Source organism: Diorhabda sublineata, chromosome 8, assembly GCF_026230105.1.
Source record: "Diorhabda sublineata isolate icDioSubl1.1 chromosome 8, icDioSubl1.1, whole genome shotgun sequence".
Taxonomy (NCBI): domain Eukaryota; kingdom Metazoa; phylum Arthropoda; class Insecta; order Coleoptera; family Chrysomelidae; genus Diorhabda; species Diorhabda sublineata.
In genome coordinates, this window is record NC_079481.1 from 25,022,195 (window position 1) to 25,166,373 (window position 144,179).

Here is a 144,179-nt window from a genome sequence, read left to right on the forward strand (position 1 = left end):
CTCGCTCTATTAATTTAAGGTGCAATTAACAAAAGAACAATTAGAAAAATTAATTGAAGATTCAGACGTGTTAGTTTGTATAACTAATGAAAATGTATTTCCAATACGCATGCTGTTAATAGTTTGATTAAGATGTTCTTCGTCAATAATCAAGTAGGGTTTTATTGAGTTTGTATTGATACGACCCGATCTTGCTTTTGTACACCACTTTTGGCCAATCGAATAGCCACGGTCGATCTTTTGGAGTGATTTTTTTTCTTGGTATTCAAGCCAATCACTTACCTTGAAAGTGACCTTGAAGAATTCAAGCCAAGATGCCTAATTAGCTTTTGGTCATTGGCCAGAGGACATTGACCTTTGATAATTTCAAATAGGACACGACACGCCCATTAAAGTTATGTTCCCAAAGGTTTTGATCGTCTTAACTGTCGGGGGTTCGTTATAGCTTTCCAACAAGTTGTACGCCGAGTTTCTAATTTTAAATGTTGTATTGACCTGTATTGACCATAGGATGACTTATTTAGTCAGAAGAGCACCACCTTCCTGCACAATGGCAACAACTAATCAGTTATTACATTATTGAATAGAAGAAAAAAGTTTCCGACCCGTAAATTTAGTAAAAATATCACAGTTTCCTGTTGTTCGCTAAGTTTTAAGTTTAAATGATAATTCACAATTGATTATATACTAAAAACAATAATGGCAAACTCTCACGCTTCTTTATACATTGTTCATTCATTTAATTCCATTAAATTATTTCACGTTGCCATATAATTTTCAGGTGACCTTTTAAAATTGGAATTTTGGTTAATGTTTCATGAAATCCGTATTAAGACCTTTGTCACGTCTCATTCAGACACATTTCGTCGGCTTTAAAATAAAGCAACAATTTCGTGAATTAAATTTATACATTTTCTGGAATAAAGAGAAATTATACAATCCTCGCTTATGAGTATTTTCTTTTTGTTCTATCTAAAGCATACAGTGTGAGTGTAGTATCAAAATTTCTACAGTAGTGGTAGTATTTCTGTATTTTTTAAAATTTTAATACCGGGTGTTTCAAACAATAGCTTTTGAATTCAATTTTATAAATGTTATTGAGAATTAAAAGAATGCTACTGAGTAAGTAACCTTATCGGGATATATATTTGTTAACTATTGAATAAGAAAAACGATTCATAAAATATTATTTGTTATCTTAGACTATCGAAGATAAAACAAAATACGTTTGTACGTACCACAACGCATCTTCTTGGTATGTTTTCAAGTAAACTAAAAATTTTGTGCGATTTCCGCCCTAAATTATGGAAGATTTCTAAACTTTTGTATGGCTTTGGTCATGAATTGCGGTGATCAATGGCTTTTTGTAACTTATTCTAAGTATGAAATTCAGATCAAGTGACTTGGGTGGAAGCGATAGATGAAGAAAACATTTCTTTCCATTTCTTCTACAACCTCTGTATCATTATTGACATCATTATCATCAATAAAAATAAAATTGGAGATTATAGTGAGACAAATTCCTACTCGAACTATAATTGGGTCAATTCCTTTAACCGTTGTCTTAAACTAATCCATAACAATCTGTGAAGATCACCTTTCTGCAATACTTATATCAATGTTGGTGTTCCAATAACCAAGCTACTCTTTGTTGTCAACGGTGCTCTTCTCTTACAGAACGATTTAGAAATACCCTCTACTTTTAAATAAGTGTTTCAAAAAAGCTGATTCCATCTCTAGGATAGATAGAGAACTCAAAAATATTGGGGTTTGTGCCTTAAAAAATTTTTGTACATACACATTTTTTATGATTTTGTCGCAACTACTGGCAACATTGTATTAAAAGTTTATACGAATATGTTTTGGAAGCTGATACATCCAATGAATTTGTTTTTATGTCTGACTCTCATAGAGTGGGCTAGTTACACGGTTCGTACCAAGTAGTATTGAACATATCCTTTTAAATATTAGATTTATTATCAAAATTTCAAATGAACATCATTCAATTTTACACCAAAAAGGTACTATTGATAAAACTCGATACTAAGTACCGTTTTCGAAATATTTTAATTTGAAAATTATGAAGTAATAATAGATGCCGGTATGAAGTGATGATAAATTCATTAATTAAACAAAAAATCACGAGATGAAAATTCCTAAATAGGCTAATATCATCAAATACAATTAAATTCAAAAGAGTAGATGTTCAAAATATCCTCCGTTTTTACGAGGACATGCTTTTTTTAATTAATCTTCTAAATGGTTGGGAGTCATCTATGAGGTTATTAAAGTGACGTTGAATTTTGTCTTTCAATTCTTGAGGTGAATTTACCTCTATAGCTTAAACTTTTTTTAAAAAAACTGTGTAATCTAAGGGATTAAAATCACATGACCGAGGAAAAATTTTTCATATCGCAAACCACAAATATTTTTCAGTATTCTATTTTCCCTAGAGAGAGGATCCCTTTTTTTTGAAACACCCCGTATTATCAAGAGTTACGTTATTAGATCTTCAAAAAACAATAAGAGCTGTAATTATCGCGGTTTCATTTTACATCAAGTTTACAAAGATTCTCGTGAATAGTTATTTCAACTTTCATAAAACAGAAAAAACTGATTGGAATATAGTCTCAAGTCAACCTATGCTTTTCGGTAATTGCCTTCTCGATTTTATCAAAACATAAATAGATTAGACATTTAATTGATCTTCATGTGGGTGTTGCTTATTTATCGATTTCGTCATAAGCAAAAAATAAATTTTATATCGAAGGGTCAAATATTAACAAAGAAAATTCAATTATTATAAGATGTGAATAAAAGGCAAAAAATACCTGTTCTTAGAGGGATTCCTTCTCAATTTCTCCGTTTTTTATTTGACGTTTGAGGATTTTTCAGTTAAATTATTTGAAATATTTGATGAAATAATGAGTATTTATAAATTGGATACCATTATTGAGCTTTAATATGAAAACTCCCAGCGACAAAAAGGAACATAAACTAATGGGAATTCAGCACTAAAATTATACATTCATAGGCTTCAGTGTACAAATGAGGTTATTACCAACGAAACAGAAACAATAGAAATAAGTAATTGTTATGGGATGATCTATCAGATCAAATATTTATCAATTATTACAAATGGCTATGAAAATGCGGTCGTATTTAATTTCATTATGAATGTGATTCATAATAACTATTTGAAAAAAATAGTATTTATAAAAATATCCTGGTTAACAAACTCCAAAGTGCAATTGATGTCTGAATATGGAATAAAAAGGCCTTAATTTGAATATTTAACCTAACAAAAGCTCATTTAACAATCCTCATCATAATCTCTCAAAGATTCTTAGCCCCGTCATCCTTCAAGTACCTATTTAATAGCTTTTGTATAATATCTTCGTGTTCCCTATGATGTAAATCAAAATGATGTATTGAAGTTTCATATTCTTTCGAGAACAAAGACCAGATTTGATAAAAAAACTCTTTGTTGGAACGTTTTCTTTGAGAAAACAATCTTTAACGTTAAAAAGCTTATAAGTAGTAACTTGAAGAAGTACTTAATGTGAATTATAATTCAAAATCAGATTGAATAGATAGTTAAGATAAATACACTTTGTAAAATGAATTATGAAAAAATATGAAATCACACTTTGCTTCATTATTTTATTTCTTACAAGCTATATATTTCCTAGTCGATTCTAAAAGCATAATACAGACTTTATTCAAGAACGGTGGCTTGAAACGATGGAAAATCTGAGCTGTACTTCTGGAAAATTGTTGTTAAGATAAGGAACGTGGAAGATATTTCTAGACATTATCAGGCATGGTCTCCAAAAGGCCACGATCGCAGCTTAAGATTGTCAACTTTAATTAGAGCAAATCGTTCCTCATGGACAAGGACAATAACACTAGATCATAACAAGATTCTTGTCTCGCGAATTTTTATGTACGGATAAACAGACACGGATTCAGGAAATTGAGGAAAATCCATGAAAATTCGATAATCTAAAAAATTATACATTTGGTATACAGACTCACATGATATTTGGATTTCTTTAAAAGATCTAAAATTCTAGCTATCCTTCCTTACTTATTCATCTTTCAATCTGCTTGCTTAATTCGTAAGCACGCTTCTCCAATTTCTCCACCTTTACCTACCCACTCCACGTTCAGAATTAGTTAAGGGCTCAATATTTTACAATTCAAAAAATGCACAATCACTTGCCAATTGAAATCAAATCATCTTTTGCTACATTTCGTAATAATTTGAGGGCATATTTACTTGAAAGTGCCTCCTACTCTGTAAACGAATTCTATTCTAATAATAATATTTATTTTCGGGCATACTCCATACTGGTGTAATGATGCTATGGACTCATATACTAATTATTACCTATTACTATTACCTAAAATTTTGTTACTTATTGTGGTTTTCTTCTGTATATTGATTTTTTGTTTATTTGTATCCTTATTTAGTTATTTTTATGTTTGTTTTTTAGTTTTTACAAACTTTTGTCAACAAATTGTAACAATAAAGCATTTATCTCTCTCTCTCCCACTATCTCTATACATAATATCAAATAATTTTTCACATAATTTCACTATAAATGTGTATAACTATTATGTCAAAAAATCCAGAAATTTTTTGAAAACTTTATAAGTCTATATTTCCGAAGATTCTTAAGATATTGATTTCTTGAATCAATTGAGAGAACGTTTGTCTAAGTGACTGCTTAAAATTGGATTTCTTCAGTTCCATATTTGTAAGAAATATACAGGGTGAAATTTGGAAGAATTTGTTTTCGAAAAATAGCACTATATCAATTTATCATAAACTACACACATATGAAGTAGATTTATTACAACTAAGTAGATTTAGATTTTACTCTATTTCCCCAGCACTTAGATAAGAAATCTCTTATTTGCTGGTCCAGGTGCGATGTCATAAATTGCCTTCTCTCAAATTTGTGATTGTTTTTGCCACTGCGAATAAGAAGACTTGGACTTTTTCATATCGACTCTGGACTTCAGTAGTGCCAAAAACGTCTAGCATGGAATTAGAAATGAAACACTATTATCCTCACTAATGACCATCTCCAGTGAAGAATCCCAGATCTATCTAGATATACGTAACCTATGATGAAAAGGAGAAGAATGAACGTCTTATGTTATTGCTTACGGCTCAGTTTCACTGTTACTCTTGCTCATCGATACATTCAATTCATCTATTTACACCCCACAGTACACTACAAAATTCAACTTAGTAAAATATCGTTAAAAAAAATCATGTATAATTTTATCTGTCCATGACTAGTTTTGACTTTGTAACTGAAAACTCACCTTCCTTTCTCCTTTTGAGAACAATTTCGTTTTAGTTATATAAAACGCAGAAATAAAGATCTGCGTTGCATGCAAAATGTACAATCTATTATGAGGACATCCTCACATCTTCCAAATTTTATGACATATTTCTTGAACTAAGAGATTTGAAACCCTTTGGATATAAGATAAAGTTGAATCACGAAATTAAGTAACATTTTAGTTAGAAATGTTCAATTTATAATATTTTATGACCTTAAACATATTTGCGCATCTTTAACTAACATTAACATCCGTAATTAATTATTGGAATGGAAACTGAAAACATTGGCACAATTAGTGAAACTGTACGTAGTAGTCCAGTTAAATTCGTACTCGTCAGATTCAAAATTTCTATAGTATTTAGTATTTTTAGATAAATACGAGGGACGCTTTTTTTCAACCTCCGAGCGCTCGGTGTAGACCCTACACGGGCAGAAGAAATCGGATATGCGCTGTAGACGACTGCAAAGCTCTCGAACTACACACTCCGCTATTGTTTACATACAGGCGTCAGTCGGCGTTTTGCTACAGCCAGGTAAACATGTCTGCCATTATTAATGCTCCCGCCAAGTCTGAATTGCGAAGTGTGATTCGTTTTCTACAGGCTGAAGCCCATAGTGTTGCAGAAATCCATCGGATAATGAGTCGTGTGTATGGGGAAAACTTCATGGGTGATGGTGTTGTGCGTGAATGGTGTCGAAAGATTGAAGATGGCCGCAATCTGTCGTTTCAGATGGTCTGGTTTAACGACCTGACAGAATGGTTTAAGATAACTACAGATTCAGAAGTTTCAAGGTCTGTTATGTACTCTACTTGAATTCATTGGCGGCAACTTTCTTTGAAGAGGGTATTGAAAAGCTATGTCACACAAACGACAAATGTCTCAATCTCTTCGGTGATTATGTCGAAAAGTAACCGAAAGGTGAGGTAATAAAATTATTTTTTTATACGAACTTGTCTTTTATTTATAGCCCTCGTATATATATCAAATAGGTAAAATAAGAAGTCCTCACAACTTTGTTATACGGCCATTCGTACAACTTTTTTTCACTACTTGGCAACCCGTGGTATTTGATTTCATTTGCAAAACACTCTACATGGTTTGTTGTCCAACATTAAACAACAATTCTCGCTCGATTATCATATTGGGGGTATGACTATTCTTTTCTACTTCCTTGGTTTAAAATATATCCAGGCTTCACTTATTCTATTAGCTTTTGTAAATAGTTGCTTTCAGAGAGGTGTGAGAAAAATGAGACTAACACGTCAAGACAAAATTTTTATTATTATTGCTAATAAACAAACAGTAAATTTTATAAGGTAATCGAGTATTAAATGGCTTTTCAAGAATAACAATCGATTGATTCATGTACCAATTCAAATCAAATCTGGAACTATTAGAAAGAAATGAGCAATACACGACCATTATTAGCATTATTCCATTAGTAAACGACAGAAGAATAATTTAGAAGCTTGAATAACTTCGTAAACTAACCAAATTGAAAATCAACCTAAATTTTATCTAATTAGATCGAACTCATTTCTTCAAAAAGTCACGTTGAGTTTACATAATTCATTTAAAAAATGTATGTTTTTATAAATATTGTTTCTTCTTGAAAGTAACAAAGCTAATGTTGAGCAATACAAAATTCGGTGGATTATTCTAACCTCTTGAACAAAACCGATTTTCCGGAAAACTCTTTGTCCTCAATTAAAATATGGCAAATTTCAAAATGAAACATACTTCCTAATATGGCTTGCATTCAGATTTAGCATCATATCGACTTAACAAATTCATGAGAATTTTTGCATATTCGTTAGAATTTTGTTTTTTGAAGGGTTCTCTCCATTGTTCTTCATTTTGTTGATTCTGTTTCTTTTTGATGCCGGGCCAATGAACTAAAAACGCTCCATCTAGTATAACAAATTTGTATTCCATAAGGCACATTTCTAACATCTGCAAAATTGAAGAAAAAACTAAGTTTTAAAGTAGTTGGTGTACATGTGGTTAATATCCATTGAACTATTGAGTCGAAAATATTCGAGAGGACAGTACATCAGGTCTTTAAGTTCGTATTTAATATATTTCATCCTAGTTTGACGCGGTGGATATACATTAACCAGAAAGATATATCAATATCAATAAAAATATTCAACGTATTTAATAAAATAATTTGTTCATTATTTGACTATTAAAAACCGGAGGGGCTTCAAAAACTGCCAAATAGCAATTGTATCACCAATGCTTACTAAGTAAAGTAGCGAGAATATTAACCTGAATTATAGAAAAGAGATTAAAGGAAAAACTAAAAACAAGGAGAAACTCAGTTTGGACAAACATAGAAGAAATCAGTACGAAAAAGATATTTGAAACAAACAATGGAGTGAGATTAGGTTGCATATTAATTTCACCGCTAAAAATAATAATAGTTATAAAATCCGGTTTCAAATGGTATAAAATAGGGTACTGACAGATGGACAAAGTTAGACTAATGGAATTATGCTATGCTGATGGCATGATTATATTTGCACTAAACTAAACTTTCGAATTGGACAACCAAGCAATAAAAAAATACAGTATGAATAGATAAAACAATGATAATAAGCACAAAAACACACATCAAAATAGAAAATAGACAAATAGGAAGAATAGAACACTTCAAAATACCTCATCTCAATGATAGTATTAAGAGAAAAAAATTAGAGAAGAAAATAACAGAATAAATAAAAATCGCAAAAGAACACGACAAGAACCAATTTTTTAAGGAGCAAGTAGAGTAGAAATTAACAAAAAAGTATTTATAATTATACTAACGTCAACTAAAATGATTCGAACATGTGAGAAAGATGAATGATGAAAGGAATACAAGAAGAATACTAGAAACCAGGAGAGTGAGAGCGGGAAACAGAGGAAGACCTAGATGAACGAAAGAAACAAAGTAAATGAAAATGAAGGGAAGGAATTATATGAGGTACTACCACACACAAAAGAACGAAAGAAACGGAAAGAAGAATTTTGGAAAAGAAACTCGATGAAAAAATTAACTCAACCCCACGTCTTATACCCGTCAGGATAGGTAGACATTAAAATTAAGTAAGTAGAATATAATTAGTAATCTTAATATTACCAAATAATCCTATCAGGTGCATTCATATTTTCGAGGAGATAGAATTCTTCAAAATAATTTTAGTGAATTCTTTCCAGCATAAGTATGATTTTCAATATACACGATAATTCAAAATGCTGTTTCTTAATTGGTCCCTGTCATAACATATTTTTTGTAGTTTTGACACTAAAAAACGAAGCTGTACTATATTCTATGTTGCCTGCACGTTTCATATGAAGTATCGAATCTTTCAGTATATTTACTGTTTTTAATTTGGAATTTGGTATTTACAAAAATGAGTAAGTAAACGGCTCTCGAAGTCACAAAGATAGTCCCAGAACTACCTGGCCTGACCTAGAGATGGGAATAGTAACTTGAATTATCCCACTGTATTAGAAAGTACACATTCTATGCAGCATATGTTTCAAGTTTGAAGACGCCACGTTGTTTAACGTTGGGTAACAAAGTTTAAACGAGCCCGTACAACCTGCGAAGACCATCATCGTGACGACTCCAGAAATGTTGACGAAAATCCATAAAATGGTACTGGATTACCATCGACTGAAAGTGCGTGAGCTAGCAGATATAGTAGGCATTTCAAAAAGTGCGATACATGGCATAGTAACTGAAATTAGCACATGAATAACTGTGCGCAACATGGGTGCCACGTTTGCTCACAATGGAACAAAAATAACGTCGAATTGTCCAGCTCAAAAGAGGCAAGAAACGTTTCATCCGCGTGGAAGATCATGGCGTCGGTTTTTTGCGATACGCGCGAGATAATTTTCACTGACTATCAAGAAAAAAGAAAAACTATCAACGGCGAGTATTATGCGAACTCATTGTAACGTTTGAGCCAAGAAATCAAGCAAAAACGGCGGCAGTTGGCTAACAAGAAAGTGTTATTTTATGAATAAAATACACCAGCTCACACATATGTTATTGCAATGGCCAAAATTAATGAATCAATATTTAAATTGGTTCCTTATGCACCCTATTCCCTATTCCATATTTTCCAACAATGAAGAGGTGATATTGGCAGTTAATGAAAATAAAATTTTAAGAAGCTTGACGATTATTATAATAAAAGGGTATCGAACTTAATGTACATCTCTGGGAAAAGTGTATGGATCAAAAAGGAGATCACGTTGAAAAATAAATATATTCTTTTTTCAAAATTTTTGCGTTTGCTTTGTTGTGCCAGGTACTTTTGCAGCAATCCTCGTATTTATGTATTTTCGTATAAGTTCTGTATAAAACGTCCAATTTCTGTAAGAAATTTCACCTCTTAAACTATAACCAAAGGGCTGTATAATGAAAAATTTAACAAAACCTCACTAAACTTATATATTATTTTTCTGACGAACTTCAAAAATAAAACAATGAAACGTCACTTTAAATATCCACTTTTTGAGAGGAAACGATTATGAAACATCGACAAGAATATATTTCCTTATCAATACGCGAAGGATACATTGTAGATTTAGCATGTACTTGATATGGAACCATTTTTGTTCTATAGATTTTATTTAACATTTTTTCCAACCCCCAATCAATCAATCAAAATTTAGTGAAATAATCACTGACTTTGAAACACTTATTAGGAATTTCATTTGTATAACTATTCACCTGCAACATTTTATCCTGCAAGCCTTCCCATGATAACATTTCATTATAAAAGGGTTCAGCTTTAGTTCCAATATATATAGGCTCCCACCTGTGATAAGGCACTTCTCTACGAGCTGATACCAGAGGCTAAAAAATCATATCTACAATTAGTAATTTAGTTTATCAACAATTCATTAGTTCATTGGAACTACAAACACTATCTTTTAACTGTTTTTTAAACCTTGCTGAAATTTTTAAGATAACTTTATTTGAAATAATGGGATCATTGGCATCAGTGTATGATGAAATTACTAGCTTTCGATAATGTAACTTCAGAAATAGTTACAATATTTACATTTTAATTAGAAATATCTTCACAAAGAGGATTTTTAATTGAATGCTCCTATGAGAATTAAAAAAGAAAAAGAGAATAGAGAAGTCTTTAGAAATTCTAAATTAAAAATTTTAGCTGCGTGACGCTCACACACAGCTTTACGTCGTCGTGAAAATGCTGTGATGCTTTTCATTCTTTAAAACAAGTGAAAATTAATAGGTGCAACATCAACACTACACTAGGGATGAAGTGTGAGATCCCGATATTGTCATACAAAAACATAGTTTTCAACATAAAGTTTCATCGGCTCTTATTTTGAACTACTTTCTTGAAGTTAAATAGAGTTTGATAGTACTACACAAAGTTTATTCCGTGACAACGTTTGATGAAAGCACACACTGTTTCTCTCAAATTACACTCACCATAATTTTCCTCGATCACAAGTTTTCTTGTTTTCTGGATGTACTTGTAATCCATTATGATTGACTGATGCCGACTAAGGTGAAGCGCATGCACATACCAAAATGTAAGCGATCTCGTTTTTAGCGGAAACGTAAACGTTTGGAAACTTATAATCCAATCAAACGCAGTAGTGTATAAGTCAAAATGACTTTTTTTAAAAACTGCTGAGATATTGAAGTTTATTATTCGTGCTTCTATGATTGCATGCCATAATACACAAGACAAAATAGATTTTCGAGTATGGAGAAAATAGGTTCGTATTACTTTAATTTCATGAACTTTAGGGTAGTATCAGTTATTTATGAGCAATTAACGCACCATTATTATTTTTTAGTGATGATTTAACTTACTTCTACGATATCGCTGGGTGTGGTTCTCAACCAAGTTTCGATTCCAGGAAATTTTTGACAATGGGTACATATTAATTTATGGAAGTAAACAGCTTTATTTTCTCTTAGCAATTCTACTAATTGAGATTTCCTCCTCGGAATTTCTTCATTTGCTTCAACTTCAAATATCGGAAGAACATAGACGTTTCTAGAACAGTCATATAGTTTGTACTGATCTATCATATCCAAAAATTTTCGCGCTAAACCTATAAATATATGCAATATGTATTATTCTAAACTGTTTGATAAAACGAACAGATATTTCATTATTTACCTTCACTAGGCATTAGTTGAATATCAGACACCATTACATTCTCTGTTAACGAAGCTGTTCTAGCTGCATTTCTACAGACGTTTATTGGGTAAATCACTGAGTCATTTGTATGTCTAGAAACAAAAAATATTTGGATTGAATATATATAATATAATTTTACAGAAACAATCATATCTCGACAACAGATAATGTTAAAATTAACGTTCTTATTTGTAAGTGAAAAAGTTTACGAAAGGAGTCAAACGAGTCGAGAAATTTTACTAAAAAACTCAAATTTACTTTTAATACAAATATCAAACTTAGTTTTCTATATAATTGCCTATTTTATATTTGAGTAGATTATGATATAATACAAATTATAATAATTTTTGCACTAAATTTAGGAGTTTAAAAATAGATTGTAATAATACAAACAAAAAAATATTATTTAGACAATGCCTTTGAAGTTAGAAATAAGAAAAAGCATCTATAATTTGGATCAACGAATCCATATGCCAGATATAGTTCATATTTTTCAAAAACAAAATATATCACGCAAATTATCTCACCACTCTTGATGGGAACCATAAGGATTTGTTAACAATATATTAAGTTATACAATGTGTCAATTTTTTTAATTTATCATCTCTCATCAGCTAATTTTTGTCTTATATTATTGTGACTGAAGAATCGTTAAGATTTATTGTAAACTGACGGTCCCCTGCCGGAAACCAACGTCGTAGTTAAGCGATTCCATATATCTTTTAGACACTTGAAGTCCCATTAACTTATCAAATTAGTTACCCTCATTTTTGTATTGATGTGGCTTTCACGGCCATAAGTATAATCAATATAATAATTATAGGTTTTATATACAATAGGACTAGTATTTAAGAGAACATATACACGCATAGTGTGCTCTTAATAGTCTTAACTTCCAATGAGTATAGTAGTCAGATTATTGAAGCCACTTTGTTTATTACTTTATTACACTATGTTAATAAATAGTAAATAGTTGTGAAGTGAGTTATTTACCTCGTAGAAGTATTTAGCATGCTATAGCCGACTATGAAGGAAAAATATCATATCTTAAAGCCCCAAGAAGTGTAAACCAAGAAGTTTTACCCGAGAAAGAGAGACTACAAAGAGGAGCAAAATACAGAGTCGGGGCATGCGTAAGAAAATTAGCGCATGAATATCATACTTTAAAAATCGCGGGAATTAGCAAGAAATGGTCAAAAATTGAAAACCATTTAGTACGAATACAAAGATGCTATCGTCAACTAAGGCAGATAAATCTTGTCTATGACAGAATTATTGTTTTAAAAGATGAAAAATACTTCATTCTGTCCTTTTCTGAGGCTTTTGTTACCTGGTTTTGTAACAGTTGGCCTTTTACGCGATGAGATCCTTAGCCCAGGGCCCAACCTCAAGCCCGACCAGAGGAATATTGTCTTTCTGGTATCAGAGATTAAGAGTACGAGACTAAGATTGCTTGGTCACGTCGAACGAATGTCGAAATGTCGAGGAGACAAACTTGTATACCAGCAAAAGCCGGAAGGCCGTGGACTACCACAACGACTACTCATAAGATGGCAGGATGACGTAGAACAGGACCTAAAAGAACTAGACGTCTGAAACTGACAGAGAAAAGTACAACTGCTTGGAAGGACAAGGTACTTCAATGACCGTAGCGCCAATTGATCAGTAACAATGTAAAATATAAAGAAAAAGTCAACTTTAGTCGATTAGAGGGATATCCAGAGCTTGTGATAGTTGGTAGGGGTAGGGGAGAAACTGTAGATTCTGAACGGTATATTAACATTATTAACTACTAGCAGCCTGTGTCAAAAGTGTGTGATGGATCGTGACAAGCCAAAAATAGGGCCTCTTAATTTAGTTTAAGTTACTAAGCCGTTAATTATGGTGAATAAGAAAAGTTTCATTAAAGATACTTATTATAAAAATATATGTTCAAATATTTTGGGCCAAAACTATTGGGACGTACGTTATCAATGAAATTGCAAATTTTTTGAAATTCCTACGACATTTGCTCTTAACAGATCACGCTAATCACCTTAGCTACTCACACACAATACTGTTTATAGTTCGCGCTTTTTATCAAGAATTCTTGATGGTGTTTCATACCTAAATCATATAATAACAAATAATTATGATCCATATTGTAATTATTCCAATGTAGAATGATGTAAAATGGAAACGTGAAAGGAAACTTCAGTGAACGCGTCTTTTGGCACATCCAAAAGAGAAATTGAAAGTATGGAACTCCTTAACTTTGTGACATTGTCCAATGTATGCTCTTTGATTCGAAAAGGTACAATCTTGGAAACAAAACTTAAGAAATCTGAGCTTCGATTATCAAAAATAGTTAAAAATAGTCATCCGAAGGCATTATTTTGAAGAGATAGGAAAGAAAAGTTATTATAATGCCAGATTGGTAACTGCCAAACTGTATGAAAATAGTTTGTCTTGATAATATAACTAGTTCTTTTTGTAAATCTGATAAAATTGTTATTTTAGGAATTCTCATTTTTTAATTTGATTCCTTTTTCATCAGAATTGACAACTATAGGTATAATATCACAGTAAATAGTATATTAGTACCTGTATGTTTCTATCTTTGAAGAATCAGCTACTTCACAGGTAACTGGTTTATTAAAATAGATATTTCTCAGCAAAGGTACTGTGGTTACACTATATGCAAAATGTAATGATACTCTAGACATTCCTGGAAGACAATGACAATATTGGTTAATTTGTTTTAATACTAAAGCCACATCTGTATCTGGTACAAATGCTGTAACGCTAATAAAACCATCCCAGTATCTGAAACAAAAAAAATTCTCTTATAGTTCATGAAATGTAATATAAATTAATTTTGATCACGAAGATGTCTGAACACAAATTTCCTAGATAGCTGTTTGCCCATTTGAATTTAGAGCAAAAACGCTGACCGAATTATTGAGAGAAATAGCCTTCTTACAATTCACCTACTTTCAAATTCTATCAGTGAAACATTTGACAGAAATACATAAGGTTGATCATATCAAATTCTGAACAAAGATTTGGGTACGAAGAACAATATATATTCAATGAGAAATATAAATAATCAATTACTAACAGAGAAGATATATATAATGGAAACGTGTACTAGAGCAAGCAAGAACAGCACGGAATAAGCAGAGAGGAAGTAGAAGAAGTTGCACATGAAATAAAGGAAGAAAGGAAAGGAATAGATAAAAGAGATTTAGCATCAGAAATGATGACATTCTGGGACCGAATAGGCAACAATAGCTTTTTGAAATATTCAGGGAGAAATAAAAAGAAGAAAGTATACCGAAAAGCTGGGAAAACTACGTTAAATACCAATATATGATGAAAAGTACCTGGCATAGTTTGATCATTATAGAATATTATAGAATATTAAAAATGACGATGTCTACTCTAAGGCCACAATATTGACAGAGAACGGGCTAACAATGTCGATTAAAATATAAAGAGTTGATAGGCAGGGGAATTCTCTCTCAAAGACTCCGTTGAACTTCTTCCTCTTAAAACATGTGCGAAGATAGTAGGATATACTGATGGCACTTCTGGCAAGAGAAAAGCATAGGAAAAGTTATAGCAGAAAAGGAAGGTGAAACAGGATTTGAAGTGAATGTTGGAAAACAAAGAACATGTTGGTTGCCAGAAGAAGGACAAATAAACAGTTCCAAAGACTGAAGTGGCGGAGAGAATCAGAGCGGTAAATAGAGTGTAGTGGAGGGGTGTGAAGTCTCTGATAAGTAAACAGCTAAGCACGAACACAACGTTGAATATGTACAGAATAGGAATTAAACTAGTCTTTACATAAGTAGCCAAAACCATATGCCTGTCGGGTAAAGATTAAAAGGATCTTCGAATATTAGTGAGAAAGATTTTAAGAAAGTTACTGGGACCTTTAAAGAATAGAGAAAAAAGATATCTAAGAAGATTAATGAATCGAGAGATCAAGAAAGAAGTGATATGCTGACAGGGATAAAGAGATACAAAAACCTCGATAGGAAAGGTAACAGAAAGTCATCCATAGAACGGCCAAGAGGTCGACCTAAGGCACGCTGGAAACACCACAGGATATTGCAGCGGAGGGGGTGAGAAGCTAGAGAGAGGGAGTGTAGGATAGAAATGAATGTTGTGGTTTTCATGTAGAATACGAAGAATAGATATAGGCTAGGGAATATTTACAATATATAGAAGAAACATGAAAATGGAGCTGAATATTAGTAAACTTATCTTGAAGTTTAAATATCTGTATGAAAAAACACGGGGAGCTAGACGTATAGGCAAAAAAGATAATAAGACATTAAATCAAAATTGGGGATAAATAAAGAAGGATTAAGCTAATATAGGAACAATAAAAAAGATTCAATAGGAAAAATGGAGGGTCTACAAGGTAGGACAAACGTAGAATTGAAAATATTACAGAACACAACAAGAAAATAAGAAGAAAAGAATTAAATTGATAGAGTTACATTTACAGAATGGAAACAGACTTATAAGAAAAGTCATGAAGTGGTATCAAAACAAGAAAAGGGCCTCATTTGCCCAGAAGGATGTGTTTATAGAATTCGTTGAGTTTCTAGATCTACAACTTGGGTATACTGTCAATAGGGTTATTACAAAAGTTTCTCGCTAGAATGAATTTTCAATATAATGTTTGAAATAATCCCCGTCATTTTTCTAACTGAATCAATATAATACTGCATCATTTCTTACCTAACAAGCTCTGGTAAATAATACATAAAATCTGCCGATACGTGTGTAGCGTATGTTACTTTTGGTATATCTGTTGTCGCTTTCGCCGAAATAACATTATAAATAACTCTATAAGGACTATTTTTTCCAAGTTCCGGACCATAATCTATGTATTCTCCGTCAAAAGTGAAATCATTGAGGAGTTTATAATTGAAATTACAGTAGCTTTCATTTGCAGGTTCTAGATACATATACTTAACGAAATCTCCTGAAAAAACATTAGAATAAACAGCCACAACCACACTTAGGCCACCTTTACAATAAATATATTATTCAGGAATCGAGATTTAACTCAGAATATTTTAACCAATCATTAATGAAATCAACCAAAGTTGGAAGTTGTGTAATTTGATTTGTAACCTTATAGATTTTGAGCAGCTCAGAAGCTTTCTATTTGTTTTCCAAAGAAAAATTCTTCTTTATATATTCATCATGAACTGAAAATAACCATATAAAGATCAGTTTGCGAGTAAGAAGTGTGACCTTATATAGCTCTAAACGCCACTAACGTTACTAAGAAGTTTGGGTAGACACTGTATTCATATTCTCAAATTTTTTAACCTTCCCAGCTATCATGAATAACTTTTAGGATTAGAAATAGGTTTAAAAAATAAATATAGAGGATGTTATGATGAGAAGTAGTGTTGAAATCGTTCTAAATTTAATTTACAGAGATACTTTGATGAGGGAGCGATATCCTCTGAAAAAAAACTAAAAAATCAATAGAGGACAAACAAAACGATAATGTAACGTCTAACTTGAGCTACACGTTCATAATGTTAATAAAAAAAATTACCTGGAGTATAATTAACTCTTATTTCTGGGTTGAAAATTCTCGAAACTATCAGGAGACTAGGAGAGAGCTCATTTGATGATAGAATAAAAACAGCAAGTGTGAGACTTGTTAAAATAACTGTGAGTAAACATTTCATAGGAGTCACCTTTGGGTAAATCATAATATTTCATTACGTCATTTGCTCTTTCGAATGAATAGTCGTAGGTAAATAAGAGTCAACCTGAAAGAAAAATAAAAAAGATAAAAATAATATTATGAATATATACAAGGTGTTTCTAATTTCGTGCTACAAAATATGGGAGGTAATTGCTTGTATGAAATTGAGATGGCTCTTTCCTAAAACAAAATTTCCTCAACCCACCCCTTTCCAAGATATCACTCTTAAAAGGTGGTGATTAACGAACCTAATTTTTTGTTAATCTTAGTAACGCCAGAAATTCTGTGATTTTCGTGAACTTGTGGAAGGAGTAATCCCGCGGTATCTCGTATTACATTTTATATTTTCAGTGTTTTCTACTCAATTAAAAAAAATTAGAAATCATGTTTTTATTTTTTTTTTCTCTGAAGGTATTGGTTTTGGGGAAAAAATTAATATCACAAAATATTTTCAAAAGTGGAATTTGAGTTATAGTATATTTTATAAAACTTTATCTTGAAAATAAGTTTTGATAAGAAATAAAGTGAATATTGAAAAAATACCCATAGTTAGTCCTTTGCATGTTTCATAAAAAAAAATAAAAAATCAAGTTTAGTCACCACCTTCCAAGGATGATATCTCGAAAAGGAGTGGACTGAGGAAATTTTGTCATAGGCTAGACCCATCTTAATTTTATAGGAGCAACCCCCTCTCAAATTTATTTTTGTTATCGCATGAATATAGAAACTAACCTGTATATACAACTGTATAATTGTCTCAAAATTACAATTTATTGGATATGATTTTGCTGAATTTGTTATTTGAAAAGATAGTAATTTTCACTTTTATTTATATTGAACCTCTCGGTATTCCGGGAGTTCCCGCATGCGTAGCAGACATATAATTTTTCTTAGGCTGCATTTAAGTATATTGTAAACATTTAAAGAAAATTGTCCAACCGAACCGAATGAAGTTCTACTCGTCATACCTCGAAAGATGTTAAAAATTTAAAATGATGGCAAATTATGGATGTAAGTCACAAATAAGAAGAACAAATTTTAAGCTGAAATCAATATATAATGAGCCTAATATCACACAAGTTGTCAGAGCCCAAAGAGTCAGGTGATTGGGACATGTGTATAGAATAAATTCAAACATGATTCCCAAGCGAGGAAGGAGACAGAATTAGAACAAGGAGAAGCAGGTCGACAAATAAATGAATAGAAAAGGTAACATCGGATTTGAGAAAAGTGGGAATAACTGAGCGGAGAGAAAAACCGGAAGCGGATAAAGAATTATAGTAAAAAGATTAGAGGGGGAATAATAAATAAACAAAGCTTAAAAATTTTGAAATATATATTTTTTAATCGTTTGAAAAAAACTAGGACCTTCAAGGCCTGAAGTGCTGAAATATTTACGTCGAAGTAGGTGTGGTTATAATAACAGAAATATTAATAGTTAATGAATGTAGGCGTGAAAAAAAATAAATTTAAAACAGTTTAAAAGACAGCTGTTCATTATCGTTAACTGAAGTAAAAAAATGAGGCCCAGAGGCAATGAATCCCAAAACTCAGAACAATATTTTCAGCAATTTCAATTGGATTTTATGAATGTTGAAGCTATCAAGTAACATATAAATACGAGAATATATGTGTGTCATGAGGGACATAAGAACCACTTCGACCGTTGCAATGGAAGTTTGCCAAATCTACCACCTTTACAGATATCCGTACAAAGTGAGGATAAATATGTGAGGGATAGATTAGCACATAATCAACATTATACGTAATGATACAACAGTCATAGAGTCAAAGAGAGAACTGGAAGAGGGGTGCTCCTATAGAGGCGCAAACAATCAGGTATATGGACGATTCTAAAAAAGCTTAACTATCTTTCAAGCGAAAATGACCAAAATCTGCCCTTATGTGAAAGAAAATCGAAAGGCAGAAACTAAAATATCGTTCAAATGCTATAACCGCAGCCATGCCGTTTGGTTAGGCCTTAGTCCAGTAACTGTAGTTAGGTACCGGGGAAAGAGAAACATTAAAATTAGAAGAAATGGTGAAACAAGCTGCGTCATTGCTAATTGTTCGTCCAGGAGTGCTCTCTAGATTATGATCAAGGAATACAGCTGGACAAAGACAAGCAAAATGATTAATTTAGAACAATATAAAATTTTCACTGCCAACCGGATAAATACAGATACGAAATAAGTGAAAAGTATTCTGAGTCAGTTAACGAGGCATATAATAGGAATCTACAATTTATGGAGCTCTTGAATCCATCATAAGAAGGAACTGTAAAGCATATACTATGATCACAAGCGTGCAGAAAGCCTTGGTAAGCTGAAAAATATAATTTAGAGCTACAATAGATAATATAGGCCAAAATCCTTCTCAGGAAAATCTATCCATTTGTCGTTATATATAAAATATAGTCAAAGACACGAGATCCAATCCTACAAATTTATGAGCATTAATATATCCAAAATCAATTTAATATTAAGAGCAACAAAACTAGTTCTGGCCAGTGTTATTTATCGCCAACAGTAAAGAATAAATAGTGAAACTAACGATATTAAAAATGAAAAAATGAATGAAAACATTCTTCTTCGCAGATTAAATTAGATACGCCGTTATTTATCAATTCCCAGACTTTTTCCACTTCTTGTGTAGCCCTCATATATAACATAGAACAGTTGGCAACCCTAGCTAACTCATAACTCCAGATAATAAAATTTTAATGTTTTCATATCGTGTAATTAATATTTCTAAACCTTTATTTGATTTAAATTTTCACTTTCGGCAATTCACATTGCGATGTTATCTCAAAAATTGTGATAACATTGTTCATATTTCTGTTTGAATATTGTAACATGATCCAATCATCCTGTTAAAATTAAAATATAATAAAAGAAAACTTTCCCCTGTTTGACTTTTCCGGTTTATTTATTTTGCTCATGCTCGTTAATTGATAGAAAAAAATTACACAGTGAATCGATATAATTTAACAAGTATATTAAACAATATTGAGTTGTATCAAAAGATTTCGCATCAGAAACAATTTTCTGATTCAATAAAATGTTTAAGCCTACCTGGAATTGCTATTTTCGATTATACGTTAAAGTCTTCATAGTATTAAATTTCATATTAAAATGTTAAGAGCTACTTACTCGTTTATCTGCAGTAAACAGCATGATATAACCCACGTTACAATTAATATGTTCGTATTCAATTACATTTTCATGCGCTATTCAAAAATTTATTTGTCAGCTGATATGTTTTACTTTTCTTTGAACTAACACGTAGCGCGAACTAGTGGTTGAAAATTGAAAGTATTTCTACGGCATGCGGGAAAATCTGAGACAGAAAATCAATAGCGCACTGTTATACATACAGGTACCGAAGGAAAACTTTGCAAAACTAAATTACGGGAATATTTGATAAATAGAAAAGGATTTTATGAAACAAAATAATCAATTCTTCTTGATAGACTAGGATCAATGATTAAAATGATAGTACAGTTTCAGAATATCACAAACTTTTGATTTGGAAGAGTATTAAATCACTTCAATATAAAATCTTGATAAACTGAAGATCATTTTAGAAGGATCAGTTCATTTCTATTATCATGACAATATTCCAAGTGAAAGGCGGTAATATTGATCTCTCCTTCCCATCATGACAAAAAATAGGATGCAGGTTCTGGAAAAATCGCAATAATCATTTTCACAACAGTGCCAACAATTTTCGTTATTATCATGTAATCGGAGAATAAGATTCTGAACAATAGCACTCTTTTATGCAATAATGAATATATCATTAGTTGATAGCTAGATCATCATTGTGGTATAAATGTACCAAAGAAGTCAACAAATGTCAATAAATCAGTTGAATTTATCAAGGGATTAAATATAATAACAATAACAATATGCAAAAAATATATAATTAACACCAAAAAGTAAAATCTAAAATTACAATAATCCCAGCTGTTTAGTAAATTATCACCAAATGATCAAATCTTAGCCAGCCAATTAATGCGGTATTTCCGCCTAGATAAACCTCTATGGTTGCCATAAAATGTTGGCATCTTACCAAAGAAAGAATAGTGATGCCATATTGAGCTACTTCTCCTGCGGCATCTATCTTTGAAATAAAGTGACTCTTAGTGCTGAAATTCAGTGTTCTAAGAGACCTTTGACATAAAAAAGCAACATTTTGGCGAGTGGGAAGTAGTAATGCCCCGAGACAAAGCATATTGGCATTTGATTAGCATATGCAATCGCCCAAAGATTGCAAGATACTCGTTGGGTTGGCAGTTCGACTGTCCAACTACCTTCTAAGTCAAGAGCTATTCCCATTGGCATGAAATGTAAAAGAGGACGACCAGCTAAAGCTAAGAAAGCATTAATTGCGCAGTAAATAATTAAATGCTCTGAAGATTTTCAAAATGTTCATTATTAGTTTGAAAAGGACTGACTTTTACGTTTGTTTTTGATAAAGGATTATTGAAATTGTAAGAGTTTTATTTTTTAACCTTTAAACCCTAAAGCTCGGACCTCGGAAAAAATCTTATAATAATATAGGGTGAAACTTTGTTTACTATGTTTAGGTAATTAATTATTAACCCATAGTAATTTACTTGTGGAGTCATTTGGTTTAATAGGATATTAATGTGTAAAAACTTTGGTTATAATTTCACACAAATCACAAATGCAGTTTTAATTTTTATGATCATTTACTATTTTTGGCAGTTACATTTTACTATCTGGTGGTAAGTTAGACATAAGCCATTGATTAACATATTTAACTGTTTCAGAAGCATCGATCCCAGATTCCAAAAATCAGATTGCACACTCAGGGAGACTCATTGGTACTGGTTACACAGTTTAGTACAACCCCTATACCAACACTCACAATTATATTGTCTGATGCGCGAAAGTAACCAACTTTCGGTCTCTGAAGATGATAACTTGGTTATCGAAACCCGTGTGAGATAAAGTAGTTGTAGTTGTTAAAGTTCAATTTACTAGCAAGATGTTCCATGACATAGTCAAGGTTAATAATACAGATTTCCAAACCAATTTTGGTTAATTTTTATCACGACTTCAAAAACGTTCCCATCTCTTTTTGTTTATTTTCTTTCATGTCAACAAGACAAACTGGAATCTAATATATATTTAAAAAATAGGCGGTTGAAAGACAGAAACAAAAAATTGATGTGATATGAATATTGTTTTGATTTCTTTCTGAAGAAAATGAATTTTATTGAGAATATAATCATAGAGATAACTGTGAATTAGTCATTAGTGCACATTCAACCTTTCCTATGTGTAACTAAATCAAATCCAATGCATTTGTTGGAGTAGTTGGATCTAGTTTCCTTTTTTCTTCGGGATAGGCTGCCAACCTGGCCTCTCAAGCCTCTTTTCCCGAGCATGTCACCCACAACAATGCCACTAGTCTACTTAGTCCATCCATAGATCGGAATCCTATGCTATGTAGATGAAGCCATGATAATGAAGATTATCTTCAAAGATTATAAAATATCTTTAACGTCACTGAAACCTAACCAGTAATAGAGACATAGAAACTAGAGCAAATAAGGCGCGGGATGTCTTCTGAACGTATGGTGGAACAAACTTCTAAGACAAGAAAACAAGGCACGAATTCACAAAGCGACAATATGACCTATAATGATCTATACATCAGAAATAAGATCAGAAACATCAAAAACGAAACAACACTTGGAGATCACAGAAATGAAAATTCTCAGGTGGATCTCGGGACTCGGAGTAGAAGTCGACCACGAAAAATGTGGAGTAAAAATCTAGAGCCAGGATGGAGAAAGAACAGGCATTAGATCTATTATGGAAGAAAGAAGAAGTAGCATTCAGTATCCTCACCACGAAAAAAATTGGATATCGCGCTGTTTCTTAAAATTTTCGATAGCTTGATTTTCGCCTACTGCAATCAACATTTCCTACATAGAAGAACGTTTCTATTATTTTTGTTAATAAGTTTATCTTCTTCTAAATATCGACATATCTTAGGAAGACAAGCAGTAGTATCCTCTATTGTCTATGGAGTCTATGGAGAAATGTACATATCCAAACTCTTTCCACTGCTCTTAAAAATGTATTTGAAAAATAAATTTTCATTAATCTATTTGCTTCAATTTCACCAACAAACTATTGAATATGAATTAAGCATTACCATGTCTAGGAATAATCTTATTCCTCGGGCTCTCACATCAGCTCCTGAAGGATTTCGTTACATATATGTATTCTATCAAATCATTGCAATATATATATATATATATATATATATATTGAAAGCTAAACGGTGAGTTTTGGCGCAGCGGTTAAGTTCAAAACAGTTCAAGGTACTATGGTTTATTACCTTGAACTGTGGTTGACCGTGTTACACGCATGAACCGCAGCGCTACCTCTGTAACAAGCCAATGTCAAAAAATAGCAGCAATAATAGTGAAATCACGCGATGGTAATTAGTATATCTATTAATATTTCATGTTGACATGTGATTTAGAGAATTAAACCTCCTTTTAGTAGGATTATAATCAAATAACACCATGATTAGAAGTTGTTTTCATTATTTAGAATTGTGTATTGTCAATTACAATAGGAAAAACTTATTCCCGAATTATATAAACTGAAATTTTCAGATTTTACTTTTGCAGATATTGTATCTTCGTGCTCGTTATTATTCGTTCCAGGTACAATGTAAGAAAATTAGAGGTATTTTTCAAACAATTTCATTTTAATTTAATGAAATTCATAAACGTTAAAATATTGAATTCGCTAGCTTTATCTTATTCAATTGATTTGGATCCAATGGATTATTACAATAAATATAATGCACAAATTGTAAACAACCGGCATCGGCACAGAAAATTTGGGACCATTAGAAGCAAGATTTGTTTGTTTTGATCAGAGCTAAAATAGCAGTGTCTATTGTGGCTTGATGCAAACAGGCATATGAATAAATAATTGAAGGACTCACAGAAATAGTTTGGAGTTAGATTGAGTTCCATATTTCAAACTATATTCTTTTAAATGCATGCATTTTGTTGATTAATTAGGATGTTCTCTACTAGATTGTTGTCGTAACCGAAATTCCTCGAGTATTGTGAGTTGATGAGGATGTGATTTATGTACTTAAAGTATTTATGTTACTGGTAATTGATAGATATACTCGAAATTTCTTGTAAGGTGTAACATTCCCGTTCTTCTTAAATTGTATTTCTATTTCACTTACTGAACTAAATATAGTGAATTTTTAGATTAAAATAAAGCTTTTCTGTCACTGCTGACTAATAGTTTCATATATTGCTGATATTACGAAACAAGTGAACCTGTTTTGTTCTGTGCGACCTCACATCAAAAAATATTCATATCCTTTCGAAACTATGGCTGATATACGTTTTTTGAACCTTGCTCTAAACTTTTATTCGACCAGAGGAAGATGGTTTGGTATCATAGCTTTTCGGTAAAGTCTAATGATAATAAAATAAGCAAAGAACTATTACTTTCCTCAGCAATGCTGTTCCAAGTTCCAAATTATTTTGTAAAGTCACAGAACCGCCTTGTAACTGCGCATTGCATATTTGGTTACCGTACAAAGGTAGAAACGCTTTTTGTTTTATTGATATGAATTATGATCTTAAAATTCATTAATCGAAACTAACCAACACAAATAATAGTGTATTATACTACTACGGCAAAAAGTTTGAGAATTCTACGCTGCGCGCACTCGGTGCAAAATTCGCAGTTCTCATTTGCAGCTGTAACAATCTAAAAAGTTTAGCTTTCTGCCTCAAAATAGGTGCAAAAGGTGCAAAATATTACGTGACAGAAAATGAACTAAAACTCGTAAGACAACAACAAACGATCTAATGTGCAAACTGTACATGCCTTCTACCAAATACAGGATTGTTCAGGAATCCATTCTTGAACGATCCTTATTAAGTTGGGTTTCCAGCATGTGATAAACCGTCACCCTATTGCGTGGAACGCGTGTTCTGTGTGCACACGGACCACAAGCAGGTTAGAAAGAACCTAACATTGATTGTTTAGGAACCGGATGCAACAGCTAACGATGAAATTGACGTCTGAAGTTCACTCCATATTTTGTTTAGTTCAAGTGATAAAACTGCAGTAAAAGTTTTATGTCTTCGTAAATAAACTTGTTTTGTCAAAAAATTAGAGCAAAATATTTATTCACTGTATATTATTCAACACATTAATAACGTGCTTGATAATTGAAAATATGTCGACAGAGGATTATAAGATTAGTTCTAAATACCATCTTATCACGTCATTATTTCCATGATAACATTTTTTTCGTAATCTTATTAAATTCTGTTGTTCTATTTCAATAAATCATCATTGATATCCATAATAATCTTATTTTTGAATTTTTTGTAAGCATAAAGTGAAACAATCACAGATCAACATAAATATTACACGGATCAACAGTGATTGTGAAAGTGGAAAATGAATTAAAAGTACACACTTTTATTTGTTCTTTTATATTCCTTCATGTTTTCATAGTATCGACCTTGACAAAACGGTTCGAAGCTCATAATGTCCCGATGTAACTGTTCTTAATGTTTTGGATATGCTACCAAGTTCTCTTTAAATTTATCTAAATGAATATGCAGCATATGTACTATTAAAGAGATCCAGCAGCCCTTGAAATTTTTGAATATATCCTCAACAAATCTTTAGTAGTTTTGAGCTGTGTTAATACCTGAAAATTCACATACTACTGCTCTAAAACTGCTTCAATTCGCTTTTTGAGCACTATACAGCAGCGTTGGAAATTTTTCCACCATCTTGAGAGATAGAGAGGAAGAGAAATGCTTTAATGTCAAAAAATTATTACAATTTGAAGAAAAAATGTAAAAACTAAATAAAAATATAGGTATAAATAAATATGGAAATAAAATACAATTTTAATATACAGAGGAAAACCACAATGAGTAACAAAATTATAGGTAATAGAAATATGTAATAATTGGTATATGAGTCCATAGCAAAAATTAAACCAGTATGCAGCACTTTCCAGTAAATATGCCCTCAAATTGTTGCGGGAAAAGATGATATCGATTTGATTTCAATTGGCAAGTGATTGTGCATTTTTTTGCATTGTAAAATATCGAGCCCTTAACTAATTCTGAACGTGGAGTGAGTTGGTGAAGGTTGTGCTCCGCATTCCTAAGCGGACTTAAGAATTAGGCATACTGATTCAAAGATGAATAAGGAGGGAAGAGTCAGAATTTTGAATCTTTTAAAGAAGTCCCGATAGTGAGCTCTGGTGTTTAGTCCGAGTAAATATCTAACAGCTCTCTTTTGTAGTTTGAAGATTCGCTCAAATCGAGTCGCATCACACGTACCCCAGAAGGGGTACGTTTGATGCAACTCAATAAGGGAATAATCAACTTTTAAGGATGTGGATAAGTTCGGTTCTCTGGAAACTAATAGCAGCGCAAAACAGGAGGAACTTTTTAGATAAGGCGGCAATATGTAACTCCCATTTCAAGGAATTGTCCATGACAAGCTCTAAAAATTTTACAGATTTACAGGTCACTAGATATGGTCCTATGAAGTGCCGTGAAATCAGGGATGCTCCAAGAGAAACTAGTGTCGTCTGCAAATAAACATATTTCACCACTGATGTCTAGATAGTAGGTGTTGTTTATAAACAGAAGAAACAAAATAGGACCTGATACTGAGCCTTGGGGCACTCCACATTCTATTGGCTTACAAGATTACATCGTTGTACCAACCCCTACAAGCGTCCGATAACCTTACAAAAAATTTACAAATAACGTAGAGCTTCTAAAGTTACATCCAGCTTTTAATTTACATATTTGCTTTAAAGTCTCAATAAAAACCCCGCCATTTCAAAATCTGAAAGTAGCTGTCGATTATACTCGCGATAATTTAGAAATTCAAGATGCAGAACTGTTATAATTTTCTTTAATATGTATAGAGTGAATAATCGGAAGAAATTTAGTTCACTGCCTTAAGGGAGAGCCTGAAAGTTCTGCTTTATTTTTCGGCAAATTGTCATATATTATCAAACAGTAAAAATTTTCTGTAGTTATAAGATGGTGTTTTGGTTGTTATAGTGTTAGTAAAAGCTCTTTATTATAAATACTTTGATTAGAGCTAAGAGATGAGCTATTTTTCTGTGATAATTTTTTCACTGTCTCATGTAAGGTCGTGTGCGAGCAGAAGAAGACTCAAGATTAGGATGTTCAATAGGTTTTGCATTTTTACTTCAAAGAATAGAAAATAAAGAACATGTAAAAAATTCATGGCATTTTCGGCGCGGAAGACTAGAGCTCATTTTTTACAGTTAAAAATCAGTAAATACCAGCAAAAATCTTAATTTATAAAACGAAGTTTCCATTGAAGATAAAACAAGAAATCTAATAATTTTGTCCTCTTTATTTCTTGACATTTCTCAAAATAATTGGTTTACGAAACGAAAAATGACCTCTATTGACGTGAATTCACGTTCATTGAAGCCAATTGACGTCTATTTGATGTTGACCAATGTCTTATGATGTCTAGTGACTTAGATTGATGTCGATTGGTGTTTGGTGTTATGTAAAAAACTCAAGCCTGCTACATGCTGCTTGAGAGGAGATATCGCTACTACAGACAGACAGACAAACAAAAACAAAAATGTGTTGAAAGAAGTGAATAGAATTGTTTTAAGAAGTCTTTTTTTGCTACCAATTCAAGTTAAAAATGGGAAAGAACGACTACTATGCTACTAGACTTATATACTCTTATCATTTAAATGCCTAATTCTAGCAACCATTTGAAATCAATATTAGTTTCAGTTGAAATATAAAAAATCTTGATATCAGTTTAAGCTTTTTCCTCTGGAAAATTCAAAACAACTTTGATTCTCCAAATATTGCATTCTCTTATATTTTCAAATACACATGCCATTGTTTTATGTCCATTTTGCATGATAAATCATATAAAAAATTAAAAGCATGTTCTCAATTTCTCAATATTAAATATTTACCTTCTATGAAAATCACAATGAAATATTTCTTGAAATCACACAAAAACGAACACTATAAAAGATCAACATACGGGTGCTATTTTTGCACGGGCTTTTGTTCGGTTTTCATTTCATTTTTTCATATTGATGAGAGGGTGTAACCAGCCGTCCTTAGAAAAATATGCCACACCTTCTCATTGTTACACATGAATTAAATAAATGAGTAGTTTTCAACTTTGATTAAACCTTCCTGGGTTTCCAGCAAAACATGATATAATGATGGCTTTTAGAAATAGAACAAACAATGGAAAATAATTCTTTGATCGATTAACAAATTCCCAATTACACCCACAAGAAACTTGGATGAAAGATAATCAAATTACTATAATAAGCAATTAACTATTTTACTAAATATATACGAATGAAAAATTTGAGCTCCCAAATATTTCGAAAAATTTGGTATGATACCAATAACTGTATTCCCAAGACAAATCGATGGAATAGTAATCAGTTAATTGGAAACAACTCGTCACTCGTCACATATATTTTGAATAATAAAATTCCATTTGTATCTTAGATAATCGTCTTCTATCCACGAATTTTTTGTATATATAATCGTGGACTCCAGTGTATCCTTTGTGGGTGTCGGATGTGTGTGGTTTTTTATTAATGTATAAATTTATGCCACTATTTTCTATTTCTAGCGTTTTTTGTAGCCTCCATCCATGATATTTTTTTTTTCTCTCGATAATTGGAAATTGTGTTTTCACATGATTTCCTTGGACGTCATCTTTTTCTCTTTTCCATTTCTCTAGCTTGTAAAATCCTTTTTGCTGGTCTATTGTTCTCCATTGGACAAATGTGTCCTAACCATCTAAGCTGTTGTTTAATCACTGGTATTATCGTTTTCTATTCGATCTTTTGTAGTGACACATTTAGACAGTGAAAGTGACACCTTTTTATTCGTGCACGAAATTCCGTTACACTTTTTTCAAAGCTTTTGTCCATGTTAGTTTTGTTTCTCTAAAAATTTTGGCAATTGTATTTTCACAAAACTGCTTTGGGTGTCGTCGTTTCCTCTCTTCATAACATTTCATTTCTCATTCCATCCTTTTTGGTGACTCTGCTGAATTTTGCTTTTGACAAATCGGAATATTGATTTATACACGTTCATTTTGGTGTTTTTAGTTATCTATTCTCTTCCAGAAGATTTCTGTTCAACTCATAATAAAGTTGATTGCCGCGTTGGTTTTTCATTCACCTCTGCTTCTTAATTTCCATCGCTCCGTATGTCCACACTTAAATATTTGAAACTCTTCACTTGTTCTAATTGTAATCCATCTATTTCAATTTTGAGGTCGTCTTCTTGTTTCTATACTACTATTATTGTTGTCTTCTCTATGTTGCTAATCATGTTTCTTATTGTTAGTTATTGTTTTCATGATAATAAATTATAAATTCTTCCCCACTTTTAGCAAAAAATAGTTAATCTTCGGCAAAAACACATTCAGAAAATCTAAGTATTTCCATGTTTCTGTATCAAACTAGGATCTGATTCACTTTTGTTTTCAGTTCTTTTAATACATTACCTATTATCATTATGAATAACGCTGGACTCAGTAAAACCCCTATCTTAATCCTTCTTTAGTCGGAAAATTCTCGGATGGGTGATTATTTTTCCTCACCTGGTTCCTTGTTGTTCCATATATACTTTTGATATTGTTTCTCAATTTGAGTCCAATTTCTCTTTGCTGCACACTTTTCCATACTTGGTTTCTTCAAATCCAATCAAATGCTTTTTTGGATGTTTATAAAACGGAAGTATACTTTTTAATTCGTTTTCAGTTTTTTTTCTAATAATCGTATTTGTCTCAATGTGAATACATGATCTTATGTACTTCTTCTTTTACTAAAGCCGCTTTGCGATTCTTCTAATTGGTAGTCTATGAGTTTCCTTAGTCTGTTCTCTAAGATACTTTCGTGAACTTTCAGTACCACACTTAACAATGTTATGTCCATTATTGTAGTCTGTTTTATCACGATTTACGAACACTAGCCATGGACAAAGCTTTTGAATTTCACTGGGATGAGCAAGTGGTTTTATACTGGATACGTCAACAAAAAAATAAGCATAACCAAACAGATATTTAGTGGGATATTTCTGCTATATCCTTCTGGAATAAGCTAAATCAGCAAGTACCTCGTTACAGACACCATTTTATCGAAAATATCAAAAGACAAGGGTACACGGATTCCTTTTTCTTCAATATTTTATGTTAATTCCAAATGAGTATAGTTGCCTTCTTATCAAATAGAGCTCAATTTGATTATTGATATTGTTTCAACAACTTCGGTATAGACTTTGTTATACATTTGCTACCACATGTTTTATAGTAATGTTAATAATAAATCATAATTTTTTGAAGCAATTAGTGGTGCAACTTTAGTTTTATCTTATTTCAACGGTTTACACTATGTGAAGTCATGCCGATGGACAATTAAACAATAAAAGCAAATAATACTGATGCAAAAATCACTACTTATATAGTAACAGAAGTGAACATTGGTATATCACAAAATGGTGATCAGTTTAAGCAATTAAATTTAATATTTACCTTAATATTTATATCGGGAATTCAGTTCACATACACAGTTATCTAGCAGACAATTCACGTTCATGTTTAAATAATACAAAATACTAAAAGATAATAAGGTACCATCCACTCTTTATCTTATCTGGAAATACTATTAATCTATTGTTAACATAAATTTTATCTATAAAGATGATTTCATATTCCCATATAATTCTCATTCTCATTAGATACAACAAATGTGGATGTTAATATAAAAATAATATTGTAGGAAGCAGAATAATTATTAAGATAAGTAGACATCAGTGCTGAATCTGACATTATTGAAGAGATGAAGAATGTTTTGCTGAGAAGCAAAATGCACCATCCTAATCTCTCTACAAAGTTATCGATAAAAGCTCTAATACCAGAAAAAATCCACCAGATGCAAGCATCGAACGTCCGTTGGTGTGACAGGCTCTGTAGAATTAGATCAGAATTAAATTCAATGCATTGGTAGAATTGGCTCGAAAGACGCCAATTCAAGCATGCCAACGATTAATACAATTTTCATATACTTGTTGTAAGCATCGGCTGGGAGGACGTTCAGAATCTTATGTGAATTACTTTTTATCGCTTCAATGGACTCATAACGCGTTTGTCAAAGCGGGTTTTTGAGTTTTGAAAGAAGAAAAACTTCACATGTAACTGAGCAAAAACTCTAGTTTCGTATTTGACCAAAAATTTATGACAATAAAGTTGTAAAGTGGCGGGGAAATATCGTGGTAAAAAATCCGCTGCTCACAAATCCGGTCGGTTACTTAGACTCTTCAAAACAATCAAATACTGCTCCTCGTTGATCGTTTGATCTAATGGAAAAAGTTTATGGTGAACCACACCACGTTAATAAATTGATTGATGGTTTGTGCGGATGCAGCTCATTTTTCGAACATTATTTGCTATATTGTTATATGGCGTTATATCTATAAATCCAAGTCTTGTTACCAATAATAATGAATCTCTAAATTACCTATCAATAAATGAATGAGAATATTTAAATCAATCCATCTTTATTTGCTCTGGGATTTGTACTATTCATCTTACTACAAGTGAAAAATAGGGTGGTCCCCAGAATAAATGAGTTTTGACAATTTGAATGGTAATTAAAAAGTTTTAATAAGCAAAAACGAAAACAAAAACCGATTTGATTTAGTCTGAAAGTCATTACCTCATAACTCATTATCCACTTACTTTTTTCAAAATGAGGAAATGACGGTGAGGGAATGACAAATCAAATCATAACCAAAAAAATCTCGTAACATAACCTTTCATTACCAGCTGGTTTTTCGCTACGCTTTCTACCTCTAAAAACACTCTTAAGTATGCCAGCAAAATTGAAATATTGTAATTACCCATTTTATTCTTCACTGGGATGAAATGGTTGATTTAAATGTAATTCTTTAAAAAATTACAATGAAATCTTCCAGCAATTACTATAACAAAAAGTCTACCAACTATCAACAACTAATGCGAGTATTACCAAAGTCCTCAAAAATATACCTACTTATCGAATGTTGGTAATGCTGTGAGGGAATGGAACAAATATTGAGATAATATTAGACATGTATTTAATGACTTATGACACTAAATTCAAAGAAATTCTGAAAGTTTGTTATATTTACAATAGACAAGCCCTAGTTCCAAACAGATTTTTTTAAAACTTCTTAATAAAAACTTTAGACAAGATTCTAATATAAAAATTGGGTCTTAGTTAGAAAATGATTATCAAAGTACTATGTATTTTTTATTCCCAACATTTTCAGCCTTGATGATCTTCTTTAGAAAAAAAGCATCCTTCGTCTGTTAGGTTCATTCTAAAAACTGTTAGGGCAGGACTTTCAATATTTCATAAGAATTACCTATGTCTTTATTGATGTTTTTGCAAGAGATTAAGGTCGATACGAGCATATCATTGATACGATTCGTTCCCAAAACCTTTATGAAGTCTATCCATGAGAGATGTTTAGAGTCTCTGATACAAGACTTCAATGACTTCACGACCTTTACCGAATGCTGTATGTCCCTTAAATTCTTGCGTTCCCATTGAAGTAGACTACTTAAAACACGATTCAATTTCAAGCTAACTTGTTACACCTTTTTTTATACTCAATAACGCTAGACAAACTTCACACAATCAAACAAAGAATCATTTTTTATCAGTCTAGTTCTGATTAGGACTCCGTCTACTTGAATATGTTTTGTCTATTAAGTCACGTTGATATCATTCAGATAAACTGTAAGTATAATGAACAGTTTTGTACACGTTTTTTATAACGATCGCTTCAACAATTAATACAACCATTGAAGCGCTATTGATACATTTTTGTTGATTATTCCAAATAGGAAGGCTCTTTTCAAGACTCAATTTATTATTTCACATACATCAAACATACTTGTCCTTTACTTCTAGTATCTTCAGTATTGCTAAATAAATGTTATTATCTTCAACTAACTGATTCGCATGTATTAGAAAGACTATCAATGATAATGATTTATTATCATTCTCGCCTCAATACACATTAATTTAACACAATTAGATAACAAATATAGGTTATCTTATCAGTAGAAATTAAATCAATCCATTCGATATAAATCCGTCGCGGCTTCGCCTGTGGTTTATTGAACCTCGCGTAATATAGGGATAATTCAATGAGAATTGACTTATGTATTCTATGCATTAATTCAATTTGTTATAAAGAAAAGATCAAATCGATTCCTGCCGTAGGGTAGTCTGAAGGTATAAGGATTATGCGTGGTATAAAGACTGATTGAACATTATCGGTGTTCCAACCTTTAGAATAAGTCTATGTGCCGGGAAATCTGAAGGATTGAGAGTGTTTAGGAACTCTGATAGGTTTTGCACAGCATTATCAACTTGTAACACAGAATCCATAGATCAAAACTCCATGCAGTCTTCATCAAATGGATGTAACCCTTTTTAAATAAATCGAAAAGAAATTTTCAAAAACGGAGAAATTAGATTTTAGATATTCACACAGGGCCTATTTCTAAAAAAGAATCGCTTTGATATCTCATTTTGTCATGAAGAATTGCTAAATTTTTGTTCAACTCTTTGAACTCTTTCCAAGTCGAATTTTGAAAATCACAGAAATTAGTTTTTAGGTGTTTGTACAGAGAATGTTTCAATGCAAAAACGAAGTCGATATCTCAATTAGTGGCCGAGAAAAACGAAAAAATCGAATTTGCAAACATACCCCGTTTTACCGCTTTAAAATCGAGATTTCGCAAAATCCTTTCTTAGCGTATATATCAATACGAGAAAAAAAATAAATTTGAATTAACGAACCATGATATATCAAAAAAACATAGATTCAAGAATTATCAGTTCAATTGAGAATTGGAAAAACTAATAGATTTGAAATATACGGAATGATCCGAAACGCCTATTTGTAAATATTTTAACTTCCTTGAAAGAATCGTAATGTATATTATGAAGTTATTCGACTCCAACCGCTATGTATTTGTAAAATCTTCTTGTAACTAAATCAAACTGTTCCTTATCAATCCACGCTTTAGAGCTTTCTAGAAGTTACAATTGTCCAGTTGGAACACGTAATCTCTATTGCGCAGAATCGTAACAGTGCAAAGGACGTTTTTCGAAAGGTTGGAACGAACCTATAGATGTTATAGGAACATCTAACTTCACATGTCACACGTCAATGTGTCACATTAAAAATATGACTGTCAAAGGCGAAATAGATTATTTCAATGGAGAAATCCCTCAATTTAATTTGAAAAGTGATATTCACAATCATCAAATGCAAGCTACAACAATTTGTAACCTATTTTACTTAAAGTTTGCAGTTGCGTGTTGGTCCAGTTTTCAAAGAATCGTCTGTTTTGAAATTTCCATAGAAAATGTTTCTCACTTAATCTAACAATCCAGCATTATGATTTTTTCATTGATTATGATACTATTAATATTGATTGAAAAATTTGAATTTCGGTTATTTGAGTCAGCCGAAAAGCTGTTCAAATGGATGCAATTCACCAAGGTTGCACGGTCATTAATAAAAGATCTAATGATGAAGACTTTTTTCTTCACATACCAGCTATCGATTTTAAAGGCTTATTGTCATTTTATTGCCGAATTTTAGATTATTTTAGATTACAAACTGATAATATCATCACATCGCGTCTTTTTTGAGAAATTATCACTTTACAATCTCATTTTTATCAATTCGATAGATAGAAACTTCAATAAAAAATAATTTGATCAAACTTGAAGAAATAAAAGTGTATTAATCTAGATTACTCTATTAAAGTGTTTTGTTCAAAATTTTTTGACTTTCCGATTCATACACCACTGAAAAGGAACATTAAGTCGATGTTTATACAGAAAGAACAATATGGCTGTCAGGATTCTTATAGGAAAGGAGTTGTTCAATAGAACAAGCGAAGTCGCCAGACCACACATAAGATGACTCCTCAAAAATTATTGGTTGAGAAGTTCCAATACACCTACCTATCCTCACGTATGTATCAAAAACGAAAGTGAAACTTCAACAACAACAAAATAATGAGGATGACTGAAATGAAAACGGTATGTATAATTAAGACAGTGAACCTTGGAGATAAAATGAGAAGTCAGGATATTAGAGAAAAGCTAGAAATTCAGTGGTGAGGTTAACGTAAACGAAATTGAAGAGATCATGTGGAAGGAATTTTAGAGTACGTATGAGTGAAATAGGTGAAGAACCAGAAACCAAAAACATACAGACTACCACCAAAAAGATGGTATGAAAGCAGGACGCTTCATATTGGGAGTTAAATAGGACTATTTTTGTCAGTGAAAGAGGTATTGGAAAAAACTTCTGCAAATTTCTTGGAAATCCCTTCAATTTTTACTACATTTTCACACATTCATCTAATATCTGTTATTCCTTTGACTTGAACACTCATCATTCCATAAAAATCTTTCCTACTCAACATGCATCCTATTTTTATATTCTTCAGCCCACTGCAAACTCTATTCTTCTACTTCTATTTTGACGTCTCAAAAGAAGTTTCTCTCAATGTCCATTTTACTGTGGAGGTACACAAAGGAAGATCCCTAGATTCAGTGATCTGAGCTGCTAACTACGGGCACGTGAAGGTTCGATGACATTTATTGATCAATACATGGGGTGGGCAAAAACTTGAGGGGTAGTGGATATGATGCTTTTTTGCTACAGTTGTTTATGTCGAGGGAGCTGTAACTCATCTCATCTAATAGTAAACTTGGGGAAAATTAGTTGTAAAAAACTTGCCTCACTGCAGCAGACCTCGTTTTCAAACGTTGGCAAAGTGACACAAAGGACTGAAGAGAACGGATAGATAACCCGTAAGGTGAAAGTGTTTGTATTGTGGAAAACGATTAATTACTATATTGTAAAAAATGCAAATTCAAAAGAAACTTTTAGATCTGATCCATAGAATCTGTGACAACGCTAGGCTACACATGTCTGTGATTACTTTTAAATAATTGACGAATATTACATCATCAAACTATTATCACTTGGATATAATTCAAGGACAGAGAAGACGTCGAAAAACATGTCGCCAAGTTTTTTGCCACTGAGCAACAAAGTTCAATACTGATGAAATTATAAAACTACCATAAAAATTACATCGTTTTTTAATAAAGAAATTCTTTATAATACTAATTAACAATCAGAAAACAGTTTACAGGATTAATTATATTGTTTTTATCCTGCTTGGACATAATTCGTTTGAGAACGTATGATTAACAAAATTCTATAACTAATTTATTTATTTATCCAAAACCGATTTCTTCGAAATAACTACTATTTATATAAATTTGAAAAAAACAAAAACAAAACCTTCGGCCACCTCTATTATGCGGGGCACTCCCCCATTGTCCTACTTGAAATAGCGCCAGTTTCTCTAAAAACGTCGCGACGTTACGTCTGCTACATCAGACGGCGATGCCGCAGTCCGTTCACTCCAACGCGTACCTGGCAGCAATAGGGAAATTTACTTTTAAAATTTCTTTCGAATACTAATGTTTCAAACTAGCTTATTTTCAAGGTAAAATTTTTTTCAATTATTTGTATTTATGCCTGGTAGTTCATTTCATACTTTTTTGTGAAAAAATCACATGATTCATACATCATATTATTGGTAAAAGTTCGTCATTATTTTTGAATTGTCACTTGTATACTAAATATAGAATCAACATTAAGAGTGGAAATAACATATTAAGAAATGTAACTGCTTGTTTGAAACTTTTCATATTCTTATTCAAAAGAAAAAACTTTCTAATCAGATAATGTGTAACATATTCTAATAGATAATACATTTTTACTTATTCATTTAGTAATGTATGAACTATTAAACTAAATTAATGAATTCGTGGATTGTAAGAAGTTGTTTGGAAACATTTTTTTATCAAATGTGTTTTTTGAGATATGTCTGCATCTGACAAACTAATATGCGTAGTAAATTCTCGTTATTTTTTATGTTTTTGAAATAATGAACAAAACTGCACGCTATCCCAAACAAACAGTCGATATTACCATCCCAGTCGATAAAACGCTCACCAACTGTTGAAAGTTATTGCTTTCACTGAACTTTCTACTCATAGATGTGGATAATCTTATTTGATTCCGCTCAAACTGTTACGCTGAGGAAATGTTTATTCGAATTATTAATCTTTTGTCCTTAGATATACCCTTCGATATATCCATATCCTTTTTTGCCGAGGCACCGGAGATACTCGATACCAGTGTAGTACTCTGGAGTTCCGTAGTCTCTTACACTTCGAGAGAATGTGGATATAGATACAGAATTTGCTTGCTAAACTCAACGTTTTGAGGTATCGATTGATTCATCAGGGTTTTTTGGCTTTTACTGGTTATCTTGTTTGTACCAGAGAAGTTTACTATCCAGGGGAACTACCAGACATTTCTCCTCCGTTTTCTACCCAATGGTATAATTATCCCATATCCACTCCTACCGCTTTAACTTGAATTTTAAAGTTACTTTGTACATGAAGTTACTAATTGAAATAATGCGTTGTTCATTTGAATTCCGTTGGATTTCGGAAAAATGTTCATCAAGAAAACATAAAATCACTTTTGGTGTGAACAATACCTTCAAGCAAGGTATAATTAGTACAATACAATTAACAGTTGTGCGTGTCATCGTTGTATAGTTACCTAATAAAACATAATTCCATCTATTTACCGGCCCAAATTTAGAAATTAATCACAAAATGTTCGTTAATAGTCACTAAGTTTCATAGGTTATCATCTAGAATGGCCCCGAAAATCAATCATGAAGAGCTAAATTAAAATACATTAAATTGGTCACAAAACGGATAATATTATGGTTCAGGGGTTAATACAAGATACCTCAATAAGTTATTGATAATCCTCAAAGCTATTTGATATTGGTAAGAGGTAAAATTTAGTTGTTAACATTGAAAAAGTTTGAACATCCAAAAATAGTTATTTAGATTAAATGTTGATTCGATAAGTCATAGATGGCTCAATATGTTCCAGCAATTGGTCAGCTGTTGAACAAAATCAATTTTCTGCAAGCTTTATATTTATTTATAAAATACAGCATGAAATGAGCAGTTCCAGACATATTGACTGAATTTTTCCTTCATTTTTCGCCATTCCATTTCAAAGGGTTATTTATTCTCATATAAGTTGAATCTAAACTAACGACATTTTCCACTACTTTCTCTCATTCTAGCGGTTTCTTTATATTTCATAAATTCCTTTGATTATCCTGGGCCAATGTCCGACTAATGTTTATCAAGCTAAGCCTTGCTTAAATAGTATTTTTTGCCCAAAAGCAATGGGTCTAAAAACATCGCTTTTGAATAATTGGGTACGCTCTGACACTAGCGCTGATTTAAATTTATGCTACACCTTTATTTTTTCTTGTAACGCGTCAATTGCTTGTTTACGTCACCAGCGCCGATCGAGTTTCGCCCGTCAAGCTCCAGCAGCATGCACATCACGTATTAAGAACTTCTAACCGATTCTCTTATTGTTCTTATGTTCCAGAATCATTGTGTCGTTCAGAAAATTTGTCGTTGATGACTTTATTTAATATATAAGTCTTGTAATAATGAATTATTATTGAACCATACTGACCAATGCTCACCATTTCGTGAGTAATTAAATTTATTCCAATTACAATAAACTATTTGCTAGAAGACCTTGAGATTGTTAGTTTTCAATACAATCATATTAATGTCCTATGATTTGAAGTGAGTAACCATTTTTAATTACAAATTAAATTACAAAATTCTTAATTTGGGTTTTTTATGAATGTAGCTAAAAATGTACTAGTCACAAATCTGAATTTAAGTACTTCTGGATGAGACAAAAACTGTTGATTTGAAATTTTGAGTTGAGCTTAGTTTTCATAGAACCATAATTCAATATCTATTCCTTAGCTTCTCGTTTATCATCTTAGTGGAATCCGATTTTTTTGAATCATGAAGAAATAAAAAAATATATACTTACAAGAGACATATTTGAAGCAATTTACTATAGAAGTAGATATCTCAAATTAAACTTGACTTTATTTAATGATACTTATATTTGGTAGATATCAACTACCTGGTTCAATTCTATTTTCAAAAATCCCATACTATGATCAAAGACAGGTGTTGAGGAACCACAAATTCATTAACCATCAAACGAGGTAAACTGTGAAGTATATTCAACAAAGTTCGCATTAGTAGAAGCTTTGTATGTTAACACCTACTCACATAATTAATTCAAAAATAAACAATATTTAAATTTAGTTTTACATTTTCAAACTAATAAAGGCAGTTACATGATTACATTTTGTATATATATATCAGAAGTTAAGCTTCCGTGTTATTATCCTAATATAAATTTTCCAGATAAAACATCCTAGAAACCAAAATAGAATGGATTTATTTGAATTTATCGAAGCCGCGTCTGGATTAGACTTTAAATTCTAACGATGTTTGATAATGAAACAATTTTCCTCGGTGTCTGATCCTGCTTTGTCTTTGAATAACAATTTAGAAATCAATGATATCGTCTCAAGCAGATTCAATCCTTCAGGTAAATATGAATATTTGATTTATAAACAGTTCATACAATATAGATATTGATGCATGTCATAAAACAGTATACAACGTTGCCAGAATTATAAAATAGGAGAAGATTAACAAAATATAAAACAAGGTTAGGTTGATCATCTAATCATTATCATCATCATCTAAAAATTTTTCGTCCCCGGTATCACTAGCCTGCAAAAAATTTTTTTCTTCTTTTTTTTCATGCATCATAGCTTGTTCTTTAAACTGACTATTACGGTCTAAGTTTTACAATGAAAAAACCTAAATTATAGTCTCAAAATGAATAAATATCGGTATCTATTATATGGTAAGAGAATTCAAGTTATTTGGTGGTTTTTTCCTTTTCATCGTTTCAAGCATTGCTGTTAACCATTTCTCATTGTAGCGTTTATTATTATATCCTCATGAAACCTTTCTCCATGTGCATCTGATACGGCTCCAATATTTTAAGGAAAGAAATCTAAATGGGATTCAAAAAAATTAATCTTGAGTGACATATGCATCCTAAATGTATATGAGCAGAAAGAAACTCCCAAATGATTTGTCGGTAGTTTTCAGCTTTTGTATTCCCAAGAAAATCATCACGAACCTCCACCAAAGACCCCAAGTTCTTTCCTACTTTGCTCACGTATCTGCGGACCTTCCTTCCTTCAATTTTGCATCCCTGATTCGAGGAAATTTTGTTTTTAGATATTGAGAACCTGCACCATCTTCATTCATAGCTTTCACAAAGTTTTGCATTAGTCCCAACTTTATGTGGTAGCAGAAAAATTTTCTCACTTGGCACCAAGGATTTCTGAGATACTTTTTTAAACCCAGGAGTTAAACTTTTTCTTAGAATCCAATTTTTTATTTTCTAATTTTTTTTGCGCGACTGTCACACTCACAAAGAAAACTGTAAAACTTTGTGTATCCTCTGTTTAAACCAGTAAATAGTAATAGTAATACCTTTAGATTTGCAAAATTTTCCTCCATGTTTGTAGCATGTGCAACGGGCAGAAATGAGTAATTATTGCCATTATGGAGTAGAACGGCCTTGAAGCTTATAAAAAGTGTCCATTCACTAAAATTTTCTGAAAAACCCAGAAGACCTGCAGCATCATTACAATGTAGCAAATCATCTTCTTTGGAAAAGTGACTCGTAATAACTTCTCGCCCCGTACGAAAATATGAAACTCTAGTACTTTATCCAATAGATTCCAACTCTTTTAAACTTGATCTAACTAATTGCGCTTCAGATTTTGAAAGTCCCAAGTCTCTAACAAGATAATTTAAGTCATCTTGTTTGAGTAAATGAGGATCTTTAGATGAACTGGAACATCCAGGCAAAGTGTATGAAGATGAAGATGTACCGGCGAAGAGAAAACTCGATTGAGATGGTAGACCAGAGATATTTTTATTTTCCACCTTCCCATTAACTGGAAGAACTGGAGGTGAAGTGCCTTCACCACGTGGAAATGTGTCTTTTTGCAGATGGGACGTTCGGGTATACAATCTTATTTTTATTTTGAGGATCCTCGTATTGATGTCATACAGAAATAACAATCATTGGCATTGTGAACGGCACGGATTTGTGCCTTCCTTCAAGCCAAACAAAGTTCTCGAGCATCTGTTGCAACATACTTTTTGCAACCAACTCTAAGAGAACATGAAACTTTCTGCAAAACTTATCAAAATATGTGATATAAAATGTGAACAATTACAAGACAAGCTGTCACTCAACCACTCAATCGGCCAACGGGAATAGATTCAGAACATTTGAATCGTCATATTTATTAAAAAAAATTTTAATGGAGGACCAGTGTTGATACAAAAAATGAGAAGTGATGAAACTCGTGACACTGCAAATGCTCTGGAAATGTTAATACATTATTTTTAACAGTATCATCAGTGGAATTGTGTATTTATTAATTGTTTTGAAAATGGAACTAGGAAATTTATGTAATCAAGTTTTGTGTTATATGAGACCATTGAAAATCTGAGATAGTCAAAATTTCTCAAAAAATCACAAGTTTTGTGATGTCGCACATCATTTTTGGAATACCTTCAGCTTCGAAAACGTTCATAATGTGAGAGCTGTAGACTTGATTGATTTGTGTGTGCGTCTTCAGTCTTATGTCAGAATAATGCCGACAAACATTGTGACTGAAATCGAAAAAATGTGTGCGCTGATTTTCAATGACTAAAAATCCTGATTTTATTATATCTGCCGAAATTAAAAAAGGCCTTAGAAGGTCGTAATAACAAAGCTAGAAACATTGAAAAGACTGAACAATTAGTTACAGGCTGCTAAAATCCAAACTCATTTGGGATTGCCTAAAAAAATTAAACAAGGAGGGCAAGAAAAATAAAATTACTCTACAATGGATTCTGGATACACACCGAAGCGAAAGGAAATAAAATAGCTGATAAGCTAAAGCGGGGACAGACAAGACCTTCATGGGATCTGAACCCTTCTGTGGTATCAACTACAGAGCAATGGAAAAGGAGGTAGATAGTAGCAAAGCCAATTATTGGGACAACCTATAAGGGCTGGGACAGGCAAAGACTCTGGACCTAGCGGCATGCAGGTTTTGTTGCACAAGGACGAAACCTGAAGATGAAGATCTCTGGCAATTAAAGCCATCCCACATTCGAGAGTTTTTAAAAGGAGTGGGATTAATAGATCAACTCTAAACACATGTATAGCGGCAAGAAAGTGGAACACAATAGATCCTTTGGGTGGCAGTATATACGAGATCCCAAATCCATACATACAGCTGACTTACTTATCTGTCCTTTAACCGAGCAGGTGCCATTTTCAGAGTCGGCTCTCGGACTAATTCGAGATGATACTCAATTGGTTACCTAAAAATATTTGTTATAATTCATTTCAATCATGATTACCCACGACAAGCAAACTTATTTAAATCTTAATTCATTTTAGGTTCTACGTCTTACGAAAAACAAGATTTCAATGGAAATCATAGACATTTTCATAAGCTAATCATTTCACCTGACGTGAAATTTGATTTTCATAGTGAATTGAAGGTTTGTATAAATATATATGATGTAGTCAAATTGATTCGAGATTTAAACAAAATTTTTGACGTTTGCATTTCGCAGCGCTGTTATGCCTTGTCAACACAACACAAAGCGTCATACGTTGACACCAAATAAATTGAAGTTTTCAAATATGCTAAAATAAAGGTAAAGAAATGGAATAAAATGATAAATAATACAAGTAGATCTTGTACTAATTGATTTGAGAATATTTTGAGATGCATATATTCATAAGAGCATATTAATAGTCATAGTATTCTCGGGAATTATTTAAAAATTCTAACTCAGGTGTCCTTACTGCCATAAGTTACTGTTGAAGAATGATTCGTAAGTTGGATATAAGTTATTGAGTAATAATTAAGTACAAACGATACGAAAATCATTAGATTTTTATTTAGAAAATACAAAAATACAATTTCATTGTCATCGAAATCATGATTTCGTTAATTTTCATTAACTAGACAGAAGTCACGACTGAAGAACTTGTAGATATGACTATCAAAATTGATAACTGATTGAATTACAGAAGTAATTACTAAAAATTTTTTCCACAGAAGTTGTTATCAATTGCATTTCAATTAATTGAAGAGAAACGCAAGCGTGTAAAACGGAATGAAAAATGTTTGTTAAAAACTTTGAAACTTTTTACTCCTATAAGTGCGCTTTCGTGTTGAAATTCGATAAAAATTGTGTGATTTCAGGTTATTAGGTCAACTATGTACGAGCCCGTTCTCGATCGATGTGTCACTACTACAATTATCAAACCGAAAAGACATTCAATCGATGATGTTTGTATTTATGACAGCACCAACAAAATCTCTCAGGACTCACCGCCTGAAAAACCTTCTAGGCGACAAAATAAATTTTCAAAACATATCTACTCACAGAAGGAAAATGAAAGTGAGTGTTTTTCATCCTATTATAACATATATAAAATAATTTTACATCGATTATATAATTATTATACAGAGTAAGTTTTATGTATGGAACGCATCAATTATCTCGGGAACGGCTTGTATTATTTTTATAAATTTTTGTGAACAAGGGTCTTGTGATATGGAACGTATTATGGTGGCATCTACCTTGTTATCAGATATTTCCTTTTACTGGAAAAATGATGAGATTTGTTATTTCAAATGGATCACCCTAAATATTTCATGTTTTTATAAATTCTTAGGAAAAACTGATTATTTTTTATTGAATATTCTCTATACCTGGACGCCATAATATCGGAGTTATATCAACAGTTATAATACATTTAGGTGGCTATGACTGCTACAATAACAAATTTGATGTTTCAATAAATTATTATTGTATTGAAAGTTTATTGAAAGTCACAATTGATCGTTTATCTATACGTTTTCTATACTTTCTAACCTGCAAAAATTGTGTATCGGCCCAATGGCCGACGAGAAAAAATTATGAGCTCGTGGTTATATGCAACTCATCAACTAATTGTTCCAAAATGACGGCTAGACCCAGAACAAAAATGAGCTATTCTCACTCAAAGAACAAAACTGTACTTGCAAAACCGCATTCACGCTCTAGAGAACCCGACTCAAGACTCTAAACAAATTCTACATTAAAATTACGTAACTAAAAATAAGAAAATTTCGTAGTAGTAATTCTAGTCTTTCTTCAGCTCCAAGGTCCAACGTGGATTCTTGAGATATAAGATTGCTTTAAAATCATTTTTTCTACCGTTTTCAATAAATCTAGCCTCTATAGTCCCTATCAGGGATTGATTTTGTTACAAATCAGTGTAGCTTACTAGAATCCAAATTGTATGCGAATTTTTTGAAATTCAAAATGTTTCCTGTTGTTTTACAAGATTATGAATAAGATATGTAAGAATCTCCATCAGAAACTAGTGTAACTCAACTTGATGCGCCTCTTAATAAATGACATGTGATATTCTATCACAAGAAAGTCTCGGAAGAGTTTACAGAGCCCAAATTAATTCCAAAAAGATAATTAAGGCACATTGGCTTCTGAAGGAACTACATGGAAAGTGATTTCTCATGCTGCAAATGTTTAACATGTTTCACCTTTTGTTTAAGCAGAACATTATCAACGAATTTTGACTAATGAATTTATTTCCAAGTCTATGATACAATTATTTACAAAAATTAGGATAACTGACTCAAATTTGGACAATAAATAATGGAAAGCTACTTATCTTTGCACGATGTTTTTAGAAACGTATAACATAGTTGTTCGTCTGTTTGTAGCCTACAAAATTTTGTAATTAAAATGAATTTTAGAGGATTTTTGTATCATCTATCACCAGACTATCGAAGTTGTCGTATATACGAAATTATAATTGTGATACTGTTTACATAGGACAAACAACAGTGTATTTGGTAAATAGATTCACGAGTTTACATTTTGATGAAAAATTGAAACAGCACCAGTAAATTATGAAATAACAAAAAAAAACATTGATTTAATTATAAACTTTTGAAACAGTATCGAACACAGTGGAAAGAAAATTCTTAGATATATTTTAAATAAATACCAGAAATTGGGAAATTTCGAGCCTTGGTAAGAATAAGGAGAATAGTATTTTGAGTCTTGTGATATATCCATATATAAGTTTATAGTGTGAAAAATAGATTCAATCAAAACTTTCAAAAATATTTCTAGGAAATCACTTGATTTGAAAAAAAAATATAAAAATGCATTCAACGATAGATCAAACAATAGATGATGAACAATTGCACCTTTTTTCAGTATTTTATAATATTTATTGTGATATAATTGTGATACTGTTTACATAGGACAAACAACAGTGTATTTGGTAAATAGATTCACGAGTTTACATTTTGATGAAAAATTGAAACAGCACCAGTAAATTATGAAATAACAAAAAAAAACATTGATTTAATTATAAACTTTTGAAACAGTATCGAACACAATATAAAGAAAATTCTTAGATATATTTTAAATAAATACTAGAAATTGGGAAATTTCGAGCCTTGGTAAGAATAAGGAGAATAGTATTTTGTGTCTTGTGATATATCCATATATAAGTTTATAGTGTGAAAAATAGATTCAATCAAAACTTTCTAAAATATTTCTAGGAAATCACTTGATTTGAAAAAAAAATATAAAAATGTATTCAACGATAGATCAAACAATAGATGATGAACAATTGCACCTTTTTTTAGTATTTTATAATATTTATTTAACTTGAAGTTTTGATTGATATATTAAACAGTTTGGTTTGTTGGCACAAGTAAGCATGTGTTCGAAACATTTCCGCTGTCATCAGTTAAAAAGCGTTAGCAGTAAAGATGACGACTAGAGAAAGAAGAACTTCCAGTGTGTTACAATTTGCAAAGAGGAAATTTTCCTTTAAGTAATAACACTCGTTAGATGTTATCATCAGTTTGAAAATATCGCTCTCCTTTATAAAAAAAAGAGTGCGTTATGACCACAAGTTTATAAGAAAACATTGAGCGAATGCTAGTGCCCTTCACGTCTAATCCAAAGGTAAAAAAGCAACGATACGGAAAGTCTTTAATTAAAGGAAGCAATTGTAGAATAATTTATATCTTGATACTCTACTAATACGGCTCCGTCGATTTTTCTTTCATTCACGATGACAAATGTCACTGACATAAAAAGTTCGGCTAAACCTTACTGTATCCTACCGCTATGAGTTGTTAAAAGATCATATCTAGATAGGTTCTTCTGATACTAGATGATTTTTCCGAATTTAGGAATAGGATTGAAGTAGCTGCTGCAACAATTCCTCGAGAGACACTATTTATCATCTTAATATGTGCAGTGTAATGAAACATGCTCACATTGGACGCTTGTAGGCTTTTATGTTGCTTTTTCATATCATTCATAACTGTATGTTCAATATAATTAATATGTACTATTATTAATTTTGAAACACCCGGTAGTTTAGGATCCAAATCAAATGACTTGAAAATTGGGAGATTTATTAAAAAAGTTTGCATTATTATTTATCATGTGCTAAGTGAGAGATAACTAACAAATTGTCTGGGTAAAATATGAAGAGTAAACATTTATTATAGTTTATCCAAATATATAGGTGTTTCAAAAGTCTAATATAAGATTTACAGCATCGCAAAATATCATACGACACTTTAAATATCTTGTGAAGATTACTATAGTTTTACTGTGGAAGTTTACCATGACTAAAAAAGATTACTGCACTATAGAGATTTGATCACTCTCTATATCTAACTTCATAGATACTTTAAAGGAGAATATTAGCTTTTTTCATTAATGGGATTCTCTACAACTTGGTTTAAAACTTGTTTTCAGATTCATTACAAAAAAACGTTAAGAATATGCATTACATTAGAAACCTACTGACCATTTCTCAATAATATGGAAAAAAAACAAAAAAATAATTGATATCAATGTAGTAGTCGTTGAATATTGAATATTCTCGCTGCGAACCCCTTGGCATCGTTAATATCTCAGGCATGACTAATCTAATTGCAAGCGTGATTTTTCTTTTTAATTTATCTAAATTGATAATACTTTTGACATAATCCCACAATAAGAAGTCTGATCAAGAGATTGTGCTAGCCATTCTATCGATCCGCGCTATTCTATCTATTAATTTGGAAAAATTTAAGTAAGATACTACCGGGCATTGATTTGGTAATGGAGCAATACTCCATCTTGCTGAAACCATATTATATTCGCAGGATCCACAAGGTTTGCTGGATCAGGATATTAGTTTGTGAAAATTGGCGCCATATTAATTTTGAGCAGTTCTAAATCTTAATCCACATTCAAGTTGCCATCAATTAAAAAGGGATATACGGATTTTAATGATATTGCGTATATTATTTTTTTCTACGACCGTGCGTTTTAACCCACTTTCCCGCACGCATTTTAGTTTTGAAAGTGTCACTTTCCCGCACTAGTGCAAATTTTGACCTTATTAGATAGCTTTTTACTTCGGAGGTTATAACTATTGTTACTACAGGTAAATAAATATTTACGAAATAGTCCATAAAATAAAATTTAAACGTTTTCTAGCTTTCTGTAGCATCTTTAATTTTTTGAAAATATAAAATAATAAAGATATTTTCTATATAACCTTGTACATTCTTCCAAGGAGTGTCACAAATCAACTATCAAACCACCCGGGTTTGATATCAGTTGCTATGACAACCCAGGCGTGTAATTGTATAAAACGTAAAAGTTGTTCAAAACGTCTTGGAAGTGACCGAATAAGTACAATCTTCTTCCAAATTAAACCACATTAAACCAAATAACTCCACTGGACCGGCAATTCTTACTAGTCTACAGAATGCAACAAATTGTGTTTTCAATATTAATATTTATAATACTTAGTAGTTTTCAATTAAAGTTTTGTATATTATTATGTTTGTTGGAATAAAATAATTTTTTAAAAATGGGTCCTTGTATATACGGCCGTAGAAAAAATAATGTTCCTAACTAATGCGTAAAGTGTCATTCCCGCACTTGACCGCTTGCCCGAACTCCGCTCCGCGTCGTTCGGGACAACTGCAGTCGCGTGCGGGAAAGTATCACTTTCCGCACTTGTTAGGAAAATAACTATTTCATCAATTGAAGATTTTCATTAGAGCAATAGTGCCAATTTTGACGATTAACATGACCGTGAAGTGTGAATGTACTCTCATCAGAAAACAACACAACTTCTAAATGGATCAAATTTTTATCTAGAATTGCGTTCATTTTTCATAAAAATACGTTCTTCTAACAAAATCATCTTCTACGATCTCCTGATAATGAGTTGGTATCATTTTATAGGAATGCATTTTATTTTCATTCAATATTCGAAAAATTGATGTCTTCCTAACATTAAAAATTGTTAACATTGAATATGAATGTGAGTTATATTGAAACTCAAGCGTAATATTCTATTTCGTATCATCACTTTATTGGCAGCTACTTTTTCATGTCTTACTCACGAAACTGCTTTTCCATTTTGCCAATTGTTCCTTGGGTTGGAATAAGCGAAAAACTTCCATTTGTATGCTAGTGTTATCTTCATCATCAAAAATTTGTAGAGTGGTTTCTGATATTATACCCTACAGTTAACAAAATTCCAATGACAATGATCACTTCAACGTCTCTAGACCTTTAAAAAAAATGTTTTTCTCCAACCATCAAAAAATGTTGACATTTTTGTACTATTTTCTAGTGCAAAAGCCAACAATTCCCTTACCGTACACAAATTTCCTCATTACTTAGCAACACTTTTAATCCTAGGATTTAAAACGCTACTTTTAATCCTAGGACTAAAAGTACTACTAAACTACTACAAAAATTATATGATTAGTACGTCTACTGACGTCTAATTGACAATCGATATTTACCAACAATACCAGATATCCATGACTACCGACTTGTTATCGCTGTTATAATTAATAGGTGCTCAAATTTATTACCAAATTGTTAACGATTTTTGAGTAAAGCTAACTTTATTTTAATTTTGACATGGTTGGAGAAAAAATAGTATATATTATACGGACTAAAAGTGCCTATTTATATGCACTTTTAATCCTTATAATATAATATAGGTACTATTCTTTTTCTCCAGACCTCCACAGCTTTTATTACCTCCTCGTTGGAAGAAAATTTACGACCTTTTATCTTAATTTTATTTTAATCTGGTGAATAAGGGGGTGTTCTAGTAATTCAAATCCTAAATCACGAATTTTTTGCATGGCAACTTAAGATTTGTGTGCAGAGACGTTGTTCTGCAAAAAACAAAACACCTTTGGATAGCTTTCCGCGTCTTTTCTCTTTAATTTTTTTTTTAATTTTCTTATCCAATAAATGAATCATGATTACTCCATGGCAATTCCAAAAAACTGAAGCAAGAACTTTTCCAGCAGATTTTTGGACACGAAAATTCTTAGATCTTGGGGAACCACAGTGTCGCCATTCCATCGATTGATTCTTTGTTTCTGGATAGTAGAAATGTACCCAAGTCTAATCCAATTGGGATTAAGAAGTCTACATCGTTTTCAAATCGAGCACAGATCGAACGCGATGCTTCTACACTTGCACGCTTTTGGTCAACATTCAAACATTTGGGGATCGATTTTGCAGCAATTTTTTTCATGTCCAAATTGACTTGAACTATATGATGAACTCGTTCGTATGAAATATTCAGTGCTTCAGATATCCGTTTTAGCCCAATTCGACGGTCTGATAAAATCATGTCATGAACTGCATCGATATTTTCGGGGGCTGGCACAGAAACTGGCCTTCCTGATCTGTCATTATCTTCAATGGAAAATTTACCTATTTTGAAGCTTGCAGTCCAATTTTTCAGGGTCGCATACGAAAGACATTGATCACCAAAGGTATTATCATATTTTCGTAAATATGCTTACCAATTAACCCTTTTAAATACAGTTGATGATGGTGATGATGATGATGGCTCGATAATCCAATTTTTCGATTTTCACAATTTCGGTGGACATCTTTTTTCTTTTAATTTCTTGCTTATCTCTGGTTTACTTTTTTGACGCTTCTAATAAGTTATTGTTCGTTGCTATGGTAACACAATATTTGGTTTATGCACGGAACTGGTCTAGGCTAACTAGATATCAATACATCATCGTAATTATAGGGGACCTATTGGCTGGTTTAGATATTTTGGCACGCTTGAGAAGTACATTAGAGAGGGGTAATTGATTTGTGGAGATCGGCAGGTAGGTAAAGGTCGTGTTCCGCATTCCTAAGTGGATAGCCGTGCAACGATTTTTCTGAAATAGGAGAAGCGTGCTTACGAATTAGGCAAACGGATCCAAAGAGGAATAAGGAAGAAAGAGTTGGAATTTCTAATCTTTTAAAGAAGTCCCTGCTGTTTAGTCCGAGCAAATATCTAACATCTCTCTTTTGTAGATTGAAGATTCGTTCAAATTGCGTCCCCAGAAGGGAAGGGCATATCGAATATTCGACTTAATAAGGGTATAATAAACTGTTAAGGGGGTGGATGAGTTCGATTCTTTGGAAACTTATATCAGCGCAAAACAGGAGGAACTTCATTTTTTAGATAAGACCGCAATATTTAACTCCCATTTCAAGCCTTAAAATTTTACAGATTCAACGACGTCAATAGTACTTTTATTTAATAAAAAAGGCTGCAGTGTATTTCTATATGATAAAACTTTAGTTTTAGAAACGTTGAGACACGCATTATGATTTAAGGGTGATTAGTTCACTAGACATAGTTCTATGAAGTTCCGTGAATCAGGGTTGCTCCAAGAGAAAATAATATCATCTGCAAATAGACATATTTTACCACTGATATCTAGATAGGCGGTGTCGTTTATATACAGAATAGGGCCTAGTACGGAGCCTTGGGGCACTCCACATCCTATTGACTTGCAAGAAGACATCGTTGTATCAACCTTTACAAACTGACTTCTGTTGGTAAGGTATGACTTAAACCATGCGAAACTGTAGTACGGCAATTTGTTAATTAAAATATTATGATTAACACAAGTAACTTTACTTTATGAACAAACTGTATAAATAAATTAATTATAAAGAACAGCTGATTACAAAGGTTCTTAAACTGAAAACTAGGATAAATTAACATGCTCCACTCTCACCTAACACTCCGGATATGATAGTTTAGTACACCATAATAATTATAAGAATATAAAGCACCAGTAACAGTTTTCGTCGTGGACGGTGAATCACAATGAGATTGCGATTACTAGATCATCAAATTCCGTTGCAGAACCCCATTCGATTACAAAATCCAACAGTATTCGATAGTCGGATAATTTCAATGATATTGCCCAGAAGCTGATAGTTTAACACCTAGCCAAAGTTAATAGTGTAACTATCAGATGATTTGTGATAGTGTAACAATGTGTTCGAAGAAAAAATTTGTTTTCATTAGTTTTTTTGTGTTATGTAATTTATTTGTGTGATGTATTGACTAGTGAACTCAAGGTAATATGAATAAAAAGGTAAATTAGTATTATCGTGTATATTTAAAAAAAACAGATACTTCACTATGTATTTTCTTAAATATATAATGTGTTTAATATATGACGCAAACCTTTCGGGAATTGTTAAATTTTTACTTGTAATAAATAAATGTTATATAGATTATGAGATTTTTGAAGCTCTGTTCATTTTTTTAAATGCAGCGAGTCAAATATTATTCGAAATCACACTTTTTCATGATTTTAGTATGTAATATGTCCTTAAATATAATTGTCATTCATTAGTACAGTACAGTATTACAAAATTGAATTGAAATTACCTAAACAAAAATAATAGCTTTATAATTTAAAATATACCAAAAAATCTCTAAAATGTGGGCTCTTTGAGCCCACGTAATACACAACCAAATATATAGTTAGTTTTGGAAATAACAGTACAGTAAAATAAAGCGTATAATGTCCCACATCTCTCAGTGAATGTATGTTATCGATAGTACTGAAGCTATTTCTGAAGCTAGCTGGTTCTCGTCCTAGTGCAGCATCCAGTGTACTTAGTATACTGTTATTTGGAATTTTTGTGAATATTTGATTGGTAGCAAACTTATTTGTCGATAGATCTTAATGTCTTCTTTGATGTCTTTTATGTATATTATGTTGGAACAAATACAATCTTTTAGTATTCATTTAGATCGTAAGCAACTAGTAGATGTTATTGCTACGACTTTCCATATTTGAAAAGATCGACTATTATTCCGTCGTTACTAGCCGCCTTTCCATTAGTCATTTCTTTCAATGTTTTTTCTATTTTTCTATTACAAATAATTCAAAATTACAATGTGGTGTCTAGGAAACACAGGCGGAAACTTAACCTGCCATGGTATAAAGAAAATAGCAACATTTGGGCCGTCTCAAATGACGGACAAATACATAATTATATAAAGGAGACATCTACATGGAAAATCGTCTGAATATGATGTTGATGATATGTAAGTTTGAAGTGCTACAAACTATCTGAATCTGACATACTTGGTGCAAGCAAACTGCAGTGAGACCTTTCTCAAAAAATTCTTTTTCACTCACAGTATCCATCAACGCCCCAAACATCTCTAGAAATAAAAAGATATTCTCTTTATTCAACTATTAAATAATTTGATTGTTGGCATGCCATGAAGGTTTACAAAACTAAAAATTAACAATAAATTGAGTGTAAATATTTTTTGACAAATTCTTATGAAGAGAAGAATAAACGTTAGACCGCGAATTGGTAATTCAATATCGATTGCAATAAATATGGTTAGCTTATTTATGAAGTATCTGTCAGTGTAACCCTTGTTGGGTTGTTTGATTTTTTACCAACGGCATGTATCAGTTTTATGGAAAGGGATAGAATTACAAGAAAAAAATTACAATTATTTTTTCACGTCAATGAGAAGTTTTTGTTATCTAGAATCAACAAACCTCTCTAAATATTCCATAATATATAATTTTGCGAATCTAATAATTAGTAGCTACATTTCATTTTTTTTCTTATCGTATCATCTCGAAGAGGAAAATATTCAAAAGCTCAGCAAGACACAACAAAAACTGGATTAATACCATGTACTATGTGATCAAATTTGACCAAGACTGATAAAAAACGTTTTTGCAATTATTTTGATACTAAACTATTATCGCCTTCTAAATAAGGTTATTGTTGAATAGGCTGGGATGGTCTTCAATAACTTATGCGAATTATTTTTATGGCTTAAATGAACTCATGGCGTCTTCCCCGAAATAGATATCTGAGTGTCTAAAAGAAGAAAAGTCACAAGGAGCCATAATTGATGCTTTTGATCACGTACCATATTGAGCATATCTTTTGCGATCTTGTTTTTGCAAAAGATTCAGGTCTTTTGGTACAAGCCTAACATTGACATACTTCGTCTCCAAAAAATTAATAAAAATATGCCGATCCATAAGAAATGATAAGAGCCACTGCTATCTCTCGCAAGCCGACACGATGATATTTGAGCAGCATTTTTCCAACTTTTAGCGGTTAGCGCCGATGGTAGATGAACGAGTTTTTTACTTCACAACTTTCAAAAAACTTTGTGTGTCACTCAAATATTTGGATTCGAAATAAAGTAGACTCCCCCAAAACACTTTTGCAATGATATCCTAGCCATAATTCCATTGCAAACAAAAAAATTCAAGCAAACTCAGAAAATTTTCCAATATACTCTATTTTTGGTTTATTTGGAGTCTGGTTCATAACACTTTTTTTGGCCGAAAGATATCGTCCAATTAGCCATTAGCTGCAGAGTTAAAGGTATCACCTGTTGTCACTAACGCATTGGATAGATTAATGCTATATGTTTGACACCCAGGGGTCGTTCAAGGTCAAAATATGCCCTCAAATTATTACGGAATACGGGAAAAGAGGATATCGATTTGATTCCAATTGGCGATAATTCGATGCTTGATTTTTATCTTATCTTAAATGCAGAGGTATAATTATTATTGCCGTCTTAAGGCAATTGGGAAAAGTGCCATTTTGAAATGAAACTTTAATCAAGTGGTAAGGTGATTTAATATGCAATCGGGCAATCGAAAACATTTTTAATGTAAGTCCATCAGTTCCAAACGAGTATTTGTTTTTAATGTTATTAATTGTGCAGCGAAGCTCTGCTAAAACTACAAACATAAATAAGAAACTGTTTAAGTTAGCATTAGCATCAGGAAGATATGAAAGCGAATCATGAGAAGAATTTGATAAATTTTTGGCTACATTCACTATGTAATTATTAAGGATATCAGGTGAAGTAGAGGTTATGCTCGATGCCTCATTTCTTAGATCATTCACAATGGACCATGTTTCTGTGGAAACATTACGAGAATTGGCTAGTTTCCTATTATTATAAATATCTTTGGTAGCATTTATTGTCTCATAGATAAGATATTGTCTTATAGATAGATAAGATGCCAGTACATTTATACTGACTATTATAGTATGTAGTTTGGAATTTCAACATGTACGGTTTTTAGTGCTATGAAAAAATCACAAACTCTATGATATGTCTTTGTAATATTTAAATTCTCCCATAAATTGTAATTTTCCCTAAATGAGAGGCATATAATGGGCGATGGTTTTTGGGCCCAATATTTGTCATACGTATTTAATTTCGAAATGTTTCTAATTATTGTTGATTTTCTGTAGTAGGAGTAGGAATAGAATATAGAATATTGTTACTACGAGTATATTGTTTTATTCTATCATTGAAGCTCGTTTAGGAAAAAATACGTTCACTTATACCTTATCAATATGGATTCAGAAACTTTGTTAATTAATATTTTTATATTGCAATCATAGCGATAAACGCTTAGTCATACTCTTCCGCTCGAACACTAGTAATTAATATACTTTTGAATAGTTATTTTTGAAAAAAATACATTTTCACAATAATATAGTGCTGGGATTGTTATTTTCGAATATCTCATATTCAATTGCTTTTTATTTAATAAATAAATGGATTGCTTTATATCCAATTTCAAAACGATTATTATTTTCAAATATTGTTTCAACACATCACAAGGAAATCCCAAACCAGGTTCAAATAAGAAATATCACAAAATCAGCTACTACCAACAATTATTTATAATTAGGTATGTACATTACCAATATTTGATTGCTTACTAAGGTTTTATTTTCTGGTATCACTATAGACAGAGTAAAAATAATTTCATTTATACAGTAGGTGGGTTAGAATTTAAAAATCTATTATTTAAATTCACCCAAACTGATATATTCCTCTTATAAAAGTGTGTAATCATTAAAGGATGACTCTATAATTATAATTTACGAAGTGCTATGTTCAAAACAAATCGGTGATTAAGGTAAACTGCTGAATAAATATTTCAAACATGATAATTCAATTTAGAACTTATAAGATGTCAGATGTTGAGAAATTGTTTACATATATTGGTTGTAATATTTAAATTAAAATAGAATTGAAGTAAACGTAAGGTAGCTGCGATTTCATAAAATGATTGGTACTATACAGAAAATACATTTCAATATTGAATTTTTTATATGCAATATAGATAGATATAAAATAAATTCAATAATCCCAACAATATTTAGCTATTCCCAAAGTAATTGGGTTAAAAGAAAGTAAATGTAGGAAAAACAAATATGGAAGAAAAAACAAATATTGATTGATAAACTGGTATCAAAATTAATACATTGCGTACTCCTACCATTACCCCAACAATCACAATTAAACTGTCTGACTCACGTTTCGATAACCAAAGGCCAGAGGTAAGTCCTCCTTTAGTTTCTGAAGACGATGCGTGTGAGACAGAGTAATTGTGTTGGTTTTTTATGTAGTAGTGAATCAGTGTTCAGTACAAATATCACGAACGGTTCCGGAAATCTCAAATTGGTTCCAACATTTTGTAAGACTTAGATGGTGCATTTTTGGCTAGATAGATAGGTTGAAGAGGACCTATGCCAACAGAGATCCTCAAATGTGTGATTTTTCTCTAATGTTGTACCAATTGATGAAACTATCGATGGAACACTCTATATACATTATTATTGTCCATAAAAAATCACGATCAGAACAGAAATAGCTGAAAATTGATGCACATATCGGAAAAGATTTGATTAAAACAATTACTCTTAACAAGAGCAGATTTTGGTGATTGTTAAATCAAAAACCGGCAAAAAACGACTAGGCAGTTGCATAAGATGCAATAGTTTAATGAAATTATAGAATATATCCATCTTTTGGCTATTGGAAAAATAAAAAAAAAATTAATGCAGAAGGGACTGAAAAACTTTTCATACTTTTTTTTTCTACCTTACGTCTCGTATTCTTTTCTGTCTCCTGTTAAACTTTTCATTCCAATTACGTCTTTTTCTAGTTTTTTTCTAATTCATCACTACTGTTTCTATTTTCTTTGGTACTTAGATTTTCTGCATTTTCGTCATTATTTGCTTTCTTCCAACATATATCAACACTTATATCACATCTATTCCTTCCTGTCTTCTGCTCAACTTCTTATTCCAATTAGGATTTTTCTTTCTTATCCCCTATCTCCGCTATTTAGTCTATCCCCCTTTTTGTTTTTCTTCTTTATAAAATTTCACTATTTCACTGTTTGCTTTGTTATTTTTCCATGCTTCATTACTATTGTTTTGTGCTCAGATCTTTTCCTTTGATCAATGCTTACATTACTTCTATTCCTTTATATCCTATTTAATCTTTTGAGTTTAATTCTTTTGTTTCCACTATAGCCATTTCTACTATTTCCCATATCTAGTATTATTCTGTTTCTAAATATTTTTGTTTTACTTACTCCAGTGGATTCTAGTAGATTTTTATTTGCTTCTTTGATTCTTGTATTTTTGTTTGTTATTTTTTCTATTTTATTATTCAATTTATAATATTCGTTTGCATTTTCCTCTTATATTATCTCTCCATAATTTTTGCAATATTGACTCCTAGATTTTTATTTTTGGTAGGGGCAATTGATTACAAACAGTGAAAGTTAACTTGCGAAATGTGACTATACTTACATAAAATTGCAGAGAGCCGATATTGAATTATATTTTAAAATTTAAAACATCTACATTGGTTGTGCTGGGAAGAAATATCCAAAAGAGTAGAAACGAACTGCAAAAAAGCAAAAGGCGATAAAATAATTAATAAAAACAAGTTATATCAACGGTATAACTCCATAATAGTCCAGTGCAGTTGACGAAATCGCAGAACGTAGCTTACGTATGTTACAAAGCGAATCATGTGAACCTTTTGAGTGGGTGCTGAAAGTCTTCAACTGAGTTAAATCTTATACATTTAATGTAGATTTCACTCTAAGAACCGGCGGATAAGAAGAATGGACCAACAGTGAGATTCTGAACTTAACTAGACACCTCTTAACAATGTAAAAGGGACCCTAATTTGACACTTTTCTTTCATCATTCTTCATTATCTTCATTAATGGTTATAGTTTCAACTGTCGTACGAGTACTATTTTCATTTCTGAGGTGGAAGGGTGACACGGACAGGAATTATGATCATGTTCTCGTAAAACTTGCTCAAAGCACTCAAAATATATTCCACGTCATAAATATTTAGTGCTATACACTTATCTATCTCGTGTATTATAATATAGTAGTTTTAATATCCATTTATAACAACTTTATTATAATTTATCAATGATTGATCTACTGAAGCATCAAATTTTCAACAAATATAGATATCGATTACTTAGAAAAGGTTTAATCCCATTTTTGATATAGGTATTTGAATAATAAGTTATTTTTACAATTATTCATGATCTTAAACGCCTCTTTGATTTCATAAAGGTCCCAAAAGTTTCGTAATAGCCAAGTAAAACATGACTGTTTGACATAATAGCCTTAGTTGTAGATTTAAGATTTTAACACGTGAGGTCGTTAAAATGAGTGATACATTGTATCTCTCGTATGATGTACTCGCTTATATTGCTGACATAAAAAAACTACCTATACATTTACCTTATTACTTTGTTGATCATTAAACGCTTAATCGATGCTTAACAACAAAAAGTTCTCATAGTAGGTAATCCCAACGGATCTATACTGTATAAAAAATATGAAAATTTTTCTTGGCTCAAATGTTGAATAGATAGAATTTGAATAACTAAACTATAAATATTCGTTATTGATTTGTTTTTCACCGTACAAAAATTAAACCAAATTACAAATCGATAGTGAATGAATATTCAGTATCATTCTTACAAAAAGTCGTTCACCTCTCGGATTTACCATAACCTGGTTATTAATTTATGGGATTGCTAATGGCTTCAATTTGGAATTAACTGAACAACATATCAAAAATAATATCGATTAAATTTCATACGAACCAATAGATTTAGATCTATATAATACAAAAATTGTTTCTACCTTTGTCTGTTAAACATTGAAAGTATGTACTCAAAATAAGTTTTATCTGAAAGGCAATAATCAAGGATTGTTCAAAACAATTCATTCGTGGAGTCGATTTTCAACTTGTCCGTCAAACATTCTTCAAAAACATTGATTGAAAAAAATTTTTTGAAAGTAAATTGATTATAGTGGTTGGAGCTCTAGCTTTCTGAAAAAGGGGTCTCTTGCCGAAATAATTTGGGAACCCTGGTGTATATTTATATGCATTTAGATCTGGTCAATTCATGTCAATATAAATGATAAATAGGTTTTATATAAATGATCATTTGAAAATTCTGTTTTAGTGTCATCTTCTGCTAAAATGCTAACTGCAAATGGTGATAAAACAACCATCGATATAGAGCAGAGAAATTTAGATAATACTAAAAACAAAAAAAATGATGCTTCCGTCCAAACCTTACATCTTGTACCTTACCGACTGCGATTTGTACCAGGAACAGAATGTGATGTAAAACTGAGTCCTTCCGAAACAAATTGTGCTCTTAAATTGACATGCTGTTGTCGAATGTTCAGTCAATGGATTTTATCTCAAGTGGGATTAAGTATAATTGTTTTTACGTGGGCTTTACTTGGAGCTTATGCGTTTTATAAAACAGAAGGTATGTATGTAAATGTATGAATAGCATATTTTATAAATAGCAAATATTGGACAGTATTTGATACTCTCTTTGAAAATCATATAACATTTTGTTTCATATTGTACCACACTGCTTCGTTACTTTGTCAATTTCACTCTGGGAAATAATACATTACATATAAAGGCCTAGGGCGACATAATTTGAGAGGTGGCAAAATTTTTGGGATGCCACAATTTTGGAAAAGAAAGAAGGAAAGACATGGCCTACCATTTCGAAGAAATTCAAATGGAAGATCCTCATAATGAATATTTTTATAGATTTGATCCATTTTTTTTCTTCTTCTTCTTCTCCTGCCGTCTTCACATTGAAGATAAGCGACCAGTGTTTTTAAATGCGTTTCTGCCCCTCGCAACATTAAACAATTCTCCAACGCTGATATTTATCCATTCGCCAAGATTTCTTCTTCCTGCCGATGCCTTTCTTTCCCTATACTCTGCCCTGCATTATGTTCTGTAGCAGTAGTTATTTATCTTTGTGTAAGATGTGTCCTATGTAAGATTTTTTTTTATCTTAGTTTTATCTGAACATATTAAATTGTATGCGCATCCTGAGGGTGGAAATATAAAGTATTTTGGTATAATTGTAGATTATATGCCTGATATAGCACATGTCAGCTTACTATGATTATAGGATATGTACGTGAAAACGGTGGAATTGAAAGGTTTCTAGATTTTCTACCAAATATCGGCTATAATCCTAAAAATATTGAGGCTTCTTTGTTAAAATCTGTAGAAAATAAGCGCATGATAGGGCGAGAAATATATCAGGTATATATTCAGGTACTGGTAGGATTATGTGCAGGTGAATCGGTAACAGAAGCAGTCAACTTCTTTTCTACTTTACAAAAACTATACAAATTCTTTATTATATCTACACATTGTTGAGAGATTTCGGTGCAACGTACAAATTTGAGAGTTAAAAGTATTCCTCGACATAATGCATTAGAAAACGAGTAGTCTGCTATAATTGATGCACTGGAATTCAATGACGAAAGCAGAAATGGGAAACCGACCACGCGATCTGAAGCTAATGAATTGCAGCGAAAACACAACATTTAGAAACAGAAATCATAGTTGTTGTTTGGAATATAACTTTAGATCGTTTTTATGATGTTAGTAAGAAGCTTCAGGAATCTCAAGCTGATTTATCAACCGTTGTACAAATCTCTGGCTTAATTTCTTCAAGACATGAGAGACAGACAATTTTCTGAATATGAAGAAAAAGCCAAGGCACTATTTGGACCGAAAAATTTATCCAGATGACTCACGAGTAAATGAAAATACATCTTTTTCTACAACTGCTGTGAAAAGTGACGTATTTCTCACAGCTAACTCAATTCCAAATCACATATTGCTTACACTATGAGAAATATTATTTCTCATGGCACTTTGCCTACATCACATATATTTATATGGACAATCAACAAAAATCGGCGAAAACTTAGTTGACTATTGTCAACTTTAAATATACATCTACACACAGGTCACTGCTTCAGACGTTCTTCGGCAAAAACACAACAAGAAGGGGACATATTAACCTTGAAGCGCCACGGAGAATGGTAATCCACGCCCGTGGAAAAAGTTGAACTTTTCCCAGTTTTTGTGCTATAGAGTGTAAAATTCGCCGGGGGTGAAAGTGCATATGAAAAACCTCACGAAAATTTTTCTTAATGATTTATCTGAAATAGATACAAACCAGTTCTAACGATTTGGAAGAGACGTTAGGCAATGAATGTATCTATTCATTTCCATCATCAACTCAGGCATTCCCTAGCAAAAACGGAAAATGTACGCTATCAAAAAGGGTGTTGAGTTGCACGGGGCCTAGGGCGGCAGCAAGCCAATAATGCTGGAATATCATTAAGTTACTCGTCCAAAAAGTCTCTAGATTCGAAGTTCAGTAGACCATCATCTGACCTTGTGTCATGAATTACTATTTTATTACATTAAAGTTTATTTTTTCTGACGAGTTTTTGGAATATAAAATCTCAGTGTTTGCTTCCTACCACTATACCTTTAGTTACATTCTTGGAAATCTTGAACTAGTTCTTTTCTTTCTCTTGAAGCGCATTTACACACAAACAAAAGGTTTGCTTATAAAAGATATTTTGTCAATGAAGGAGCGGTTGAATAGCAAAGCAGAATGATACATTAAAGTTATATTGTGTGTTTTGTTTTGTTTCTGCTGAATTATTAGGCAATAACCTACATAAATTATAAGTTTGTCGAAAAAGCTTACTAGATTGTTTTGAGTCGGTCTTTTCAGCGTCCCTTTTGTCATAATTTCCATTATTAAGTTGAACCACTTCAATGTAAGAAAGAACATAGACATTTTCCGATTCCAGTACCTAATTTTTCGCTCTTTTTCTGCTTGTCCAGTTCTAGGATGTAGGTACTTCCAAGAGATTTTATTTTTGCTTTGACTTCAACAATGTCAAAATAGACTAACTTCATTTCATCTCAAAGTTTCTTGAATTTCGCCCCACTTTTTCGGTGACATATCGAACTTTGAATAGCGAAACACAAAACGTAACAACTAGACTGGAACGCCTCCTGTGATTGACACGATTCCAGTGAGTCACACCAGCTCTAATTTTCGTTATAGGGGGGTGAGAGGGGTTGAAATTGGGCTGGCCTGAAACCTACTCATGAGGCCAGTCGACTGGAGCGAATTTTTCCCACTGGACGCCAGTAGAGTTCACACGAGGCTTGCTACTGGCATCGTGTAAATGCGTCTCTATGATCAACCCCACATCAATTGTTAAGTATTGCAATCGTCATTACATTGAATGTTGGTCCGAATGTTAAAGAATTAGTTTCGTTTTCTTTTTTGTCAGGATATTTTCCAAAGTTGATACTTGCATATAAGTAATTTATGATATTCCATAATTTCTTTTATAATAATCGCCGCTTGTTAATCATGTTTTGTATGTGAGGTTAATAGAGTGAACATATCATTCATCTTGGGACATTCTTTACATATCTTTTGATAACGTAATTTATGAAATTATATCCAAATATGATCTTAATCTGATATGGCAGGTATGTGCACACTTTATTAAATAATTTTTGAGTTGAAGGTTATATAAACGGAAATTATAAATTGGCTTCATAAAATTTATATAAATACAATTACGTAAAAATCATTACGAATACTTTACAAATTAAAAATTACAATAAGATCTCAATAGAGAGAGAAATATGTTTCTTACTAGTTTAATTACTAAAATAGGGCATAGAATTAATCATAATTACCCATAATTAGTTCATTAATTTGAAAAAAGGAAGAAAATAATTTGATAATAAAGAGACGTACAACTGTCTCTTCCTTTGCCTGTAAATAAATATAATCATGCAATAATGTCACAACAAAATTATTACTAGATGATGCAAAAGTATTGATTGAAGTTCTGTAAATGTTAATTTATACAAATTTTAAACTCTTTTGGTCATATCTCCTTCAGTAAACCTCTGCACCGAGTGTGTTGGCTAGAAATCAGAATGCTTTAAGACAGTTCATACAATATACTCGTATTTTTTTAATTGTACATTTATTATTGAAGCTACTAAAATAAATAAAGCTTTATAAATGTACAAATTAAAAATATGAACATCTTAGTAAAGACTGGCAACTTTTCAATTGAAAATACCTCCTCGAATTATCCAATTAAACAGTATATGCGTCTTTACGCTATAAAAGGCAGGTCAATAAAAGTGTCCTTAATTTGAAATTTGTTTATAGTTGAGACGCAAACCGGAAAATCAATTTCGTAGCGTTTCAAGTAATAACGTTGATGTAATGTTTGTATTAACGACCAGCATAGAATACTGAGCATTAGAATAATGAAATATACCACTGTTGAAAAAAAAGTATGAGTGAAATAGACCGTGATTAAACGAAAAAATGAATTTAGTTTTCGGTTGCATAAATAATTTTTATGAACAAGACAATTTACGGGGACAATTTATATGCCATATTTTGAACATCTTCCATAAATACATATTTTGCTTTGCTTTTATTGCTTACAGAAGCTTGAAGTTTTTGTTTCAAACAATACTTTAACAATCAACTAGAATCAAATAATCTAGTTCCATATCCATGTCCATATGACAAAAAATTTCGAATTTTTGGACAGCTTTTCGAAAACTTTGATCCTTAGTTAGGTAGATCATCTATTAACTGATGGAGGATCCTAACTAATAACGGCATGTTTCGTTTTCAGTGGAAATTTTAAATGTAAAACTGAATCTACACAAACTTTTCACCAAGATGGAATTGCTGGAATCTTTAGTAATATCCATACTGAACAGACTGTTTACTACACTGCTTGATGCTCATTTCGATAATCAAGTTATCGTCTTCAGAGACTGAAAGTGAACTGTTCACCTATTATTGTGAGTGTTGGTGTAGTGGTAGAGTTAACAGTGTGTTCAGTAACTTTTTATTTTTATTATTTTAGTTCGTGTTAAAGTTTAACTTTTCCAGTTTTCTGTGCTTATAGTCTTTAATTCAGTTTTTTAATAGATTTTATAATTGAACATCTACCAACGCACATGTGTATTTTACAACGAATTTCTACACCAAACGATATACTAGTCTAGGAACGATCCAATCATATGCCTGTGACTCAATTATTTCGTTTAGTTTCCGAACCTAATCGGATCATGATTAGGTTATGTTCGTGACGTTACCACGTCTTCTATTTGCTTTTTTTATACTTTGTCTGCTTCATATCGAAAATCACGAAAAAGATTTTAACATGTTATATATTTATTTTTAACATTTTTAGTATAATTTAGTTAATTTCTTTAAAATAACAGATGAAAATATATAGTTTATTCACATCCAAAGTTTAACAACTATATATCAATAAACTATTTTAAATTGTTTTGCACTTTGGTTTTCTTGAGTAAAGTAATGTTGATTATTTTTCATAACCTCGACTTTTCTTTGATCATGTCTGAAATTTAGGTTAATTTTGGATCTAATTTTAATTATAAACAGAGCTATTATACAGGCTGAAAAGTCTATAAATACAACAAGGAACATAAGGAAAAGTGCGAAAATAAAAAATCGAACTGAAACATGAAGCAAACAAAATAATTAGGACATACAGTTACATTAAAACATGCACATTTCTTTATTCGGTGAATATTGTCTAATTTCTTGCATTAAGTTGCTGTTTATAATTCCTATTTCTCTATACGGTTCAATAATAATAAAAAAAATTGGAATTCATAATAGAAACTAATTTTATTATTAACATTATTATACTTTTTCGTGTTTGAACCAATTTTCTAAGCATCTTTTTCACTTTGACTGAGGTAGCTCCAAAATATGGGTCTTAAATGCAAAAATGGTGTTGAAAATTGTTGACCACTCAGTTTTTAAATTAGAGCTGTATTAAGAATGGCCCATGAACTCGATTTTTTGGCTGATAGAAAATACAATTGTTTGAGCAACACTGTGAAAGTTTGTCATAGTGAATGATTCGCCACTTGCGTACAAATGGTTGTGTTGAGTTTATTTGACCATCGTAAGTTCCTTCATTATCACTGTTACCGCAAGTAATTCCAAACAAATGAATACTTGCTTCGCTTTGCTGCTTCTATAAATATTTTTGTTGGTCTTGCCTTGAAAGATCCATTTAATTGATAGCTGATATGCATATTATTACTTATCTAAACAAATTTAATCATAGCCTGTAATGCATCTTCAATACACTATTCAACGCGTGTCTTCTTTTGAGATTTGGCAAGTTATGCGGGATCAAATAAGAGCAAATTTACAGTAAAATTATCATGTAGTATCTTGCTGATGCTAGTTATACTATTACCCTCATTAATCTCATGGTATGTCACCGATATTTTCAGATACAATGACAGATTTTGGACAGAAACCTCAGTAACAATCAGACCAAGACCAAAAATATAACCCTTATATGAAGTTATATTGTGTAAATTCTGTTTTATTCATTCGGTTAATATTACAATGATGTTTGTTTAAGGTCCACGGGAGTTAGCGCAAGCCGGAATATTGGCGAAAATTCAAAAAGATCTTTCCGTAGAATTAGCCACAGAATTGAAGAAAAATGAAGATCAGCCAGAGTTGTGGTCGAGCTTAATACATACGTATTTTGAAAAACACGAAAAAGTTTTCCTCGAAGCTGTCGGGGCAGGTTTTGGTGAAGGAGGAGGAGGAAATATATGGACGTATCCCGGCTGTGTTCTATTTGCTGTATCTTTACTCACAACGTTAGGTATATAATCATTATTTTGTTACATAATATTTCAAGTGTCATTTAGCCGTTGATATTTTTTTAATATTTTTATATAAATAAACAATCCAAATTGTGATGAACTATTAATACTCGCAATAAAAGCAGAATAATAAATTGGGAACCTCAACAATTACTTTTCTTTATTATGATTATATTAAATCTTACGCACAAGAATTTTCACGAGTCTCAATATTAATCTATTATTAATAACAGGGTTGTCTGCAAAGTCTCCGACCTTTTAACCTTTCGAAATAATTGCAATCTTGCTCTTAAAAATAGGCTTTGAAGTGTGCTTGAATTTTTCTTTCAATGAACATCTCTCTCTTCCCAGTGAAAAAAACTTTGAAGTAAGGGAGCAGAAAAAAGCCGCTGGTGTAATCGGTGAGCGGTAACCAATCCTTCCTTAACAATGATGCGTAATACCCTCTAGTTATAGTTTCACTTCTTTCAAGATATGAATATGTCGATGAATACAATCTCACAAATATCTCAAAAAACTTCCACCAGCATTTTTACCTTTTTCGGAACAGGTTCCCCCTTTACAATCTTTGGAGTATGTAATGGCGTATGCAGGTTTCATTTAGTTATGTATCGATGTAAAAAATCCGAATTATTTCATTAAACCGTGTCAATAAGACCTGGGAAATGTTCATTCGAATGCACTTTTGGTCCAAAGTGCGGAATTCAACAAGCGATTAGATTAAGCTTATGCATAATTCTTCAGTCAGTATATGCAGATGCGTTCTTTTCATATACTCTTTAAATCCAGTTCCCCAAAACTTTAGATTCGTAATTGATGATGCAGTTTCCATACTCCTCTTTCATTTGCAAACGCAAGTTGCCTTGCAAATAAAAATAAGAAAATAAGCATCCAAAATGGTTGAAAATTTAGTGAAAATCTCTCTCAATGCATGCGTAACTATATTCACCAACTTATATTGCTGACAGCTTCCAGTTGATGTCGGAAACTTTTAGTGCATCTCTCGTATATCAGTACTTCTAAGCTTATGTATCCGAAAGAGGTGAACAAAACGATTAATAGTAACCATGTAAGAGAAGTTTGATTCTTGTTATTCGCAACGAAGTTACTATATAAGTGACCAACAGCTCAAATAGTTGATTTCCAGGTTTTGGTGCTCCAGTGCCACGAACGCCACTAGGAAGAGGAGTTGCAGTTTTGTTTGCAGCTATTGGCATTCCTCTCCACTTCCTTTTAATTCTAAACATGGGTAATTTGGGTTCCATTAGGCTCCAGCAATTAGCATATCGTAACTGCCTAACAGAAGTTCCTTCAACTCCAAAACCTAAGTGGTTAAAGTTCTTCCCTCTCCTATCCGTTGTCTGTTATTACATACTAGGTAAGTGTTCGTTCCGGATATTCCTCTATAGTTATAGTGAAATTTACATGACACAAATTAAGTCTTAAATTTAATTCATATCCAACAATTATTTTTTTTAAAACCATAAAAAATGTTTCCTAATATTCAGGTGTTTGATAATAATTTGATTAATACGACTGAGCTTGTCCGATGCAAAAGGGCTAAAATCTACAATTCATACCTGATGTGTTGGTCAAGTTGAGCACAATCATATTTTCTCTTAGCAAAGCACAATTATATAAATTGAATTACTACGGTTTAATAAAAGTTTTGTTTCACACTCAATTTACTCTGTATCGATGAAATTTTACAAAGAATATTCAACCAACTTCAAATTCATTTGTAGTCAATTTATATAAAATTTCGTACAATACAGTAGTCCTCGAAACAATTGACCATTTTTCAGTAATTAATTAAACTGCTAAATTGAAGGCCCTTTCGGAAATTAAATTCTTTTATAATATTTTAAAGACTGATGAAAATTTGAAGTTTAGACTTCTTTTAGTCTTACTATTATTTGAAATTGTTTTTAACAATATATGTAATAATTTTTTTTAGGTGTGATTTTGTTTGGTGTTGTTAGGCAACGACAACCAATAGACTGTCTGATGTTCCCCTTGGATTTCACCGCTGCAGGTGGTGTCGCAACTGTAGAGGGTAAAGTCAGAATATTTTACGCCCTCTACTTAGAACTGGCAATGACTTTAGCTGCTACTATAGTTTCCTTACTCCAAGCTTCTGCTAGTCGAGGAATTGTCGATATAGGTTTAAAATTAGGCTTACTCACCAATACTTGATGCTATTTACCCTTAAGTTTTGGTGTTTGGTGTTTTAAGTTCAAAAAGGAAATCGCACACATATCCAAGGATCAAAATACCTCGCTTGTTCGTTTTTGCACAAAAAATTTTATAGTCATATTTCAACAAGATATATCACAAGTTATAAGAAAAAAATTATTAAAGAACAATAAATATTGTCATTTTTATATTACTGTGCCTTATTAGTTGAGGCTACCAAGGTTTTCACCTCCGCTTTCCATAAACCTCCATCGACATTAATGAAATTTTCACAGCATCTAGGGAATACTTCAAGCAAAATCTACCCTACACTGATGTGTGCTTTTGCACTAGGGGTGAGTTCTTGGCATTTTAGTTATGCGCGATTGAAAACTTGAAATATTGTTGAGAAAAAAAGACTTTTTTAATTAATTTTTCATGAATAACTCAAATGCTTTTAATTTTATCAGAAAAAGTATGAGAACTAAAAATTGAGCTAATAAATAAACAAAGATATTGGTTTATTTAAATTTGCTTTAGGTATAATACAAACCAAGTTATGATTTATTGAAGGTTGAATATTTTTATCGAACGAAAAGTTCGTCGAATAACGGTAAAACGGTCAACTTTTCGAGGTAATTGCAAATAATCTTTTTCAAAGTACTTTTAAAAAGCTTTAAAATGGTAGTTAGTAGAACTCTCTAGCATAAAAACTAAGAAAGTTGTGGCCGGAATAAAATCGATTTATTCCACCCTTAACAATAGTGCCCAAATTGCAATAAAAATATAATCCACAGATGATTTACTTTATTTTCGTACTAATAATGATTTCTAGAAATTTGAACGATTTAGAATGCATGTGGGGGTGATTTATAAGGGATAAAATACATCAAGTAGGGTTGAAAAATTATAAATACTATATTAAAGCATCAAACAAGTTATATCCAAACCTTAAAAATATTTTTCTACTCATAAAATATAAATAAGGGGATAGTTTTCATCTCTAAGAGTAATGAACACATAGCGGATTAAGCTAGATTTTGAAGATATGGGTAACTCGAACTTAATTCCAAATTTTCATGTACATTAAAGTAGGTTCATGGAAATCGCAAGTGAATCGATGCAAGTTCATGGACATCGGAGGTAATACCTCATTTTCACCTTTGTAGTCTGGACTATATGAAGCAAAAAACAATTGAAACAACTGATACGTAAAATTTTGAAAAGTCAATATATCACTATTAACATCCAAGTTGTAATTACACTCACAGTTACACCTTCTGGAGCTTGGATCTTTCCTTAGGTCGCTACTTCAAATCTCAAGTTCTATGAACCAGATAATGTAATTGTACGTGTAGAACAAGTGTGTTCAGTATATTATTAATGAATCACAGAACTTTGGTAACATATATTACGTAACATTTAATATATAACAAAAACATTGCTAATGAGAAAGAAGTCAAAACCCGATATTTTTACAAAACTTATTTAAAAGGAAATTAAAAAAATTAATTTTTATTTTTCATTTCGGCTACTTCGACATCACTTTCTTCAATAAGATCTTCTGTATCTTGTTGCTTACCTCTAGTAGTTTTCGATTTATTTACCTCTTGTTTCCTATTGTTATTTAAATCAATATTAGTAGAATCTTTATCGGGTGTGTTCTTACCTTCTAAAACTGAACGAATGGCATCTAAAAGCGCCAATTTTTCGTTTGTCGCAAATGTTTTATTTCCTATAATTTTAAGAAGCAACAATCAATTTCAATACATTCCAAGATATCGTGTGTAATGATATATTTATCACTTGTTGAGAATAAAATTGGAATAAACTATTGTGTATTTTTATTTTTTTAATTCCTAACCAAAAATGGCCCTCTTTATTTTATTTAGTAGCCCTGGCTCTTCCTCAGAATGTTTTGCTTGGGTTTTCTGCTCAGAACCAGCTAATGGTATTTCATCATCTTTTATTCCTGTTAAATAAAAACTTTTTTTAGACTTTTCAAACAAACTTATTAAAAAGTAAAGTTCTCAATTCTCATATTTATCCAAAAAATAGCTTCCATGATAAAAAATGTTTGTTGGTTAAAAATAGCATTTGCATCAAACCCAAACCAAGCATTCATTTAACTTTTTAAGTAAGTTGTCGTTATATTATTGAAAAAGAATATGAACTTAAACATAGTAAAAATTCCACTCTACATTTTTCATATTATAAGAATGACCCAACAATAATATGGGACCCAAGGAGGATTGTGGAAGATACTTCAACCGCGTCTGATTTGTGAATCATGAGATACTTTACATCCTTCTGAGCAATTATGGGGATTTTAAGTCTAGGGAAACCCATCAGAATTGTAAAAACAGGATGATCAAAAATACTCTGGCAGGATCAAAGTAAGGTAAGTTAGTTACTTTTTGATTTGACCATAATTTAAGGATTGGAAGGGTTACTTACGACAAAAAAAGCTGCTTTGACATTCTCAAGCGCAATTGATTTTTTTTTCAATTTATTTTGAAAGATTATTAAGAGTAACTGAGAAAAAATTGTCAATTTCCTTTTAGTGGCAAAAATTGTTAATAAAGTAAAAATTTGATATGTATAACTTTAAATTAATTTGTTTTTAATACATTTCTATACAATTTTTCATCCTTTCATAACTCACATTTGGTTAAAAAAAATGAAAGAATTCACGAGAAAAGCTTTCCTTGGTACGGGGGCGACAGACCAGAATGTATACTGTAGTATCTAATAAAGATATATTTTCAAATATCTGGGTCAGAAAAAATCGCATTGCACGAGTGTAACTTTAACTTTTACCCCAAATTCAAGAAAATTTTTATTCTTCTTTAAACACACATCTGTCCCTAAAGGGGTAACCAGTAATTTAAATTTCCAATTTCAGAGCGTATTTTTGAGTGACTGAGGAAAACTTCTACTAATCACTTTCCATGTGGATGGCGCTATTATGAGCCTATGAACGAAGATAATTAATAAAATTGTTTATATATTCACTAAAAAATTTTGCACTAAAATCTAGAATTGTGTATGCGTCAGGCCCATCTTGTGAAAAGTTCTGTAACAGTTACAGTAACTTGAGCATTGGAATAAACCACTTATGTCCAAATGTATATATTCAAAACGACCAGAAGAAACAGAAAATATGAACAAAGCTGCATTGTGCCTAACGACTTTAAAACGTTGACACACATATGTCAATGTCAAAAGAATTTCTTATAATACTCAGTTATATTCAATCCATTTAATGGTGATTATACTTTATTTATTGATCTATATGAAAAAAAACAATTGACTTCAATTTAACTATATTTTTGGTTACAATGACCTCTCTAACATCTAGACTTTTTTCACATCTTTGATACAGAAGTCACCAACTACGTATTAGTACGCTTCCTCGCTTATGCCTCACCAATATTTTCAATTGCCAATTTAATCATTTATAGATAATAGAAAACGCGTTGAATATATTCCACATGGCTCCTTGTCAAAGCAAAAATATTATATATATATATATATATATATATATATATATATATATATATATATATATATATATATATATATATATATATATACCTTGGAACAAAAAGGGCCAATGTCCAAAATTTCAAGATTTGAGTTAAATGCACAATTGAATTCAGGATGCGACATATAGTTATTGTTAAAAGGACCAAAGTCCTCTTATTATATAATTGAAACTCAAATATTTTGTCACGGCCAAAGTTATTTACTGGAAATGCAAAAATGGCCAATTCCTCAAATTTAAATTGGGTTTCCTGTCATTTGACGAAAATAGACATTGGCCCTTTTTGTTTCAAGGTACAGATATATATATATATATATATATATATATATATATATATATATATATATATATATATATAATCACATATTTTTTAAATAAACATTTGTTGGCTTCAACCATCCAACACTCATAATTATCATCAAGTAATTGTTTTTGGTCATCAAAACGTGCATCAGACAGTATAATTATGAGTGTTCGGTTTGTATACTAGTACTAAACAGTGTTTTCAGTATAATATAAAATATTGAATAAATGTCACCAGTCAAGTATATTGAACAAGTTACACTTTTTTATCATGGTGCTAGTATTTTATATGATTCCAAGTTACACATTCATTAGATTACTGTTTCTCAAAGATAAGAATATTATTAACCCATCAAAGCCTAGTGTTGCAAAATAGCCACAGTAAATATATAATTTTGCAGCGCGAATTTCAAAAAAGCTTAGGTAAGTATTGGATACATGGCAGCATATATATTTACTTGGATATGTATAATGTCTTCTCTATTCAATGCAAGTTGCAGATAGTGGTCGGACAGCTGTGGCCGTGCCGATAAAAATGGACATACGGATCGAATAAGTACAAATTCTCTTTTCAACAAATATTCATATTTTTGTGATGTGGTTTTTAAGTGAACACAAATACATGTCTTCGATAAGAAGAATTTATTTATAATACTGATTTGTGTAACATCTGCATATGTTTATTTTGATGCCATACTGTAACTCTAGGCAAGCAAAATTTCGATGTGAAATAATATGCAAATTTCTCACATTTTTAGAGGAAGCTCCTCAAATTGCATATTCTAATGAACTACTAGTGGATTCAATATATATTGAACCATGTTCTCTCTTACTGATGAAGAATCGGGGGATGAAGATTACCAGAAATACCTGGCTTAACTTGGAGATTGCTGTAGTTTCTTGAAAAATACCACTGTATTAGAAACTACACGATATGTACAGCATATGTTTCAACTTTGAATATTTAAATGACATATATATTTATTTGCTTGAATGTAAATTAGTAGTTACAAAAACGTAAGAAGAGATAAAGCGACCACCATGATGCTCGAAAGCGGGATTTTGTATCTTGTCTGATCTCGTTTTTCATGATCAACGGCTTCCTATGACAAATAATTCAACGTTGTCGTTGTCAATAAAATGAATTCAAAAATGCAGGAATTCAACATATTTAAAAAATACTAAAACTTAACAATGTTGTTAAGCATTTTTTGGCAGCCATCAATTGTTAATATTTTTTATCGAAAAGAAGTTTTGTAAAAATAACATACATCATTTTGTGTTAATTGGAGTGTGTAGTACAATGTGGAAAAATAATACAGTGAAAAATTAATGCAAAACAGAGAATATTGTGGAAATAAAATGTTTTCAAGATCTAATATGTAATCTGTAACAAAGCTCACAGACACTCAGTCATAAAATGATGAAAAGAAAATTGCTTCATGGAAAATACATGCAGTGGCAAAACATATTATACTGAGGACCACTGATCCTAAGTTTTGAACTACATAATGTACGTCTCACATTGAAATGCTAATAACCAAAAAAATTGTTAAGCCTACCGTGGAACTCAACTCTTGCAAAAGAAAATCTCCTTTCGAGATTACTAAAGGAAAGGAACACAAAATTAAAAACCCACAAATTTAAGGGTACATGTAACTTTTGTGGAAAAGCTTAACTATAAAATGAATAAGGACAAATCGAACACAAACAATCCTAATCAAGAGAAAACACAGTCAAGTAATAAGTTTTCAAACATTGCAATAAGTTTCAATAAATCTATAAACATGGAAATAATTGGTCATCCTTATGCATATAATACTTGAAAGGCCTTAGCTCAACAATATAGAAGCTGAACTAGATTCTACTCTGGGTAAGAGTGCTCCTTCATCATCAATTTCATTATCAAAGCGGTACTAAATGATCGACTAAAAATGCACTAGCTAGCAGACATAGTGGCATTTCAAAAAGTGCTGTACATCGCATATTAACTAAAAATTTGGATATGAGAAAATTGTACGCAAGATGGGTGCCGCGTTTGCTCACAATAGAACAAAAACAGCGTCGCCAATATGTTTTCATCGAGTTGGAAAACTTGAAAAAAGATTATCTTCAGAAATGAAATGATGATGAAAAAAAAATCTCTTTGATAGGTTGGAAACTCTTAAGTTTGTCACACTGAATATTTGTTCATTCATACCAATTTTAAAATTCAACAATACAAGAAGGTATTCAAAAATTATAATGGGATCTCTTGTTAATATTAAAAAATATTAAATTTGTGTTTTTGTGCATGTATTTTAATCATTGATCTTAAACAGTTTGTTAAATTATTGAACACCCTCTTTGTTATGGTTAAATTTTTTTGAAGATACCTTGTATACCATAATTATAGTTCCATTGTACAGGTCCCATACACATGCAATTTTTCAACATTTGTTATAAAATGTGTTTTATTTTGAAGAAAATTAATTATTATTTTAGTTAGATGAGGAGGCTCACTTTTATACATTTATTCCAGGCATCATGCATTATTTCTTGAATCATCTTCTGATTCAAACCACTATAACTTCCTAAAGGGATATTCACTATGTGCTTCAGACTGATATTCTCAAAGCATTAGTGCATGATAGATGGATGTAATGAGATGAAACATGGTCTTATGTTTTGGCTCTGATAGTATTTCTAAAAATTATCCCAATCGTTTTTTGCCTTTTCTCATCTTGTCCACTAATTGATTGATGTGGTTCTACCATGAATGAAACTTGGGCCCATCACTTCACAGCCAAAACAAAAGAACAATCAAAATAATGGACTGAAAAGGAAGAACAAATAAATCAAGCAAAAACAGCCACATTTGGCTAAGAAGGAAGTGTTATTTCATCTAGACAATGCGCCAACTCACACATCTGTTATTGTAATGGCCAAAATTATTAGATTAAATTTTGAATTGCACCTCATGCACCCTATTGATGATGAAGAGATGATGTCAGCAGTTAGTGACTATTTTGAGTAGCTTGATGATTCTTATTATAAAAAGGGTATCGAACTTATTGGACATACCTGTGAAAAGTGTATAGGGCTAAAAGGAGATTTTGTTGAAAAATAAATATATTTTTTTCCAAAATTTTTGAGATTCCTTTGCTGGGCCAGGTACTTCTGAGATCATCCTCGTATTTATAATTTTTTTTGTTAATATACTATAATTCAACTCTAATTATACATTCTGAGGTTTGGAAAGTATTTCTATATAATTATTAATTTCAGATATAATTTCACATTCCTACATATTGTTTGATCAATTAATGTAATCATTTGTACAAAACTTTCCAATAGATAATTGTTACACACTTTTTGTTAACTATAAGCTGAAGTAATAAACGAAATTGTTTATGTAATATCTTGAATTCACTATTTTCCATATTAAAAAAAACAATTCAAAAAGTAATTGTAAAATTAAAGATGGGATGAGAAAGGCCCTAATTGTATTTTAAGAAATTATTTTGTTTGCCTGTTCGCATATTTTACTCACATAGATATTAAACAATTTTTCTTCAGTATTGGTTGACATAGTTCTAGAGTAAAAGGTTTCATTAAATGCAGATAAAACTAACTATGCATACAATGTAAATATTAATTTATATCAATCTAATTGGAAGAAACAGTAATCTTAAAATGTAATTAACTAATAAGCTTTATCAGTTTCATATTCTTCTTCTTTTCTTATATAGAAGTAGCTTAAAAATGTAAACAATTTTATTTAATAAATATCATGTTTTAAAATCTTACCGTTCTTCTTAAGCGTAACTCCCAATATCTGACCAGGAGTATCCTCTTCTAATTCAGCATATGCCATTAATAATGCTTTCTGCTTGTCACCTAAACGTTTTGGAGTTTTAATTTTAAAAGTAACATAATGATCCCCATGACCATATCCGCTTACTTTCTTCATACCCTTTCCACTTAGACGAATTTTAGTGTGTGATGATGTTCCCGGCATCACCTTGAAAATTTCGTTACCCATTTTTATTCCAACATTAAAAATTGAAATTGATGATATAAATTTAAAATAAATTGTGATTGTTGAGATGATTATAACTCACTTGGATAGTATGATCCTCGTACAATCCTTGTATCCTAATAGTACCTCCTAAAATAGCTTGGGCTACTGATATTTCTGCCTCTGTGTGAACATCAGAACCGTCTCTTTTGAAATAATCGGACTTATCTACTCTAAATGTCACAAATAATTCCTTATTTCCTACAGACATTCTCACTGTTTGTCCATCTTCGATACCTGAAGAATTTTAATTTTATTATTCCTGCTTTAGTTAAGGTATTACTACAGTTACTACAAGTGTCAAATGTGTGTGGTATTTATAATTGGCAACGCCGCGTAAAGGAAAAGAGATAGAATATAAAGAATAATTTTTAATTATTCAAAATTAAAGACAAATATATTTTAAAAAATTATGTTTTTATGTTTGACCATATAGTTTGTAACTCATTGCATTCTTTTATTATTATATTATTATATTCATAAAAAGTATATTGTATGTTATTTGAAGTAAAAAGTAAATATAACACTTAAATCCCCACATACCATGTTCAGTACACATTCAAATTTCGCGCGTGTTGTATTCTCGTCCGCAGCGTTGCCATATATAAGTAACAGTAAATTTTTCTCAATTATTCACTAATTATTTTTGTCACAAGCTCTGAAATCAAATTTCAAGTAACCAAAATGTCAGGAAATTGTTTATCTTTGCATTTATACTACTTTTATTGAAATCTGAATCTAAATAATAACAATACAGATCATAACACCCCATTCAATATCTATTGCTTCATATATTGTAATTCACCAATTGAGTAATTAATTTAATTGATATTTATGTTTTCTGTCAGGTGTAAAACGAATATATATTTGAAACTAATACAAACCTGCTGGTACTGGAATGCTGACTTTTCTTCTTTGTACGGTAGATCCTTTCCCCTCACATTCTGTACATTTATGTTTAATGTACATTCTTGAACCTTGACAATATCTACAAGTTGATCTCATTACAAACGGACCGGTGGTGATGCTTTCCATTCCAGTACCATTACAAAATTGGCATTTTGTAGCTTGCGTACCTGGTTCACATCTGGATCCTCTACATTTCGGGCAATTATCTACTACATTTATGTTTACATCTTTGTTAGTACCTCTAGCTGCTTGTGCAAACGATATTCTTAAAATAATCTAAAAGTACAATATAGGTATAAATAACAAGAAAAAATTATTTGCTTCACTAAGTATAATAAATAAGGTTTTATAAAGTTAGAAATCGATCTAAAGTGAAATAATTAAAACTCATTTCCAATCTGCCAGTGTAAATGCCAATAGAGCAATAAATTATAAGGAACTTAATTGCTCCTCAGTATTTCCACTCCGCTTTACCAGAGAATAGTGGGAATGTATGAGTGAGGTTTTGACTTTCACTCATTTTAATTGAGCATTTCCATTTACTGCATAAGATAACACATTTTAATTTTGAAGAATGTATGCGTATAAATATGAGAATGCATATTATTAAAATGGTATTATGAAGGGGCACTCTTATTATTAATTGTGCTATTAATTGATAGGTTCTAATTTGTTTTGAGGTCCTAATTATAAGGATGATGAAATATTAAAAATTTCTCAAAATAAAAATTGGTCAAGCAACCCTCATTGGATCACTTCAGATGGATTGACCCTATATTATATTAAAATATAATCATTATACAACCATTTTTAAAATTAAACGTGGTATAAATAGCAAACTACTCACTTTTTAGATATATTTTATAAAGTAATTCATAGAAACAAGATAAATCAGTTCCAAATGAACTAATTGTATGTTTCTAATGTAAGACCAATTGCCACTTACTTCTTGAGCTTCTCCAAATCCATAATTTGATTCAGCAAAATCGTCAAAGGGTGAGGATCCTTTACCAAAAGCATCACCAAATATTTTCCTGAATAATTCTTCTGGATCTACAGTTGACTGATATTGCCATTGTTGACTGAACCCTTGAGGTCCAGAGGCTCTGCCTCCGGCACCTCCCATACCACCCATTTGTTCAGCTGTAGAGCCCCAGGTGTCAAATTGTTTACGTTTAGTTTCATCTCCTAAAATCTATAATGATATTGTCTGAATAGATTCTTATTACAGTCAAATTTCTAAAAAATCGAGTAAAAGAAATCTATTGAAATTAAACATAAAAATACTTACTTCATAGGCTTCAGAAACTTCTTGGAATTTTTTTGAGGCTTCAGGATCATTTTTGTTCACATCAGGATGATATTTTTTGGCAAGTTTGTAATAAGCTTTTTTAATATCGGCAGTAGATGCGTTTCTACCAACACCCAAAACTTCATAATAATCTTTTCTTGCTGCTCTGAATATTGACGTTGAATGAAACTTCCTTTTTTGGGGAAATTGTGAAAATGAAGAATCTGAAAAGTGTATTTCGGTAGAAAATTGAATTTACTTTTTAATAAAAAGTTATGTTAAATCTTAAATGTGGTTAACCAGTATTGCACTTACTTAGAATCAAATTACTGTAATTCAAGGATCTGGAGACTATTGAATTATTGCACTGAAAACACTGATATAAAAGCCTTCTTGAGATTTTGTTAATATTCTGTGAATTTGGACAAACTAATATATATTTTGAACTAAAAATTCCAAATAGACTTCTTGCACTAGCCATTTTCAAATGACAGAGAATTACATTTTTACTTTGAAAATCACTGCTGCCAATACAAAAGGTAAAAAACTAGAAGGAGCGCGCTCCATATATCATGAATTTGTAAACAGGGATTGTTTGTCTATATACGAGTTTTGAGCTATGAGTAGGGTACTTATTATATTATTGATTATATATTTCAAACTTATTTCCAATCTTATCTTTTAAATGGGAGAAAAATAGAAATCACAGATCTTTGAAAGTGATTTCTAGTGAATCATATTAGAAAATAATTTTCACTGGACTGAAAAATTTTAAACATGCGAGTCTATGAAACAGTGGAAAAGTCAGTGTATGTATAAATTTAGAAGTGACGAATTAACAACGAGTTAACTTGGATGAAAAACGTTATGTGAATAGTTATTTGGAAACTCAGATTTATACTAAAGAAGAAGAAGAAGTTTCATTTTCCGTTCCTAGGTTATATTATGACATTTGTGAAGAAAATGTCTAGGAATAGGTAGGTATTTGCAATTATCTACGAATTTAATTAACAATATGTTTTTAGTATAAAAATTTTACCTGGCGCATTAGTTTGTGAAGACTGCAAATTACGTGGAGACATAACAGTGGGGTCTGGTACAATAATACATCCAGGTGCGGCTATTATTGCCGAAGCTGGACCAATTATTATAGGAGACAACTGCTTAATAGAAGAACAAGTCAGAATTATTCATAGGTGGGTAGGATATGCGATGTTAATTTCCTTAATAAAAATTAATATTCTAGGTTGCCATTTGATCAAAAAGATAAAGAGATTATAACCCCAGTTCTCATAATAGGTTCATATAATGTTTTTGAAGTTGATTGTACTGTAGAGTCTCCAAAAATTGGGAATAACAATGTGTTTGAATCGAAGTGTTATGTTGGAAACAAAGTCACTGTTTCTAATGGTTGTACAATTGGAGCAGGATGTAAAGTTACTGAAGAACAATTGTTGAAAGATAATATAATAATTTATGGATCTAAATGTCACATGAGGGAGGGATTGGATAAACCAGTTGTGAGTATTATGAAAATATTAATATTGAACATATTGTCTCTTCAAACTTAATGTAAATATTCATGGTATTCAAGAGGCAGGCAGAATTAATTTTTTACTTTTTAGTTACAAACTCTACAGATGGAAACTTTGGCTAAAATGCTCCCAAATTATCATCACCTTAAGAAACCTAATACAAAAGTTTGAATATTTATAACATATATTGTGACCTTTCTAAAAATAAGAGTAGGTGAATCTATATAATTTATTAATATTCCATATTTATACTTATAATTTTATATGCACAAATAAAATTTGAAAAAAAATTATTCTCATTTTTATTCATTCAATATTTTTGTGTATGGTAGACAATTTACAATGATAAGGTGAGTTGACATGTTAATATTGTTACCTACTGGTACCAGCCCTAAAAGATGGGGGTGCTATATGCTTACTATCCTATATATAAATTGAATTTTTTGTAGAAAAAACTTGAATCTAACAGGGGGCAACTGGTTGCCCTCAACTTCTAATCATTCATGGAAAGCCTACTAATAATACAATAATAAAACATATGTCTAATAACCACACAGAAATTCAAATTATCCCGAGTTTTCTACAAAACTCCCTAATATATATATATATATATATATATATATATATATATATATATATATATATATATATATATATATATATTGCAGGGTTTTGCAAATAGAAGCATTGAACAAAATACTAAACAACATACTGACACTGCACAACCCCAAAACAATGCAAGTTTGTGTACTTCATCTATACAGAACAAGAGGCAGAAACATAACACATAACACCAATAACTCAACATTACAAAATCTACTGCAATTTATTAATTGTTATAATAACAATTTTACATTCAACTTTTATAACATCTCAGAAAAATTAAAAGAAAATCATCAATAATTATTTAGTCCTTGTTAGGTATCTAATATATTTACAAAAAATTATTGTTCTATTGGTTCTTTTTCTGTTCTTTGGTTATAAAGTATTTCATAATCATTCTTTCCGTTTTTGTCATCTCCACTCCAGCACACGTATTTAGGTATATACTTTTTGTATGCTTTATCATCACATGTGCGATATTGTTTAATTGACTTTCTTATTTATAAAATACGTTTTTTTGAAAAAATTTTTACGTGGTCGTCGGAAAAATAGTGTGCACAACTTGTTGGAAAGTGTATTTCGCACTCATTACGTTTCAAAACAGTAACTAATGTGAAATGTATCACTTTCCAAACTCGTTAAGTAATATACACCTTAATAATCGAGTCAAGAAATTGAAAACCCTGTTTTTTAAATAATTTTTTTAAAATTCATGAGCAACAAATTGAGATACGTTTAACTCATATCATTCCAATCTCAAGTTTACCTATGAGGAAGAATTAGATGGTGCTATCCCTTTTGTGGACACAGTAGTAATTAGGCGACCGAATGATGAATTATTAACAAATTGGATTTCCAAACCTTCAGCATCAAGCCAACTTCTCAACTTTTATTCGAATCATCCTTGGAGACATAAATTAGTGGCAATAAAAAGGGTTATACACAGGGTCCAATGTCTGAGTAGCCCTGAATTCTGTACTACAAGGACCAAACACCCAAACTACAGCATTTCAATGTGATTTATAAAATAAATTGTTAAGATGCTATAAAAGTTACATCGGTATGACATAACAGTACTTGAAATCCAGAATATACCAGCATAAATACGATTTTCGAGAACATGATAAGATCAAAAAAGATAGATAAAACAGCTCTATTCCAACATCATCTGCATAAGGAACATAAATATTCAGAAAGAAATGATATACATAAAACTGAATGATGCAGTTTATAACCGAACTGATGTAGTCCATCTCGGGATTCAATTTAACAATTCGATTGACTCCTTACCAAAACAGTATGTGTACAGAATGAAATATTGGTACACACATATCTTACTATTAAGATATTACTATGCTAGTAACTCTCGTTTTTATTCAAATTTATTTACAATTTTCGAGTCCAGGGACTGAAGATAATCTATGGATAGGGATAGCTCTGCAATAATTTTTTATATTGCTTTAATAAAAACCAATTTATGAGTATTAGAAAATATATTTGAAATGTTTGTTTAGACAAAAAATATTTATATGAATAATTGATATATCACGTTTAATTGGAATATTTAACTATGAATAGTGAATCAATTATTTATACCAATATAAATAAATTACAGCAAAAATTCAACTGAATTAATAGATGAGACTCTATATATAAATGTAGACACGCTATTGTCATTAATATTATTAAAAGGATTAGGCAGTTTGATTGCATTGATATTACTTTTACAAGAGATTCAAACTATGATAGGGTTAACCTGATCATTATCTGAATGTTGGGAAAGTAGTCCCGATCACGTTCACAGTCGTTTAGTAACTGATCGAAGCAATCGAGATCCTTTTTACCCTAGTATATGATGACGGGGTGTTTCTTTTATTATCTATTGAAATTTTCCTTGGAGTTCTTAAAATTAATAATTCTCTTTATAGGTTATCTATTATTAATTTTTATGAGTCGCATCACTGACAGGTTACTGAAACTTGAATTTTTTGTACATCTTGCCGTTTTAACAAATGAATATTCTTCTTGGTATTACAATAACTGCTCCATAACAATAATTTAACACCCAGACTCTATTATATAACTAAATAGAAGTGTGTAACATAGAAAAACTAGAAATATATTTAAACATGAAATAAAGTGGAAAAATAGTTTTTGGGTTTCTAGATAACATGTATTTACATGTATCATTCTTAATATGCAAAGAATATACCGTAAGCTCCTTATAATAGGGTGGTTCAAATATAAACCAGAATTTTGCTATAAAAAGTTTTATTATAAAGTTACAGAACTGAAATTCTACCTTCGCATTGCTTTCGAATCGCAGTCCATTGAAAGTGCCTCTTTCAATGTAATTCTCGTTTACTCTCCGGAATATAGTGGTGTACCCAGGTCTCGTCTATGGTGAAACCAATTGGGACAAATTCATGACCAAGAAGTCGGTGAATATCAAGGAGCTTTATGGAGGGGCGAAGCACCTCTAAAACAATGTTGAGCAATAATTAAGACTAAAATCTAGTACTGCACTTACTACTCATAGATTATAAGGATGCTTACGATATAATAGAGATGACAAAGTTGTATGAAGCTTTAGCATTATTAGATGTCTTAAGAAAACTTATAATAATAGTGAAACTTACTCTGGATAGAAATGAGATCAAAGTATTGTCAGAAGAAATGCTATCAGAGAGTTTTCATGGAAAAAGAGGACTGAAACAGGGAATCCCTTGTCCACTTTACTTTTTAACCTCACTTTGGAAGTAGAATAAGTAAACAGTAGATTGGAAAAAGAATTAAAAAAGATTCGGCCTCACGGTGAATGGCGAAAAAACGAAATTTAAGGAAATGCAACTACAAAGAAAGAATCAGGGAGGAAACTGACATTTCAGGACAAAAAATGAGGAATATCATTTTGAACAAGTTGAGTAATCACCTGTCTAGGTGATTACTCAATAGCTAAGGGATGTAGAATAATAGAGTCCTTGCATAATATTCTAAAAGCAAAGATAAGATTGTACTAAAAGTACAAGGGCGTGAAAATAAACAATTAGTCATGGTAAAGAAGAACAAATGCTGATTTGAAGAAAATATATAACGAGCCTAATATTACATAAGTAGGCAGAGCGCAAAGAGTAAGGTAGCTGGGGGAAGTGTGCAGAACGAATGCAAACAAAATTGCCAAGAGATCACAAATGGAAGGGGAGGGAACTAGAAGAAGAAGAGGCAGTTCAAAAAATAAATGGATAGGACATGTACAAAGAATGAATGTTGTTTAAGTGCTTATACATAAAATATTCTTCATTTGTTGATACCTACATAGTATATACCGAAATTTAAGTAAAAGGTACATTTTCCTAGATACATATTTGTGTTATACAAAGAAATTACACACATTTTCCATAAATTCATGTATATCTATAGTAAATATATAAATTTACAGTGAATGAATCTTATTCTAAATATATACTTGTTTTATATATAAATATAAAATATTTATTTGTTGTTAACTACAGGAATATTCATAGAAGATTCTGGACAAGTTTGTAGAAAGTATATCATTTCAGATATGAATTAGGATGAAGTTTCTGCCAGCTAGATTGTCAGAGTTTTGGTAGTGGGATTGTGGAAAAATTGAACCCTAAAGTGTACTAACTCTAATATATTTCCGTGGTTTCGAATACTTATGTAATCCTCGACTGGGATTAAGATTATGATCAATTATAATATAAAAATATGTATAAAAATATAACAAGAATAAAAATTACCTACATTAATTGGTTGAGAATTGTGTCGTTTTAAATCTCATTGATTCTTTTAAAAAAAATTAAATTCATAGATTTCAAAAAGCAATAATCAAATTGAAGTTTGATAGAAATATTAAGGTTATTGATTATGGTTATTATAGAGATCATTGTTAATTTTCATTGGTTAGATTATGAATGATATTAAATTTTTATAGGTTAGATTAGGTTAGGTTGTTGTGAATATTGATTATTGATTGGTTAGTTAGTAAATGATATTAAATTTTATAGGTTAGGTCGTAATGAGGGAAGTTGAATTTTATAGGCAAGGTGAGGTTAATTGGTTGTTAATGGCGTATAATTTCTTTTAAGGAATTTGTTTTTTCTAAATCTAAAGGCGCATTTAAATCAGTTTTTTTATTAATACATTGATCATTTTTGGCAATATATATTGTTTCTAAGAATAGACGTTTTTGGTAGTTTTTCAAAACTTTAGCAGAGTCATAATTCATAAGATGTTCTTATGTGAAATGGTTTACTCTTTGCAAGAAAGAATTGAAATTGTAGGTTTATACTACCAAAATAATAATTGTGCAAGAGCTGCTGCTAGAATATGTAACGAATTACATGACGGAAGACATGCAACTCATAAGTATGTAATTCAACTGATGGAAAAATTTACCACAACAGGGTCTGTTTGCAATAAAGTGCATAAGCGAGAGGGACTCGTAAATAACGAAGCAATCCAAGTGGCAATTTTAGGGCACGTCAGCTTAGAGGCTCAACAACCCCAATCGTTGTCAACAATAAGTAGAGCGATCGGTGTTTCATCTTCTACAGTTTTCCGAGTTCTACATAAATTCAAGTACCACCATACAAAGTTAAGTTGGTGCACGAGTTGAATGAAGATGATTTTGATCGTCGTCTAGAGTTTTGCGAATCAATGACGCAAATTATCAATAACAATCCACAATTGTTAAACAATATTTGCTTTTCTGATGAATGCTCATGGTCATTAAATGGCTTAGTAAGTAGGCATAATTGTAGATATTGGGCTGAAAGTGATCCACATATTATGCGTGAATTCCATACACAACATACCCAAAAGTTAAACGTTTGGTGTGGTATCCTAGGTGACCACATTGTCGGACCTTTCTTCATCAACGGAAATTTAAATGGTGAATCATATCTTGAGTTACTCAGGGAAGGGGTTGACCCACGTATTACAACAGTAATAGAAAATGATGATAACCTTTCCGAAGATTTACTGGTATTTCAACAAGACGGAGCTCCCCCACACTATGCTATGTCTGTCCGACAATTTTTAAACGAAACATTCCCCGCTCGTTGGATAGGTAGAAGGGGGCAGATGATGGAGTGGCCACCTAGGTCACCGGATTTAATACCCCTAGACTTCTTTTTATGGGGGTATTTAAAAACAAAAGTTTATGCTACCCAACCAGAATCTCTGGATGATTTACGAGAGAGGATAGAAAATGAATGTCGACAATTAAATCCAGCCGTATTAAGCAATGTCAGAGAGGCATTTCAAAATAGATTATACCATTGTATGGAAGTGAATGGTACTCATTCTGAACACTTATTGTAACTTCATAATAAATAGCACAGTTAAAAAGATTAAAGAGTTTGAACTGTTGTACAACCCATTTTACTACAGGCAAATAAGGTGAAAGTAAATAATAAGTAAAATTTGTGCTCTTAAAAGAAAAATTGTTTATCTCATAAACTAACCACTTTAACCTACAAGTATTATACATTTTTGAAATCAGCTCAAATAGGAGTATCCAAATTTTACATAAAAAATATGACAAGTAATTTAAAAAAATAAAGGGGATGCTGCTAGGGGTGAGGGGGTGGCTTTTCCAGTAAGTTTAAATAAGCCATAATGCTTGCCCCTTCCAACATAAATTGAAGTGTTTTTGGATTTTTTCTAAATACCAGTATTACAAAAGTTATTAAAGGCGGATACTTTTATCTGAAAAGCACTGTATACGTAATTATACAGGGAATAAATGTTGCTTTAAGTATATACTTGCTTTAGTCTTGTTTTAATATAAGTTATATCTTGAAAAGGTCTTAAATTTCCTATGTTAAAGACAATTCCAAAAAATTTGATAAATGGAAAGGGATATATCAGTTGATAGATAATATATCTGCCCAAGGATCTAATGTAGATAAATACCACTTATTGAAGTGTAAGCTATGACTAAAAAGACAAAAGCTAAATTGTAACATTAAATATCTTAATCCTAATGTTAATTATTAGCCACGGGTACAACGCCCCACTAATCGCTGTTATTTGAAAAAAAAATTTTTTTTGATTTCCCAACACTTATTAATGGTAGTCTGAATTCGATACTTTTGATGCAAATAAATGTTTTGAACCGTCACAAAACAACCGATGAAACTAATATTTTTGTTAATCCTTCCTGAACAAACAGATTTTGCTTTGTATCCGCTAAATAAAAAAAGCTATCAAGCCGCTTTATTTGTAATATTTCCCTCAGTTGAAATGAATATTCGGCATTTAACTAACGTAAAAAACTGCGTGTGGATTTTTTTTATGTGGCCCTCGATTTACAGCAATAAAAATTGTCGTTAACAATATTGATATTTCCATAAAATTTCATTTATACCCTTCTCCGCAATCGTTATTATTTTTTATAACTATTGTTATTTATTTGCAAAAGTAATTAAAGAGGAAATAATGAGTTATCCAACTTGTGGCATTGAATAACCACAGATCATTTTCCTCATTTTCTCATGGACAATTCACCGTTCAAAAGAGGCTAAAATGGTTGATTTTCCATAAAATTTCATTTATACCCTTCGTCGCTATCATTATTTTTAATAACCATTGTTGTTCATTTGCAAAATTAAAAAGGAAATAATGAGTCATCCAATTTGTAGAATTGAATAACCACTGATCATTCTCCTCAATTCCTCATGGACAATTAACCGTTCAAAATGGTTCGAATTTCAAAAAGGCAAATGTGATATTATTTTCCTATCACCATCAAGAAAAACGTTAAGAACATTGGTATACAGATTGGTGCTTTTCTGTATAAGGTACGATTTTAATTTTAAAACTTTGAATGTCACAGATATTTTATCTCCCATTATTTTCTTCTTTGTTTGTTTATAGGCGAATCTACAACTCGCTAGACAATTTTGATTTGAATTTCGAGGTACTTGAATACCTCAAATCCCTTTCAAACTTGAAAAAATATGAAAATGAAAGATAATGTTATAAAGCGTTTTCGTGGCTAACTGTCAAAAATACTATCAATTAAAATATTATGGGGCTATTATTCAATTTAATTTCTTTTTAATAACAATCAAAACAATCCGCACAGAGCCCTTGTCAGCCAACATTGAAGGTAATGGGTACTTACTTTGGCTAGATGCTTCTGTAGGTGTTATTAACGAAGCAGACTGATAATAATATAAATAATGCTCAATAAAGTTGTATATATGTTCATACTTATTACCTGATATGTAAGTTATAATAGGAGATCAATTTCTTGAACAGAAATTCTGTTTGTACTATGATAAAAATTATTCTGTTTAATAATATATAATCATCAATAAATATTCAAACAATATAAAAAGCGAATTTAATTTATTTAACTGAGATATTGGAAGAACAGAATGTGTAGAAAAATAATTTTTATATTCATCATTAATCTAGTGAATATTTTATTGATAAGAACAATAATAACGAATATTGGGAAGCAGTATAGGGTAACGTAGACAATTTAATTTTAGAAAATATGTAGAGAAGAAGTAATTATTTAAATAATAGAGACGAGCAATGGTTTCGTTTCGGGGTCTTATAAAATTAGGACAACAAATGGAAAAAGAGCAAATCAACGTTTTAAGTTGGGCTTTTCTGGATATATGTATCATACTTAAATTTATTGTGGTGCAGACAGAACGGATGAGATGTCAGTGGCAACGAAAGTAGTTTTTAATCTGATAGAAGAATCACTTGAAAACCGCGGAGTTCTGGCTGCAACATAACAAACCAAATAATTCTTTTAGTAGGAGAGTTGAGAAAGAATAGGAGATATATACGGCAAAAGTCGTATTGTTTTTGATATTAACAAAATGAGAAATTCTAAGTAGCGAGAAGAAGATAGAAGTTTTTAAATGAAAAGATAAGTGCGATGTTTGATGCTAAATTCTGAATAACCAGATAATATAGTTCATGTCTCTGGAAGGGTTAGAAGTAGATACAAGTCCAAAACAATAATTCTCGAGAAAATTTCGAACGAAGACTTGACAAGTCATTCATAAAGACTTTGTTTTCAATATTGAGCGAGCTAATAACGCCAATTATAATTTAGAATACCTCGAGAAGCTTTTGTGAAAAAAGTATTTTCAAGATATTAACCTGTAAATAGATCTATTTGAAAATAAATATTTTAAATAAGACACAAAGCATATATTGACAGCCACAAGCGCTTATAATAGATCTGTAGCTCGGGGTAGGGGTATAGTGGGAGAATGGCGGACGCGGGGTAAATACGGACTAGCAAGTATCTACTCATTCCCTACCCTCCACGGCAGCCCGGTGCTGTCATCTGTTTTTTCCGCCATTTTAGTGCCACGCAAAAATTTACGACAGCCGGCTACACACAGTTTGAAAGTTAGGTAAAATTAAAAAAAAAGTATATATTGATCTTATTTTTAGTCTTTTTTAAGTCGAGGGACAGGTCTGTATACTAAGTGATGGTGAAAAGTGATATTTTCATAACCTACAAATTTCTCTCTTCGATTTAAAAATACCCAGTTGGGTTAATTGCGGACAAGCCTTGCGGGGTAAATACGAAAGGCCGGAATTACTCCTAATTCAATAAACTATTATGAAATTAATCAATAACTGCTCATTTTAAGATGCCCTGGAAATATATAAAAAAAGAACAATCATACACCAATCATTACGAAAAGCTGTGCAAGAAATAAACGACCAGAAGATAACTTTTCGTCAGGCGGAAGAAAAATATGGTATTCCTAGAGTTACTTCCATTGACCAAGTGAAAAAAGGCATGTTTCTACAATACCAAAGAGAGGTAAAAATGTTTTAACGTTTTTAACGAAATACAAGAAAACGAACTGGTTGATTTTATTTTGAAGTTATGTAAGGCTTTCTTTGGGATAACAATACCTACTGTGAGAAAGATAGCTTTCGATTTTGCCACCGCAAACAACATAAAACATAATTAGAATAAAGAAACTGGTATGGCAGGAATGGATTGGTATTATAATTTTTTGGCTAGACATCCAAATATATCACTTCGAAGGCTTGAAGTTACTTCTATGAATAGAATTAACGCATTTAATGAAGAAGACACCTTTATATTTTTTGTGAATCTGAAAGCTCTCATGATTAAATACAAATTTGAATCTGATTCAATTTACAATATAGATGAAACTGGGATTAGTACGGTACAACGCAGTTCCAGGATTCTTGCACCAAAGGGACTAAAACAGGTTGGAAAATGTACCAGTGCAGAACGTGGTTCTTTAACTACAGTTGTGAATTGCTTTAATGCTGGAGGCTCGTACATTCCACCATTTTTTATCTCTAAAAGAAAAAGGATGAATGCTCAGCTTATGAAAGACAGTAATAGCAACATGGTAGCTTGTGTTTCAGGCTCTGGTTGGATCAATGAATCGATATTTGTTGATTGGCTCCAGCATTTTAAAGAATTCGCTAAACCATCGGCTGACTGAAAGCTTACGAGTTTTGTCGTAAAAATTTTATCCATGTTTTGACATTGCCTCCACATACAGCTTTTAACCGATACTCGTCTATAGATAAAGCTATAAATGACTTCAAGAGTGCTGGAATTTTCCCAGTTGATCAAGATAAATTCAAGGGCACTTTCGAAAGTTTCGGTGATATAATTACACCAGAAACTCTATGTGATACCAGCGATGTGGGTCCTGATCATAACAGCCAAAGAGAGTTTCATAGCGAATCTCAAATTAGTGATGCAGCTATTAACAGCATTCCTGATGAAGGAAGATCTCAACAAAAGTTTTAGCCCTCTAGTAACATAAACATTATCGATGAATCCGTTCCCAATGTACCTGATCAAGACGAAATAAATGAGAATAATGCTATAAGTGAAGCTGATTTAAACCAAAGTACGACAAGTCAAACAAGTCAATCTTCATCAGTACCGCTTAGTGATTTAATAAAGGTCCCAACTCTACAAATTCGTCGTAGCGAACGGGCAGTAAACAAAAAGCATTCCATTATTTTTACCAGCACACCGGAAAAAAAGAATCTAGAAGGAAAGGAACAAAAGAAATTATACAAGAAAAGAAAATCTCAAGAAAAAGGAAATAAAACTATATCTAATAAGCTAAAAATGTCAAAACTTTCTACAGGAAAAGGATCAAAGGGTGTAAGGAATCTGAATAATTTTGAAAATGAAGGAAATGTTGATTACTTTTGCATTTATTGTCAGGAAAAGTATAGTGATCCACCCGCCGAAGACTGGATTATGCGTTCAAAGTGTAACAAGTGGGCTCATGAGAACTGCACTGCAGGAAGTTCTTCTAAAGGCTTTACTTGTGATTTTTGTCTATGATGTGAACCTAGTCCGTAAATACCCCATGCTGTCCGTAATTAACCCAGGGTCAATCCGAATTTACCCCGAGCGCTACGGGTAATTACGGGCAGACAAGGTTTTGTTTTTGCTAAAAACATTCTATTTATTGATTGATCTCGTTTAATAAGTATAATTGTTTTTGTAGATGTATAACTAAAGATTAATAATTAATAAAGACAGACTGATAGTACGAATGTATTGCGTTATTTCCCTTCAGCGTTCGCAATTCCCCCATCCTCCCCTACTGAAGTAATAAGTAAGTATGGGAAACTGCATAAAAACTCACTGGACGACTTTACAAAAAAAAGTTCTATCAAATATCTTATTTTCACTAGAGTTTTTAAAGATTGAAGTCGAAATTTATAGTGAACATTTTCCAAAAACCCTATCGCCGCATCGATATGAAAATCTTCTAACAAAGAGTTTTAAGACTACAGAAGATGTTGAGCAAAAGAACAACAAATATCAAAACGAATCTACTTCAAATTCGGATTGAAGACAATAGGAATTTGGTAAGAAAATTTCCATAAGATTTATCAGCACGTTTAGCTGCTCAGAGTATTGTCAAGAAGATAAAATAACCAATCTTTCCACTATACCTCCACTGTGATGGAAATTGACAAAATCTGGAATCCACTTAGAAAAAGTATATATGTAAACAGCAAATTATTTTTCGAAGACTCATCGAAATAGCGCTACTGCCATGTGGGGAATAACGATATCTTCCATCTCACTCAGTATATAATTACACACTAAATAAAATTTCTATCCACATTTCTTCTATATACAATCAAACACAACCTCATCTATTATTAAATTTATCCTTGAAATTGATCTCAAGGTATGGACATTAGTGATATCATAAGAAAATTGATAAGTGGGTACATATTCGCTAATTCCCGGGGTCGATTAATTCAATAATTACTTTTGGTTTGTAGGATCGCAGTGGCTTGTAGCAAGTGGAAATGATATGAATATAGTAGTTATAAACAGAGGGAAGAAGAAATTTAATATTTTACTTGAATTGTGTAGATGAGAAATATACCTTAGTTAAAATCTGAACTAATTACGTAGTCGAAAATAATTTGGTAATTATAACCCGTAAAATTCTTCAAAAAACAAGTATAGTGATATTGTCAGTGCATTTGTATTAAACAATAATGTCTGAGTCCGAATATTAAATTAACTGTTGGTACGAATTTTATTGTTTATTACCATCCATATATTATACAAGTTCCGTGACTTACATTTAAGTATATTTTCAAAATTATACATTCGAACATCATGAATTTTCAATGAATAATTACGTATGTCTATGTAGTGTATTTGACAGAATAAATAATTCTATACTACTATCTGAAGGCCAGGGGTGGCCCATGCTTAATGGTTAACAATCCGTAGCTTTTATAAGGACAACCTGTACAATCTGAACATAGCAGAAATGAATTTTTCAACAAAAAGTTACTACTTCTTTAACTCGATAAAATTTATGGTTTATGAGATATGTAGATTTTTAGATCGTTGTAAATACCAAGGAAACTGTTCGTCATAAAGAGACATTCTGAAGAAATTTTCATAAATTGTATTTATGTTTTGAAAATACTTACAAGAGATATTACGACACAGTATCTAAGTGAACTGAATATTGCCGAACATCGTTTAACTTATGTAAGGAAAAATTGAAATGTAGAAAAATTAAGTTGATTATTCTCCAACGTATATGAATTCGCAGCTTTAAAGGTCTATAACTCAGAAATAAGGGGTCATATGAGATATTTTTTCTCATCACAGCATTATTTTCACGTAATTTACTCCCGAATTTTTTGCATTAATTAATATTTTATGTATATTTTTGTTGGATTTGTTTACTACTAGTTTTGTTAAAATAGTTATGACTCAAACTACATTTTAATTTACTGTCCCACTTTAAAAATATCTGGTGTTGTTTTTAAAAGTTTCCATTTGCTACTAAGGCGTCATCTTAATTCCCCCCCTTCGTTCTCTTCATAGTTTAGGAGCTGTTGATCTAAAAAGTCCCCTCGTACCGTGCATGTAATTGTTTTTTGAAAATTGATAGTTCAAAACTATAAGAATTGAAAACGCGAGGTTTGCGTGGATTTGCAAAGCCAGAAAAATGTTTAAATCAATTAATTATTTTGAAAATCCATAAATGTTTCTCCCTCATGATATGAAATGGTTTGCCTAGAGTGTATTCGATAAAAAATTTCATTCTATTTCAAAAAATATCACGCAAACCAATTTTTTTGGCCGAGATAGTCAGGAAAGCCTTTTTTAAAGTGTATGATGAGGGAAGAGATTCTTGTTTCATTACGCAACATAATTTTTTTTATTTTGTTCATTTCAATATCTACTTTAAGGTTATCTTGGTTTGCAGGTTTAGAAACGACCGGAAATATTCAGCAAACCAGCTTAAAAACCGTTGACTCCGAACTCATTTTTGATGAATAGAATTATAGTCAATAAATTCAATCTAGAATTAATGTTTTTGTGGGGAAATACCATTGTTCCATAATAATTTTAATTTTTACTTACGGTTTGCGCTCACCACTCATATTCTTCTCGATGATTAACAAGTATAGGTATAAATTTTTTGTAGCACTCACTATCACTAAAAGTTTGAACTTAAATTCGCATATTGTAAGTTTTTGAATTGTCTGAATAGTAAAACATTTCTTAAAACTTTCTTTTTATAGGGAAAATAGAGTAATCTTCTCCTTAGTGGTTGTAATACACATAGAACTCCTCATTCTATGTTTGTAATAATTTGTAAAAAGCGAGTAGAAATATTTAATACAGTTATAAAAAAGATAAAAAGTATAGAAACTGTCGTAGTTTTAGAAGCTTACCCATACAGCAACTTCATTATGTGTATAAAAGAAATATAAAAAAGTAATTTCATAAAAAAATATTAATAGAATGTATAAAATTATAATCATTATGGAACAATAGTTGAGTTGGAACTTTTGAAACCGTTGACGACATTCATACTGAATACACGGTTTACACCACTACATTAACACTGTCTGACGCGCGTTTCGTAACCAAGTTATCGTCTTCAGAGACTGAAGATAAACTGTTTACCTTTCCACAGAGAAACATTTATTCTAGATTAAAATTATTGACCATAATTCTATTAATTGAAAATGAGTTCGGAGTCAATGGATTTTAAGCTGGTTTGCTGGATACTTTCGGTCGTTTCCGAGCCCGTAAATCAAGATAATCTTAAAGTAGACATTAAAATGAGCAAAATAAAAAAATCATGTAATAAGAAATTTCTTTCCCCATCACATACTTTAAAAAAGGCTTGCCTGACTCTCTTGGCCAAAAACATTGGTTTGCGTAAATTTTTTCTGATTTTTTTCGAATACACTTCAGGCAAACTATTTCACACCATGAGAGAGGAACTTATATTGATTTTTTTGATAATTAATTTTTTAACATTTTCCGGCTTTGCAAATACACTCAAACCTCGCGTTTTTAATTCCTATTGTTTTAAACTGCACGGTATGAAGGGACATTTTAGATTGACAGCTCCTGGACTACTATCCCTACACTTGATATTGTCAAATAAGCAATTATTTGCGAAGCTCTTGTGAGATTATATCATTAATATTGAGCGAAAGATGGCCCACAAATTTGTAGTTCAAAGTCCAAATACTAAGAACAATGTGAGTGTGAAATGAAAACCTATTTGTTTACCAAGGCGAATGATTCTCAGTTATCAAAATAATGGAGAAAAAATACCAAGCTGAAGCTTGCGAATAGATTTTCTTGGACGAACATAATGAAAAATCTCGCCTTAAAAATTTTCTCGGCCACCTTTTTTTTTGTTAATCAATTTACAACATGAATTAACAAAATGTTTTTCCAAATAATGTACTACTAATTGATTGTAAAAAAAATTCGAATAAATTTTATTTAAATACGTCTTATTTCAATAGGTGATAATTGATTACGAAACATTAGATCGCATGAAAAAATATTATTTTCTGGGCCTATGTATTTGGTATTTTATAGAGCAATACAGAAGTTGCTATTGAAGAAGAGTGTTAGTCGCTTCATTCATCTTTGCTGTCGCGCTAAATGAAGTTTTCGTCCACAAAATATCGAGCGATACCACAAATCATGAAAAATAATATCGAATCAGTTATAAATCCGGCGAAAATCAGAGCATTAATCGGCAAGAGGCGATAGAAGCAGCAGGTTCTTTGCTGCATAGGGCTGGGCGGCGCATCCCGACGAATATACATCGACGCCGACGCAACAACTAGAAGGCGCCTCGACCCACAAAGCTGCGGACTAACATAGTGCGGTGAACTGAATAACAGCATCGACACGGCACGAATGCCTCGCGTGCTAACTACACGATCGCGATTTGTTTTCGAATATTACAACCCACAACTATATCGAGTACATAAATAGACGGATAGCACATCGACCTATCTCACTTAATGTTGTGACTTGTAAACTCTTCGTTAAGTTCCGTATTTTTATAATCTGAAAAAAAAGAAAGTGACTTAAAAGTGATTTGAACTTTTTCGAAAAATGATGTGCTTTAATAAAAGTTCATTTTCAAGATGACGAAGAATGGCCACTCTTTGTTTGTTAGTGTTTTTTGTGGCGCTAGCCTTAGCGGCACCAGATTGGACGGATTGTCCGACACCTTGTCGATGTACATGGAGTTCCGGAAAAAAAACGGCGTTATGTCAAAAAGCGGGCTTCACCGACATTCCTGGCAGTTTGGACGAAGGCATACAAGTAATCGATCTCTCGGGTAATTTTCTTTCTAAATTACCTCGAGCAGTGTTTCAATCGGTCGGTCTAATTAACCTTCAAAGGATATATCTTTCACGTGCCGGTTTGACCGAAATCCATCAGGATGCATTTAATAGTTTAACAATCCTAGTGGAAATTGATTTATCAAATAACGAAATAACGTTTCTACATCCGAATACTTTTCACGGAACCGAACGGTTGCGTATGCTTTCTTTGAACGGTAATCCTCTAAAACAACTTGTACGTGCTCAGTTTCCACCATTACCACATCTTAGAAGTTTAGAGTTGGAAGGATGCTCCTTAGAAATTATAAACAAAGAAGCGTTTATACATTTGACTGCCCTAGAAACTATCAATTTGAAATATAACCTTCTCCGTAATATATCGGAAGCAACTTTTATGAATTTTGCTCATTTAAAAACGCTCGCTTTAGAGGAGAATCCCTGGCGCTGTGATTGTAATTTACGGGGTTTTAGAGACTGGTTTTTAGCTAGTAAGCTTCAATCCGTATCTTTGAGTTGCTCTGAACCAAGGTCATTAAGTGAACGTTTATGGGAAAACGTGTCCTCTGAGGAATTCGCATGTATACCTCAAGTGTTCGCGTATCCACAACAACAGGTGCAAGCAGAAGCGGGAGGAAACGTCAGCTTTGGTTGCCATATCCTTGGAGACCCAGAGCCTCAAGTTCTTTGGCTTTACGAAGGCCACCCCATCAATCATACTTGGTTAGTAGTTGAAGCTGAAGAAGGATTATTAGATAAATGGGCCAATATAAGTATATATAATGTTAGTGATGCCGACGTGGGTAGATATACGTGCGTCGCTAAAAACATTCTAGATACGACTTCTGTTAATGTAAGTTTAGTGCTTCCGGAAGTTGTTACTGCAACAACTCTTATTAAAGCAGACAAAAGAATGGTGTGGTGGGGTATGGTGATTGTGGGCGTCGGTGTGGCATTTTCCGCGGTGATAACGGTGATTGCTGTGTACTGTGTTAAGAACAAGAGTCAAAGACGGAATATTAAAGCAAGCGTAAGTTTCACGGACCAAGAAAAAAAACTTTTGGACGTTAGCATTGCTACCACGACTGACAGAGGAACCGGTAGTTGCGAAGCGTTGGGACCCGAGCAATTAGATATGATGGATCCTCCTGTACATATTACTATAGAAAGGGAACCTCCTTTACCTCCCCTAGCTGTTTATCCTCCTCCGCCGGAATTCTCGAGTAGTACACTACCTGCGGGAGCATATGGCAATATTTTTATTTCAGTATCAGTTAGTCGAGATCCGTCGATCGATGTTTCTAGATGCCCTGATCTATTGGACTTGCCTCATAGGCCCAAGCCTGTCTATCATGGTATGGCGACGTTGCCTCGACGTCCTTACGCCTTTCCACAGTACGACAACATGGGGCCCAGGGTGACTGCTGGGGGAAGTTCAACGCTTTCTCTTCCTGATGCTTCAGCTGGAGCCCCTATTGCTGCTGTAGCAACACAGTTGCCACCTCCCCCGCCTCCTCCTTGCGTTCCGCTCACCCCAGAGTTTGTCTCTCTCTAACCTCCCTGTGGTTAATCTTCAATTAGTGCCTTTGCTCACATCATTATTAATTTATATCTCTACATTTGTCAACTGGATATTGTCAACAAGGTAAATGAAATTTTAATTACTAGTAGCAAATGTGGAAACGTAATATTTTTGGCATATAGCCGCCTCTTTTTAACAGATTTCTTTGTCCAGAAAATTACATCACTTTTATTATAAGGGATGACTTTGAATGGAACCAATATGGAAATGTTATTTTCATATTGGTTCCTAACCTAACCAAATTTGATTTTGATATGTAGTAGTTCTGTAGGATACCATTTGGATTTGAAGTGGTTTTGTATGTATTCCTAAATGAGTTAATAAATTCCAAATCTGTTGAAGGTTGTGATGTGTACAAAGTGGATAATAGACTAAAGTATTAAAATATCAAAGTAGCAGATAAATATTCTTTCTGTGCTCGCAAAATTTAACTGTATTTAAAAACTATTTTTATCCTCATAATGAAGGAAAATTGAAACTTTTTTCAGTACCTTCATTTATTTTGTTTGGTTTCATCTCTGTGATTGCCCGTCATAAGACAGGTTTAGATATTCATTCACGATGATGAGTCTATTATTATTATTGTTGTTATTATACATCTAAACTTACCAATTTGTGCATTAAGCACAATTTAATTGGAAATGACACAGTGAATTTAAATTAGATCGCTCTAATAAACAAGCATAATTTTGGATATACACTTCTAGATAATTTTGATCAACAAAAAAATTAGTTACGTATTAAAAAATACTAATTTTTTTCTTTAGCTTAAATTTCAAAATGCGGGGGTTATTTCCCACAATGTATTTTGATCCATTTATAATATTTAACAGTTGAGAAAGTTCACAAGATAATGAAAAAGCTTTTTTGTTACAAGTTATTTATAAATTAATCAAACGCCAACAAGAATTTTATGTATATTATGATCATTATGATAAAATCAATAATTATAGCGCAGAACTATAATTATTTAATTATTTCTTGTATATGAGTCAAAATCGATTTAGTTATTTTATATAGTTGCGAAGAATATAAGTATTCTCAATAAAATATGTTCAAATTAATAATTATTTAAAAAATAAAGACATATTTTAATATGAATGCCAAATAACCAATGCTGTAGCTTCTCATTTCCGCCAGTGACCCTAGTGAGAATTTCTCAACCTATACTGTGAAAACTTCAATGAGAAATTGTCGATACTCGATTATCCTCAAATTTCCACATTTCACAGCTCTTCATACTCTGTAGAGAATATTGAGAAAACTATTTATCTGAAAAATTTGAAAACTATCATATCCATACGTCAAGGTATGGAAAAAGAAAATAAATGTATACATACTGTTAACAATCTTTATGGATTTTATTTTATTTTTATGGAAATTAAATCCTAACCCAAGTGAATATTCATCTTTTCATCAATCGTACGAAAATAGAACGTTATATTTTTACATTTCAAAAAAGAGAAACTCAATGAAGTTGAGAAGTAGTTATCTCTAACTCCTAAATTTAATTCTAGCAACTCTCATTTTAAAAATTTATATAATTATATAAGTCATTTTGATAATCTATCAGGCGTCAAAATTCAAAATTGAAGTTAGCAGTTTGTACTTATAATTTCGTAAAAAATTAAATTAAAGACAAATTTACTTGATGGGTATATGTAATTAGTTTGAAAATTTGAAGCCATTTTCTATTTTTATTTAGTTTATCATTATCCCACTCTGATTCCCAGTTCTTCCCACTTCAACTACATATATTGTTTTAATTCTTTCAATACCAGGATGGAAGTAGATTTATGGTAAAATCATCATAGTAAAAATGTGAATAGAATAGAGAAATCTCAACTTTTGATTCTCTTTGATTTTATACAGCTTAATAAATACTAACATGAATTTTTTAAGAGTTTCAGGAAACACCTCCTGAAGAAAAAACGACTATTATTTTTTATATAATAACCATGATATTAATAAAAAAGTGAAAAATTATTTTTTAATAATAATTCGATGTTAACATTATGCAAAAGTATATAAATAATTTATATCTGCTTTACATTGTATTAGAAAGTTTTGCGCGCTGAAGAACTATACGCACAAGAAAAATGTTTTCTCTCCAAGGTCTTGTTTCTGAAGTTTGTGAGGTTTCTGATATGGAGTTTACAAACTCATTTTAGATGCTCAAGGATTTACTTCACTCTCATTTAGATCTGTAAATATTTTAAATGGGTTAATTACATCTTAAAATGAACTTATTAAATTGTAGTCATCAACTTATTTTTCTTAAGAAAGCTTACTATGATCTAGCGTACTTTCTGGAGTCAATTGTAAAATAGGTATTGTTGGGAAGTAAACTTTGATTGGATTAACTTTTTTTTGGTGGTAATCGCATTTTCGTTGAATTATTCATATCAAGTTTGCTTATTTTTTATTTTTGTACATAAATTGATAAAAAGTTCCCTACAATTGATAAAATTTTCACAATTTTCTACATATTTTATATTTTCTAACAACGTAATAGCACAATGAGTATGGTAGAAACTTATTTTCACATTAATAAATATATCATAGCTATTATGTACATAATATGAATCCTTTCATGTCTCCTTCAAAAAGTTTTTAATTTTGTATAGGATAAGAAGGATGAATAGGTAATTAAATTTCTAAGATTAGACGCTGGTCGCAGTTTTTATTATTCTGTTTGAATCTTTATCTTATCTCTAAATTGATTATAGAATACTGTCTATGTTGGGTTGACAAGTATAGTATATGATGTATTAGAATTAATATTTTTGTAAAATATATTTCACAAGCGTGAAAATATAGAAACTCTCATATCAAATTATCAATCAGTATTTCTATGAATACAAGAAATGATTATTTATTAACTATTATACCAATTTCCTTTAATTGGGAGAAAAATTATTATCACGTATAATTTGGATAGAATACTTTTATGTTATAATACTCAATGGATACAAAATGAAACCATACAATAGATCCATGCTTTAATGGAATCGAATACCATAGCTCAATTGATATTGGTAGAAATCTTTCAAAGTAAGGGTATTCCTTTTCACTATTATGAAAATACTTTTGGAATGTCTACAATAATTCTAATTTAGTGTTTGAATGATTGAAGATTTCAAAGTGAAACAACATTCGACAATTATTATTGGCTCGTTAACAAATTCAAAATTGAACAACTATCATATTCATTTAACGATAGATAAGATAGATAAAATTGTTAATTTTACATAATTTATGTCATATACAGTCTTTTTAGAAAAATGATTCAATAAACTCCTGTAACCTAAGCTTTCACAACTAAAAACATTGAAGTCAGGTATCTTAGGGAAGAGTCTCAAAACATGGAAGAATTGCTTCATGGATCTCATCTTAAATGTATAATTTTGATAAAATAGCTCCCTTTTTTCTCTTTCTATTTGTTCAACAGCGAAAATTTTATTAAATCGCTTAACGAACTAACAGACCACAGTTTATTTCTTCTAGGAATCGAACAATTTCAAGAGAAACAATAACGTACACTACACTTACAAAAGGTTACAATTAGGATAATAGAATCGATATCCTTGGAATAAGGAAGTTAGATATATTCTCTACTTACTTTCAAAATAACATTATTTTCTGTGACTTACACCCTTTTCAATTAAACATTTTATACAACCGCAAATTGTTTTTTTACTCTCTTTAATTTTTTTTGCATTTAAGTCATTAATATGTAGAAAGGGCGATATGATCATGTAAAATTGAATTTACTGTTGACGATCTAGCACCAATATTGCCTCGGTGACTTGATTGGTGCACCATGGAAGTTCTTACGTCTACTAGCATGTGCATTGTAATCAATTCATCTCCGTGCTCCCTTAAATTCGGTATTTAAACAAACCACAGCTGTTCGTGAAGACATTCAATCACCAAATGTGCGATGTAGCCGTTCAAGACTTTGTTATTCACTTGAAATTAAAGTAGAGCATAACGCGGACATATTCTCTTCACAAATCCATATTTCGATTACAAATCGTTTGTACCACCATTTATTCTTGATGGTAGCAACTCAAATGCAGTCAGAGTTCACTGATTTTGAAAAGAGAGATATGCATATATCAAAATATACAGAGTGGCTCCGTATCAAGTGATCACAATAACAATCTCAACAAATACGATTAACCGAAATGATATAAATATTTTTATATAAAGAAAGAAAAAGTTTTTGATATTTCTCCATGTACTAATTTTATTCTTTCAATTCTATTGACGTATCTTTTCGGTTTACCACTCTTCATTGCCATCATTATCATTTAGCAGCCTGTTTCGTCTACTACTGGACATAACACTCTTTTAACCTAGTACATTTTGGTCGGTCTTGGGCATTTTGTATTCAGTTGGAAGATTTTCTTTTCAAATCGTCCGTTCATCACGTCGGCGGTCGTCCCCTGCATTCTCTTCGTTAATCTATTATCAGACAAACTTGCAATAGGGCCAACACATTTCCATTTTAAATGTGTGACTCTTTTATTTCAATTCATAACTTTTATTCTTCTACGCAGTTCTTTGTTTCGGATTTTATCTTGTTAATGTCATTTTTAACATGGACCCCTCCATGGCTCGTTGAGTTAGTTATTCCTATTTTATTCATAGTTTTTTATGTCAATGTTATTGTTTATCAGCAATAAATCAATACTGGGAGGACGCATTGGTCAAAATGCAACCCAAGTCAGTTGTATTCTTCTGTTTAGTTGGCAGGTGTGAGGGGTTCTTTTAATTCGGATTTCATGTCCTAGCTATTTGTAGGATGTTACGTATTCTTTTCTTTCTAGCGCTAGGCTACGACAGGGGATTAAATTTGTCATAAATTGGGTCTTGGCCATATTTAAATTTAAACCTACTTTTTGGGAAGTTGTAGATAGCTCTAAGATCATTTTATTTGCCTCGTCTAGTCGGTCTAAGATCAGCACAATATTGACGGCGAAACGCCGATATTTTTGGTTTTCTCTATCCACGTTAATGCTCTTACTGTGTAGTTACTTCTTTCCAAATATACGATGAGAGTTGTGAAAAGTTTGGGAGAAATTGTGTCACTTTGTCGGAGGTCCTTTTTGATGCTGAATCGATCTGATTCTGCATGTGTTCAAACCTTTGCCGTTGCCTGCTGATATACGAGGTGGCTATTAAATAACGAGACTGTTTCCGAAAAAGAGTTTTATTATGAAATTTATTCTATATTCGAGTGCTCCCCTTCAATATTCTCTCCTACCCTCACCACACACTTTTCCATACTTTTTTCCATTGATCGAAGCAGTGCTTGAAGTCTTCTTTGGTAAGTGCCTTTAGCAGCTCTGCTGGTTTCTGCTTTACTGCTTCCATCGACTCAAATCAGGTCCCTTTCAAAGATCTTCTCCTTACCTTTCTAACCTTCCAAAGAAATCTGAGACCCGTTGACGCAAGAGCTTTTGGTTAGGAATCAGATTTTTTGGCACCAACTTCGCACAGCCGTTTCTTTATGGGCGTTTACAGCATCGGCAATCATCCGGATGCTCATTCGATGATCTGCACGTATAATTTGGTCACTGTTTCCGAAGTGGCCTCTAGGCGCGCAGTCTCGTTATTTGATAGCCAGACACGTATGTACCGCAATATAAAAACAAAGCGTTGGTCTATACGGCAGTTTGCAATAGCTTTAAACAATTCATAGTGATTTATTCAGTTAAATGATTTTTGATAGTCGACGAATACTAAGAGTATGGGCTTGTCGTATTCTTTTTTTCTTTTAATTATGTTATCATCTATAGCTGCTTGTCATGTCATGTGCAGTCATGATTTTGGTGGATAATTCATATAGATGTGACAGCAGGCTTATGGGTCTATAATCTTGTAGATATGTGATGTTGCATTGGTTATTGCTTTGAGGAGCTCATTTCTTCTGACTTTGATAGCTTTCACAACAATACACATTCCGCCCGGTGATTTGTTATCATCTATATTTGTTATCATCTATAGCTGCTTGTCATGTCATGTGCAGTCATGATTTTGGTGGATAATTCATATAGATGTGACAGCAGGCTTATGGGTCTATAATCTTGTAGATATGTGATGTTGCATTGGTTATTGCTTTGAGGAGCTCATTTCTTCTGACTTTGATAGCTTTCACAATAATACACATTCCGCCCGGTGATTTGTTATCACTCTTGTTTTAAAAACTTTTTTTGTTTTAGAAAAAATCCAAGTCATAATAATTTTTGTCAATTTCTCTAACTTGTAACTTATGTATCATAAAGTATACTATCAAGAGTGAAAATCATGTGTATACTCATAAGAATTCTAAGATATAAAAGTAAGTTAAGAAATTATTTCCAAAAAATACTTGCTTCATTGACGTTTGATATCTGATGAAACACCAACAATTAAATATTGTTTTCATAGCTGTAACAGAAAATCGTTTTTACCGACTAAATTCACCAGATTTACTAAATAGTGTGAAATAAAATGCTAAGAAATTAGACAAACAAAATTTTGAAGTTAATTTTACTTATGTATTAATTGAAATGTGTAAATATCAATAGAATAGACTACTAAAACTGCTGGTTTCCCCTCGTTTCTTGTACATTTAAGCAGTTTTATTTTTATTGAGATTTTCAGCGACTATTAGCCAGAAAAATGGTTTAAACCTTTCAACGTTCTACTGACGTTAAAGAAAAAATGCTTTCATGATAATTTTAGTCGAAACTAATTGGTAGTTGTACAATCCAAGTTTTGTCTTTGAGATAATTGTGAGTCTGAAAAAAAAAATTAATAGGAATACAATAACTATTCGATTGAAGTTTCTTAATTTTTTCTAATAATAACATTGCTGCGTTGGTAAGTATAATTCGTGGAAAACAGATATTCAATACATAATATCGGTGAAAAATCTTATCTCGCGTAATATGAGCAGTTTTATTTGGAAGGATAATATTCTAGTTTTGCTGAAACGATTTCACTGTCATATGACACAAATATTATGTTTCATTAATACCAAAATGATGCTACTAAAACATGTTCCTCAACATCGAATATAACATTTTCTTTATCGCAACTATTAACTTCTGAATGTAGATCAAATTGTTTTACGAAGTTTTCTTTACATTTTTTAATCATTCAGCTGTTAATTATGAACGATAACCACAACCAGAGGTAGATTTTCCTTTTAATTAAATAATTGTTATTTTTGTTGGGTATAAGAAAATATTAGTTGATAATATTCTATAACTGTTGATAGAAATGCGGAAAATGACGTTTTGAAAAAAATTTGACAAATATGAGTATATTACTTGAGAATAACTGAATATATGAATATAATATTGAGAGAATATGTTAAATATTTATAAAATAAAGTGAATATTTGCACCTAATTGTTTTTTATTTTCAAATATCTAATATCGAACTTTGTTTTTTTTAAACATACAAATATATAAACTATATTGTTAAAATTGTATTTGTTTATTGGAGTTGAAATTGTTAGTTCTGATTCGAATTTGTAATAAACATTATTTTTATTGAATGGATGAATGTGTTTAATTAATTGTTAATTGAAATTTTCTGTTCTCGTATTTCTTTTTCTAAATAAACAAATTTTATAATATTTTTGTTTTATTAGGCTAAAAAAAATCACGCACAAAATGTTGTGGTAAAATAAATGAAGATCTGATTTTATCCAAAAGTATTTTAAAAAAATTTATGTCATGTTTATAAATATGATTATTATACATTGTGTGCATAAAGTAACGTAATACCAGATATATCCAGGTAAGTTCGGTTTGGTTATATAAAAAAGATACAGAAAACATATTTTTCTACGTCCGTTATAATATTAACCTTTTTTTTTCATTCATTTACATTTATAAAGAATGTAATTTTTGAATCGGTCAAAAATCGTGAAAAAATGTACCGTAGTGGTCCATTTTTTTACTCTTTTGTGTTAAAAAAAGTGCCGTAATGTGTCATTTTTTAACGCTATTATAGAATTGTTTTATCAAAATAGTAGGTTGTGAACGCCTTCTAAAGTGTCACACTTGATATTCGTTCAAGAAAATCCGTTTCGTGTCTAATTAAGAGGAGTGTAGTATTATTATTATTAGTGATGGTGAGTAATAGTGGAGATAGTTTAAACTGCACATCAGAAGATGTTGAATCTGCAACTGCAGCGACTATGAATCTTCTCCCTTAGAAATCCAGGGAACAGTATTTAAAAGAATGTAATTGTTTTATGTAGTATCGTACTGAAAAAGGTATAAACAGCTTCACAGAAAGAGTGTTACTAGCTTACTTTGAAACTAAATCCAAAATGTGGAAGTCTTCAACACTTTGGTCGACTTATTCAAAACTGAGAGGCACCCTAATGGTAAATAACGACATAGACATCAGTAAATACTCGAAGCTCATTGCATATTTGAAAAATAAACCAGTTGGATATAGACCCAAAAAATCTAAAACATTTGCCTGTGAAGAAATTAATAAGTTTCTGTTGCAAGCTCCAGACGATCATTATTTCAGGCATAAGGTATGACAGCAAAAATTTTTAATGTTAGCTTAGATATCTTTCAGGTTGCTTCAATATACGTAATCGCAGGAGCTCTGCGGAGGGAGGATTATATAAAATGAAGTGTAACGATATCAATAATACCGGAAATGTTTTAATTATTACAATATCTGATAGAAAAACTGATGTTCAACGTAGATTTACTGTTATTGGTGAAATAACTGACAATAGATAAACTTGGTAAATATTTATAAAAAATATAAAAACGAACGACCCACAAATGTCAAAACGGATCATTTCTTTTTGAAGTATAGAAATGGAAAATGCAAAACCCAAGCTGTAGGTATCAATACCTTCTCAAAAATTCCCTCGCTTATCGCAACATATTTGAATTCACCTAATTAAAAAAACTACATTGGGCATACATTTCGACGCTCTTCTGCGTCTCTATTAGTGGATTCCGGTGGTGATATAATTCAACTAAAGAAGCACGGTGGGTGGAAATCCAACACAGTTGCAGAGGGTTACGTAGACGAATCAATAAAAAACGAAATGGATTCCGCAGTGAAAATTTTAACGTGAACAACTAGTTCGACTTCAAGCAAATTGTAGATGTTCACGATCCTACTAACAATCCAATAAGTACTAATACAATTATAGACGATGTTACTTCTTTGAACTCGTTAAATGTTGCCAATTGAAGTACCAATAGTAATGTAACTTCTGTTTCACTTCAAATTAATAATGCTCACGGTTTTACTTTTAATATTACTATTATAAAATAAAAATTGATACAATTTTTGTCGTAGACGTAGAAAAATTTTTGTATGAAACTCGTGAGTAAAATAACTTTTTTCACTCGTAGGAATTGCAAAATAGGTCAAACCGCGCTGCTCGTGAAAAAAAGTATTATCTTACTCATTTGTTGCATAAATAACTATTACTGTATAAAAATCTATGGATGCCTTCTTCAGAAGTTTGTCGCCTCTGTTTCCAACCATGTGGCAACGCATTCTTTTAGATCGTTCAATTGTTGACTACCAACGATAGATTATGGATACAAGAAGAGATTGAAGTCACTGAGAGGGAGGATTAGGTTCGAACGGAATATGACCAAACACATCGCAGCCAAATTCCTGTAGGAGTTTTTTGTGCTTTCGCAGTGTGTGGTCGGGCATTATCGTGGAAAAGTATAATAGGTGTTTGTTCTGCATTACGCAGCGCAATTTCTAAATAGTTTCGCAATAAATATGTGCATTGATTGTTTGAACTGTGGTAAGAAATTTGCAAAATGCCTTTCCTGCGTTGCCACTGATAGAAATAAAAAGTTATTTCACGGATATACCTCGTATTTCGATTTATGATTGATTAAAAAGGAAATGCACTGCACTGTTACTTCAAAGTTATATATCCACATATTTTTTAAAGCAGCTCACTCTAACTGTTCAGATTACCATAATCTTTTAAATTATGAATACAACTGTCTAGTCTGAAGTTATTGAAAACAAAACAATTAGCTAGAAGATTGATATTTCATTACATATTTCATTCCGATAATTTTATTTTGTCTTGTAAACTATATTAATGAGATATCATTAAAAAAAGTCTAAATGCGATAAATCGGTACATATAACTGGCCACTCTATTAAACAACATTCTCCACTCGATCTGTTCTTGAAAACTGAATTTTTTATAGCAGAAACTATGTTATTTCCAAAATATAAATACTTTGTTTCGTTAGATTTTCGTTCAACCAATAATGGTCTAATAATAGTTGTTCCGATAATACCTACTCAAATTAACTTTAAAAGGCGTTTGCTATATATATTTAGGTGTAGCCATATCCCATTATCTACAATTGTTCCGATTTCTCTACCATTTAACGTAAGTGTGGATTAATCGGTAAAGACTTAGTTGTAAAATGAGAGTCCGCATCTACTTTTCGTGTTATGGTTTCATGAACATCATGTTATTATGAAGATTTGTCATTAGTCTTGGTTTTGTAATTAATTGGGAAATTTTCAGTTGAAATGTATCACAGAAAAAGAGAATGTACCAGAAAGTGAGTAAGTGATCTATGCAAATTGCTCGAGTTATTGGAAAAAAATTCAGTATTATTTTTATAAATCTAACATAAATCAAATATTAAGTTACTTTATGATACCACTGTATAATAAATACTTCAATTAATACAAAGTCCTGCAAAAGTATTGGCACTTACTTGAGAAACAACGAGTTATCAAGAATGTAATTCGAATTTTTCACATTTAGATTTTATCAGGAAGTATTGAAAATAAACATTTTTTCTTATGTTTATAGTTAATAATATAAACTGCTTAATATTTCGAAAGGTAAAAGGACACTATTTTCAATTCTCTAATTTAATGATAGCCTATTTAAGGCAACTCACATATTTGTGAGGAATGTGTTCCGAAATGATTTGTTATCTGAATTAATAGCTGCTTTCCATTTACATTCAATTGAACTCAGACACTCACAATCAGTTATGTGAGTATCTTATATTTAAATAATGACTTTACTGCTACCTGAATAAAAGAAACACGTAATGTGAGTTAATATTGTGTACTTATTTGCTTATTTTGATGACAAAATTTAACAACGTGATGTCTTCAACGTGACTTTCATTCTGAGTTCACAAAACTCACTGAAGCACATGGTTTCAAGCTTGTGCAGATTGCGGTTAAAAACCCAGTTAGGTCTCACTTTGAACTGTGTTACGATGTCACAGGTGAGAATTATCTGAGCTTTGGTGTAAATGGAAAGCAGCTAATATATTTATACTGGATACAAGGCTCACTCTAGCTAAGCTCACAATTATAGAATCCGACGTAAACATGTTATCGTCGTCTTAGACCAGGGGTAGTTACCAAAGTAATATACAATGTTTGTTAAATAATTATTCTTTCATTGAAGCGCTTAACAAATACCGACTTTTATTGACTATCAAAATGTGATATTCGACAAAAGTTGACTAAGTATTTTTTGAAAGTCAAATTTTTCTTACTGTATTATAAATCTTCCGAAAGTTTGAATGTGAATAAAAAAGGAAGTTAAGATATTCTGTTTTCTTATAGCTGTACTTTTTTTTCATATATGTTAAATAAAACTTTTATTAGTTCATTTAATTTTGAATGGCGAAGATAGTTGGGAATTTTTGAAAAATGAAGGTCGAATGGTGGAATGAGCGACATATTGAACTGGAATAGATAGCTGGAAATAGACTTCGCTGCATGTTGGATATCGGAATTGACTATAGAATTTCAAAATACTTTTCGATATGTATTCACGCTCTTTCGAAATGATGGTCTATGGAAAAGTGAGAGGAATTCTGATGTGCTGAAAAGCATCAGTAAAAATTAAAATTGAATTTTAGATTTAGGGTTGTGATTATTAACGAAAGAAAAACAAATCAATAAATTATACACAAAGTAAGTAAAATTTATGGTAAAATAATCTGAATGCAGACCAAAGTAAATTTTTTGAATAACCGTTACAAAACTTAACGTAGGTGATTTTATATTGCCACCGAGACAAGACCATTAAAGAGTGCGAAATCAAATTCCTCAACTGTAGTGAAAGTACAAATTTCACCCGAAAAGGATGCTGAGGAAGTATTAGGAGAGGATCCAAAGGGAGACAATCAGAGATACACCACTTGTGCATAGGATCGAATTCTTATAGCAGAAACAAAACGTAGACATTGAGTTGAGAAAGGAAAATTGTAAGAAAATGTACACTTTATAGACGATTGTAGAATAGAGAATGGAAAAGAATTGGAGGAGTTCTTCGTGGATACAATTCTAAAAAAAAAGAATGTTCCGTGGGGGACTACGTCATAAGACTTGCTAACTAGTGAACAAAAAGACTGGAAGAAAAAGAAACTCCAACTGGAAACATACTACCACGAATTATTTATGTGGCGAGACAATATAGTGAAAGATCTTCAAGATGTGGATTGGATTAAGATTGCGAGATATCGAAGTAAGTCAAAGTAAAAAAAATTTAGGAAAGGATCCATAAAGAAACTGGAAGAGCTACAAAATTTGTACATCCGATTATTTTATGTTAGTTCACACTTGGAAAAAAAATTTATATTGTATTACTGAAATGAATAATGAAATAAAACTTTTTATGAGAAGTTCTTAGAAATGAAAAAATTGAGAATAATAGGTTATAAAGATTTGCTTTGATATTTAATTTCATAAAATGTTGCCCATTGTCCATTACACTCTCCTTGTTAGAGTTCAAAATTAGACAGTGTGATGAAAATATTAGGCACAATTAATTAGAGGGTTCATCAAGGTTTTTATGAGATTTTTTCACTCTTTATATCAAAAAATCAATATACTAAGGAAATCAAAATCTTTTTCAAAAATCCGTTGGAATGTACATTTCAGTAAAAAATTCTAATGTGTCTAAATGAATATTCAAACCACATACACTGACAATTCAATAGATAACTTCTGGTCTACTAAATGTACTTTGGAATGAATCTCTATTTAAGTCACTGTCACTATTATAAATTAACTTATATTATTCAAACTTCAGAAACGAGACTCCTAATGCTGTTTGCGAATGTGTTTTTATTTCTCATAACGAGAGACAATACTCCTTACTAGAGCATTATATTACAACTCTTCAAATATGAGATGCTCGAGTGACTCTTGAGGGATGTTCTAAACAGGTATTGGAAATTCCGTAGTGCCTCTTATATAAATGATTGTATACAAGAAACGCTGGGATTTTCCATAAACACAATCATAGTTTTCTATTTGGAAAAGGTGTAAAATGCTTAGACTTTTTATTATTTGTCTCTTATCGTATATATTCTCATTTTCCCCAATGATTACGTGAATGAGTGCAGATGAATGAATGAAAACTCTTCATCAAATCGCAAAATTCAATTAAATTTTTTATCGCTTGAATCACGTAACTGGAGTGGCCCTTTGAATCATAATAATGGCGAGCGAATTTCATTCATAGTAAAACGTTTTGTGTACATGAACTTTGTATGTTCCGAATTCCAAAATAGTATACCGTCGGTAGAATATTTAGATTAGTTTGAACTCAACGAGAAGGTACAGATATTAATTTGTACTATGCAAATTTTCAGGTAACTTCACTTTTATTTGATTAAGAGCATGAGCAATTTTTTAAAGTAAAGTACTTTTGATGCTGCTTCAGTATTAATTAGAATAAATAAAACGTTTATTCATTTAGGGAATTACATGTTTGATATGTAATGGGAAGTGAAAAGAGACTTTGCGATAATTGAAATGTATGTACTCTATTCCATTATAAAATGTTTTTTTGTTGATAAACGTATAGATATGAGAAGAGCCAGAAAACCAGAACAAATTTTGTACTATACAAACAACCGACAGTGTTAAATCATTTTAATTCAATTTAATTTATTTTTTTAATTAAACTGCCAACTCAACTTTACCATTTCGACGATACGTACACGCTAAATATTCGAGATTGTCAATTTATTAAATTCAGACTTTCTGATTCAATTTCCCCAGATTGGTTCGATGGACAAAATCATGGAAAATAATTTTTAGCTTTTCCTGTCATTTTGAAGAATATTTCTGGAATTTGAGTGAATTGTTTTCATTGAAAAGCCTTTATAGAAGTTCAAAATGGTTAAAAATCCATTCTATCGCAATAATATACGGAGCTACTCGAAAGTCTGGAATGAAATTATTAGTATTCAACAAGTAACAAAACGGAACCGTCGTTGGGTCATGGAACCTGGCAACGAAAATACAAATAAGTAGCTATTTACTGGGTGAATTAATGCAGATGTTGAAAATGTTTTTTCCTTCTAATTCGTAGGCTCCTAGGCGATGGTAAGGCCTCTTTTTGGAAAACTGAATAATTTTGGATTCCACCTTGATTGTGCAAATAAAGTAATCTGATGACCACAGAAATGATATTTGCTATTATTAGATATTTAATTTGAATGAAAAGTCATCTGGAAAGATTATACCCAGTGGAGACTAATTCTTCTATTCACATCACCTCATCATTTTCTTACAAAACATTTTGGACCCAATAAACGTTATTCGGGTGGTTACATTCTATTTTTGAAAACGTTTCAATTGCTCGTCTATATGAAGCATAATTTTGGGCTGTTAATAAGTGTGGTTGTTTTTGCAAGTATAGGGCAATGTTCAACTTTTTATCTTTATATAAAACAACTGGCCAACAACTTCTGTGCTATTCCCCTACTGTATATGTTATTTCTGGTATATTTTGCATTTAAGTACACACTTCAATTTGATTTCAATATTTTGATACGCTCTTTCTCTGGCATTTCTCTGTCTCGCAAGTCGGGCGCGAGCTGTCGCTGGTGTCGACTATACTTGTGTAATTAAAAAATCCGATCTAAATACTGTAACTATGTGTTTTATTGCACAAAATGAGTTTAATTCCATGATTTTCTGCATTTAATCGCTTGGTATAAATGACACGATCAAATTATGATCTAGGCCTTGGATAAAAAATGCGTATCCACTAAGACGTGACACTCAAATAGAAGAATATACTTTAGGAACTGGACATGAACCAACATATGACAGAAACCTTCGTCTTCCGGAATTGATTGTAGCAGTCTAGGTCTAGTAGTTCCTTATGACATAAGTCCCTTGCCCCAAGAAAATGGAAAGACATGTAATATAGTAAGAAAAGCTTTCTGAAACAAATAAGAAGAAAATTGGAACAGAAATTATAAAAAAAGAAAGCAATATAGGAAATAAGAAGGTGAGATACAGTTTAATTCAGATAGTTAACAAAGTGCTTCCATAGGAAAAGAAACTCATCACGTTACCGATGTAGAAATTTTTTTCCGAAAACGCAGCAGATGAACTTTAGGTCAGATATTTATTGTGTAATCTATGGGCACGTAATGACTATTGCTGGGCCAGGGTTTGGCACATGTATATGTGATTTTTGTATATAAATTGACTAATTTCTTCCAGCTACCAAAGAAATCTGATCTATTATGAGATTAAAATTCATAATAGTTATTTTATTACAGGATATTATAAGTTTCTATCTGCCCATATTTGAGTATCTGTTTAACGTCTATTTTGCAATTTTATTGAATGCTCAATTTAATAATATATCATAATATCATGAACATAAGACTGTCATTAAAAAAATGTCAATGAATGGTTAATTTTTAAATAGTGCTTTATTCTTTATTCTTTTATTCTTGAAACCAAAACATATTTGGTTACTTTCCTCTACAATGTGATGCTCATTAGTTCAAATAATTCTTTCAAAAGACAAGGTGCAATCACGTAATCTATGGAGCAAGTTCTGATGGCAAAAGAATTTTATAACGTTTGGCATTCTCTTGTAAAAATTTTCTGGTAAACGAGGAGGAAATAGGTCTAGAGGAAATCACAAGTTTTGAGGTCAACATTTTTGGTAGTTGATTATAGAATAGAGAATAAAAGTGTTGACGAAGATATTAATCTCAAGTCGAGGAAACTGAGAGGGTTACGTTAGAAAACTTTCAAAGGACAGAAGAATTCTTGTGTAAGAGAAGACCCCAACTGGAAACAGACTACCACAAATGATCTAGATAATGGAACAAAAGATATCCAAGCTGTGGATAAGATTGAGGTTGCGAGTAAGCGAACTAAGTGAAATCGCGTTATATCTATCCTATCCAGGGCTGTACATCTATAAAAATAGATATATAGACATAACGAAGTCTGCAGCTTCATCCATGATATATATTTTTTTTTTCGACAATCATTCGTATTATCTAAATTCCAAACAAAGGAATTCTGTCAGTTGATCTAACTATCACCTTGAAATTCTACTATATCAGATTTGGCTTTCACTAAAGGATTTAAAGTCAATAATCCATCCAAATAGCATTTTCCGTTACGTATAGTCGTTAACTCCTACTGTTGTAATAATATTTCTTGAGATATTCAGTCTGTACACTTCATAGATTCTTGAGATTCGCAATTCCTGTCCACAACGCTAAAGGTATGTATTTGATTTTTTTCATACACGCTAACGATATTCAAAATATTTGCCTCCAACTCACGGTATATTCAGAGTTTCTACTTAATTCAATCAATCTTAATAGTGTTACGAATTCTGAATTTGAGTTAAAGTAATATTACAAACAATATTTTCCCCTAGCTTCTCGATTACTAGAATGGAACTTTGATGACACACTAATTAACCGTGACCATTTAATTTGATAAGAAACTTGATAAATTCTATGAGGAGTTCAGAGGAGGAGGGTATCGCTTGTGAACTCAAACTAATACAGAGTGAAACTCGCATATTTTCGAGAAATAGTACTTTCATGAATGCTTTGTTACATCAAAATCTGATTTCAATAACGCTTATTTTTTTTTCGTATACATTATTCCACTCTAATAGTCGTTTTTAGAAGATATTTAGAAAAATGTGAAGCTAAAAGTGAGAATTTGATAGTCAATCACCTGCATATTTTCAACTATTTTTGATGCAGAGGTCACCTATATGTAGATGGATCACGCCAATGTTATTTGTTTCAACCAAATTGACGCCTGGAGGTCTGAACTTGAACTACTGATATGACATCCTCCATAAAATACTCACAAAATCAAATTTTATTCATGGCGCGTAATTTGAATTATTTGAAAGTACCTCAGAACTAATGTACTTTCAAATTTATTATTTGTTTATAATATATCTTAAAATGGCATATATTCAAGATAAAAATTTGAAAATTTATTAGTTGTAACCTTGTTACAATAAAAATATTGTGAGGGCAATTATTTCGTTACTTAAGTAAAATGTAGACAACAAAAAGACTTTTGCAAGTAATCTGATAATCCTTCAATTATAATAATAGTAATCTAAACATAACGTGTATGTATTCACTAATAAGATATATATATATATATATATATATATATATATATATATATATATATATATATATATATATATATTTAAACAAATTGTTGCATATAAAAATAGCTTATTGAAATGTTGCATCTTAAGTAATTATACCTAATTTTGATAAAATTCATCACTTCATAATACATCCCTTGCAATTAATTTAGTATTAGGTTTGTTCTTGTTAGCTGCACTGGCAGAACTAGTTCAGGAAGTGTACACTAAAGCGTTCTTTGTAGCAGAACCAGCGCTAGTGTTGCTGTTCTTAGTAGCAGTACAAGAGAGCTAGTTCACCCAGTTCACTGTACTGCTTGCACAGGGTCTAGAGTCAGATCAGCCAGTGCAGAGCAAGATAGTGCAATAAGTGTAATCTGGAATTGGTGGTACTATCTTTACTGGTAGATACTGGAAGATACTGGTAGTATCTTTATCGTCGGATGAATGTAGAATATCGAAAAGTAATAAATCGTTTTCCATTATTGTTAATAGTACAAGGCCCGAATCACATCAAATAACCTCAAATAAAACAATAAACAAATGCTCCATTGCTCTCTGCACTACTCTGCACTGTATCGTTCTTTGTATCCGATCGAATTACTTCTATACACTCATGAACTGGCCTGCACTGGTCCAGTTCAGTACAGCTCCAGTACAGCTACCAAGAACAAACCTATTGTTTACAGCCGGTACACCTCTATTAAAACGTCCTTACAAAAATTTGGAAACAAATGCATCATATTAATAGATTATCAGTGTTATAGACAACATTTATTAAAAGTCGTTGTGACAAATTTATCGAAACTAACACTATACTTAATCAAAAGGACACAAAAACACGGACGCAACACAACGATAATGAATCATCAAGAAAAACTGCACAATGTCAACCAGCCAACTTGATATATAGTTATGCTAGCAGATCCATCCTTTTTCTAGCTCAAACAATACTTCATATTAATGCCTTGTTAAATATTCAAGTTTCACGATAGAGGCTGCAAATATTGACAAATTGAAACTGCTGTAGTACCACACTGACAAGCCGGATCGTATACAAACTTGTCATTGCTAATCTCAACACATGAGAGTATGAGACATACTAGTAGAAATGGATGCGAACGTGAAAAACTGCTGCTATATAAAGCCAATCAATGCATTTTTTAATTACATGTTGTATTTAAACGACCCTGCGGCTGATTCTTTTTGAAGCATGTAGGAAATTGATTACGTTAAGTATCTAGTACCTTAGTCTTCAAACTCGTTCGAATAACAACTAAGCTTCGAGTTATTATTTTTATCTTTGTTCGTTCTGTAGATAGCTTCCACTGTTCAGTTTTTTTATGTTAAGTTTTGTTTCAGTGGATATTTGCAAAGGAATATGTTTGAGTTTTCGCTGTTCTACAATATTGAGTGGGTCAAAAGGAAACCAATTATGTTAATAGGTGGTTAGAATTGTAAGAGAATTTACCTTGATCACTGAATTTCCCAAGCTACTTATCTAAATATATACTTCAAAGTTTCGTAGAACTGAAATGCTGAGGAGCCTCGAATTAATTACCACGAACAATCGAAAAGGGGCCTGGCAAATTAAAAAATTTTCAACGATACAAAATGCTTATTAATAAATTAATTTTGTTCATTAAGTAATTACTTTTTCCTATTTGAACGGCACTGACAAGTCAATAGGTTAGTATTGTGGATTTAATTCACTTCAAACGTAGATTAAACTTCTGTTATAAAGTAAAGTTAATTAAGAATCTTTCATAGAAAATTATTACAAAGGATATAATTATATATTTGAATGAATTTATTGGATTTTTTTTGTGTTTAGTGTAATTAGTGATTAGTGAAGACCGCAGTGGTATGGATCATTTCAAAAGATTGGTATTAATATTAAATAATATACCACTAAGTTCTCATAGGTTTGATCAAAAAGTGAAACAAAGATCATTATGTTAAATACGTAGAAATCACTACTCTGTTAATCTCAAATACTCAGAAGTTTTCCACCGGTTCGATACTGATTTGTAGTAGATCAAATTTAAAAAGTCACCCTCAAAGACCGAAAACGGCCAGCGGCCGTTTAAAACATTCACAATGCTTTCTGCGATTCGCGTTTGCCGCAACGCGTTGTGGCTGTTCTGATGTAGCTAGAGCCCGAATGAAATTGTTTTATATTCAGAAGATGTCAACTCACGTAATATAATGCTGATAATCAATAATCATTTGGTAACAAAGTAGTACAACCCTCATTATTTGAATAAATTTTTAAGGACAACGTTTTTGTATATGTTTTATATCCATATAGTCAATAGTTGATATAACTAACCTAACCTAACTTAACTTAACCTAATCTAACCTAACTGCGTCAAACATAAAGCTCAATGCAATTAAAAATGCCACAACAATTCCTCATGCAAAAACAAATAGGTGGATATGCAGCGAAGATTCATTTTAGTAATATACTTTTTTACATTAAAACGACGATTAATGATTAATATTTACTATTGACTTAATGGATATGAAACGTATATAAAAACTTTGTCATTAAACATTTATTCAAATAATGAGTATTGTACAACTTTGTTACCAAATGATTATCAATAATGAGTATTAATGAAAGGGAAAATCTGAAATATTCTTATCTTGATGAAGTAAACGATTATAATATTTTTTACAGCTGCCACTGTCCCCTTTTTATCAACCGTATTCTCCACCTATCTCTGTTCTCATGGTCACCGTATTACAATTCCTCATTGCATCATTTGCTTCATCGACAGTATATACATAAGATTTTTTGTGTTTTCTTCGTTTCCTCCTACCCATAGGACTCCAGTCGGTAATACTTTTTATCTGGTATTTCTTGATATTCCAGTCTTAATAATCGCTTTCTCTCAATATAGTATCAAATAGCACTCTTACTCCTGTTCATCCATTTCCACCGCTGTGATTTTGATTTCATCCTTTTTTCATTAACCAATTTTCAGTGCCTTATATCATTGTACTTTGAACCATTGTACTGTATATTCTCTGTTTTGTCTTTATTGTACTGTGTGTGTCCATATTATAGTATTTAGTTGTTGAATGCATCTTCGTATCCAAGATATTCGAATTTATGTAGCTGTTAAATTTCCCAGTTTTCATCTACATCTAGGCTATTCAATTTTTCATCCATAATGGCAGGATATTCTGCTTTTTCAAAGTTTATTTCAAGCGCCATACTTTCTCATAGTCCTCCTTCAATTTCCTTAACAACCAGATCCTCCTCATCATGTGCTATGACTACTTGGTCGTCTGTAAAATGTCCATATTCTCGCACTTCTTTTTCCAATATTTTAGGGTGTATTCCACAAATATTTTGAACAGAGTAGTTGATGTGGAGCATCCTTGTAGAAGTCCTTCAGTTATTACAAAACTGTTGGTGGTGTTGTCCTTCCGTTATATAGATTCCCCGCTGCTTGTATTATTTTCTGAGAAATTTCATTTTGTTTCGTAGCTCCTCGTATTTTTTTTCTTGCAACTGTATCGAAAACCTTCTTCAGGTCGATAAATGTTACGTTTATTTTGTATAGGATTTATTAAATTTCTTGCAAATTATCGAAATTTGTTTTGATTTTTGAATGAAGTCAAGTAGGATTTTGGTCCAAGCACTAACTTGAGAAGATAAGTTTTGTGTTAGGCAGTATTACTACAAATTAGAGCAAGATTGATATACAAAACCAGATTAGACAGATTTGAGATCTTGGTTTTATATGATATAACGATGTATATTTTCTTTTAATCCATAGAGAAGTTTCGTTCGCTTCTCGCTAGAACCATGTTATGAGATCTGAGTAAAATAGTACTAGCCCTGTATTCAATCAACAAACTGCTCAATGAATTACAGATTTTACCACAAGCACCTAATGGCTGGATGGTAGAATTTTTTTATCAAATGATCATAGGTTGAAAAACAAACAGAGTGCAAATCCTGTACAAAAAGTGAGACGATAAGAAATTGAACGATCCATATTCCATTTAAAAATAACTCACCAAATTATATTTACAACAAAAAAGATTATAAGATAATATGATTTCAACTAATATCAACGTTTATCGTCTGTCATATATATTATGAGTGAAAGTAAGCGAAGAAGAAAACTATCTAACCTAACGCTGGTGAAAAATTGAAAAAAAAGATATTTATTAAACTACCATAGTCTGCCTCTTCCATTCTTTACGTACATCGTTATGTTGAGAGATTAATTAAAAAGGCATTTTCTTTGTTGAAACAAAATTTGCTTTTACTTCTTTGGAGCGTATTGTGTCTCGGCAACTTTACTAACGATCTAAACATAAAGGAGGGAGGCTCATAATAAATTTCAGTGCACAGCAGTGCACTTCAAGTGACGGAGACACATTTGATTGTGTTGGAAATCAAAGTGCTTCCTAACAGTGGAATGATGAAACAAACTTATCACAATAACGTGAAAAATATTCACAAGCTCATGTTTTATACTTTTCGTACAGTAGTTTCTTAGCTGCTCCAATTACTGATGTCTCTGAACTATGTACTGGTACTTTTTTCTTTCAATCTAACATATCAATATTTCTCGTAACAAGTGAAGGAAACACATTTGATTGTGCTGGAAATCAAAGTGCTTCCTCCTAACAGTGGAATGATGAAACAAACGTGAAATATTCACAAGCTCATGTTTTATGTTTGTCTGTCACATAGATCATTTATGAGTCTTAACTAATCACATTGCTATCACATATCCAATACAGATAGTACATATTGTCTCCAACTCCTTATAACTACTAACAGTCCGGGAGCCAGTAACAGATTTGTGCGACCAATTTCATCTCGACTGATAATTGGAATTGGAATGATTCAGCCAGTTGTGTTTCGAAACCTTGCGAACGTCAGCTGCGGATTAAATTTCTGGTACAACGCAGCTTGTTTGGTCATTTCTCTTGATCTGAAGACCTGTTCGTATGTTTAGAATACATACACAATCCCATAATAGCCTAGAGTTAACCTCTAAGTAGCCTTCAACGCTACTTAGTTGTTTAGTTGTCTCTGAGTGTAGCAACTGAAAGATATATTCTTTCCTGCTTCTTTTTTTTTATATTTTATTGGATTTCTGTTAGCATAACTCGGAATATTGTGTTTATTTATTATTATATGGAGAGTTATAACTTATTTTAGAGTTACTACTCCTGCTCCCATGCCTTCCAAGTTTTTTTGTCTTTATATATACATTTCCCATCTCCTTTCCAGTCTCACAACTATGTCGTCCACGTAACCTTGGTAGCAACAATCGGTTGTGGATAGTTTTCTGAGAAGAGACTGAGCGACTGAGCTCCTTCTTAAAGACAATAGAGTTCTTACTCCAATGGTAGCTAATCTTAACCTAAATTATCCTGTTTTTCAGGTTAGCCTCTATCTATCTGAAAATTACGATGAATCTGCCTGTTTACCCGTTATTCAGTCAGATGATCTATCAGATTCTTCAATCAATATTATCTTTTATTTTCTAAAATCCACTACACGGACAGGAACCTAAGCTAACCTAACATAACCCAACCACACGTTGAGTGTAATAAATTACATTGAAGAATAAAGCTCTCGATCAATTTAGCAAATATTTTCACTAAAGATACACATTTGAATTGACTAAAGTCAGAAGGAAGATGATAACGCGAGGGAAAGTGAAAAGAATGAAGTAGACCTTGTTAATGAGGAAGACGGCATAAAAGAGAATGGAATGTCTCGTGGTAAAGTCCAAAAAGGGATAAAAGATATATACATAAATTTAAGAACACCAATTGATACTATAATAATACACCTTCTAAGTCATATCACGTCAATAAACGTAAACAATGAAGGATATAATCTTGAGCCTAGTATTAATTCGAATCATGTGAGAAATGTTGTAGAACTGACAGAAGAACAGTTTATAGTTGTAATAATTGTGTTTGATATGTCAATATTATATGTAATTTGATCGTGTATGAAATATACACTCGATACACCACTTATTAGAAGAGAGCACTCATTTCCGATTCGATTATTTCGTAAAATCATATCTGATTTGTTGTGAAAACTGATTTATTATTGGAAAATTCAATCAAATTCATCTTCAGGATGATCGGTTTTCCGAGAAATTAATAGAAACAACTCATGTAATTAATAGTTTTTTATGATTCAAGTATTAATATACTAACGTATGTTCATAGGGATTCCAGATATAAATCTAAATTTTATGTATATTTGAATGAATTTCCATTTTATTCTTATCAAGTCTGAAAAGATTCTTTGAGTAGACGATTGCAGCCCGCATTAAAAAGAATTTCTATCACTAAAAACAGTTCATCCAACTAATTTTCTCAAAACAAAGCTCAAGAATCTTTTGAAAACTCAACTACTTGATAGCGTTTTTACAGTTTTTAGCTATTTAAGAGAGTTATTCATTAGCTTATTTTATCATAAAACTAGCAATCACACGAAAATAGAGAATATTCGAGAAAACTGGATGTTAAATTCCTATCTCATAAATTTCCACTCCTATTGTTCAAAATTATTGATTATTGTATCATCCAATACCTCTCATTATTCAATCAATAATAGAAATAGAAGAACTAGGTGAATTCTCAATATATTTGACAAAATGAAGATGATTCATTGATAAGAGTAAAAATTTCATACAGAAAATACTGATACTGAAAGAACCAAACTTTTGCTTAAATATAGCTCTGTCCTCAGATTTAAGCAAATAGTATCGAGTATTTGATAATTCAATAGAGCAAAAATTACAAGTAATTAAGTTTCATCACGAAAAAAATTTGTTATCCGAATGACAACTATTATGCTTTTGGTACTCATTTCATTTTCAACGAAGAATGGTGATATTTCTTGCGTTTCTGACTTGATGCTCTGGTTCAATTACAAAATAACTATTGGAAAATAATTTATTGGGAGTTACAATTTCTTGATTTCTTCGTCTCGGATCATCTTCTGTACAATATCGACAATTCTGTTCATTAGAAAGTGAAGTGAAGAAGTTCACGTGAAAGTTTGCTTGGCCAATGAATACTAGTTGAATCAAGTTTCGTAACAAACATTTTTTTAAATTCTTATTCTATTTGAATTTCCTACATTTTAGAATGCAAATCTTATTCCTAAGTCAAAGGAAATGACAATGTTTAATTCTTGGATTCGCTTTCGAAGGTATAAAACCGAATTTTAACAATTTGACGCCGTCACTGATCCAGAGTTTTGAATTTTCATCGTATCATCCATTCAATTCTGCTATAGTTTTTTGATGCATTGTGTTATAATACAAACATTGGGTAGTCACTGATGAATAACCGTTACTGCTTTATTGCAACTAAAACTAAATCACAAACTCCATATTCTTTCTGGACACAATAAAAATTGAGTTTTGTGTTCATTTGTTAGGATGTAATTTGTGCTCTCCACCAAAATAGTACGAAATGTAGGAGGAATGGCCTTTTCATACATTCTATGTCACTGCAGGAATTGTCACTATAGTAGAATTATTGATTCTCCAGTAATTTCATGATTCTTACTGATTTAAGTTTTAATAAAACATTGTAGTTGAGGTTTAATATGAATGAATATACTTTAATACATTTAACAATCGACTAAATGGAATACAACCTATAGCAATGGAAATAATTGTTAATTGAATATGTAAATGTAATGACGATTCAAAAATTTAAAAATGTGATAAAAGAACTTTTCGTATATACACAGGAAAATTATTTATCTTGCTGTAGTAATGTATCTTCATGAACAATCAAATCATAAAAATTAAACCATTAGAACTATGGTAACTATTTCAGTTAATGAGGAGGATCATATTAAAACGAATTAATGAAAATCGTCAAATTAGCACTCTACAATTATTGCCATTTATGAGAAAACACTGTTCAATTTTTCGAATAGAAAAAAAAGGATATGCTATAACCTTTTATATCTATTTATGAGTTACTACCAAAGATTGAACTCCGTATAGAAAAGAAAAATGAAAATCTCCCATGTCAAATACACTATCTATCGATGAAACCACTTTCAATCATAAAGGAATGATCATTTGAGGAAATAGTCATAGTTGGGACATAACGAGAGGTTAAAATAAATATCTGATGCATGATTTTTGGAAATAATTACTTAAAAATTACCATTTCTTACGACAAAACAAAAAGTTTTTGATGAAAGAAAATCAATCCTAGTTAATGTAAGATGCGATTGTAGCTCACGCAGGATGTAATTGTTAAATTATTTTAATTATCAACTTCCACATCGTTGCATTGGCACCGACAGCAAATTGTCATGATTGATAAATCAGGAAAACTTTTAGAAAAGACTGAACAAATTAATCGAGTCTGATTACTGAGTTACATCAATCTTTTATTATGAACAGTTTTGTGCTCATTTTTCACTCAGGATCGTGTCTGCTGAAAAAATCCATTCCGACAAATTATTATTTAAGTGATCGCTACTTCCAACCAAAACTTGATCTGGAAACATCTGTCATCCTCCACATTAAATCAGGCGTGTCACAGGCAAGTGTCTTAGACCCATTCTCATACTTATTATTCTTGGCAGACATTCCAGCAATGGACAATACATCCTGTGCTACGTTCGCAAATAAACTTCAAGAACACCTCAACATCCTTGAAAAATAGTTCACCAACTGGGCGAATAAATTAGCTCACATAGTCTTCACTAAAAGAGTTTTTGACGTCCTACTATTTACTCCCTCAAAAAATTATGTCAAGTACTTAGGTCTAACTTTGGACTCAAAATTAACATGGAAATCCCATATGCAGTGAAATATACCCCAAATTATTATCAAGATTAAACAAATGCAGTGGCATCTTGGTAAAAGATCCAAGCTCAAATTAGAAAACAAAGTTCTTTTCAACAAATGCATGATCAAGCTAATCTGGATCTATGGTATCCAGCTGTGGGGCTATTCAAAGTCTTCAAACTTCAATGATACAACAAATTAATCAAAAATATTCTGCAATATTCAAACATTCCACAATGACCTGTAAATACCAACAGTAGAGGAGGGAATACACTCTCTGAGTTTTATTGAAAACTACCTGGTCATCCAAACGGAGAAGTCAACAAGTAAACGAGCTATTACCAGTATGCAGAATACTGAAGGGAAACCGATCATCTGATTTATTAGACCTTTAAACATTTAAACAAAAAAGATACGGATGCTTGTTAGTGGATAACTTCTTTCTCAAAAGATCTTCTATTTTCATATATACCTATTGATTGCAAAAAAAAGTAAATGAGCTTTAAAATAAAAAAAATTCTCAATCATGATACCTACTTTTTTTTTAATGCTCATATTAGACTAAAATACCAAACCGGTTGGATATTATATGCCATTCATAAGTTAAATTAGATTCATTCGTATGTTAAAGTTTTTCTTATTTAAAGTGTATTGATTCATGTTGAATTGTGAATTTCAATGTATTATCATATGCCTGAATCCATTACCTCGTATGACCGGAAATTCTTCAATAGTCTTGACTTGAATGTATCTCCAAAATAGATCGATATTTGAGAGTTTTTAGATAATCTCCATATTTCAGGTGTTTTCTCTATAAAATATTTACTATCGTTAATAAATCGTTTAGTATATTTTGGGACTAAAATGTGATTCTAATTTCAGTACGAAATATAATGAATCATTAAAATTCTTAAAACGAGTCGTCATTATATAATATATACTTAAGTATTAAATGTCATCTTCAAAATACAACTGAACAAATTTATCATTTGATACTGTGTTTGCTTCGCCCAATACTTTTTTTAAACGACAATAACTTGTCGTTATGTTGTCCAGGAAAACATCTATTTCAATAGATTATCCTACTTTTGGCAGTAGGCTATTTTCCACGGAGAAAAATAATAGAATTTGAACTCGTAGAAGAGCCTTATAGTGAAGCCAGTAACGGCTGGAGGATTTTCTGATTCTAGAACGTCTCTGAAGCCTAAGACGAGGACTAACAAGGAAAATCATGACCTACTAGACTTCTTCATTCTTAGTAATAGTGATCGTTTTGGAAATTACTCGACAATCTCTAAAAATGGGATAATGGTGAAACTGTTCTATTTAGAGGAATTATGGGAGATATACCCAATCAAGGTATGAAAATCATGGAATATAGTGTTCCATTGAAGATAGATAGGAAATTATAACTTTTTGGGACATTTTTAATATATTTAAATATTTTCTGGATATTCAAAACAATGATAACAAACATAATAGTTTCACTTTTGAGCCATGTCTTAGAAAGTTTCACTGCGCTATATCTAGTAAAATGTTGTATGGTTAGGTTAGAATCGTCAGATGTGATAAAATTTGGATACTGTACATAAGCCTGCAGCTCTAGTAAACAAAAAAATGAGAAAGAAATACACACTTCGTAGATACTCCTGGAGTTAATAGGAAATTTATTTCCATAGACGTGACATAGAAACTAAAGTATGAAAACAAAGCCATCCGACAGGATAAATTAAACTACGTGCTGTTTTTCACCAGAAATCACGCTACTTAGAAGGCAGAAAATAACATCAATAGTTTATTTTAATAACATTCCGTAGAAAAAATAGATAATAAATCCCTGTATCGAGTAATAAAATGGTACTTGCTATACAGTAACTTATCTGAGCTGTAGTTATAATTAATTTTATAATCTTGAAGAAACATCACAGATGAAGAAATTAGGAGTTAGACGTCACGAGCTGCACATGAAAAAAAATCATGATTTCTTATCAAAAATATACTAATCTCCAATACGCTGGACCACCAATATAACATTTGGTAGGTAACGTGTTGATGGAATTTAACAACTTTATGTTAGTTAGATCAAATTCTTGATCTGAATGTGTCTCAAGCAAGAACATTATAACATATTTATGTGGAACAAAAGAAAAAATTAATTTTATAATCTTGAAGAAACATCACAGATGAAGAAATTAGGAGTTAGACGTCACGAGCTGCACATGAAAAAAAATCATGATTTCTTATCAAAAATATACTAATCTCCAATACGCTGGACCACCAATATAACATTTGGTAGGTAACGTGTTGATGGAATTTAACAACTTTGTTAGTTAGATCAAATTCTTGATCTGAATGTGTCTCAAGCAAGAACATTATAACATATTTATGTGGAACAAAAGAAAAAACTTCACTTGAAAATATTTTATCAAATTTCAAGTCGCTGCAACTATCTAGAGATAAATTTGCGCAATGAATAAAAAAGTGACTTTCAGTCGAAGCCAAACAAAGAAATATTTAAAATAGGTGATAAAGATGACAATGTTTAGAGATTACTCGTATTCGTGACGAAAGAATTCCGTATTTTGAATAAAGAGCATATACAAATCTTCAGTTATAGGCTAGAGACAATGGATATAAAAGTTGGCAGCAGTCTTTCAGATCGCGTAGGCTTTACAGCGTTTATATAAAACTCTTTTCGCGTATTTTCAATTGAAGGAACGGAAAAGACATTTGTTGCAAGGAAAAATTGTTTTCATTACAAACAAAAAAAGCTTTGGTAATTATTTAGTTTAGGTTGCATACGCCAGATTTCCTTAAAAATTTAATTAGGTTTTGGAGAAAATTATGCTGATTAATTCAATTTATATAGGGCGCGGAAATTATTCCTTAACATACTTTTTCGAGGATGAAAATTTAGATAGGTTGAGTTAGATATAGGTTAGGTTAGGCTCTTACTCAAAATATTGAGCGGCTTTGGCGAGATATTCGTGACATACCTCGTTATGGAAAAACTAGATCTCATTATTGTTAGTATTTTGGGCAATTTCAATTTAAAAGACATTTTTCATATTTAAATAGAATTGAAGCATTTATTGGAGAAATGTCACGAATGTATCCAAAAGAAATTGATGATTATTTGTACGTGTAAATAAATGATTATTGATAGAAATTGATTTGTGTCATTATATTAGCCGTAACTAATTATATTCATTGCTGGAGAGGATTGGGGCGGGGAGGGGTGTATTAGAAGATAGTCTAAATTTTTAACAGACCCCCCTTCTGCCACTAATCCTCTCCAAAATCAAGTATTTGCAAAATATCAACTATTCAAGATAGTGTACATTTTCCAATGTTCAAACCATAAAAACTATATGGAGGAATGTTTTCCGCGCCCAACATATATATCTTCTTTCTCGGCATAAAAAACTGTATAACATACTAGAATTTCAAGGAAATCGGGCGTATGCAACCTAAACTAAATAATTATCTTTTTATCATATGTGGGGGTACAAAAAAGACGTTACCAAAATTTAATTAATAAAAATGGGAAGAATGCAGCATCAAAATGAATTTATCAAAATAAATTAGGGATTGGAAAGGGGTTGCTGTGGGTATTCAAATTGAAACCCATCTTGTTCAATTCGTTCAAGGCAATGTTTCTCAACGTAGAGGCAGATCCGGCGGAGCGTGCCAAGCTGTGAATTCTTCTTCAATTGCACTTCGGTAAACATATGAGTAGTTTCGTAATCCTCGCTCGTAAGGGGATACGACATAACGAAAAAACACTTGTATTATTTATTCTGAAAACGTATCTATTCGACGATCACGTGTTATCATGACGCAAACACAAATGTCTGAAGCACGAATATGCTTCGTTTTAACTTTTTTTGACAGCGTTGTTAGGCTTGAGAGCTTTGCCAGACTTATGTCGATTTTTCGAGAGCGCTCCCGACATCTGTATAAAATTTTCTATATTTCGTATTACACAATTATTGACTAGGATCTTCACTCATATTGAGCTGGAGCTTAATTAATACTAAATATTTCTGAATTATGTCTTTTTAGAATTCTAAGAGAAAAATTCAAAGTAGTTTTTGATACGATATAATTAACAATCAAAATGTTTGGAAATCACATTACGGAACGGTCACTAACGTGTGTAGCTCATAATAAAAATCAGAAAAGTAGTTATAAATTTATAATTTTAAATCAGAAAAATATACAAAGTAGTGAAAAATTCCATTGGAAACAAAGAATTATACACAAGAAATGAATAAGTATGTAGTCAACACCTTCCATGATATAACATACTGTGAGATAAAAAAGCAGTAATTAGCTACGATGTAGTTCTAATATGATATAGTTTGGAAAAAATGATGAAATTACTCTCAATGAAACCCAGGGAAAATTGAAATTAACTTTGGAGAGTTTCATCACTTTATCTCCTCTTCTTAGCTGCAATTTTCATGTTCTCTTCGTTCCTGCATCTTTAATGGTAACTTAACAAGAAATATGGTTGCCTCAATACTATTACGAATACAATCCCACATGGTCACTTATCGAACGTGCAGTTGCGCCAAAAAATACATCGTGATTCATGTGAAGTTTTTATTTGAATGAACCCATGCGACGTAAAACCCTCTTTTCTTGATGGGATCCCAAAGTTTTCAGCTAATTTATTTATGACACTACTTTAAAAAAGTTGAAAATGTGAGCTAGCTGAAGCTACCAGATATCTTCGTCTTATATTTCATGAATTTTTTCTGAACATTCTTAGTGACGTTTTTTTCGCCACGTTTTCCAATTGTATAGGGAGGTGGAGGATTTAGTCTTCTATAGTAGCTGTTGGGCACAACTTCATGGCTCCATCTGCAAGTCAGTCTTTGTACCTTCCAGAGGTTGCTCCTCGTGCTGTTCAGACTAGTTATAGTGTTCCAGGCCACTGATGATATGTGATTGGTCACACTATTGCTGTATGCATCAACAGTAGGATCTTTTGGTTACAACCCAAATTCCTCCCAACAAAGTTCCTGTACACCATCAAAACTTTTGTGGCCTTAGTGTTTATCCTTTTTACATGTTTGTTCCGAAGGAGTTTGCTATCTAGCGTAAGTCCCAGTTATTTTCCCTACATGGCGTGCCCGACTAGCTTGATGGTTTTAAAATTAAGTTGTTTCAGTGGAACCAGTTTTCAATTTTTTCTTCGTCTGAGTCTATTACACATTAACCTGTTTAGTACCACATTAAGTTACTACATCACTTCCCTTAAGAGAGAAACATTTTTAAAAGTTTACACAGTTTCAAGCTTTTTTTATATTATTGTATCAAATCAATGGGTCATTCCTACAATATTCTTGTAATATAATTATAAATTGATAATCCCTTCTTCGATTATGTACTAGTTTAACTATGGTTTTATATAAGTTAAACTTTTATTATTATTTGGATATGACATCCCGTATAAGCTTTGCAAATGTCACGAAGATTTATATCTCTGACTCGTTTATGTATACAATATATATACATTGCGTGTTTTCTATCGGAATACGTGAGTTTCGACGATGGTCATGGAAGACAGACAACTTATAACGGAGTTTGTTACTCGGAGTTAATTATTCTCTTTATATAAGTAAAAGCAAATAGAGCAGCTACTTTTACACAAAAATTTTGCGCTGTTATATTTCGTTTTGATAAGAGTTTGATCTGGTGTAATATCTATTTGATTCTTTTAATGGTTATTTGTTTAACCTTTTTACCTTTTTCGTATCTTCAAAATGAGTATTAATTATGTAATTGATAATTAATGGAAATATATATTATCTTTATCGCTGACACGTGTTTGTTTTGTAATGTAAATTACAAAAAAAGTCAACTTAAAATTTCTATGATAAATACCGTCTCCAAACTTTCCACTAGATAAAATATTTGACTGTTCGCACTAAATTTGATGTTGATTGGACTTTAGAATTGGAAACAAGATAAACGATTCGAGTTGTTTTGGTAAATATCAATAAATCAGTCTTCTAAACTTCTCATAATATAATCAAGTAATAATTTTAGAATACTCATTACCATAAATGAGGATAGACTGATAGTGAAACGAAATATTTGTTGAATTCGAACTTCGCAACTCTAGCATTAAAATGATTATATCTCGTTGCAAGTTAAGACATTATTTCCATTTGTAAGGAATGTTCCCAAATAGAAAATTATAGATATTCAATAATTTGAGGAATATCAATGTATTATTATACCGCAGAAATATGCGGTTGAATGTATACAATAGGAAGAATCTTTGAATGTAATTCAAGTGAAGATTTAGGAGATATGAAAAAACGGCTGTAATTGATTATGTGGACTTTTTCTTTGTCTACGAATACGTTTTTCATCCAAATCACAATCCTATAGATTAGTTAGTATAACCATTGAAGTAATTTCGAGTAAATAGAAGTCATTTAGAGTTTCTTATTTTATAAAACTAACGTATTTTAGTGAGAATCTCAATTTTATTTGATCGATTTATACCTAATATAACTAAATTATAACTAAAAAAGTTTTGGTTTTGTCTTTTGATAGTGAAATGATACTTCATTTTTGTTGTCTTAGCTAGTACATTAAATATGCAATGCAGAACAGTTCGTCTCCAGGTGCCGCAAAGGTGTAAATATTTGATACTTGATAAAAAAAATATAGAAACTTAAAAAACGCAGCTCTAAGCTTATTTTTCCTTGTGAGGAGAAAGTAGCTGCGCATTGAGCTTCAACCGCCTCCCACTCTTTAAAAACACACCTACTATATCTGTCTATTTTACCGATTTATAATCCTTTTTGGCATAATATTCCGTAATTTTAGTAAACCCAAAATAAAAGCATCTTTAGTTTCATATTCTAGTGAAGAATCTAAGGCATTCCCTGCCTGAACCATTTTCTCAATTCTTCCATTGGTCAATCGTGTCAAGATTGGTGATTCAGTGCATTTGCAATCAATCCAATTTATTAAATCAAAAAATAAGAAAAGAAACTTCAAAGCACCTAACACTTTCATTGGGTCTTTATCTAGCCACCATAATCCTTTTGCGCCAAAGTTTCCTATTAGGTTTCCTAGAGTCAGTTATCAATGCTAGAAGAATATTTTCGGAATTGGCAAAAAATACATTTCTTTGGTTAACTGGATCAACGACTTTTCTATACTGATTTTCGAGGTACCTAGTATTTTTGAAGATTTCCCCCAAATAAATAGCTTCATCCTTGTAAAAAGTTTCATTTTCATTCCAATAAAATCAAATTTGGAAATAATTTCAAAATTTCGAGGAGTTCGACAAGAGACATATAAACATATTTGCAGCCAACGAGAATAAACAACTTTTCCTGGTTTTCTTTTTGCCAAGTCTTTGGACAATACTTTAGTTGATTCTACTAAACAAGTTTCAATCAAGTACTTCTGGTCAGCACTTGAATCTTCCCAACCAGTTTCTGGCAAATTCAATCCAATTTTTTCATAATTTGGAATTGGTAGCTCTTTGCAATTTTCAAGCTGTTTACCTATCGGAGTAGAAAATTCTCTAGGATCCGTAGTCTGTCCATCAAGATATTGAAATAGGTGCCTCAAAGAAAGTTCATTTGCATGTAGTAGACAAATTATCCATTGCAAAGATCTTCTCAGCCTAGTTTTTAATATTTTACCGTTCAAAGTATAACCGCATGAAATTATCGATGAGATAGATACAGATACTTGAAGACAATTGAAAATAAACTTTAGTTATTCTCGGGAAATAATGGCTCTGCGTTCCACACCGGAATAGAAGAAAGTGAAGGAGTAGATGGAATAGCAAAAAATGCATACATCAAAGAGCAATCAGTAAAGTGTAACTATATAGTATAGTAGAAAAAATCCAAGAAAAATGCCAAGAAATAGCAAACTCAAACAATACAAGTAGAAGTGTACAAGTGATCCTCTTCCGTCCAAGAATCGGACATACGCGTATCACACATGACTACCTACTAGCGATTGACCAATGTGTGAGATGTGTAATAGTGAGTTAATAGTGAAACACCTGTCAATTGACTGTTTAAAATATGACAATGAACGAAAAATCATCAATTACCACATTCACTGGAAAATCTACTTCAAGAAGACCCAAAGAAACTCATGAACTTCCTGAAGGACTAAGAAACTAAGTAGTAAAATCTAGATTTAACGATATGTATTAAAACTTAATTAATCGCTTATTCAGTTAACCCTGCGTCGTTGACTGAATAATATTCGTCTACAAAATGTTTTTTAATCTGATTGAATATCTAACTTTTTGAAGCTCGGCTGTGTTTTAACCAGAACCTATGGAATGGCGACTCACCGAGAAAAGTCGAGAGCAAGCAAATATAGTCTGTAATAAAAAACACGTGTACGGTTTTTTGGAATATGGTGGGAATGCAGCTTGCGTCGTGCTATTTAATACAAAATTCGTGACATATAGAGGAATCACTTTGCTACATGCTGTCCTTTCAATTATGACCAAATAAACCTTTCGACAAACATCTGAGCGGTAAGAATCATAACAACGACGACAATGTGAAAACGTATCTGCTGGAATTGTTATTAAGCCAGATGACAGGACTCCTTGAAGAATCCAGAACACGAAAAAACTATCCGACAAATTACTAGATAGTTTTTTTTTATTTTATAACCATAGTTACATAAAAATATGCCTCATAAATATTAGAACACCAGATTTTTCTTTTATTTGTTGTATTTGGTGCATATCCACCGTAATATCGTGCGATGTTTATTTGAAAGCAAATAACTATTATTTTGACACTTTCTTCTCTATCTAACCTTGTTGTACTAGTTGTTTCGGATTAGCAATAATCGATTCAGAGATTATTATTAGTAAGTAGCCGATGTTTGTAAAGTGATTACGAAATATCTTCGGAGGAGATCGACAAATTTCTTGTCTTTTGGGACTGTTACATGAAAAAATTGCTAAACAAGTAGTAAAAATATCAAGAATGTCCGTCTGTCGTTTTACTTTTCAGTAAACTAGTTGTATAAGAACACTTTTATTGTAGGAAAACCTGATTTGATTATTTTGAATCAACTTCTACTGATATTTTTAGTGAAACTTGATAGGCAGAATTAACTATTCTGAATACGTTTCCTGCAACATATACATTTCATTTTGTATATAATAGAATCTTAAACGACGCGGTGTAGTTGCTCTATTTAAAAATTTAAATGGTCATTTACCAAGAAATGCTGAACTGGTAGAAAATATCGTTAGTGAATTATTCTCTACGGGATGTTTCCAAAAAAGGTGATCCCGTCTGTAGGATAGATAGAGAACTGAAAAATATTTGGGGTTTGCTCAGTAACAAAAATTCGTGACGCTATCTGTATACAAGATAAAGAATCTATTAATCTTCTATACTGTTGAAAGTCAGCTGTCAGTCAGTTGAGGTAGGTCATTAAGTGACGTTGAATTCTGTCTTTTAATTCTTGAAGTTGATTTACCTCTATAGAATAAACTTTTTCTTCAAGAAACGACGAAACTGTGTAATTCAAGGGATTAAAATCACATGAGTAGGCCAATGAATCGAAGCTTCTGCTACCAATCCATCGATTCGGAAAATAATTATTCAACCCATTACAACACCTTCTAACAAAATGCGGTAGAGTGTAAAATATGAAATAAAAAGTTGAATAATTATGGGTACTCATCTATTGGGGGCCTTAGTATGAAACAGTTTGAGTCACATAAGCGCAATACTATTAATCAAATTGTTGTTTGTTTCATACTGAGGTTTCAAATAGCTCAGTAATCATACTTATTAAACTTTGAAAAATAAGATTAGATTAATTAATCAGATTGGATTTTTGTGAAACGGAAGCCCCCAGTCCCAATTCAGATAATGCTTACTAATTAATAACTTTCAATACTTTATACCAAGATCGTTTATTACTTCATAATTTTCAAATCAAAATATTCCGAAAACGGATACAGATTGATTAGAATCTAATAGAAGTATGTACTAAGAATACTAATTTTCAAAACTGAAAAAAGTTTTAAAAATGATATATTGAAAGTTGTAACTAGTAATAAATAAATGCAAAACCAAGATTAATTTCAGTTTAGATCTTGCATATGTGGTTTTGGTCTTGAATAAGGGATTTTGATCTTGAAATTTGTTAGATTTTCATTGGAGGCTATTTTAAAAAAAATTGTTTTGGTAAATATCAATAAATCAGTCTTCTAAACTTCTCATAATATAATATGCGGTTGAATGTATACAATAGGAAGAATCTTTGAATGTAATTCAAGTGAAGATTTAGGAGATATGAAAAAACGGCTGTAATTGATTATGTGGACTTTTTCTTTGTCTACGAATACGTTTTTCATCCAAATCACAATCCTATAGATTAGTTAGTATAACCATTGAAGTAATTTCGAGTAAATAGAAGTCATTTAGAGTTTCTTATTTTATAAAACTAACGTATTTTAGTGAGAATCTCAATTTTATTTGATCGATTTATACCTAATATAACTAAATTATAACTAAAAAAGTTTTGGTTTTGTCTTTTGATAGTGAAATGATACTTCATTTTTGTTGTCTTAGCTAGTACATTAAATATGCAATGCAGAACAGTTTGTCTTCAGGTGCCGCAAAGGTGTAAATATTTGATACTTGATAAAAAAAATATAGAAACTTAAAAAACGCAGCTAATTTTCAAAACTGAAAAAAGTTTTAAAAATGATATATTGAAAGTTGTAACTAGTAATAAATAAATGCAAAACCAAGATTAAGTTCAGTTTAGATCTTGCATATGTGGTTTTGGTCTTGAATAAGGGATTTTGATCTTGAAATTTATTAGATTTTCATTGGAGGCTATTTTAGAAAAAATTACAAATAAATAGTTTTTGAAGTGATTCACAGTAAATGAAAGATTAAGAAATAAGAAATTGGCAGTATTTGTCAATTTCTTTCAGGTGAAAATTTCGACTCAAAAATAGTGCCATGGAAGTTATAAGAATAAGAATTTATAATTTCAATGTCAATATTTTTATCAATACATTCAACATTGTGGTTTTAATAAGTATTCTATTTTGGTGGTGATAGAATTTATTTATATGAATTATATATTTTCTGTTTCTTTTTCTCGTAGTATCCAATAGTGTAACTTCAGCTAACTAATATTTGAAAATATGTTTTCTATTCATTCTAGTAGATCGAAATTGTTTTGTATACAGTCCTAATGTTTCCAGTGGATTATGATGTTTTTAAATATATTTTAAATAAAAAGCGATTGTTTCGCTTTGTGTCTGGAATCTCTTCCGTATTTTGAAATCAACTTCCGTTGTTTAAATCTTTTTTACACAAATTCTATCCATGTCTTTCATACTTGTAAGATATTCAAAACCATAAAATATCAGATAATGTAATTCGCTGTAGAATTGTTCTTATTGAAGTGTTTCCTGTGAAGTGAATATTTCATTTTGTTAAATATTCCAAACTCGAGAATCCTTGGAATTATATTTGTTTTCAAAATGAAACCGGTATACGATGATATATGAAGAATATAATAATGTACGTATACATGATTTTTTCCATCTTAAACCGTTGCTTTAAAAATTAGACAAGACAGAAAAGTTAAAATTGTGTCCAAAATTCACATCGTCTTGCCAATACATAATTATATCAGAATAAATGTGGTAAAGTCTGTCTTCTAAAAATGGAATTCAGTTGAGATATTTTGGACAATAAATATGTTGAAGATTACAAGAAAATTCCGAATTAGTCTAGTAGCCACATGCTTCAAAATAGTGATTCCTTCATTTCTGAAAATACACAATGAAATACATTAAACGAATAATTAACATCAATTAGTATATTATTTCTTCTAATTAAATTATCAAAATTTTAATTACATATTGCATCAATTCCGTTCTAATAATAGACGCACTTTTACGGTATGACCAATTCAATAAATATTGATCTATTCTGTGGAATTCAATCAACAGAGGGTCCATTAATTAACGAAGAGGGTGGCATCGACATTGAACAGCGGCGTAACAACTTGAACAATAAATTTTCGTCATCATTTTATTTGAATATGTTTTCTTTATCATTACACATTAAGCTATATTATATTATATTGAAAGTTTCTACATTATCTAGTTACGTTGTGAACCTAGAAATTAATATATTCAAAGTAAAATATATGATTGTTATCCGATGAAACCCTCTTGTAAAATAAAATTGAGTCTATTTGTATGAAACAATTTTTTTCGTTTTCTTCTGTAATACATCCTCTATTTTTGATTCATTTCTTAATCACTTCCTTTCTTAAAGCACTTCAGCTTACCTTTGAATCTAAGATCTTTATTTACATCTTCGATTTGGCGATTTGTTATTTTATTATCTTCACAATATTTTTGATTTGTGTCACTCTATTTTCTCGTTCTAAAGATTGTTTTTTCATGTATTCTATTCACTTATATCGGTAAATCGAGATATAGGTACTCATTTTTTATCAGTTTTGCTAGTAGTTTGTATAGATAATAATATGGATCACTCATCAAGTTTTATCACTTTATGTGTAATGATTTGGAACCTGGTCTGTAAAGAAACCTCAATTTTCTCTCTTCATCCGATGCGGATTTTTTGAATGTTAGGAAATGTCTCTTCGGTTTTTTTTTATTGCTTCTAAGCTCGAATTTTTGGTTACTAATTTCAACACATCCTCCATTGTTTATTTTTTAGATTAGTTGCTTAGAGCTTCTCAGTTAGTTTTTGAGTTTCTTTGTAAAAATTTTCAATATCTCATTTGTTGTTCCTAATTCTCCAATGAAGTTGTATCAATAGATATTCAAGATCATCCGCTGCTCATTGACAATTTCCACTTAATGGTTTGTGAGCACAAGAATTTTTACAACATGCTCGTCCAGCTGATGGGCGTTTATAACGAGGTATGTCATCAATATATTGCAATATTTGGACCGTACTTTTGCGTTTTTCATATAGCATCATCTTTGGAAGGATTGCTAAATGTTAAAATAATTTAAGTACAAAACAAAATTTCACAATTCTATGTTGTACAATTAAAGTTGGAATCATAATCATATGGAACAAGAACAATGTGGCGTTAGTGAAAAAATCAGAGACGGTAATAATTTGTGCTATCTAATGTGTGTGGAATGTGTACTTCAAAAGTTTCGTCTACGGCATTGCTATTCCAGCTATGGTTGGATCTCTGTAGTGAAGACTTTCATCTTTTCATTCTAAACTATAAAATTGCAGTTGAAAAACTAAATCTTCGTGTACTTCTTGAATTGACAGTTTTTCTCCCATATATTTCCAAAGCTTATCAATCCTCAGGATACAATGTAATTACATTAATTACCACTGATATGTATGTTTGTCATGTCATGTAATAATTGAAGTATTCAGTCCTGTCATGAAATATGTCATGTCATGAAATATTAGGAAATGAAATGGGTGGAATCTGGGCGGTAGAGAGATTTGTTAAACGTTTTTTTCTGCTCATTGCTCATTCATTATATGAACGCAGTTTATTGAAAAAATTGGAAATAATTGAAAGCTCCACAAGTTTTTTCAAATCAATTTTCAAAGTATTGTCAAAATTATTTTGCATAACGAACGAAAAAATAATTTCTTTGCTATCTATTTTTCACTCTGTGAAAAGATGCAAACGTTGGGAAAAAAATAATTGAAGCTATTGGCAAACCACAATAATACATAAATGTTTTTTTTTGTTCTTACAACTTTTGAGAAAATAGTCATTCAAATCGAAATAAAAGGTAATAAGCACTGCAAAAGTTATTTGTAGAGTAAAAACCTTTTATTGCGATATACAAAAGTCTTTTTGGTCACAAATTTAATACTATTTACTTTAATAGCAAATAGCTTCACATATGCTAATTTCCAAATAATATTTAGGCTGTTTTGCATATGCGCTTTATTGTGATAAGAAAATTTCACAATGTTATGGCCAAAGCGACACAATTTTTTATAAGATAAGATAGAATAATAATTCGGTTTGATAATAATTATATCACTATCAATATCTGACTTCATACTAAATTGAATTATGGTAGATTGTACAATTCTTACACAGAATAATAAGGTAATAAGCAGAACTGCCTTTGTTGATCTCCGGAACATATTTTATATAATTTTTGAATAATAATAATTTTTGGCACAGTACAAGATGAAGGAATTTTTCATCCGATCAGAGGTGGGTGATTCTTAAAATTTTTTCTTCTATGAATGGGTCTCTTAGTTGAGTTTGCGAACCAAACAAATTCTAAAATAAAGAGAGCGGAAAGAATTAAAATTTTGTATTTTTGAAACTATAATTCGCTACTTGATTCATAAATATAGTTTTAGGATAGATTCGAAGAAGTGTAAACTACAAGACAAACCATAGCGAAGATGCGATTCGAACAAAGAGTAGTAAGTTGTTGAAGCAGTACGACAATCGAGCTGTTTAGACACAGATTTAATGGCATTTTGAGAAGAGGATAATTTTTTCGACAAAATTTTCACATGTACAGACCATTCCAATGAATTGGTAATATGTAGACCTAGAAACTGGATGAAATTTGAAGATCTTATTAAGTCATTGCTGAGTTCTAGAGGTTGTAAAATCACTTTGTAGGATAAAACTGGAGTTTTCTTAGTGTTTAAACAGAGTCCGTCGCGTCAGACCAAGACTTAATAGTAATGAGATCTCTACCCATGTTCGAATGTAAAGCTTGTGAACCTAACCTACTCCAGGTTACACTGGTGTCTTCCGCAAATAATTCATAAGTCTGTGATTTGATGAACACTAAAAAAGAATTGGACCTATAACTGAACCTTGAGGTTTACTTCTGTCAACTCGTAAATTACTTGAAAATTTACCATTACCTCGTACTAGTTGTTTTCTACATTCAAAGTAAGATACAAACCATTCTAAAGGAATACTTCGGATGCCATAATATTCTAGTTTATTAATCAGAATTCCATGGCCTTAGCCTCCTTTATTGGTTCAAAATTTCACTTTTTGTATCTTATATCCAATACTCATTTCTAGTATTTTCAGCCCAATTTTAATTGGAGTTAATCATTTCCGATACTTTCCACTATTCAGCAATTGTATTCAACTAACTACATTTCGTTAACTACTCTAATGAACTTCAACTGGATACTGTGATAATAACAGTTCCAATACATTTTTCATTGTTTATAAGAAGCTATAATATTTTGTTGTATATACGATTGAAGGAATAAATTCAAGATGCATTCAGTAATTTTTCAAAAAAGTGTTGCTTTTGTATGATTAGTTCGATAAGTGGATTGTGTTTAACTAGGTTTTGGTCTTTTCTTGTTTTCTTGACAAGTGATACTTGTTTCCAAATGGAAAACGACAAATATAAGAGACTTCGTTCCCACAAGATTTCAAACAAGGTTGATTGATGTTAACTCTGTTAATAAATGCTTGCTATTGGTCGTATCGGATAGAATACCGAGCGTTTTCTCTTAACATTGAGAGGAGAGAGGGGGGGCAACAAAACGCCGTTCGGCATTATTTACAATATTTCCCAAATGAAATACAACATAATATGTCTCCATATAAATTACAATAAAAAGTTTCAGATCCTTTCCTGAGTGAAGTCAATAAATAACAAAATAGCTGTTTTCTGTCTGAATAAGCTCAGGCATGAATTTGTAATATTCTGAAGCATTGTTAACAGTATGATTAATGATCAGTAAGTCAAAATCCAAAGTTGTTGGGTTCAATATAACCGAGAGATGAAAAAAAATGGAGTACAATAAAATTTTACGATCTTAATAGAAATCGAAGAGATGCTGTACCTACTTTTAAAATTCCATACCCAAAAACATTCTTTTCATAAATTTTATACTAAGCATGCTGCTACATAATTTAATAGCGTTATTGAATTTTCAGAAATTATATCTCAGTACGACATTCCATGAAACCAGCGTTAAATGTTCAAATCTTTTATTATGTATAATAACATCAAGTCTTCAAATTTAACTTTTATACATCTTTGTATAAATGGATCGCAACTTTCGAAGAAAAGGAAATAAAGCGAGGAAAAGTCCATTTAATTTCTAAAACAGTTGTTCGTTTCTGCGAATGAGAGACTACGTGCGAAATCAAAATATTTTTAATGAATTTTATCTGACGTTTAATTTCGTTATGACAAAGGTGATACTCATAATTTCAAATGTTTCAGGAATCCATTTCGAGAAGTGTATTAGAATCAATATACAACATAATTTAATTTTCCTTAATTAGAATTTATTTATTTTATATCAGTTCAACGAATACGATTTGATACTTGGTATAAAGTTTTGTTGGTTAATTAACAATAACAGATATTTGTTTTCGTTCGGAAGAAGTAAAAATTACATCAATTCTCTTTTCTTAGCGTATACTAATGATAGACAGTAATCTGGGTGACAGCTAGTCGAAATTTTCTGAAATTCAACCTTTACTTTACGACTTATGCGAACTGGTGGGAATAGATCCGAACTATTTGGAAGATTTATTGCTACTTTATTTAACAATTGAATGTTATCAATGGAAAGGATTAATTTCTCTTGTACTTCGCAGCGTTGACAGTGCCATCAACGAAAAGGAGGGGTGCACCTCCTTGTGATATATACCGAATTTTTATTTGTTTCATGGGTGTCTAATTCCAAATAACCTGTATTCAGTTGTTTGGGCAAATGATTAATAATGATAGAATTCAAATTTTTGATGGGCACATGATTTAAAAAAAATCTTACTTACAACAACTACTTTCCTGGCTAACGTCTCGACGAATATTGAGTTACAACTCCTCTGAAGAGCGTGATGTCAATCGACCTTTTTGTTGACATTAACATCCCCAATGGCTCAGAGTTGCAAGAAGGGGTTTGTAACCACTGACTAGTTTCGACGTTATTACGTCTCATCAGAATGGTTTAACAACTCTCGTTCGGGCTTGAAAACAACGTCGAACGTTCATGTAGTAGAACATTTCCCAGCAACCAATTGCGAACTACCGGTCAGGTAGAAATCTGGCGTAGTTGTCGATAGTATAAATTCCGATAGTAAATGATGTGAGTAAAATATATCAAAATAAATGATTTCTACTATTTACCTCTAAAATAATTTTGTATTTTAATATTTCGAGAATATATTCTGTCGCCTCTTGAAAAGAGAAAACAACTACTTTCCTGGCTAATGCTTGGGAGAATATTGAATCACATCTCCTCTGAAGAGAGTGACATCAATCGACCTTTTTGTCGATATTAACACCTCCATTGTTTCGCAGTTCATTTGGTTGATTTTAAGCCCCAATCTGCCCACTCCTTGTAATTTCACCGAGGAAATGAAAAGCTGAAACGAAAAAGTATAAAATGATTAGAATAGGAAACAAAAATAATATGCTTTCCATTGAGAACACTGTTGACACTAACATAATCACTGTTGGTCTTGAGTATATTGTAGATGATTAGTTACGTTTACCTATTGATAAAACCAGTACTTTTAGACTTGTGCATACCTTTCATTGAATTTTGAATTGAATATTTTCTTAATTATGTCCAAAGACAAGGGAGGGCTTAAAAGTATAGGTAGGAACTTCATTAGGCGTACCAAGTAAGAAAAAGACACGCAATTATGTTACCATTTAACAAATGCCTGTTAAGAGAAGAGAGCACGAAATGACTATATGAAATAGGAAAATGGGAATAGGAGAATAGAAAAATAATTCACAAACTGATCATGACATAGCTTAGGAAGAAGAATGTCTGCAGCATGCTACGTAACAGAAGAAAATAAGTCTCGGGAAAGTATAAATAATTGACATTGCGGGCGAAGAGTAGATTAGAAACACATACAACATTCCTCTTTATGACAACGATAGGGATTTAATAAAATGATAATAATAGCAGAAACAACGCTCTAGTATCCGATGTCATATCATAAGAATAGCAGTGTTTAGAAATAAGGAATAAAAGAGATTCCGAAATTTTGGAAACATAATTGTGTCAAGCTCAGTGTTAATACTTTCACCTAAAATCACAGAGATGAGTCTAGTAAAAATCCAATGTCGGAAGAATAATAGGGATTCAGATACACAGATCCACGGAGATCGCAATATTCATAATACGCCATGAATAGAAACTTGAGTAGAGTTCAACAAGTTCATATAAATATGTTTGTTCGACTTCTGATAGAGTACGATTGTGGGAGGTATCAAAGAATCTAAAGAAGATTAATATAGATAATAAATATTAGTTGTAAACTAGATGCAGTCAAAATAAATAAAGAAACTGAATCATTTTGGGCGTCAATATCAAGTGAGATAAATAGAGAAAACATTAATGACAAAAAAATCAAGTATAAAGAGATATTATGTATAAACAATACCAATCATAACTTCAACACAAACGAGAGTAGGAACATCAACAAAATAAGAGCACGACTAAAAAGGAAATGTCAAGAACCATTAAGGGACTAAGCATCAGGAATAGAATGAGGAGATATGGTGAGATGGTCTAGAGAACGCGAATAAATTCGGAGAGATTATGTGGGAGGAATGTTGAAAAACATACATACGGAGACCACTAGGAAGACCACCAAAAAGATGGTATGAAATGTAGACCTCTCCGGTTCAAGAGAAGGTCAGATAGAGAAGGGTAGATAATCTGAATCAAACTGGACCGGGTTCTATTAAAAAAACAGAAAGATGAATTATCTTTGTCGAAGAAAGACAGAATAATTCTTAGTACTCGCAAATTTTCATTATTCTGTCTCTCACAAATTTAGTTAGGACTCTAAAGATTTTTTATCAAAATAGGAATGAATATACAAATCTTTATGAATGATATCATCTAGACACAGTCATAATTATATACTGAATTGTAACGGAAACTATAATCTGATTAAACCAAATAAGATTTGAATTTTCGAAAAATAATTTAAATTATGTTCACTGGAGTTCCAAAAGTGAACGAAACCTAGTACATTTGTGTATGAATGCGATCGAATGTATTCAAATTTGTATTTGAATGAAGAATTTTTAGTTATAAAATGATTTAATTTCGGTATACTGAGAAAATATAGTTGTTTTTCTTCTAGTCTATTTTAAGTATTTTTTACGGTAGGGTGAATCTATACACAGTGCTATTTGCTTGTTTACTCACTTATTTTATTTACATACTATCAATCAGTATACTAAACCATTTACTATTCACTAAACTATACACTAAGACTTATTACTGAACATTTATTTAATTAACATAATAATTTATTTGAACAAAGGTTTCCTTGTCTATCCTGATATGTTCGAGATGACATCAGATCTTTTTAATAGCTCCTCGCTAATAAGCTAGCACCTATTTGTACAAAATTAATTTCTTGAAATTGATTCTAAAAAACGTCCATAACTGACTGTAAATTAGTCATAAAAACAATATCAAAGATATTGGCATTATTTCTTGAAAATTCGTACCCGGCGCGTCCACAAAATTTTAGATTCTATGAGAATAATCGAACAGGCTTCACGGTCCATGTCGTGGACGAGCTCATAACATTGTGCAACGTTACTCCGTAACCGGAGAATCTATGAGTGATTTTGCTTTCAACTCTTTTTGGTTTTTGTGGTAAAAAATAGCTTCAAAATAACTGATAGTTGCTCAATAATAATCATTGAATATCTAAAAGCTAATATACATTTGAATATTTGTCTATGAAAGAAGAAATCTGCAAAGATATAAACGAAATCCCAACACATCATGCAGTGATATGAAAAAGAGAGTATACATGAGACGTCTTTGTAAATGGAATTTATGTCAATGCTTCATAATAATGATAATACTTAATTCATATTAACGTCTTTTCATGCTAAAGTTTCAATTCAATATTCATAGGTACTTAATCATAGAGAAAATCTACAAAGAAAAGTATTAAAGCCACAAAAGCAGAAATGAACGTGTTAAACAGGTTTTTCCATTAGACTTTCGATCCTTTCATGTAACACAAAGCAAAACTATTTTGAAGCGTCACTTTTAATTTCAATGTGCGATCTGGGTTAATTGCAAAACGTGGAACTTTTAAAAAGAGTTTTAGGATATAGCTCTTCAGAGAATTGTCTCACTGGAAGTAAAACTTATTTATATTCATCTTTAAGATTAACTTACAAAGTGATTTGGATTGGTTGAATTATGACATTAAACTTATAAGAAGAACATCTTCTAGATTGTGACGTTCATAGAACGTAACCGCGTAATACGAAACTTTTAGAGAATATTCAACAAAGTTTTATGTGAATTATGAAAGTTTCTACAGTGCTTAAGGTCTAATTTAGTTTTTATGTTATTTCTTCGATGAACTTATTTCATATGAAGTTAGGGGATTTGGGGTAGTATAGAGGCTTTTGTTTTTATTTTAATTCATCTAATATAAGTTTCAGTACTTGTATGGCGCGTATGTTATGAAGCAAGAAACGAATAGAGAAATTAATATTTTGGAGCGAGAGAAATTGGAAACTTATTCTTTTTTATACATAAAAAACAAAATGGAAAATAGTTGTGTTGATCCAATTTGAACTACAAATATTCAAGAAATTAGACTTGATATACGTTTTGTTTACATGTAGCTAAAATGCAGTCATCAAATATTTCTATGAAGCGTTGTACTAATACTAATATAAATTTGATTAGGGATTAAATTGTATATGTAATAAATCTCAGCGTCTTTTCAAATATCACTACA

General features: G+C 31.5%; 5 protein-coding genes across 10 annotated transcripts; 3 read left to right on the forward strand and 2 right to left on the reverse strand.

Moving 5' to 3' along the window:
* Positions 1-6,627: 6,627 nt before the first annotated feature.
* On the reverse strand, positions 6,628-31,032 carry LOC130447513 (beta-1,4-glucuronyltransferase 1-like). Of its 3 annotated transcripts, none has more exons than XM_056784376.1 (8): positions 30,925-31,032; positions 17,126-17,345; positions 16,291-16,537; positions 14,140-14,361; positions 11,536-11,648; positions 11,223-11,467; positions 10,098-10,223; positions 6,628-7,318 (listed from the first exon to the last, which is right to left on the reverse strand). In XM_056784376.1, the coding sequence occupies exons 2-8, from the start codon at positions 17,283-17,285 to the stop codon at positions 7,109-7,111; spliced, it is 1,323 nt and encodes a 440-aa protein (XP_056640354.1). In that variant the 5' UTR covers positions 17,286-17,345; positions 30,925-31,032; the 3' UTR covers positions 6,628-7,108. The 3 variants fall into 3 exon arrangements, with proteins under 3 accessions (XP_056640354.1, XP_056640355.1, XP_056640356.1); XM_056784377.1 differs by lacking the exon at positions 30,925-31,032 and adding an exon at positions 20,434-20,620; XM_056784378.1 differs by lacking the exon at positions 30,925-31,032 and adding an exon at positions 20,356-20,457.
* Positions 31,033-36,836: 5,804 nt separating this feature from the next.
* On the forward strand, positions 36,837-69,915 carry LOC130447247 (uncharacterized). Its single transcript, XM_056783958.1, has 8 exons — positions 36,837-36,990; positions 39,833-40,019; positions 42,963-43,066; positions 43,780-43,978; positions 59,293-59,607; positions 65,654-65,905; positions 67,054-67,284; positions 67,864-69,915. Exons 2-8 carry the CDS (start codon positions 39,926-39,928, stop codon positions 68,100-68,102), a joined length of 1,434 nt encoding a protein of 477 aa, XP_056639936.1. The 5' UTR covers positions 36,837-36,990; positions 39,833-39,925; the 3' UTR covers positions 68,103-69,915.
* Positions 69,287-78,717, reverse strand: LOC130447246 (protein tumorous imaginal discs, mitochondrial-like). 4 transcript variants are annotated; one of them, XM_056783957.1, is made up of 8 exons: positions 78,507-78,699; positions 78,192-78,415; positions 77,847-78,095; positions 76,876-77,176; positions 76,035-76,228; positions 75,721-75,934; positions 69,751-69,816; positions 69,480-69,698 (listed from the first exon to the last, which is right to left on the reverse strand). In XM_056783957.1, exons 1-8 carry the CDS (start codon positions 78,670-78,672, stop codon positions 69,685-69,687), a joined length of 1,428 nt encoding a protein of 475 aa, XP_056639935.1. In that variant the 5' UTR covers positions 78,673-78,699; the 3' UTR covers positions 69,480-69,684. The 4 variants fall into 4 exon arrangements, 3 of the variants coding, with proteins under 3 accessions (XP_056639933.1, XP_056639934.1, XP_056639935.1); XR_008910227.1 differs by having other exon boundaries at positions 69,626-69,698; positions 69,751-70,053; XM_056783955.1 differs by having other exon boundaries at positions 69,287-69,816; positions 78,507-78,717.
* A 425-nt stretch (positions 78,718-79,142) lies between these two features.
* LOC130447508 (dynactin subunit 6) lies at positions 79,143-80,016 on the forward strand. The gene is made up of 4 exons (XM_056784368.1): positions 79,143-79,168; positions 79,217-79,387; positions 79,438-79,711; positions 79,817-80,016. The coding sequence occupies exons 1-4, from the start codon at positions 79,155-79,157 to the stop codon at positions 79,895-79,897; spliced, it is 540 nt and encodes a 179-aa protein (XP_056640346.1). The 5' UTR covers positions 79,143-79,154; the 3' UTR covers positions 79,898-80,016.
* Positions 80,017-94,912: 14,896 nt separating this feature from the next.
* Positions 94,913-100,785, forward strand: LOC130447750 (leucine-rich repeat-containing protein 24-like). Its single transcript, XM_056784733.1, has 2 exons — positions 94,913-97,160; positions 100,605-100,785. Exon 1 carries the CDS (start codon positions 95,325-95,327, stop codon positions 97,068-97,070), a length of 1,746 nt encoding a protein of 581 aa, XP_056640711.1. The 5' UTR covers positions 94,913-95,324; the 3' UTR covers positions 97,071-97,160; positions 100,605-100,785.
* The last annotated feature ends 43,394 nt before the right edge of the window (positions 100,786-144,179 follow it).

Coding starts and splice junctions, on each gene's coding strand:
- LOC130447750 (XM_056784733.1), top strand. CDS start 95,325: ATGGCCACTCTTTGTTTGTTAGTGTTTTTTGTGGCGCTAGCCTTAGCG.
- LOC130447246 (XM_056783955.1), bottom strand. CDS start 78,672: ATGGCTAGTGCAAGAAGTCTATTTGGAATTTTTAGTTCAAAATATATA. Junction 78,416..78,506: donor TTACAGTAATTTGATTCTAA/GTAAGTGCAATA, acceptor TACACTTTTCAG/ATTCTTCATTTTCACAATTT. Junction 77,177..77,846: donor GATTTGGAGAAGCTCAAGAA/GTAAGTGGCAAT, acceptor TTGTACTTTTAG/ATTATTTTAAGAATATCGTT.
- LOC130447508 (XM_056784368.1), top strand. Junction 79,388..79,437: donor CAAGTCAGAATTATTCATAG/GTGGGTAGGATA, acceptor TTAATATTCTAG/GTTGCCATTTGATCAAAAAG. Junction 79,712..79,816: donor AGGGATTGGATAAACCAGTT/GTGAGTATTATG, acceptor TTTACTTTTTAG/TTACAAACTCTACAGATGGA.
- LOC130447247 (XM_056783958.1), top strand. CDS start 39,926: ATGAAACAATTTTCCTCGGTGTCTGATCCTGCTTTGTCTTTGAATAAC. Junction 43,979..59,292: donor CTCACAGAAGGAAAATGAAA/GTGAGTGTTTTT, acceptor ATTCTGTTTTAG/TGTCATCTTCTGCTAAAATG. Junction 67,285..67,863: donor TGTCTGTTATTACATACTAG/GTAAGTGTTCGT, acceptor AATTTTTTTTAG/GTGTGATTTTGTTTGGTGTT.
- LOC130447513 (XM_056784376.1), bottom strand. CDS start 17,285: ATGATTTACCCAAAGGTGACTCCTATGAAATGTTTACTCACAGTTATT. Junction 11,468..11,535: donor TCAACTAATGCCTAGTGAAG/GTAAATAATGAA, acceptor ATATATTTATAG/GTTTAGCGCGAAAATTTTTG. Junction 7,319..10,097: donor TGCAGGATAAAATGTTGCAG/GTGAATAGTTAT, acceptor TCAATTTTGCAG/ATGTTAGAAATGTGCCTTAT.